General features: G+C 47.5%; 1 protein-coding gene across 1 annotated transcript; it reads left to right on the top strand.

The window, feature by feature from the left end:
* The first annotated feature begins 65,222 nt into the window (after positions 1 to 65,222).
* SNX12 (sorting nexin 12) lies at positions 65,223 to 136,345 on the top strand. The gene is made up of 4 exons (XM_078640203.1): positions 65,223 to 65,520; positions 80,055 to 80,150; positions 98,541 to 98,665; positions 132,305 to 136,345. The coding sequence occupies exons 1-4, from the start codon at positions 65,356 to 65,358 to the stop codon at positions 132,405 to 132,407; spliced, it is 489 nt and encodes a 162-aa protein (XP_078496329.1). The 5' UTR covers positions 65,223 to 65,355; the 3' UTR covers positions 132,408 to 136,345.
* Positions 136,346 to 144,179: the final 7,834 nt, after the last annotated feature.

Here is a 144,179-nt window from a genome sequence, read left to right as displayed (position 1 = left end):
ACCCAACTCAGGTTTTTGGGGGTAACCGAGAATGTGGAAGGAAGTGGCTGACAGAAATATATTTGTCTCGCTTTATTACTAAATTATTACTAAAGCACCTGAAACTGATACCTAAAACAGGACAGCTGGGGAACCAGAGCACTCCAGTCACTGCAAAGTTTTTTTTATGTCAGAAGAGCCACAGGATTTATGCGATTCTGCAGTGCAGTGGTTTTTAAAAAGTTATGTATTTACCAAACTTACCACAAGCGCCACATAATCCATAAACTGCATAATTGGTAGATTTCATCAAAATAATTGTTTCTAACTGTAAAAGAAAACACAAGCATTTAATGCAAAGGTATGCGAGTATAAGTATGCAAGTCAAACAGAGCTTTCAACAGACAGAGCTTCCACCATCAATTAGTTGGAGCATACATTGGTTAAATGTATGCATTTTGGGTACACATTTAGGCTGTTTTGTCTAAATACAGATGAATGGAAATAAGAGCACATGAGTTATACAATTACTAAATGAAAGTAAGCAATGAGCAGGTGGCAGCCTGGCCCATACATTGATGAAGACATTGCAAACACAGGTTCCATACTCTGTGCAGAACCTGAAGTCACTGGTAATTATTCCCCAATTCAAAATGGCGGCCAAATCATTAGGCATGAATATCTTCTTTGCTTTCCAAAATGGAGTCCACATTTAAGGTAGGAACTTCCAGGTTCCTGTACTTCCTTTTTACTTCCTTTCCTGACACCTCCCAACAGAAATGTATTTTAATTAGTTCCCCAGTCTTAGTGATACCAAAGTGATCAGCAAAAAGGGGTCATGGGTTTCACAAACCACATTTTGTAACTCAAAAGTGGGTACATACTGGACATAGACATGGCGGCAGAGAGAGTGACGTATAAAGCTAGGGGCTGCCCCCGAAAGTTCCACAGGGTCTGGGGAAATTGGAGGAAGTACCATGGATTTGATGTGGGACTGGGGACTGACTGAAAAGCTCCCGGGCACACTGGCAAGGATGTTGCCTTTAGTCCGTGACCTGCGGTTCAACAAACTAGGACCTGCGGGGCCCCCTTTAAAAGACGATACATGTGGGGACTTGGTGTTTGACGGGTCTGAAATGGATAATGTTGAATGGATGTGTGTAATTCCACTGAAATGGATGGGGGGGGGGCGGTAGGGTGCTTGGTGGGGTGGAAAATTAACTATGATGTGCCAATTATGCGTAAGTTGATTCAAAATGCCAATAAAAACAGTTACAAAAAAGTGGGTACATACCTTCTCTCTTTGTACCTCAAAAACTATCATTGAGTTATTGTGTTCATCTTTGTCCACCCTTTGAGCAATGACTCAAAAGTCAATGTCCCCTTTATTAATTCTATAATGCTGGATCTTCAATTTGCTACAATTATGTTTTCACTTGGAATTATTGGTACTGATGTGATGAATCATGATTTTTCAATGATGCATCTGCTTTTCCATGTTGGCATCCTAGTTGAAGGGCGATAACACAATCTTACTCATCAAAGGAGAAAGGTCATCTCAGTTGCTGTGCCATTGACGTTTTAGCAGACTTCAGGAAGGTAAGATTTCGATGATCGTATATAACGCGGCTGCAGATGCTGCTACAGAAAGATACTACCTCTGTTTCTGAAAGGCAGATTTGATAGCTAAGAGTACTTTATTTGAAATTGCATAGTTTAATTCTACTGATGTTTGTTTTTTAGAGAAATAGGCCACCAGGTGTAACTGACCTGTCCCTGTAACCTTTGGGACAGAATTACTGCAAGCGTGACATCTGGCGCATCGGCTTCTACAGGGTGTGGTTGTTGGGTGCTTTGGCAAAATGCTTCTAAAGGGTTTGAAATGCTTCATTTGCCTCTTCAGACCTCTGGAACGGAATCCTTTTCTTTAGCTGTCTGGTGATAGGAGCAATTTCCTTTAAAATGTAGAAATAATTTGCAGGTAGAAATTAACAAATCCAGCACTACATATCTCTCACATTTTGAGGAAATGGCCAATCCAGGATTACCTTAAGTTTCTTGTTGTCCATTTGAAGCCCTTTTGGAGAAATGTTAAAGCCTAAAAACTCTTCTGTGCTGCAATGGAAAAAATACTTGTGCTGCAATGGAAAAAATACTTTTTTCTTTGGTATTTACCTGTTTCTTTCTCAGTCTTTGTATTTCCATTTGAACTTGATAGATGTGGTCTTGTTTATTGTTAGAAAAGATAAGGAAGTCATCAATATAGGTAATTACAAAAATATCACTGTACTCACAAAGGATCTTGCTAATCAGTTATTGTAATGCTGTTGATGCGTTGCATGAGCTAAATGGCATAACTTGATATTCAAAGAGGCCAAACTTAGGGGTCCATTTGGATGGCGGGCGGATCGCCCCCGCCAGGCCGGCGGTATCCACCGCCGGTCTGGCAGGGGCGATCTGCCCGCCATCCATGCCGGAATGACCCCCCGCCATATTGTCATGGCTGGGGGGTCAGCGACAGACGGAAAGACCGTCCGCCTTTTCCGCCCTGGTCGCAAGGCGACCGGGGCGGAAAAGGGTTCTATATGGTGGCGGTGTCTATCATACGTCGCCAGCCATATTACTATGGGCATTTTCCAATGCCTTTGTGTGGCTGCAATGCCGCCACGGAAAGGCATGCGGAGTCTACCTGCGGGGGCCCGTTGCGGGCCCCCAGGGACTCCGGGGTGTGGGGGGTGCACATGGGGGGTACCTATGGTACCCTCCTGCATTTCAAAGTACAACGTGGCAGGCACCGCGCGGTGCCTGTCACGTTGTGCTTTGAAATGCACAACATGTATTTTACCACAATGGTAAACATACAGGATGCGCCCGCCACTGTGGTGGGCGCATCCTAATTTCCCCCACGGGACCCCCGCCCTTATGGCGGGTGGTCCCTTTCCACGATGGGATGGCAGGCGGACTAAGTCCACCCATCATCCTAATGGGCCCCATTGAATGGAAAGCTGTCTTCCATTCATCTCCTTCTCTTACATGAATCAGGTGGTACGCACATCTCAGATCAATCTTCGCGAAAATCTTTACTGTCTAAATTTGATCAAGCATAAATAGAATTAAAGGTAAGGGGTAGCGATTCTTGACTATAATTAGATTCAAGGCTCTGTGACCTATGCAGGTGTGTAACGCACCACCATTCTAGGGCACGAAGGGGAGGCAGCAGGTGATTTTGATGGGTGAATATATCAATTTGCCAGATATTCATTCAGATACTTGTGGGATACTCTGTCTCTGGCTCTGTCGGTGTAGAGATGACTGCATGGTACACCTGCTCATGGTTCCAAATTGATTCCGCAATTGAAGGGGGATGGGGTGGTAGTGTTTCCACCTTCTTTTTACCAAACTCACATTTAAATATTAATTAGACATAAGTGACACCATGGTGAGTGTAGCTAATGTGGCGGCTCAATGTTGTCCTTAGAAGTTGTGGCCAGAAGCAAACATCTCTCAGGGGCAGCCATCTCTTCATCTCTCTTTTGCAACTTTGCCAACATTCAGTTTGACTTTGTGAAGATGTCAGTTGTGGTGGACCCCGTTCCAAATTAATGATTGGATTATGCACAGTCAGTAAATGAGTTGGAAACAGGTCATGATTAATTCCACTGTCCAATGTTTAATGGGTCTCGATGTAAATTTAGTATCATCAACCGCTCTAACCTTTTCAGATTTATTCTTCTGATGTAACACTAATATCTTCGCACACTTCCATTGAATTAAATTTCCTGTCACTCCTTGGTCAGCTAGAGTAGTCACAGGAGTATGAGTTGTTTGATGATCCAGCAATGTTAAATCTAATATAAGGTGCGCTCAATGCACGTGACCGAGATTTAACATAGAATTGTCTGGGATCAAAGTTAAAGAGGCGGCCAGTGAGAAGACCCCAAGTTCCTCTAAGCTTTGTCATTTCCCTGATGCAGACGCTTGGATTTCATGGGAACTCTTTATAAAGTATGTGTCAGACCTACAAAAATTGTTTTTTAGGGTCATATCTATGGCCAAGTCACGAAGTGCAGCACAGCGAGTCACCTTCCTGTGCTGCACTGCTTGACAATATGCTGTGTTTAAGACAATGCAGCGCATTCCTGTCCTTTCCCTTGCGCTGGCGCCCTTTTGGCAGCCTAACCTCAATGCAGGCACCCTGGCACCGTGGCACCCTGGCACCCTGGCACCCTGGTGCCTGCATTGCATGCAGGATTGTTCTCGTTAAGGATGGGGCACCTTCCTGCACAGACACAGTCCTGGGAGGTGTATTCATCCTATTTATGTGTGCCACAGGATGCAGCACACATAGAAAGAGGAAGAAACGAGGAGTGTTGGAAGGGGGTGGCCCCTGGGTAGCAGAAGTTGTTGCCTCTGACCACACAGAGACCCCCCTCTCCCAGGAACGTTGTCGAGCACGTGAATCTAACCCTCAGATGGGAGGGCTATGCATTGGAAGTTGCACACAGTGAGAGCTCACTCTACTACAAAGAAGACAATACACCAGCTGTGTAAAGGAATAAAAGGATCTTTTTATATCACACTGGTCATAGAACGTGGAATGTCCTAGGGTACACCAGGAAGCTAGGGTGGGGCGTATTGGCGTCTCTTGACACGGGGGACCAGGAGGCAGTTCTAGCGGGGTATTCCCATGGGGGCTTTATCAGTACTCACAGTCCACCAAGTGCGGCGTGGGGTCACGTGTCCACGGGCCTGAGTGCCCACCCCCCGGGTCGGTCCTGCATGACCGGGGAGATCTCCAATGGGGTAGGGATATGGTGCCCGGCTCTCAATCCTTGAGCCACAGGGGGATTTTGGGAGGACTGCTGCGGGCCGGGCCAAGAGTAGGGCTCGCACCTCTGGGTTGGGGGATAGCTCGTGGGTCACGAGCCGGGGTTGAAATTCTGCTGGGCTGAGGCACGTCCCAGGCGTCGCTTCGGAGCAGGTAGGAATGCCGCAATGTGCACTGGCGGGTGCGTGTACTTAGTACGAGGTGTACTCGCTTTGCAATCCGGCAGAGTTTGAGGCGCACCAGCGGGTGCGGGTCCTTAGTACGAGGCGTACTCGCTTGATAATCCGGCAGAGTTCGAGGCACACCAGCGGGTGCGGGTCCTTAGTACGAGGCGTACTCGCATGGTAATCCGGCAGAGTTCGAGGCGCAGCAGCGGGTGCGGGTCCTTAGTACGAGGCGTGCTCGCATTGGTAATCCGGCTGAGTTCGAGGCGCACCAGCGGGTGCGGGTCCTTAGTACGAGGCGTACTCGCATGGTAATCCGGCAGAGTTCGAGGCGCAGCAGCGGGTGCGGGTCCTTAGTACGAGGCGTGCTCGCATGGTAATCCGGCTGAGTTCGAGGCGCTCCAGCGGGTGCGGGTCCTTAGTACGAGACGTACTCGCATGGTAATCCGGCAGAGTTCGAGGCGCACCAGCGGGTGCGGGTCCTTAATACGAGGCGTGCTCGCATGGTAATCCGGCAGAGTTCGAGGCGCACCAGCGGGTGCGGGTCCTTAGTACGAGGTGTGCTCGCATGGTAATCCGGCAGAGTTCGAGGCGCACCAGGGGGTGCGGGTCCTTAGTACGAGGCGTGCTCGCATGGTAATCCGGCTGAGTTCGAGGCGCACCAGCGGGTGCGGGTCCTTAGTACGAGGCGTACTCGCATGGTAATCCGGCAGAGTTCGAGGCGCACCAGCGGGTGCGGGTCCTTAGTACGAGGCGTGCTCGCATGGTAATCCGGCAGAGTTCGAGGCGCACCAGCGGGTGCGGGTCCTTAGTACGAGGCGTGCTCGCATGGTAATCCGGCTGAGTTCGAGGCGCACCAGCGGGTGCGGGTCCTTAGTACGAGGTGCACTCGCATGGTAATCCGGCAGAGTTCGAGGCGCACCAGCCGGTGCGGGTCCTTAGTACGAGGCGTGCTCGCATGGTAATCCGGCAGAGTTCGAGGCGCACCAGCGGGTGCGGGTCCTTAGTACGAGGCGTGCTCGCATAGTAATCCGGCAGAGTTCGAGGCGCACCAGCGGGTGCGGGTCCTTAGTACGAGGCGTGCTCGCATGGTAATCCGGCAGAGTTCGAGGCGCACCAGCGGGTGCGGGTCCTTAGTACGAGGCGTGCTCGCATGGTAATCCGGCAGAGTTCGAGGCGCACCAGCGGGTGCGGGTCCTTAGTGCGAGGCATACTCGCATGGTAATCCGGCAGAGTTCGAGGCGCACCAGCGGGTGCGGGTCCTTAGTACGAGGCGTGCTCGCATGGTAATCCGGCAGAGTTCGAGGCGCACCAGCGGGTGCGGGTCCTTAGTACGAGGCGTGCTCGCATGGTAATCCGGCTGAGTTCGAGGCGCACCAGCGGGTGCGGGTCCTTAGTACGAGGTGCACTCGCATGGTAATCCGGCAGAGTTCGAGGCGCACCAGCCGGTGCGGGTCCTTAGTACGAGGCGTGCTCGCATGGTAATCCGGCAGAGTTCGAGGCGCACCAGCGGGTGCGGGTCCTTAGTACGAGGCGTGCTCGCATAGTAATCCGGCAGAGTTCGAGGCGCACCAGCGGGTGCGGGTCCTTAGTACGAGGCGTGCTCGCATGGTAATCCGGCAGAGTTCGAGGCGCACCAGCGGGTGCGGGTCCTTAGTACGAGGCGTGCTCGCATGGTAATCCGGCAGAGTTCGAGGCGCACCAGCGGGTGCGGGTCCTTAGTGCGAGGCATACTCGCATGGTAATCCGGCAGAGTTCGAGGCGCACCAGCGGGTGCGGGTCCTTAGTACGAGGCGTGCTCGCATGGTAATCCGGCAGAGTTCGAGGCGCACCAGCGGGTGCGGGTCCTTAGTACGAGGCGTGCTCGCATGGTAATCCTGCAGAGTTCGAGGCGCAGCAGCGGGTGCGGGTCCTTAGTACGAGGCGTACTCGCATGGTAATCCGGCAGAGTTCGAGGCGCACCAGCGGGTGCGGGTCCCAGGATGAAGCGTACTCAACGTGACAGGAGTACGAGGCGCACCAGCCAGGCACAGCATCTGGTCTGGGCACGCTTGGGTGGAGGGAGATACTGTGCTTGAGCTGCGACGAGGTCAGCAGGGCTTGAGAGGTCTGGGTTTGTGGCGTCCGGTCAGGACGGGTCGTTGGAGCCGCGACAAAGTCAGCAGGGCCCGGGAGGTCCGGGTACGTGGTGTCCACATGGCGCCAGACACGGAGCCGCGACCAAGTCAGCAGGGCTCAAGAGGTCCAAGAAACAACTGGCCCAGTTGGGAAGAGGCCTCTCGTTATATGCCCCCAAACCTTTGAAGTCCTCTCCTCGGCGAGGGGGTTCCTTCTTGTTCCCGCTCTTGTTGTCCGGGCTTCCGGCCAGATGGCGCATGGCTCTTCTCAAGTTGGGGGCAGGGTGGTCAGCCGACCAGCGGGGAGCGGGGCCGGCCTCGGGGGAAAAAGGATGGTGGGCCGAAACTCCTCCACCCCCCTGCACCTGGCGCCTGCCTGCTAACCCCTACACTGGGAGGCTAGACAAAGGAATGTAAGGAGACCCACGCCAAGGTGGCCAGGTCTAACACGGAGATAGAGATATTTCTCCTTGTTACGCCTCCCCTGGGAAGGTGTAAGATTTTGGCGCATCCCCAGGTGAACAAGTTCTTGTAAATCTGGGGTTGCCTCAAAATCCATGGGAGTTGCATGGAAATACCAATGCAACGTCCATGCAATGCCTTCCCTGGGGTGAGTAACGCATTATCAGTACTCATGGTACTTATAATACTCCAGATTCTTGAAACCACTTAGAGCCACACAAAGAGGCTTTGCTGGCTTCACAAATCTCACGTAGAGGTTCGTTGGGCATGTACCATGTCGCATACGTGACGCAACCCTCTCATAAATATGACCCTATGTCTTATGATACTCTTTTTCTTCCTTTGATATTTGTTGATGTATGGTTCCAATCTGTGTGGGTTTTGGGGATAAACATCTACTTTTCTCCAGAGTGTATCAAAAAGTGATCTGTGCCACACTCTGTGCTTGAACTCGCGTCACCTTCTCTCACCTTTATGAACTCTTATTCATTTCTAAGGCCAAAACTATTCCCTCATCACAGTCATTAGGTCTGTTCGGTACCGGGGATAACATATCCTTCAAATCTTCACTGAACCCTTTGTTAAAAAGAGTAGCGCTTTTTTCCTGAGGCCATCCTATTTCTAAAATCAAGCATTGAAACTGTGCTAAATAACTCAGCAAATCCTTCATATCCTCTTTTAATTCCAGTAATTCTAACTCTGTGGAATGGGCGACTGACCACCTATCGAAGATCACGATCGAAGCCTTATATTGTTGCACATCATATAGTAAAGGGCTATTTAGAGAAACAGAAGATAATGACGAAAGTGTGGCATCCCAAGTTAAATATGACAACAATAATGACACTTTGGCCTCTGGAGTGGTAAACAGTGACAGCCAGCCCACCAAAAAAATACAATCCACGTTGAGTTATGAAGTGTCATCCCTTTTTAGAGTCTACAGAAATGCTTCCAGGAGCTGCCAATGGTATTAGGGTCCCATATGACCTCAATGACGTAACTGTGGTGGTTGTAGGAGAATGGTATAAGTTGGTCCTGAAGCAGCAGTTTCAGACTGTGACACAGATGAATTGGTTCTATGACCTTCATCATTGTGTAGAGGATTCTTAACTGCTTGTAATCAACCTAAGCAATGATCCGCATCTGATAATTCCTGATATTAAGTATGGTTTTCTGTTTGCGACTCACATGTTCCTTTTTGTGGGGTATCAAGAGCTAACGCTATGTCGCTTAAAGGGTAAGATGTGGATCCTTCACACCTGGGCAGTGTGTACGGGGGGCTTCCTGGTCTGCAAGACTCACAGTTCCGCTGCGGGGAGTTTTCGACCTCAACGCTACTCCATCTTGCCCACCTTGAACTCTGAGGAGGGGAAAAACCACTCCCGAGGACACAGGGGGAAATGGGACTTGGGAAAGACACAAGTCACTGTGCAGCCACCTCTCTTGGACCTGGTGTGGATTCTTCTCATGCATTCGAGTCCTGAGGAGAATAAACAAGCAACATTTACTATAAACCCTCTTGAAATGAACTATCTCACGCAGTTTCAAATACTATGTATGATATACCTTTTAAAGTTGGATAGCGCTATGCAGCTATGTGTGCTTGTAAATAGGAATGGCTTGCCGCAATGTGAAATCTTAGTCTTAAATCCAACTCTTCTGCAGTGTGATGATACATGCATGTGTAGCCTAGTCCCCTAACTCCCTTGAGTAATATTGAATGCAGTTCTTAAGTCTTTAGACGAAATAGGAGATTGCCGCTCCACAGACGAAACAGTAACCTTACTTCAGTAAAATCAGTCATGAAACAATATCATCTTTGAAGGAATGTCGGGGGCGTGGCCAGCGACCCACCATGGCGGACGTGTGTTGAGAGAGCTCCGGACCCGAGACCCTCATAATCCTGCCTTATCCACGATAAACGGTTACGTGAGTGCCCCAAATCGTGGTCTCCTATGGTTGAGGGGGCTGGGAACACTCGACAACAGCTGAGGAGACTGCGGACCCTCGAACCGAGGAATTATCGCAGGGAGGGCCGCCGGCTGCCTTGCGGAAGAAGGGGACAACTCGACGTAGGCCCCTCTGCAAACACTACTTTACCGGCGTAGGGGACGGTCTCCTGGGGCCTGCTTATCACGCGGTGAAGCGTTGAAGGCTCCCAGCAGATAATAAAGTAGGCGGAGGGCGCCGCGGTGTGGGATGCACGAACGGACCGTGAGCTCTGCAGATCATGCGCGCAGACACCGCGCCTACGAGAGCCCGGGGATGTGAGGCCTAGTGCGCGGAGGGAGGAGCTATGAGGTGACTGGAGACAGGGGAGGCCTGCGCGGGCATTAACTCTCTCTTCCCCACTGCCGAGTAAGAGTGTGCTAAAACGTTCGACGTGTGGGGCACATCATCAGAAGGTGCAGGCCTACGGGGGGGGGGGGGCGAAATATTCACCGGACTGCCGGACATACTGTAACTGTAGGCATTGACCAGGAATAATTGGCGACGCACCCTGGAGCACTGTAAGAGGGCATTCTCCCCCCCCCCGTGTGGGTATGTGGAGGCCCCCAGCCTCCCCCCCTATTCTCCACCCCCCTTTGCACAAACGACAAGAGGGGCCAACACGTGCTGTGGTTCTTCCACACGACAGGCAACACCTGTGGGAGAGGTGCACCCCCCTCCCTCCATCCAATTAACGCAGAGCCTGCCCGGTATAGGCAGTGCTGCGCCCTTTGTACTGTGTGATGACAGCGCCATTTGCCCATTAGCTACCGAATCCCAGCTGATGACAGAGTGCAATCAGGAGTGAGAGTTCATTGTTACCTCTGTGGACCCGTCTAGCTACTACCAAGAACCGCACCGACCAGACACTTTGGGGCGCAACAAACCGAGACAGCAGGGACAGGATGGAGCGGATCCCACACGTGGTGCGCCGGACAGTATGGACAATACACAGGGATCTGATTGTGTTCCTCCCACGGTGGTGCCGGCGCAAGTTGATAAACTGGACCTCATTCTACAAGAGGTACGTGACTCCAGGAAGGCTATAGAATCACAGATAGGCTCCTTGACTGTGGGACTGAATCTGTGGAGGGCGGATCACGGGAAGGTAGCACACAAAGTAAAAGAACACGCAACGACCTTGGCGGAGGTACTCCCATAACAAAAGCAGACCATGACTGACGTGAAGCTCCTACAGACACAGATGGTCGCCCTGATGGACCGGGTGGAGGATGCAGAAGGGAGGGCGAGACGTAATAACGTCCGGGTGATGGGCCTGCCGGAAAAAAGCGAAGGGAGTGACGCAACTAGTTACATGGAGCAATGGTTTAAAGATCACGTTATGGCGGAAGGTCTCCCTTCGCAATACTGCATCGAACGGGCACACCGTATACCCACTGGACGACCGAAATCGGGTGCCCCTCCAAGGCCCCTCATTGTGAAATTACTTAATTTCAGGGATAGGGATGCGCTACTGCAGGAGACTCGGGAGATGGCGCCGATTACCTTCGAGAACACGAGGGTCTCCCTATACCCGGACTATACGGTGATGGTGCAGCCCCAACGATCATCATTTGTGGCGGTGAAACGACGGCTGCGGGATCTGAACGTCCAGTACGCCCTCCTATTTCCGGCGCGCCTGAAGGTAATACATGAACATAAAACCTACTTCTTCGAGAGCCCTGGTGACGTAGAAGATTGGATTGAAGTGATGGAACTGAACAGAGCCGCGGACGCCACCGACCACATTGACCAAAGGAACGGATCTCAACAGCCTGCATAAGTGAATCGTAAGAGTGGTCGCCTCCAGAGAACCATTGAGGGCAAACGAGTCCCCTCAAAAGGCTGCAACAATCTAAACAACAGGCGATCATAGCGACAGCCACCTTCACAAACGGCCCGCGTGCTGGTACTGAAACTAAATCTTCCACAGAAGAGGAGACGTCACATGGATCGGACTCAGATGGCAGTGTAGCCCTGTTCCCCTCGGCTACGCCACAATTGATTACGGACTTATTTGGTTGATGCACTCACGCAAGTATACACTGTGATTTGTTCCTAATGTGGTAACTAATGTACACTGGAAATAATGTATACTGGAAGTTTATTTGCTTAATGTAGAAATATAACAATTGGGCTCGGGTACTAACATAGCTCTAAGGTGCTACCTCAGGACGCAACACATACGCATGCAAGGTGCAAGCGCCGCCCCCCCACATGGCGAAGGCCCTTGGTCTACACTTTTTGTTTTGCTTGTTGCAATATTTTGTTGTGGTCTGGTACGGTTCCGGTCCCAGACCGTGTCTTGGGAATGTTGGGGGGAGGGATGGTCATTTTCATGATGTAGCTGCTAATTTAAACGCTCTGTCACGCAACATGTTCACACCCCTGAGGAGGTATAGAACTTTACAATGCATGTGTTGGGCAATTATACAGTGATTACTTGGAATGTACGAGGTATGGGCAGCACACACAAAAGACACAAAATACACGCACAACTGATACGACGCAAGGTGCAGATAGCCTGCTTGCAGGAAACACATATGGTGAATAGTGAAGTAACAAAACTTAGGAAGAAATGGAGAGGACAGGTTTTCTCCACCTCTTATTCAGGCTACGCTAGAGGGTCCACGATTTGGGTGTGACACGGGGTGCCCTTTGTAGTACATGATCAAAAAATTGACAAGGAGGGCAGATATGCGTTTGTGAGGGGTCGCTGGATGGACAACTGGTGGTGCTGGAATCCATATGCGCCCCTAATTTTGATCAAGATAAATATTGGGATCTGTTCAGTGGGAGCACTTGCGGGATGGGATACCTGCCCATGGGTACTTGGGGGTGACTACAATACGGTACTAAATATGTCCCTAGATAGATCGCACCCACCGTTACGTGGTGAGGGGGTACTCAAGCAGACTGAAGCGCTAATACAATGGACGAGGGGGTGGAAACTATGTGATGTATGGAGGATGAGACACCAAGACCACCGGGAATATTCATTTTATTCGGCAGGACACGCCCTTCATACTAGGATAGATAGGATCCTCTGTTCTGACGATATTGCAATGCAGGTACTTCACTCCACGTACTTACCCAAGACATTCTTTGACCACAATCCGCAAGAGATTAATATAACTTGGGGCAGGATACCTACACCGGTTCCCACGTGGCGCCTCTGGCCTCAGTTACTGGAAGACTCAGTGTTCAGCACAGATTTACTGCACACAATCGAACAATACTTCACGGAAATAGCAACAAGGCGACAACTAGATTGATAGAGTGGGATGCATTCAAGGTGGTATTGCGAGGCAGGGCGATTGGTGCAACGGTAGGTGCGCGACACGAGCTCCACAGATCTCTAGTAGACACTGAAACGCGAATGGGAAAGTTAGAACAGCTGGCGGCGTCCGATGATGCACATTCTGAGGCACTCCAGGAAGTGCGGATCAAGCACGCTGAATTGTTAGAATCCCTTAGAGTAATAGACTATCAGGAATACACTCGAAGAACGCATGCAGAAGCGGACAAGGCAGGCACATTGCTGGCTAGACTACTCCGAGACACTCCACCCACAATAGCGATTAACGAAATTAGAAAGGAAGACGACACCAGAATCCACACACAGGGAGAGATTACTGAGGCCTTCAAGGCCTACTACACATCATTATATGGCGCGCCTGAGGAGACACCCACTGAGCAGACGGATGCTTTCCTATCCACTCTGACTTTTCACACGCTACCGCCTACAGCTCAAAAGGACCTAACGGGGCCCATCACTTCACACAAAATCAGGATTGCCATGAGGGGGACTCCTGGCATGGCGGACTCCCCATTGAATTTTATGCCACATATGCGGAAACACTGGTGCCAAAATTAACAGATTTATATAAGGCGAGCTGGGACGAGGGTACACTTCCTCTCACTACTGCGCAGGCACTAGTTGTATCATTGCCTAAGCCAGGCAGGGATCACACAGACATGGCCAATTACCGACCACTATCGATGCTACCTACTGAGTATAAAATACTAAGTAAAGTGCTAGCCAATAGGCTACAGCCCTTCCTAACACACTTGGTACATGTAGATCAGACAGGGTTCATACCGGCGCGTAGTACCTCCCTGAATATTAGGAAACTACATTATCTGATGTCAGAAACGCCACAGAAATTCCCCCACGCAGGCTGTCTCTCTTTAGACCTCAAACAGGCATTTGACTCGACCACTGGGAGTATATGTTTAGGGCGTTACCGCGCTTTCGGATACCCGATGGGTTTATGACATGGCTCCGACTACTATACAAAGCACCAACGGCTAGAACACGGACGGGTAGACACATCTCGGGCAAATACGTATTACACAGAGGGAAACGAGATGAGGCAGGCCTTCACAGATATGGGAATCACAATCAGAGACACTTCCCACCTTTTTTCGGCATATGCGGATGACATAATTATCTATCTTCGTGACCGCCGCCAGCCTTTAGATCCAATTTGTGAGCTGCTTCAGCAATTCAAGACTATATCCGGCATCGCTGTGAACGTTAACAAATCACACGCCTTCTTTTTTAGGGATAGTATTGACACCTCGGAAGTGGAATTGGGGGGCACTTCGCTGCAGGTTGCCCCAACTACATTTAAATACTTGGGTATCCAAGTGTATAGAACACATGCTGATATGCTGGAAGGCAATCTGGATAAAGCAATACGATCCCTGCGGTTCAGCGTCACTTTCTGGACCTCACTGCCCTTATCCATTATGGGAAGAGTAGCTATAATTAAAAAGGTAGTCCTGCCACGACTGCTCTATTATTTTACGAATTTACCCCTGGTAGTGCCACAATCAACCTTCAGAAGGCTGAATACGATGCTCGTGGACCTAATCCGGGGCACGGGGCGCAGACGCATTAGCCTGAAAAAGCTTCAAGTAGGTACCAGTATGGGAGGGCTAGGAGTGCCTTGCCTCCGGGCGTATTACTACGCCTGCCAATTGCAGTGGTTATCATACTGGACGGCGGGACGTAACCTCCACGAAATAGGATACACTACCATGGATATAGACAATGGTGCCCTACACGCCCTACTACTACCGGGACACAAAGTACAGAGAGACTTGCCTACATTGTTAGATGCGGCACTCGCATGCTGGAAGGTGGCGCTCAGATATGCTAAGACTACCTCCACATATGCAAACTACATACCACTGCTGGGCATCCCGCTTGCCGCTGGCACCCTCAAAAAACGAAAATTAACATCCTGGAAAGAGGCTGATGTCACTACAATGGAGGACCTATTTAGCCATGGACTCCTATTGGATCTTGACACGTTTGTTAATGAAACGGGCGCCCCTCAGCATTTATTTTTAATACATGCTGCTCTGATACAATACATCAAGAAACATTGGGCACCACATGGCCAAGAGCCTGACCAAAATGAATTGGAAAAGATGGTACATTATATGGGGAGAGGGAGACATCTGGTTCGCTGGATATATCAAGGGATCAGCGGACATACCAGGATGTCCCTGGGTTCCCTGCGGGATGCTTGGGTGGAGGAAATAGGCCGGGAACTAACAGACAAAGAATGGGCGATGATTCTGGAGCACCCCAGAAAGGTGTCCTGGAACTCGCGATTTAAGTTCATTCAAACTATGATACTGCACCGTGCCTATCTGACCCCAGAAACGCTGGATAAAATGTTCCCCCAAACACAACACTCCTGCTCTAGATGCCATATAGCGGGGGTGGGACTCCTGCATATGTTATGGACATGCCCTAAACTGGTGGATTATTGGGCTAAGATTAGAGAGATCACAGGACTGGCAGCTCATCTTGTGTTGCGAAATACAGTGGAGGAATGCCTACTAGGTCTGCGCATATTATTATTATTATATGAAACTTGTAACGCGCTCAGCTTACCCGGGGGCATACACAGGTCCAAACACAAGGTACAATACCGATTCATTGACCTGTCGTTTATCCTAGCTCTCAGGACGATCACGATGCGTTGGAAATCCAGCAAGCCTCCTGAGGTACACAGATGGCATGCGGAAATGTTAAAGTGGGGTAATGCAGAGGGCATAGCGCTGCGCAGAGAAGAGGCGCGAGGACTACGGAAGACGCCAATTGCGATAGACTGGGAGGCTATGTTGGAAGAGTTCAGGTCTGCAGAGGTTGATATGCTACTCTAAAAGTTGTCGTATATGTGTGTGGCTGCTGCTACCGATTGCTTATATCGTGCTGCTTAATGAAATGCAAATTATGCACTGTTGAAACATACTGGAACAGATGTTACCGGAGTGTATATGTATTGATAACAATGCTGCATTTGAATATGACCATGGGTTTTTTTTTTGTTTTTTTTTTAAGGGAGGGAAGGGAGTTACGAAGGAGTGTTTTATAAGATTATCATTTACAGGCAACAGATCAATACTCAGAAGATGAGCATGTAATGTTGATTATATATGAGATGCGTCATAAAATACGAAGATAATCTGCAAGACTGTATGTAAAAACCAAAAATCAATAAAATATGTTTAAAAAAAAAATCTTTGAAGGAATGTCTAAGTCCATGCACACGAAGAGAAGTCAGCAAACCAGCAACAACCAGTTCCACTGAAGACATTCAGCTGCTATCCTGCAGAGGATATTCCAGAGTCCATTGTAGCACAATTCTTCCTACAAACTGAGCAACAAGTGAGCAGACAAGACATTTTTGGAAGGTTGTGCACCAGAAACGAAGGTTTGCATTATGTGTTATTAAAGGAAAGCCCCTTTCATCCCTTATTGACACTGGTGCTAGTAGAGCAGCCCAGGTAATCTCTGAATTTCATACTCTTGGCAAAACAATTGTTGCGGTTGACATTTCTGACTCATGTCCCCCACACTGTTAGGGATGCTGTACCTGGGTCCAATCACAGACCAGCACGTCTTTCTCCTGAATCCCACCTCTCCCAGGAGGGACTGTCTGTGCAAAGTGAACTGTGCTGTATATTGCACTAGTGAACGTGTCAATCTGAATAGACCTTTTGAAAATGGAGATCCTGTTCTAGCTGTATTCATATTCTTATTATTCCTCTAAACCTCATGATATTGTCAATATTCAGCCTCAAACTAATGACCAAGGTTTTGCATCAAGTCCCGTCCTCCTTGTGGTCTCAACATGCTGGTGATGTACATCCTATATTAACAACTTGTAGAAATGCTGGTGTAGTGCAGTAGTGAAACCTCAACAGGTAATAATGTCACAATCTCTATCAGGTCCAGTCAGGCCCTTTAACTACATCCGTGTCCCAGTCCTAGGGAGCTGCGGCACAGCGCAGATAGACTTATTCAAAGTATTAACTGTAAAGCATTTAGAAGTACCAAAACAGTCAACAAGTAAGAAACACAACAACATTAAAAAAAAACATTAATTTATGAAAATAGATTTTTGTTGTTGTCTTTCAATAATAAACAAAACAACAAAAATCTATAGAGGGAAACCAGAGATATGATTTTCTCCTGTGGTTCACTTTAAGGAACTGCAATAAATGGTTGTAAGTGGCTGAGCAGCACCTGAGCCAGCGGGTTGGACCGGCTACTATTCTTCCCTTGGATGGTCCACACAGGTTGGGGTCAGCCACAGGGACACTGGGGTCCAGCAGTCTCAGGGTTCTCTCTGTATTTTTCTCCTGTACTGCTGTCCAGCCAAGAAGTGGTCCTGATGCTGTGGACACAGAAGAAGCTGAAGATGCTGAAGAGATGTGGTGAGTGTGCCTTGTGCCTACCTACCAGATAGATCTCCCACAATGCACCGCGGGAGTGCAGCGCAGATCCAGTTGCCACCTGTCAACTGGTCTCCCTGTTTCAGTGGTCTCAGTGGTTCTTTGTTGGAAAGTAAATCTTTTTTGTGAGGGGGACCAGTGCTCACTCTGACGAATCATGGCTGAACGAATTTGAGGAGCCTTGTGAGGGTTGCAACTCAGTCTCCCAGTATCCAGCTGTGGTCAGGTGGCGCAGGTGGACAGATGGCTCTTAAAGGGTGCAAGTTTCCCTAGCGTTTGGTGGTCCCAAAGATTAACAGGAGGCTAGCCAGCTAGACCTTGGAGTCCCTTCTGCAGTCCTGGCACAAGTGCAGCTCTTTTCTGCAAGTGGGCACATCAGGCACAGTTCTCTTTGTGGGTCCCTCGGGTGCAGCAGGTGCAGTTAAGTCTTTGGTGCAGCCTCTCTTTGCTGGGTTCAAGGAGCAGCAGGGCCATCCTTCTTCTGTCTTCTTCCCAGTACAGTAGTGATCGAAGGACCGATTGCCAGGCTGCACCGTATATGCCATCTTCTTGTTTGTGAGAAGGGGGCAGACTCACTATCCAAAGGGCAACACATCCCACGGGGCAATACTTCCCACTTTACATCACTTCCTGGTGGTTTGGCTCTAAAACTATCCCAGAGTTCCCTTCTCTGTCTGAATCCGAGGTGTCTGAGGTCTTCTTCCCATGTGAGGAGCTCTGGGCACACCTCTATGTTGTACCTGGGGTGGTGGAGAGGTGTGGTGCAACGGCCAGGGCAGCTGACATCTGAGCACAGGGTTCATGGTTTGATCCCAGGTTCCGGCGGCAGCTCAGCACCATGTGACTCTGGGCAATAGCTCACTTAATTTCCATGACGGCCTCCAGCGCCATGAGACCCGTAATGGTGAGTAGTTTGCGCTTTACAAATACAGATTTGTTTACCTAGGCCACTCTGGAGGAGAGGCCAGACTGTCTGCCTACACAAAGGAGTGGGCAGGCTAAGGTTTGATCGCCATTTGGCGTGGCCATCTGAGGCTATTGCCCGGTGGTCATCCTGCTGGAGGAGGTCACATCTCCTCCCACCAGCAATTCTCTTTGTCCCCTGTTCCTGAGAGCTCTTCACGCTTCCTAGCGAAGGGGGGAGGCAACATGTTGTCTCGGGTGACAACTGCTGTAGATAGACTTAAAAGGCTACTGGAGATTTGGGCAACAAAGTGGTGACTTCTTAAAGTCCCCTTACCATTTAAAGTTATCTGAAACCCGATCTTACCAATGAGTTAGGTTTAATGTAACAATTAATTTGATATCTTGAAACAATATCTTTGTGGTCCGATATGGAAGTTAGCACTCACCTCGGTGGCTAGGGAAACTTCAAGTTAGTCAATGGGACTACCAGCCTTGCTACACTGAAAATGCAATTTCATATTTTCACTATTTCAGGGGTGGCTTATTAGTGTTAATAAGGAAGGGTTTGATCTAGGGAAAGGGGTATTTTGTCATGGCAGTCTGAAAGCTGCTCAACTAGGCTGTGGTAGCAAACGTAGAGCCATGTTTTCAGATGGTCCTAACAGTGGTGGCGAAAATGCTTCCGACCATTTAACTTACTAGCCCCGGATCCCTGGAGTACCATACACTAAGGACTTATAGTAAGTTAGGTGTTAGGGGTTAGCCAATGGCACATAAACCTTGAAGGGATCAGAGCACCTGCATTGGGACACAGTCAGTGGGGCCCAGTGCACTACAGGGCTAAAAACCAAATCCTAGGTCATCAAAAAGTGGGTGCAAAAATTGAGGATGAACCTGTAAAAAGCCATTTCTCTACACAATTGAACAGGTCAAAATCAGGTTGAACCTACCAAAGAAACTCTCTTGGATACCTCTAAACCTATTATATTCCAAGGCAGAAGCAGGGATCCGCCAAGTTGTTGGTAAAAACACCTTTAAATGGTTGCAAGTCGTATATGCTGTAAGTTTACTACAAAGTTTTACTGTTATACCTAATCCAGTTATTATTATTTTGTCATAAATTCTGGCAAAAGCCTCATAGTTCACTGTTGTTGACTTTGTTTCGTGTTTACTTCACCACTCCTATACAACCCAATAGCCATTTATTTTCACCTTCAGTTTTTCCGGACGTGAACTAACATGGACCTGGATCCCACAGGGGAAGAGCCGCCTCGGCCGCTACAGGTAAGAGCGATGGGGCCGGGGGGTTGAGAGGTGACCACAAGGAAAAATTAAATTAATAATGATTTCTTCCTCTTGTTCTTCCCTCGAAATCCCCCAGCCGGCCCCTCCGCTCTTACCTGCAGTGCCCGCTGCTGGGGAAGAGAGAGTCACCTTCTATCTTTTCACAAGCACATAAGAGAGATTTTAGACACACTGGTCTTTTTAGAGGGCCTACCCGGTTCGGCACGTTGATGATTTGTTGGGTGCCTCTGGCTCCCATGATCATTGCAAACTCAGATGCCCAGTTGCTGCTCACTAAGTTAGTAAGACAAGGGCATAAAGCTTCTAAAGAGAATTTGTAATTTTGTTTATTCTGTGTTTGATATTTCGGTCACAGCATCTTGGATGAAGAGAGACATCTGCCCGCGTACCGTATACAAGCTGTTCATAAGTTATCCCGACCCATTACTGTGTCCCGGGGTGGCTGGCTGGCTACTGTAGATGGTGGATTTTAAGTTATGCTACTATTGTTAAACCTTTGCAAGATTTCATTAAAAGAGACACTACAGAACTGATGCCATGTCTAAGGATGAAAACCACGCTGTCAAGATGAGATGGTCCAAGTAGTAGTTGGTAAATAAATACATTTATTTGATTTAATTACACCTCAGGTTTCAAGTTGCGAGTAACACCATCTGGCCTAGTTCCAGGTTACACCTCACCAGGGCCATGAGCCCTCTGGGCATTCCTTTATGACCAATGTAGAACTCACACACACCAAACATTTTACAAGCTTAACACATTTTCAACCCTGCCATCACTCATGCAGGCATAGCCAAAGAAGACAAGAAGTAACACATCCTATTTTACAAATGCAACAAACTGAGGTCATGTGCAAAGAGTTTCCAGCCACACTCCACTATATTAGACAACCATACAGAATACTCCCTAATCAGTACAATAAACATCCCCTTTGCTGTGCAAGCCATGGCACATACATTGTGAAAACTGCACACACAGGCTGGTCAAATAACATGCCCATCAACCAACCCATGATGGAAGCCACACTAAAGAACAAAAAGACATAGGCAACTTAAATAAAAGACAACCATGTCATGAGGAATGTCCAATAAACATATTAAAAAGAACAGAAATGGCCCATATCTGGTGTAACCCAACAACCTAGCTATGCCAGCAGGAAGTCAAACCACCCAGAAAATCACTCCTGTGGTGCAGGGAGAAACATACTAGAGCACAACAAGATTGCGGGTATACCCACAAGAGCAAGGGAGCTGGTGGTCAAGACACACCAGAGACACCAAATATGAATAAAAACAGACCTAACCAATTGAAATGGGAGACAGTGTAAAGCAACACATGTACATAACTCCCTGCTGACCGAATTGTGGTGGGACACCCCAAAGGTGCACACAATTCCAAAGAGACCCCAGTGCTTCTTGTAAACCAGAAGCAAGCTACTGCAATCCACCCATATCCTTATGCAGTGTGTGACTCAAAAACATATACAACGTCTACAGAACTAAACTGCACACTCAACCACCTGCAGTGATGCATTGGTGTAAATCCACATACACACAACTTCCTCTGTGTACCACCTCAAAAGTGTACACAACTTCACCAAGTACAACCATTGCAGTAGTATGTGTCATGTTTCTCAGAAGGTAGATTTAACTTGCACTAGGAACAGTAGCTGACACATAACCACTCGCAGTGGTATGAGGTATCACCCCAAAGGTGCTTTCGACTTGATCCACGCATAATCGCCCACAGCTGCATGTGGAATCTACCCCTAAAGTACAGACTGCTTTTTTCAGGTACTATACCTGAACATATAGCCTACCACAATAGTATATGGCATGTCACTCCAAGGTGCACATTAATTCTTCATGACACAAACCAAAACTCCATGGATGCCTAGCCAAAGTATCATGTAACAGTCAAGTAATCCACAACCCAACATACAACACAAAAGGCTGTACATCACATACTATTTACACATCAAAACACAGCAGTACACACCTTTGTACTGCTGAAAAAGAAATCTGGATACCATCTACGGGCTGAATTGCAGATTAAAAAAGTACAATTGCACAACGCAGCAGGGAAACAACAACCCACACACTTGTGATAGTACAAAGAGAAAACATGACACACCTGACATCATCTGAAAGCACATTTGTATATTCAAGTAGAAGAACCTGCATAGTACTATGCATACTCAGCACGGTACATTTTGTAAATCTCCACAAACACATGCACAACTACTACACACAGCTGCAATCGCCTATGCAGACTCACCCTAATAACAACATCTATGCAAACCTAGAACAGAAATGCAAAAGTAACACTTTTAGATGGATTTACAGCTTGTTAGAACACTGGAATGTTGAGCGCTCCGTTGAATACAGTGGAGTGCTCCGGGCTTCTAATGGCCGGTAGACGCTCGGAGTATCAACAATCCAATGTTTAACATAGGGCTCATGGAGCCCGAGGTGGATTTCAACCCCCTCGGGCTCCATGAGGTCTTTGTTTTACAAATTAAGTGCGTAGTGTTCTAATAGCCTCAGGGCCCTCCGTAGCGGACTCTACGGCCATTAAAGGCCCACTCCCTTGTTAAAGGCGCTCAGCTTTGGTTGGGCCCTTCATTGCTGGAGAGGACTTTTAATGGCCAGTTGAGCCCACTACAGCAAGCTTCAAGGGTATAGTACATATGTATGACCTGTCACAAAATGTCTGTCTACCCGTCCACTGCCATGGAAGCCCATCCATCCGTATTAGGGTACAGCTGATTGACGGATATAAGTCTATTCTACGCCAACACACTGTCAATGGAGTTACGGTCCAAACACGATGGACGGAGCAACGGAAACCCAATGCTCTGCCTGCCGTATTTAAAGTATAACTTCCACCAACGGAAATCTATTGGTTCATCCTCCACACGTGTTGGAGGGAAAAAGAGCACAAATAGCCACACCCTGCCCACAACAACCACAGAAACTACTCGAACAACATGTCGCTGTTATTCCAAGGCCAGTGCCTCCATCAGGCAGTGCTAGATGACCAGCAACCCAAGTTTTCTGAGCTTTTTTAAAACACTATGGGCCAGATGTAGGTAGGACTCAGTTACCGATTCTTAATTACCGAATTTTACCGATTCGGTAATTAAGAATCGGTAAATAAGAATGGGGGACATGTAGGAACATCCAGATGTTCCTTTTACCGAATCGGTAAAAATCTGTATTTACCGATTCGGTAAATACCAACCGGTAATGCCCATTCATTCCTATGGGCTTTGCAGCCCATAGGAATGAATGGGCATTACCGATTCGGTATTTACCGAATCGGTAAATACCGAATTCCACAAGGGTGCAGGGGGTGTCACTTTGACACCCCCTGGCACCCCCAAAAGAGGCTCGGGTGCCATGTGGCAGGCATTCCTGCCCTAAGGGCAGGTCTGCCTGTCATATGGCACAGGTGTGCATGCACACATGTGCATGCACACCGGAATCGGTATTTTACATCAAATATATTTGATGGTAAAATACAGAATCGGTAAGGGTTGTGGGACTCAGAAGAGTCCCACCTACATCTCAAATTTATCGAATAGGTAAAAATACCGATTCGGTATTTTACAGATTCGGTAAATTTACAGAACGGTAAATTTACCGAATCTGTAAAATATGTGGCCCTACATACCATTTCGTAAATACCGGTCGGTAACGGCCGAAAATACCGATTTTCGGCCGTTACCGACCGACCTACATCCGGCCCTATATATCTTAAGTAAACAACAGAAATGTTAGATATATGTAGAAAAAATTAAACAAGACAACAGAAATCTTCCTGCTCTGTGAAGATGTACAAAATATAAATGAGAAACAGGACAGTCTGGGATGGGGGAGTGTGGCTCAGTGGTTAGAGGCGGCAGACCCGGAAGCTGAGATCGGCCGTGGACCAGGGTTCGATTCCCCGCCTCGGCGGGTCTCGGGCTCAAAATTCCACGGACTCGACAATTCTCGCTCCGGTGCCTACTCGACTCACGGGGTCACACTCTGCGACTCTGGGCAATAGCTTGCTTAATCTCCACTATGGCCCCTCGCGGCGGGATGCCTGGCTTTCACCTTGTGGATACCCTGCCGGGGTATCTCACAGGGGAATACCAGGACGGGTTCCCTAAGCAAGCGCCTTGATACCTTCGGGTGATACGTGCGCTATATAAGTCGCAATACATTTACATTTACATTTGAAATAAAGAGTGTCCTATCTGAGTCCAAAGTTTAAAACGCCTCTAAGCATAGTCCTTGCCCTCCAAGTATATGAAGCTTTCTCCTCTTCAGGGGTCCCTCCATCCCTATGGAGCTGATGTCACTCTGGGCACCAACTTCTTGGGATGGGTGGGGTTTTTAGAACTTGTTTAGGTGTGTCAGGGCTGGGTCGTTCGGGCGGGGGGGTGAAAGGAATGGTAACATTTGGGGGAGTGAAGAGGTTTGGAGGCATGGGAGTGTTTGGGGGTTTGGGGAGTGGTTGGGTCAGGTGAAATGGTGGAAGGATGGTGTCAGAAGAAGAAACTGGGGGTGAGGGGTGGATTAGAGTCAGGGCTTGGAATGGTGGTAGGTAGTGGAATAGGGTCAGGGTTTTGGGTGTGGGGGGAATGGTATGAGGGGAGAATGGGGGAAGAAGGAGAAATAGGGACAGGTGTGCCAGAAGCACTTCTGTCAGAGTAGGGCCTAGGAGTCAGCAAACCTCTCTTTAAGGCAGACACGTAGAGCATGTGCCAACCAGGATGTCGACAACGTGTGTACATCGCTGGCTGACGCCATGGACAGCATGCAACAGTGCTGTCTGCCCAACAGAGAGGCTCTTCAGAACTTCCAGCCCTTCTTCTGAGACCAGTGCTGGCAGGATGGGGCAAGAGTGGAGATTGCAAAAAACTTGCTTGTTTCCGGTCCAGGGAAGACATGGCTTGGCAGTTCGGGCTGGACTGTTCCCATGAGGCACAGGGTCAGACTGATTTGCATATAGCCATGTCTGAACTGGGGTGGCTGAGTGAGCTAAAGAATGGTGATGGATTAAACCCAGATCAGTTAACTGGGGGTGAGTGTTTGATTTGCTCAAACGCTCCGTCCATCATCCCCTTTTGTATCGCAAGAGTGGAGATGCCTGGGATGTAGAAGACCCAGCCCATTCCCAACTGGGCGTTGGATTTTTCCCTAGGGAGAGAGGAGTGAGGGTGCTGATGGTAGTAGCAGTGGTGGTGGACACAGTAACAGATGGAACATCCTGGGGTGTTTCCTCTGCCACCACCAGAGGGCTGGCCCTAGTTGTAGACCTCAGAGTCTGATGTTGTGGTCGCCTGGACAGCCCGATCATTCTCAGTGCCACTGGTCCCGCTGTGTCAGTGACTCCGCCTTCCAACTCCCAGAGGCTCTCCTGTGCTCCCCCAAAGTCTGGCGAACGTCTCTCTCACTAGCTCAATGGATCTGATGTTGGTGACTCCCTGTTGGTGATTGCAGGTGTGGTTCCTGAGTCTGCTGGAGCTATGACGGGATGCATCCAATCGTGTTTTCAGCCATACTAAATATTCTGATGGATTGCAGAAGTCCATTTCATCCTCTGGAGGATGCTGTGGAAGATTTCAGGGGATGTTGGACAAACCAAGGAATTTTGGAGATCACTGCAGGCTCTATCCAACAAGCCTGGGCAGAAGGTCTGCTCAAGAGGTACAGATCAGCATAAAGGATATGGTTGAGTTGGGAAACATCCTTTACAACGCAACTTTTACAACACACTACCATTACGACGCAACTATTACAACGCAAGTCATTACAACGACTTGCGCTGGAGGGCGCTCTAGGATAGGGAATAGTTTAATTACTATCCAACACCTTCCCTACTATCCACGGGGACTGGAGTTGGAATAGTAAATTAAACTATTCACTATCCAGCGCCCCCCAACGCAAGTTGGTGTAACGACTTGCGTTGTAAAAGTTGCGTCGTAATGGCATGCGTTGTAAAAGCATGCGTTGTAATGTCATACATCCGGTTGAGTTGTTGTACAGAGAAGCATGTGGAGCCAGTGGGAGGCAGGAGTTTTCTATGTTTTGAATTTTCAGTTGGAAAAGGCAGCAGCAGGATTGGCTTAAAGAAGAGTGAAACCTTCAGGGGGGAGATTTCTGCAGCTCATAGTCAAGTGAACAATACCCCGGTGACCAAACACCCATGGGTGTATATACTATAGTGGGGAATCAGGCTTCGGAAGCCTCCGAAACCTCAATATTTCAGTCTGTGGAATGTGGATAAGGTTTTGGAGTTGCTGTTATTGTGGCAGGAAACCAAGTTTCCATCTAAGAAATAAATGTCTGCAAAATGAGCTATGCGGTTACGTTTTCGTATTGTGTATATGGGTGTCTGATAGCAGTGCGTAAGGCATTTCTGGCTCCAATGTCAAAGCCAAAACCAACACGAACACCAGATCTATTTAATAACCGGCATTCAAAAATAAACCAAAACTGTGTGTGTTTAGATATGACGGACTATGAGAACATGACAGCGCGAATGAGGTGAGCTGAGAGAAGCAATTTTTGATACCCCTGAAGAAACCTTTCAAGGCAGTCTCACCTCCTTCATCGCCAGGTGGGCAAGGCGGAATACGCAGGAAGAGGTTTTGATGTGTCACATCTCAGGGCACATTTGACTGGAGGTGCAATGGCTTCCAAAGAAGAAGCAGTGGATGGTGGCTGGAGGACAATATGAATGTAGCAGACTCATCATTAGAACTGACCGTCAAGAAATGTTATTTTAAGCTCAAATCAGAGGCAGCGTCTGTGGTGGTTAAGTAGGGTTTGCACATACATAATGCTCACCTCTGATCCCAACATTAAGTGTAAAATGTCTATCGAGAAGGAAATTTTCCATTCTATTAAGGACATGGAGGTGAAGTTTATTCCACACAAGAATCTTAGGAGTAAGATTATTTTCTCCTGTGTATGGTTATTCATCATCATCATTGATAAGTTTATTTCGGTCATGACAGACCATAAAAGTGCAGATAAAATACATACATACAAGCACAAGAAGAATAAGACAATAAATAATATATCCAGTAAAATTTAGAGCTAAAAATACATTAAACCTTAGTAGTTATCAAGATGTACAGAATAAAATATATATAAGTAGACAACGTTGTTATAAAATACTTTTCCGTCTACGCCACGTACCAAATAGAAACCGAGAGACAGCAAAAACAATGGGGGGGGTGGGTATCTTACCTTAGGACCCTACAGGCGTGGGCACATTGCCTGAAACCTAAGTTCCTACAAAGTGGGATCAACCATCTTTTCCTTATTGCCCGGTAAGCAGGGCAACAAAACAATACGTGGAATGCATCCTCTTGCTTGTAATTACATGCCGGACACATAATATTCTCAGTATTAGCCCATTTAGAGGTGAATACCCTGAGTGGGAGACTGCCAATCCTGAGCTGCATATAGAGTTTCCTCGCAAGTGGGGGATAGATTACATCCAGAAAATCCTCCATTCTAGGTTCAGTTTTTACTAGGAGGACCTCTACCGTCAGTCTTCCCACGGTAGTACACCTCTGTAAGGATAATCGATTCTGATACCTGAGATGACGTATCAGCTCTGCTTTAGTTATTCCTGGGCAACTTTCTTCAGGGTTATCCCACAAATCAGGTAAATCAACCCTATTGCTAAGTGCCCTGATATGTAGAAGTATCACAAGAGTGGGGCGTAATAACGTCCCAAGCAAATGCACAGCTCATTATGCCTCTTGGCAGAAATGTATCCGTATCAAACCATTAATTTTGCTCGATATAATCCAAGTTTCATTTCACATTATTCAAATTCTAAAGCGAGTCCACACTTTAAATACGCATGCTTGTTTTCAAGTTTCTGCTGTTCCAGCTGTGTCTATCCAGACCTTCTGCAAGAACATGAATGAGGCATAGGTTCATTTCAGGCAGCATTTATTCGATAAAAATGACCCAATGCATTTCGGCCTCAATGCCCTTCTTCGGGGGTCGCTGTAAATGATCATAAGAAAAACGCAATTACCAACTGCAAATTACACAAACCATAACATTTCTCACCTCACGGTCATATATATTAGTACTCTATTCTGTACTCTCAAAGGCAATTGTTATCATTTCTACTAGTGTTGACCTGCACTGAATTACAAAAAGTACTTTTAACGGTAAAACATTCCTTTCTATCCCTACATTGAATCTTCTCTCCCTGCGCATCGTTTCCCTTTCTATTGTATTTTTTTTGTATATTTTTTTATGTCAAAAACAAACTCAAAACAGAGCACTTAGTAATCGTGTGAATTTATCCTCCTCATTACTCTGGCAATGTGCAAACAGTGTTCTCTTATTGTGCCTTACCCCTCTTCATTCTCTTTGCCTACTCGCATGCATTCACCCTTTTATCCTAACTTCCATATCCTATCTTTTCTATCTGCCCGCTAGCGGTTCTGATAGCCTCCTTTCCTCCATTCCTCCAAATTGTTTTATCTGTCACCATACTAACTCCTCCTTCAACCTCACAATTAAACTCTTGATGTTATCTAAACTTGCACATACCTGCCGTGCTCCGTTAAAACATCATCCAACCACGCGGTGTTTTCAACCGAATACAAATGCGCCCCTCGATTCCTCACACTTTTAAACTAATCACTCTAACCACCCCATTGGTTCACCGATTTAAAGAATCCCGCTCTCCCAGTTTAACGCTTAGTTGCACCTGGTGCTTTATCTTGCAGAACTCCATTTCCCACAATTCAGTTTACTGGAGCTCGACCAACCGGTGTGTTCCCATAGCAAACAAGCATTTACAATGCAATGGTTTTGCCTTTGTTAAAGTTAGAGCTATTGGCATTGCTCTTGACACTCTGAAGCTCCACTCTGAAGCTCCACTCTGAAGCTCCACTCTGAAGCTCCACTCTGAAGCTCCACTCTGAAGCTCCACTCTGCACTCTGAAGCTGCACTCTGAAGCTCCACTCTGAAGCTCCACTCTGAAGCTCCACTCTGCACTCTGAAGCTCCACTCTGAAGCTCCACTCTGAAGCTCCACTCTGAAGCTCCACTCTGAAGCTCCACTCTGAAGCTCCACTCTGAAGCTCCACTCTGCACTCTGAAGCTCCACTCTGCACTCTGAATCTGCACTCTGAAGCTCCACTCTGCACTCTGAAGCTCCACTCTGCACTCTGAAGCTCCACTCTGCACTCTGAAGCTCCACTCTGCACTCTGAAGCTCCACTCTGCACTCTGAAGCTCCACTCTGAAGCTCCACTCTGCACTCTGAAGCTCCACTCTGAAGCTCCACTCTGCACTCTGAAGCTCCACTCTGAAGCTCCACTCTGCACTCTGAAGCTCCACTCTGAAGCTCCACTCTGCACTCTGAAGCTCCACTCTGAAGCTCCACTCTGCACTCTGAAGCTCCACTCTGAAGCTCCACTCTGCAGCTCCACTCTGAAGCTCCACTCTGAAGCTCCACTCTGAAGCTCCACTCTGAAGCTCCACTCTGAAGCGCCACTCTGAAGCGCCACTCTGAAGCGCCACTCTGCAGCTCCACTCTGAATCTGCAGCTCCACTCTGAATCTGCAGCTCCACTCTGAATCTGCAGCTCCACTCTGCACTCTGAAGCTCCACTCTGAAGCTCCACTCTGAAGCTCCACTCTGAAGCTCCACTCTGAAGCTCCACTCTGAAGCTCCACTCTGAAGCTCCACTCTGAAGCTCCACTCTGCACTCTGAAGCTCCACTCTGCACTCTGAAGCTCCACTCTGCACTCTGAAGCTCCACTCTGCACTCTGAAGCTCCACTCTGCACTCTGAAGCTCCACTCTGAAGCTCCACTCTGCACTCTGAAGCTCCACTCTGAAGCTCCACTCTGCACTCTGAAGCTCCACTCTGAAGCTCCACTCTGCACTCTGAAGCTCCACTCTGAAGCTCCACTCTGCACTCTGAAGCTCCACTCTGAAGCTCCACTCTGCAGCTCCACTCTGAAGCTCCACTCTGCACTCTGAAGCTCCACTCTGAAGATCCACTCTGCACTCTGAAGCTGCACTCTGCACTCTGAAGCTCCACTCTGCACTCTGAAGCTCCACTCTGCACTCTGAAGCTCCACTCTGCACTCTGAAGCTCCACTCTGAAGCTCCACTCTGCACTCTGAAGCTCCACTCTGAAGCTCCACTCTGCACTCTGAAGCTCCACTCTGAAGCTCCACTCTGCACTCTGAAGCTCCACTCTGAAGCTCCACTCTGCACTCTGAAGCTCCACTCTGAAGCTCCACTCTGCACTCTGAAGCTCCACTCTGAAGCTCCACTCTCCACTCTGAAGCGCCACTCTGAAGCTCCACTCTGAAGCTCCACTCTGCAGCTCCACTCTGCAGCTCCACTCTGAATCTGCAGCTCCACTCTGAATCTGCAGCTCCACTCTGAATCTGCAGCTCCACTCTGAAGCTCCACTCTGAAGCTCCACTCTGAAGCTCCACTCTGAAGCTCCACTCTGAAGCTCCACTCTGAAGCTCCACTCTGCACTCTGAAGCTCCACTCTGCACTCTGAAGCTCCACTCTGCACTCTGAAGCTCCACTCTGAAGCTCCACTCTGCACTCTGAAGCTCCACTCTGAAGCTCCACTCTGCACTCTGAAGCTCCACTCTGAAGCTCCACTCTGCACTCTGAAGCTCCACTCTGAAGCTCCACTCTGAAGCTCCACTCTGAAGCTCCACTCTGAAGCTCCACTCTGCACTCTGAAGCTCCACTCTGCACTCTGAAGCTCCACTCTGCACTCTGAAGCTCCACTCTGCACTCTGAAGCTCCACTCTGCACTCTGAAGCTCCACTCTGAAGCTCCACTCTGCACTCTGAAGCTCCACTCTGAAGCTCCACTCTGCACTCTGAAGCTCCACTCTGAAGCTCCACTCTGCACTCTGAAGCTCCACTCTGAAGCTCCACTCTGCACTCTGAAGCTGCACTCTGAAGCTCCACTCTGCACTCTGAAGCTGCACTCTGAAGCTCCACTCTGCACTCTGAAGCTCCACTCTGCACTCTGAAGCTCCACTCTGCACTCTGAAGCTCCACTCTGAAGCTCCACTCTGCACTCTGAAGCTCCACTCTGAAGCTCCACTCTGCACTCTGAAGCTCCACTCTGAAGCTCCACTCTGCACTCTGAAGCTCCACTCTGAAGCTCCACTCTGCACTCTGAAGCTCCACTCTGAAGCTCCACTCTGCACTCTGAAGCTCCACTCTGAAGCTCCACTCTGAAGCTCCACTCTGAAGCTCCACTCTGAAGCTCCACTCTGAAGCGCCACTCTGAAGCTCCACTCTGCAGCTCCACTCTGCAGCTCCACTCTGAATCTGCAGCTCCACTCTGAATCTGCAGCTCCACTCTGAATCTGCAGCTCCACTCTGCACTCTGAAGCTCCACTCTGAAGCTCCACTCTGCACTCTGAAGCTCCACTCTGCACTCTGAAGCTCCACTCTGCACTCTGAAGCTCCACTCTGAAGCTCCACTCTGCACTCTGAAGCTCCACTCTGAAGCTCCACTCTGCACTCTGAAGCTCCACTCTGAAGCTCCACTCTGCACTCTGAAGCTCCACTCTGAAGCTCCACTCTGCACTCTGAAGCTCCACTCTGAAGCTCCACTCTGCACTCTGAAGCTCCACTCTGAAGCTCCACTCTGCACTCTGAAGCTGCACTCTGAAGCTCCACTCTGCACTCTGAAGCTCCACTCTGCACTCTGAAGCTCCACTCTGCACTCTGAAGCTCCACTCTGCACTCTGAAGCTCCACTCTGAAGCTCCACTCTGCACTCTGAAGCTCCACTCTGAAGCTCCACTCTGCACTCTGAAGCTCCACTCTGAAGCTCCACTCTGCACTCTGAAGCTCCACTCTGAAGCTCCACTCTGAAGCTCTACTCTGAAGCTCCACTCTGAAGCGCCACTCTGAAGCGCCACTCTGAAGCTCCACTCTGAAGCTCCACTCTGAAGCTCCACTCTGAAGCTCCACTCTGAAGCTCCACTCTGAATCTGCAGCTCCACTCTGAATCTGCAGCTCCACTCTGAATCTGCAGCTCCACTCTGAATCTGCAGCTCCACTCTGCACTCTGAAGCTCCACTCTGAAGCTCCACTCTGAAGCTCCACTCTGAAGCTCCACTCTGAAGCTCCACTCTGAAGCTCCACTCTGCACTCTGAAGCTCCACTCTGCACTCTGAAGCTCCACTCTGCACTCTGAAGCTCCACTCTGCACTCTGAAGCTCCACTCTGAAGCTCCACTCTGCACTCTGAAGCTCCACTCTGAAGCTCCACTCTGCACTCTGAAGCTCCACTCTGAAGCTCCACTCTGCACTCTGAAGCTGCACTCTGAAGCTCCACTCTGCACTCTGAAGCTCCACTCTGCACTCTGAAGCTCCACTCTGAAGCTCCACTCTGCACTCTGAAGCTCCACTCTGAAGCTCCACTCTGCACTCTGAAGCTCCACTCTGAAGCTCCACTCTGCACTCTGAAGCTCCACTCTCCACTCTGAAGCTCCACTCTGAAGCTCCACTCTGCACTCTGAAGCTCCACTCTGAAGCTCCACTCTGCACTCTGAAGCTCCACTCTCCACTCTGAAGCTCCACTCTGAAGCTCCACTCTGCACTCTGAAGCTCCACTCTCCACTCTGAAGCTCCACTCTGAAGCTCCACTCTGAAGCTCCACTCTGAAGCTCCACTCTGAAGCTCCTCCACTCTGAAGCTCCACTCTGAAGCTCCACTCTGAAGCTCCACTCTGAAGCTCCACTCTGAAGCTCCACTCTGAAGCTCCACTCTGCACTCTGAAGCTCCACTCTGCACTCTGAAGCTCCACTCTGAAGCTCCACTCTGCACTCTGAAGCTCCACTCTGAAGCTCCACTCTGGCTGAACATAACAGTCTGCAGTTTCACACGTTACATTTGTGTTAGCTGCATTACGTCATAATTTATTGTCAAAGGCTGGTTCAAATATGTTCTTTCAATGTTTCAAGCTGTTTTCAAGCGTTCACGCTTTAGTCAGCCCACTACCGAGCAGACTGACCCGGACCCAGCCCAGTCCATCCAGGGCTTTCAGTGGCATTCATCACAGTGTCTCACCGGAAGGCGGGCATCAGAGAGAAGCGGGAGGGGGCGGGAAAGGGGGAGGAGAGAGCTGACGACGGCCGGCCGGAGCAGAAGACGGGCACCAAAACAAGCGGGAGGGGGCGGGAAAGGGGGAGGAGAGACGCTGACGACGGCCGGCCGGAGCACGAAGGCGGGCACCAGGAAACAAGCGGGAGGGGGAGCAAGGGAGGTGCCGGCAATGCCGGAACAGAATCGGGGGCGTTCCCGGCGTCGCGTGACGTCGGCAAAAGCCAAAGAAACGCGGGAACGCCCCCGAATCTGGTCCGGCATTGACGGACAGGCCCCTCGTCCAATGGCTAGGCTCCATTTATGGAGCCAGCCAATGAATGACGAGGGCCGACCCAAAGCCACACTACAGAACTCATCAGGATTTCGCCTGCGCGAAAAAGATGCGCAGAGCGCATCTTTTCGCCAGGCAAAACCTAAAAACCGAGATCAATTACATAATCTATTAACATGCTGAGCATAAATGATGGTAAACATTAATTTCATGATCATTTCTTAAAAAATATGTCCATTCCAAATCGCTTTCCACACCATCTGTCATAAACCACATTGTTGTTCCGAAAGTGATATGTAGAAGCCACGGACTGTTCTTGTTTTTTAACGAAGCCCACACCTCTATGAATTCTTCTTTATAGGAAGCCAATTCAGGCACTGACCATAGTCTTTCACAATACAGCATCGGCCGTGCTGCCACTGCCTCCTCTATAGGTTCTAGCCCCAGGTCCATACGTAAGGGAATGAGCGGAGTACTGGCTGGTGGACCCAATAAATTCTTCATGAAGGCATGTTCTACCATCATAAGGCCAGTTATTCGTTGGTGTCCCCATAATTCTGCCCCGTACATAGAAGCCATTCTGGCCTGGAATCTATACATTTCTACGACCGGGGCCGCTAGCTTAAAATCTGATATTCTGTGGACCTTACCGATTCCACCCACCACTTGGGATAACCTGAGAGCCGCCTTTGCTGTCTGAAGCCCCAGTCATAGTTTTCCGTTAGGGTAATACCCAAGTACTCAAAGGTCTTGACTCTTTCCAGAGGAGTACCATTCAAAAGTGGATTAGGGCGAGTCTGTTTAGGAGGATTAAAAATCATAAACTTAGTTTTATCTAAGTTTATCTCTAGCCCACGCATTGTACAGAATGCTGCGAAACCGTCCAGGGTGCATTGGATGCCCGTTGATGTTTTGGACAACAGCAAAGTGTCGTCCGCAAACATCAAAGCGGGCACCCTACCGGACGTCAGCCTAGGGGCATTGTTATCCTTCACTCTAAGGAGATGATCTACTAGCCCATTTATATAGAGACAAAATAGGGTTGGCGCCAGAACGTACCCCTGGCGTACCCCGTTCTTCACAGGGAAGCGAGCCAACAGTTCACCATGTCTCCCACACCTGATTTGGGCATAATTATCAGTGCGGAGTTTATTCAGAATGTTCAAAAGGTAAGTAGGTAGGCCCAAATCTGCAAATACTCTCCACAGCTGTTCCCTCAGCACTAAATCGAATGAGGCCCGCAGGTCAACAAAGATGAGGTAGAGGCTACCACCCTCCACTCTCACCGTTTTCCAAAATAGTACCTGGAGCCTAAATATTTGGTCTAAGGTAGAAATACCTGTCCTGAACCCAGCCTGGAGTGTAGTTAAAATCTCATTTACCTCTATCCATCCCTGAATTCTGTCTAAAATGATCCTGCCCATCAGCTTTTGTGTGGTGTCAATCGAGCTGATGGGCCTATAATTAGACGGAGTTAGTGGGCAGCCTTTTTTGTGGACAGGGACTATCTCTGCTCCAAGCCAGGTGTCTGGCGGGTCCATCCCCTTAAGAATTGCGTTAAATAAGACAACCAAATATGGTGCCCAGATCTTCGGATGAGACCGAAATAGATCCCCAGGCAATTTATCTAGGCCAGGAGCCTTGTTAGGTAAAAGTTTAGCTATTGCGGTTTCAACCTCGGTAAGCGTAAAATCCAAGGGCCCACCCAGGTGACACTCAAAGGATTCCTGGTGTAACGTGCAAGGAGGCCACAGCGCCGTTACCCAGCGCAGTATCCAAAGGCCCCTCCAATCGATGCTCATGGAGGGGTCCTGGGGAGAAGAGCGGGGGGTCTCTTCAGCCTCACCCATTGCAGTATCCGATGGCCCCTCCAGTCAATACTCGTGGAGGGGTCCGGGGGTAGGGAACAGGGAGACATCTTCAACAAGATTAGCATAAAGTGCTCCAAAATGGGCTTCCCAGACCACCGGTGCTATGTTCGATACAGGCGCCAATCCACCATCACGCACCCCAGAGGCAACAATGGCCCAAAATGACTTAAAATCCTTGCATGAGAGTGCTGATCTTAGTTCTTCCCATCTATTCGCCTCCCAGTCTTTCTTTTCCCTACTAATAACCTGTTTATACTTAAGCCGGCATTGCTTAATGTCGGTTCTATCTTTTTTTTTATTGCGGTTATCAAACCTTTTTTTGCTTTCCGGCAGGATACATGGAACCAAGGATGGGTTAGGACTGATCTTGCCTTCTTACTACCACAGGGGTAAAACACATCAGATAATTTGGCAACCAACTGCTTATGAATTTCCTGGTCTGAGAGTCCTGGTTGGGGTCCTTTTCTCCCATCTCCCCCATTTCTATCAGCTGCGGTAATGCCAGATGGTATATTCCTGCCAGTTTAGTCGGAGAGCCCTGGAGATGCGACCATTTGACTCTCCGCCTGTTGTTAGATAGCAGGAGAGGCAGTTGGACGGCATTAGGGTCAGGGGCGGGATTATATAGCCCAAAACTCCCAGGTTTCAGTGACAGGACCAGAGCATTATGGTCACTGTCATTCCTCGGATGGACCCTGAAATCCAGGACCTTGTCCCAATGTCTGGTTTCAACCATTATAAGAAACAATTATGGAATTTTGCCCTACTCTATTGAAAGTTGATGAGCCAGGTCTGTCTGGTTCTACTCGCCCATTGCACGCCCGCAAGGACGCTGTAAGGGAAAGCGATTTAATTTGGAGGACCAGCGGAGTCCATGCTCTGACAGGGGGTATCTGCGGTTCTGCAATTTGGCAATACTGATCCTCGTCAGCTAGTCCTCCCATATCTAAGCTACTCGGCAATTGAAATTTCCACCAACAAATAGGGCTACTGTTGGATCAAGGGTCAGAATAAACTGCCTCAGTGTATCGATAGTACCAGATTCTTGCCCACTCTGCATAGGCCTAGAGTAGATATTAAGTAAGGCGATCTGAGTGGAGTCTGGGAGCGTTCGAAGGACACATTGGACGTCGGGTGAGTTAGTTCGAATGTGGGCTGCTTTGACACCCAAATGCGTACCCACCCATATGGTTAGGCCTCCTGAGGGTCTGCCCCTACCCCGTGTTATAGCCAAAATATTAAAAGTGGCAAAACCGGTCCTCACAGTCTCTTCCAGCGCCCACGTTTCCTGCATCAAGCAGTTGTCGTGTTGTTCTATAAAAAGACCCCACTCAGGTAAGGATAGTTTATTTTTGATCCCTGCCAAGTTCCAGGACAAGATTGTAATACTACCATCCATTGCCCTGGTGCTAGTTGGACCTATACATTTAACTCGACTATCTTCACCAATTCCAGCCTCACTAGAACCCATTGGCCTATCGATCACTAGCATTCTTTCTTCGAGCCCCCGTTACCAACTCGACATTAGAACCACGTGGCTCCACCTGCAACTCAGGAGATAGGACACCGGATTCTACAGCCACATGGTCTTTCCCCTCAGTCTGCCCCACATTAACCCCAATTACCACTCTGCCCCCTTCACTCTCTTGTTGGAGAATAATTGGGGCATAGAGAGTACTAACATCGACATTGCTCCCCACTATCTCTACTTGGGGGCCAGGGTCACTAGCTATTAAGGGTGACGAGCACTTGCTCTCAAGGCGTCAATCCACTTGGTCTAAGATACTAAACCTATTCCTTTGGGGAAACAATGAAAGTAAAGGGGTAGATGGATACGGTCCCCTCCAATTCATTGCTCCCTCTTGGTCTCTGTGAGGTGGGATATTCCAAGCCCCACAGGACTGCCCACCTCTGTTTCGTTTAGGACCCAACTGTGGGGGAGGATAGAACTAAGATAGATGTAGGGGTTGAATTTGTGTTTCAGACCGGACTGGCGCCCTATTACAAATGTAGTCCACAGCACAGATATTCCTAAAATTAATTATTAAACAATTACCCACAATGGTTTTTTGTCTTTTCCCTACCCAGTCAACTCGTCTTACAAACATTATTTCATCGGAGACTTGTAAGGGGAGAGGCCTATTAAGGTTGAGCCAATGTATACATTTGTTTTTAAGTTCAACATATTCCTCACTTTTCCCCTGGCTTAGGGCTGGAACCCCAGCAAGCACCATCACATATGGTGATGACTCTGGGGGGAGATCAATACAGGGTAGGGTTTTTACAAGGCCATCCTCAAAAGCGTTTCTAATGGCTTGGAACTGTTGGTCCACACGCCCTAACCCCTCCCCCCAGACACCCCCCTTCTAGTTAGAGCATTGCTATTATCTGCATTACTTTCTCTTGATGGTGGTGGAATAGTGGTATGGGCAGGAATGTGGTTTGCCACCAAAGGATGTGCAGCAGGTACATTATTACTAATGGGCGGATTATTAGAATTGCCATCTCCGTTTCCATTTTGCTGCACCCCATCGCAAGTGTCATCCCCCCTATAACATGTGAATCTACCTGTTCCTGGGCAGAATCAAACCGTGACTCTAAATACAGAAGTCTATTTTCAATCAGGGTGAGTCTGTTGTATATGGGAAGACAAGTCTTTGTAAAAATAAGTTCCAATTTGCCCCAAATGTAGTTCCCAACTCTGAAGGGTCCACATTACTAAAATTCATTGTAGCAGTTTCAGCAGTAGCCAATCGAATAGTCTGTTGGCTTGTGGCTGGGGTATTTAAGGATCTTATACTTGGACCCTCGCCCTCATTATTCCTTTTTGGAATCTTCACTTTCTTGTTTATTAGAGGGGCACCCCCACACTTCCTTTTCACAACAGGATCTGGTACCGTCTTAGTGGCCTCAGATTTGGAATTCTGCTTAGATCTCGTTTTTGGCCTTAAGTTTAACAGACCCGGGTCTTCGTGATTAAGGTCAAGCGTACTAGTGCTAGCTGGTACGACGTTCATGCTAACCAATGAGGTACGCAGATCTTCGCTGCCTTGTAGTAAATTTCCCACCTCACTGCTTGCTTTTATTAAACCATTAGCAGTCCCAGATTGATAATTTGGCGACACTGCATCCATCAGTGGACCCAAAGATGAACGTTTATCGAAAACAGAGTCCAATGACAATCTTTTTTCAGTTAGTTCTATTTCACGAGACAGCACAGATGACACCTTAGTAATAGTAATAAAATGGTCCAAAGTGCCGATGAGGGAGCCACCTATGTTAGACTTCCTCCCCTTCGGTTTCTTAGTGGTAGCCATAACGAAGCCTAAAATGAAAGTGGCTTTTATAGATAATTGTTAGTAAGAATGCCACTCCAACAAGGCGCTAAATGATGTTTAAAAGCACTAACCTTAATTTGAAGGTGAAAGAGGATGGCCCCGGCCGTCCTCAACCGGGCTCTAACAGGCTTAAACGGGCCCACCCTTGGCCCGGGCTTCGCCCGGCGCCCGCCCACGCGCGTCCCGCGGGGTGGGAGTGGCTATTTGCTTTTAGACTTTCCAGCTAGCAGGGGAAGGGGCGAGTTGTCCACGGCGTCCTGGGCCCTGTAGTCCTTGGCCCCACACAACAGCGGCAGGCAGCAGCAGGTAATTGCGAAGCGTATGGTTATTATAAGTGAAAAAAAATTCAGGATAATGGTTATTGATGTACATGGAATTATGCTGCACATGATATAAAGTTTTAAAGTTCATGAGTACAGCCAATATTGTGGTGTGTAATGATAAAATTACATGAAAGAACTTAATTGCAGATTTGTATTGCCTTTATTACGTACAGAGCAGAAAAATGACCAGTGAAAGGACAAAAGAATAGGATTACTTCAAGCACAGAAAGAAGAAGAGGAAGAAAAGACAAAGAAGAACACTTTGAATGATGCACTATATGGTTATTTTTAAACATTTGATACACTTATTGTATGAATTTCAAATTGCTGGGGTTCTGTACGGAGGGTGCTTTGCCTGCTCAGCCTCTTCAGGCTACGGACGACCAAAGACGCCATTTTTGTTACTGCGTGCTCTAGTCGTCCAAAGGGGATGGCTCACAAGTATGAGCGCTGCACGAACGCACCTGCCTATGTGGCGGGTTATGTTCTTTCAACGATCTTGCTTATTCTGAGTTAGTGGCTACTCGCATGGGCTTAGTCCCGTTTTACTTTCCAATTTCTGCCTCCCTTTTACCTTTTGAATATTGTGTGTTTGCATTATTGTTTCACAGCGGTTTTTACAACCTCTGTTTTTATTGCTTAAATTCACACACCTGTCTTATTGAATTGGTTTGCACCACTTACTGTATGAATTTGAAATTGCTGGGGTTCTGTACGGAGGGTGCTATGCCTGCTCAGCTTCTTCTAGCTTGGGACGACCATGAACACCATTTTTGTTAGTGCGTGCTCTAGTCGTCCGAAGGGGAGGCCTCATAAGTATGCACGCTGAGAGGACGCGTGCAGCGGGTGCCCCGCACGCGCGCCTAAGGCAACCCTGTCTCCGCCCGGAAGTGGCCATCGCCAGCCATGCTGTCTGGGTAAACCCCTCAGTAAGCCTGTTCATCAGCCTTATAGCTGGGAAGAACTGCTCTTGTTTTGCCCTCAGACTTGTAATGTTTTAGATAGATGGGAGGTTTTCGATAACTCGTCCTCCGTCTGCAACCACTGTAAGTTTGATTTGTCCCTAGGGTCTATTGACCTGCCCCTTCCTAGTTTGCGCCCCTGTATCAGTCAGAAGGCTCTCACTATTGGAGCGGCTGTGATTAATGCTCGCTCGGTCACTAAACACACACAAGATATCTTTGGCCTACTCTCTGACGAGCCTCTATATATACTCTTCCTAACCGAGACATGGATTAACGAAAACTCTAATCCAGCGATTGAGTTGGCTATCCAAGGAGGGTATAAATTCTCGCGTGCAGACCACAAATCTGGAAGGGGAGGAGGAGTGGCGGTTGTGTTCAAAGAAAAGTGGAATTTCCAGAGAGGTGAGGTGTTGGAGATTAGGGAGGCGGAAGCTCTGGAATTTTGTGCTACCATCTCCCCCCATTTTTGACTGGGAGGTAACTTGGCTTAGAGACCCCCTGGCCCAGCAGGGCCATTTCTCAAAGCCCTTGATGAGTTAATTACCCCACAAGCTCTACGCTTCTTGCATTTTATACTTCTAGGGGACTTTAGCATCCATTTGGATGATGGTGAAGAAAGGTCCACCCAAGATTTTCTCGACTCTTTGAGTCTTGCCCAAATCCAACAAAGGGTCAGCTCTCCTACACACCAGGGTGGCCATCTTCTTGATCCTATCTGTTCTAATTTCCCTATTTCAGTTAAGGATCCTCTTCCTGTGTCACAGTCTGACCATTTTTTGATTTATTTTTCATGGCAAATCTACAGTAAACACACATATGACCCTCACTGTCGGAGGCCACAAGAGAAAATCCCTGGTAAAATAGATCCCTCAGATTTCAGTCTTGTCCTAGCAGAGTCATGCCCGACTCTCTCTAATGACCTGACTACAACCCTTGACAATTTTACCACCTGGATCTCCCAGGCGGTAGAGAAACGGTCTCATGATATTTGTCATAGATGTACCAGGGAGTCCCCTTCTAAACCTTAGTTCTCACCTGCTCTCAAAATCTAGAAACAATTGTGCAAAAAACTTGAACGGAAGTGGAAACAGGAGTACTGTCCGATTGATAAGAGGGCCCTTACAACGGCTCAAAGAGCCCATTAAGCATTGATCACACAAGGTAAAAGCCTTTATCACGCAGAGCGTATTGCCCAGTCTAGGAACAATGCTAGAGAAATCTTTAGCATGGTTCAGTGTCCTTTTCCCTAGAGCAAAGTCTATTAAGTATCCCGCCTCATCTGCCTGGTGCGAAGAGCTCTCTAGCTTTTTCATTGACAAGATTAGAGTTCTTCAAGCTTATTTTGATGCCGACTATAGGCTTTCAGCTTTTAACTCGCCCACCAATGGGCTGTCTCGGGCTTCGTCACCTATCTTGGTCTCCTTCACTGATATTGCTCTGCCGGACTCGCTGGCGGTCCTTAAATCGCTTCAACCAGGCTCACCAGCTGATCCCTGCCAGCTAAATTGCTGTCTTTGACTGAAGAAAAGATCAACCCAGCTGTGAATCAGCTGATTAACCTTTCTCTTACCACAGCCACGGTGCCTGTTACATGGAAACAGGCCAAAATAGTCCCTTTTGTTGAAAAAATCTTCTCTGGACCCTACCATCTTCTCCAGTTATCGCCCTATCTCCCTCCTTCCGGCCGAGGCCAAAGTTTGTGAAAAATTGGTTAACAGGCAATCTGTCAGAGTATGTTGAATGGCATGGCTTTCTCCACCTGGCACAATCTGGCTTTATGTTATGTTATGTTACGTTATAAGACAGAAGAAGGTGACAGGGCCTCAGAATGCCGCAACCAATTATTTAGTGAAACAATGAGTTTTAATGGCCTTGCGGAAAGCAGCATGATTATGAATGCTTCTGATGCTCACCGGAAGGGAGTTCCATAGTTTAGGAGCTAAAGCTCGGAAAGAGCGTCCTCCATCTCTGGCTCTCTCAACTTGCGGGATGGCTGCCAGATTCTGGTTGAAGGAGCACAGGAGACGAGTGGGGGTATGCGGTATGAGAAGGTCTGCAAGGATTTCAGGGGATTGGTCATTAAGAATACGGGGGGGCAATGCACAGTGCTTTAAAAAGAATACCCTTCTCGACTGGTAGCCAATGAAGTCTATTGATGAAATCTGAGGTGTGGCAGGTCCAGAGGGCCCAAGCAGTAGTCGGCCGGCCGCATTCTGTATTCTCTGGAGGCACTGTGTCGCTGCTCTGTTAACCCCTAAGTACAGAGCACTGGCATAATCCAGCCTAGATAGTATGGTGGCCTGGATGATAACCTGCCGGGTATTAGCCTCAAAGAAGCCCAACAGAGGTTTGAGACCACCAAGGAGCCAAAGTAGACTCCAGCCACGGCCTTGGTTTGGGGCTGGAAGGAAAGAGCCAAGTCCATCCAAATGCCCAGATTTTTAACCGTCTGCTTGGGAAAAGGTGGGGATCCAAGGGCGGAAGGCCAACATTGATCACTCCACAGATGAGTGTTTTTCCCCGCCAGCAGGATTTCCGATTTAGTGGCATTTCGTTGGAGACAGTTCGATGTCATCCAGTCCGCGACCGCTGTTGAATCCTCTTTGATCACTAACTGTGTATCATCCACGTAGGAGATCACAGTCGCCCCCTATCCTTTGCCACAGCTGCCAAAGGTTGAATGTAGATGTTAAAAAGGGTCGGGCTTAGGGCAGAGCTCTGCGGAACCCCTTGGTCCACACTGTCCGTCTCAGAGCAAAACTGGGGCACCGTCACTTTAAAGGATCTTTCCGAGAGAAACGAAGAATGCCACCCCAAGGCCAGGCCACTGATGCCAATGTCCTTGAGGCACTGCAAAAGAATCTGGTGGGACACAGTGTCAAATGCAGCACTCAAGTGCAATAGGGTCAGAGCAGAAGTTCCTCCAGAATCCAGAGAGTGACGCAGATGCTCCGTGACCACCAGACAGGCAGATTCCATACCATGACGTGGGCGGAAGCCATTCTGAGAGGGGTCTAGCAAGTTGTTAGTGTTGATATAGCTGGAGAGGATGGAGTTAATGTGGGCTTCAGTGATCTTGGCTGTCAAAGAGAGGAGGGAGATGGGATGGACATTTGCTGGCTTGAAGTCATCCAGTGTGGGTTTCTTGAGGAGTGGGATCACTTTAGCATGTTTCCATGCAATGGGGACCACAGCAGAAGATAGGGACAAATTTAGAAGATCGCAAAACACAGGCGATAACTGTGGTAAAGAATTCTTAAATTGGTCGGGTTTAAGGGGATCAGCCAGAGATCCAGATTTAAGTTTGTTACAGATAAGCCGCATGACTTCCTCGGAGTAGTACAAAAGGGGGTGGTGATGGACGGAGCATCCGAACCAATCAAACACTCAGACCCAGTCAAAAGATCTGGGTTTGATCCATCACTGTTCTTTAGCCCACTCTGCCACCCCAGTTCAGACATGGCCATATGCAAATCAGTCTGACCCTGTGCCTCATGGGAACAGTCCAGCCCGAACTGCCAAGCCATGCCTTCCCTGGACTTCCTGGGAGAGCACAGGAAAGGCGGAAAGTGATGGACCAGTAACTGCTGAGGGGATAGACCGACCTATTGAGGGCACCGTGTGAGGAAATGTTTTATGGATATTGTCCACCTTTTTAATGAAAAAGGAAACAAGGATCTCATATTGCTCGTTAGAAGTGAGAGGGGATGAAATAGGTTGCCCAGAGGTTTTAAGATCCTTAAGTAAGGAGAATATGCATTTAGTGGGATTGCTTCTGTTTTTAATTTTCTTCTGAAAAAAAGTCTGTTCTCACCTTCAGGATAGACTTGTGATATTGTTTAATGGCTCTTTGGTATTGAACTTTCAGGATGGGGTCATACTGTCTTCTCCATGCCCTTTCTGTCAGGTTTTCAGATATCGCGCCTGCATTGCCAGAACACGCAGACGGGGAAACTAGTGTGACATTGTGGCTGCCACGGGAGTTGAACTACAACTCCCAGACTCCTCGGTGAGGGGAGCTATTTGTGCATCGTCTACGCGCTTTCTGTTGCGTGTAATTCACTGTGTGTTCGAGTTCGTTGTGAGGAGGTCGGGAGTCGCTGCATGCCGCGGCTGCTCGGCAAGCAGTTTGGTGAAGCGAAGCCGGATTTCGTCGGCGTTCTACTTCCAGGTAGAATCTGTACTTTGGAAGTAACTCAACTGCAGGCGGTAGCGTCTTGCTGCGCCTCGCGGTTTTCAGGCTGTGTAAGAGCGGAGCGCGGTGGTAGCCCGCCACGCGTTCCCGTTCTAATTCTCCTCGGAGTGAAGTTAACTTTGGAGGAGACATTTGAACACTTAGACAATCCTTGTTTTCACAAAGACTCATTGGGTATTTCTGTGCGGGGCGCTGTGGTGGTCGAAACTACGCGTCACCGTCCCCTGCTCTTCCATTCTTGAACAGCTGAACGCAGAGCGGAGTGTTGTGGTTCTTGCTTCCCACACACTACCGTTTTCTGTTTATAGGGAAGCCTTGCTATCTTTTCATTCCTTGTGGATCTATTTACTTTACACTATACAGCAGTGTGCTGTGTCTCATATGAATCCTGTTAAAGCGTCTCTCGCCTGTTGTCATGGTATGCACTCTATAGGGATAAAGACAATAGTGGTGTGTGGGTCTCATAGGAGCGTGTTTGTTTCTAATATTTCTTTGTGTCCCGGTAGGTTTTCTTGAGGTGACAGGAGGTGATAGAGGAGACGTATTGCCAGAAAAGTTTACATGCAATTTCACAAGGTATACACAGTTCTTAGCGAGATCATATGAGAGTAGCCATTTGTTTAGGACTGCATGTCTAAGTACCTTGTTTTTGTTGTTACAGGAATATCCCTTCCCTGCTGGCCCTTCCCTTTCCCTTCCTTGTTCTTTTTATCCCTCGCCTAATGGCTCAATCCCTCTGTGTTTTTCAACAAGAGGCATTGTGACGTTTGGAGGTGGAACATTATATGCATCAAACGGATCCCGTGGAGCAAAACCGTGACACTTTCCAGGGCTTTGCATGCCTTCCTAGCCTGAGCCAGTGTGTCATTAAACCATGGGCCAGATGGTGTTCTACGGCTGTGGGACATCTTAGCAGAGATCAGAGTGTCGAGAGAATGCGAGAGCCAGTCTGACAGGATACTGTTAGCCCTATCCGGATTGTTAGGGAGTTTGAGTCTATGAGTAGGGAGGAGGTCGCAGAAGTGAACGGCATCCAACTTGTTCCAGGGACGTTTTAAAATGAATTTCCGAGAAGCCTCTTGGAAAGGGCCTAAACCCTGTAGTGTCAATGACACCAGATAGTGATCAGACCAGCTCATGGGGAGGGGATAGCTGGCTGTGAGAGCCAATAAATTCGAGAAAAAAAGGTCTAGCAAATGACCAGCGCATGAGTACTGTGAGAGACATATTGTATAAGTTGGAAGGCTGCAAGGTCTGCTAAGAAATGACTAATCTCCCTGTCATGATTAGCTTCCAAATCCAGATTAAGGTCCCCAGCAATGTTAAAGTTGGCCGACCTAGTAGCCAACAGCCCCGATATAGTGACAAGGGCTTCCGTAAAACCTTTAGATGGCCCTAGGGGGTGGTAGATCAGGAGGCCCGAAAGGGTAAAGTTAGCATTAACACAAATTTTTAACAGTGCACATTCAGAGTCTGCAAAACTTTCTTTGGTCATGAAGCAGGTAAATCCAGTTTTGAAGATGACTGCAATGCTTCCACCCCTCCCTTCCCAGTTAAGAGTTTTAATGGCATATCCCTGAGGCAGTGCCAGGTTGGGCTCCGCCTCGGTGTTAGTAGTAAGCCAAGTCTCAGTTAGGAAAAGAATATCAGGGGCTCGTCCTGAATTAGGTCAAACACTTCAGCGTAGTGCTTGACCAGCGAGCGGCAATTAAGGCTGAGAAGTTTAATAGCAGGCGAGGGGGCACACACAGGACTCGCGATTGCCAAAGATTTAAAACCACAGGTAATTGCAAACAAAAGGACCTACCAACGGAGCATAAGGCTGATAAGTGCAATGATGGATACCCTTGCGGATGTCAATAGGAACGCTCCATGAATAAAGCAGCTGCTGGGCGACCAAAACGGCAGCATGTCTGGCATCTGGCGACGTCCAGGCGTTGACAGGCGCAGACGTGCTTACCTTAGGCGTGCCTTGCATGGTCTTAAGTAGGCAAGGGAGTCAGAACAACTAGACCGCTGCCTACCTGTCCACCCAGAAATGCCTGTCCAGGAAGGAGGAGGGACGCGAGTCCTTTGCTCTCCGCTCAATTGGCAGCTAATGCTGTGGCGGACCAGAGGAGAGGTCTAATCAAGTACAAGTGGCTGTCCAGATCAGGTAAAGTGCAAAAGCAGATAAAAGCACTAAAAAAGTCAGCCAGATGAAAGCACTGAAAATGTCAGCAATTAAAAAAGTAACTTAACACAGTTAGAAATATGAGCAGAATATACAAGAGGGCAAAATAGCATTAAGGTGAAGAAAGCACAAAGGCATGCAGCGTGAGAGGCACCAGTAGACACAATCACTGTCTGCTGCGTGCCTTGCATGGTCTTAAGTAGGCAGGTGAGTCAGAACAACTAGACCGCTGCCAGCCCGCCCGGAAGTGCCTGTCCAGGAAGGGGGAGGGGCGCGAGTCCTCTGCTCTCCACTCAATCAGCAGCTAACGCTGTGGCGGACCAGAGCAGACAACTGATCAAGTGCGAGTGGCTGCCCAGATCAGTTAAAGTGCAAAAGCAGATAAAAGCACTAAAAAGTCAGCCAGATGAAAGCACTAAAAATGTCAGCAATTAAAAGCGTAACTTAACACAGTTGAAAGTATGAGCAGAATATACAGCAGTGCAAAATTGCATTAGGTTGAAGAAAGCACGAAGGCATGCGGTGTGCGAGTCACCAGTAGACACAATCACTTTAGAGCCACTTATAGTACTGAGACTGCTCTGGTGGAAGTTTCTGAATCCATCCGGGAAACTTTGGACTCAGGTGGTCGGACAGCCCTGATCTTGTTAGATCTATCTGCGGCGTTCGACACTGTGCCAGACTCGCTGCTTTTGGACCATCTGTCAGACATTGGTGTTTCAGGGTGTGCATGGAGATGGCTTAAATCCTTTATTGAGGGCAGAACACAACAGATTTGGATTCTCCCTTTTTCTTTCTCTCCCCAGGCTGTGACCGCTGAAGTGCCTCAGGGGTCCACTTTCAGCCCTCTTCTTTTTAACATCTATGTTTCTCCCCTGATACAGCTGGCGGAGGAGCTTGGTGCTGAGATTGTCCCTTATGCTGATGATACCCAGCTCCTCTTCACTTGGAAGAAAAATGATTCTGATACCACACTTGCTAAATCATGTTTGTCAGTGGTCTTTAGATGGCTATTCACAGCTCAGTTGAAAGTAACAAGAAAAAAACTGAGATCCTCCTTTTTGGGAACTTTCCTGCTGAGTTTCGGAAATCGTTCTGGCCAGACGATTCGTGATTGCTGACTTCAGAAGGCCTTCCCACAGAAAATCTGAATATTTGGTTTAACGAAAAGTTTAACTTTTCTACACAGATCACGAAGCTCCCTGCCAATGCTTTGGCGTTTTTAAATCCTTAATTTTTTTTTCAGATTTCATCCTCGGTCGGCTAAGGAAATGGTGGTCCGGGCGCTGGTATCCTTGCGCCTGGATTACACCAATACCTCATATGTGGGCTTCCATATGTACCGTCCGAGCAAACTACAGGTGGTTCAGAATGCCACTGCCTTCTTAATGTCCCGTTAAAGACCAACGTGAGACATCACTTGCGTGATCTTCACTGGCTGCTGATACCATACCAGAAAGGATCATGTTTAAATCCCTGGTCCATTCAGCTCTCTATGGACACGGCCCTACCTACCTGAGAAAGCGTTTCAGGTTTTATGTTTCTACCAGGCAGCTGCGCTCTGCGACGCAGCTTCTTGCCTATGCCCCGAGATTTCGCCTCAAGAGAATGGGTGGGAGCTCACTTGCTTCCCGGAACCTTCTTCCCCTTGATCTCCATAACATTCAAGATTCCAAGATTTTTAGGAAAAGGCTCAAGACATTTCTTTCCATCCAGCTGTCCTCTTCTGCTATTCCTTCCTCCAGGCTCGCGCCAGGACACTCTTCGAGTAGCTGCCCGCGTTACAAATGTCATAAATACAAATACATTTAACTTTCCCAGTCTTTTTGGGACATGTAATTCCGCACCACAAACCTTGTTCCCTCATATTATTTCTGACGGGGGTATACAATGCTCCCGTCCTGCTTGAAAACACTCTGCCTCCCTTATTCCTAATATACCCTTCCTCACCCACAACCCCACCCATATGTACCAGCGTACATTTACCACCTGCTCAGAGGTCAAAGCATTTGCTTTAAATCTCACCGAATTGGGAACTCGATGTGGTTTTAAGACTGGAAAAATGTATCTCACATGATAATTTCCTATTTCATGTAGTCTAAATTGCAATGGTTAGGTACTGCGGCAGATTTACTGCATGGTAATCAAAATACACCGGATATGTGAAGAATAAGGGTGAAAGAGTCCCCGCTCAAACAATGAAGCATAACACAAACCATTCACAGCCCATATAATAACAAATCAAGTAAGAGGTTTTTCATATGAATTAATTTATCCTCAAATTATCATGAAATAGAGCAAATAGAGCAATACAGAAGAGACTATACATTTGTAAATATATTTATTCAAAAGAATTCATTCAAGTTAAGAATAAAACACTTCATTCAAACACAAAAATGTCTTAGTCGCCTTAAAGTAGGTATCCCTCAAACATCAAAGGCATACTGCTCGAGAACCAATTGGGTCTAGAAAGTTAAAAACATAGTATTTGTTGTACAGTACCAGTCCTGGAAACAAGGAGGAAAAACCATAAAGTCATCAATTACTCATGTCAAGGCAGATAACAGTAGACAGTTAAAAACGTTGATGTTTCTGTGATCCTGATATATGCCACCTTCATCAGGACCAAAGATTAGATAGTTGATGATAAGCTCGAACATCTTGAATCATTCAGCATAGAATTTAGAGCTCTAACAAGGGAACATAATGAATACAATAAACTTATCAAGATTACAAGATGCTACAGTCTCATTTAATCATCAATTCAACAACGTACATAAATGCACAAAAGATGTATGTATTCAATCCTATGTCACTTCCTTATTTACACTAAACTTCATTTATCATATAAATGACCTTTAAAACAAGTTTGAGAGTGTGCCTTCATGAATAGGGACATTATACAATTCATTCACTCACATTAATTGATACTCAATAAGCTCAAATCAGAAATTACACATTTATTTTGCAATACAATTTATTACAGTAACAATAAAATTGCACAGGGTTTTGCTATGCCTCCAGTACCGCCCAACTTGCAATGAGAAGCTAAAAGGCCTAATGTGTAGCATGAAACATATCTCCATGTGCAGGGTCAAATTACAGCAGGTTTTTATATTAAGCAAGTCTTTATTGTAGAAGGAGTTATTTAGACATACTGCAAACAGTCTGTACTGTATAAAGTGGATTTTTAGCAGCTAACATATTGCATTCTGAGTAGGTATAGGCCCATGAAAAGGTGGAGGAAGGGCTGCCAGGCATTAAAGGAAAAAGCAAAGGACACACAGGCACTAAAGGGGCATTAAACACTGACAAAGCCAAGTCAGTCATTCAAAAGCGGCAAGAGAAACTGACTTGCTTAACAAATGTTTACTTTTTGGGGGGGCAGTTTTATATAGCACGAACTTGGCCCAATTGCATCAGAGCACTTTACATGAGCACCTCATTGCATTACACAAGGCATACGTGTCAATGTTTTAGAAGAGATAAGTGGGAGATTAAAAAAAAATTATAATCAGAAGAACATAGAGGCAATTTCAGATGGGAGACAGCCAAAATAGAGCCATTTCTGGCTTCAGAAATCTGGAGTCTCCCATTTGAATTAGATCTGTTGGCATTAATGTAGGTGAAAACACATTCCAAATTTTTTTCAAAACCTCCCTCTTTGCAGTTTTAAAATGTCGACACTTACGTATATCCTCCCCTTGTTTAGGTTGAGCCCAGACAGCACAGCTGTCTCTTCGAGACATGTTGTATTACCTTCGTGGGCTTAGAGCCTGCCCACTGTCTTTAAAAACCCTTGCTTCTAAATGGCTATTTTCCAATTTGTCCCTCCTTTTTTCGTTCTTTGCTACTTTCCATGGAGCAGACCCCTGTTATTTGTAGGCCTCCACTTGTCCTAAGTCATTTACTGCTTTTGAAACTTTTTTTACATCTCAAAGAGCATTTCTTCCAAGTGCCCGTGTTTTTTTTTTTGTTTTTTTTTTGGGGATCAAAAACTTTTATTGCATCCTTCAAATACACTGCGGAATGCCTACAACCCGTTGGGCCGGCCGCTATTATTCAGTTAAGTTGTCAGGGTTATGTTACATATAGTTCAGAGAGATAATCCACAAAAAATTTTGCATGACAACCGGTACATTCACAGGTCTCGGCATTTCAAGCAGTTCGGTAGAAAGTATTGGGTGTTGATTTCCCCATTTTAAAACTAAACAAACACACAAACAAATAACCTTTAGGAACAAGATTTTGGTCAGGTTAAATGCAAAAGTGATCATTTGGAAGCAACTCACTGAGGGTTCCCATGACAGATCCTTCTAAGGTGGCATCCCATCCTGCAAAAAGTAAGTCTATGTCCATCCCTGTGGGCCTATAATGTATAAGTCTATGCCCCCCTGGCCCTAGTTCACTGCGGGGTATTGGAGCAGTTGTCACCCCTTCAGCGACCGTATCTCACCATCTCACACACCGCTCATCCAACTACCCCCCCTCCCCTTCTTCATCCGAGTCCTCCAGATCATCCTCTGGCAGAGGGTCACATATCTCACCTCTGTACGTGTTCCATTTGGACCATATTTTATTCCACTTCGCCGGGCAGGCGCGGCTAGAGTAGACCGCCCTTTCCGTCACCATTGTCTTGTCCATGTTCAAACACCATTGTGACTTGGACGGTGTTTCTGGAACCCCCCAGCGCTGCGCGATATCTCTCTTCGCTACCCCCAATCCCACTGTGACCCAGATTCGTCCGTGTCGTGAGAGGTCTGTAGGCTCCCATATATTGAGGAGGCACCTCCTCGGGTCAGGTAGTAGCGTTAATTCTAGTGTTTGCGACATTGTCCGTAATACCTGTTTCCAATATTCTTGAATTCGAGTGCAATCCCATATGGTGTGGAAGAATGAGCCCTCCTCCCCGCACCCACGAAGGCAGTAAGGGTGGTCTATCCTGTGAATACGATGTAGCATTGTTCTAGTGTAGTAAACCCTATGTAATATCTTCAATTGCACTAGTCGTAATCTCGAGGAGATTCCGACCTCCCTAGGTGACGCCAGTGCCTCATTCCACTCATGTTCGTCCATCTCACCAGCGTCTCCCTCCCATTTCGCCTTCAATTTCAGTGTCGGGTCTGGTGCATTATTAAGTAGTTTGCGATAGACAAGGGACGTTGCACGTTCTACCATGAATTCAGTAAGAAGACGGTCCTCTAGCGGGGAGGACTCCGGCAGGGCGGTGTCTGCAGGCAGTACTGCCAGTATTGCGTGTCTTATCTGAATGTACCGGTAGAGCTCCCGTTCACTGAGGTCATACATTTCCCTCAACCTGTTGAAGGGTATCACCCCACCCGCCTCCCACAGATCTCCCACCGTGGAGATCCCTATCGTGTCCCAACGTGAAAACCCTTTGCTGTTTCTCATGTGGCCGAGGACTCGGGAGTCCCACAGCGGGGTCAGCTTGGTGATTACCCCCTTCCACCCCAGTGCAGCTGTCGCTGCGTGCCAGACCGTGACTGTTAATTCAGTGGGTCCCACTAAGAAGCGAAGTTTGCGGCGATCGTATAGCGGAGCCAACATGGTGTCAGAGCCCAGTTGTCTCCTGTCCGTCCGGAACGCCGGTTCTCCCTGTGAGGCATGAAGCCAGTGGTTGATGGGTTTACGGTGTACTGCCCAGTAGTAAAATTTCAGGTTGGGTAGTGCGATACCCCCATCAAACCAGCCTCTATGTAATTTAGATTGGACGATACGGGCAGGGTAGGACCCCCACAGGAGGCTGGAGACCAATGCTGCCACGGTTTGAAAGAATTTGGGAGCTATCGGGTATGGCGTGCTCTCGAGGACATACAAAAACCTGGGCAGAGCCATCATTTTGTAAAGTGCGGCCCGTCCTAAGAGCGTCAGCGGGAGGTCAGACCAGAACTTAACGTCTCGTCTGAGTCTATCTACGTGGGGTTTCAAGTTTTTCTCAATGAATTCTGTAGGGTCCTTGGTGACATGGATGCCTAAGTATTTGAACGAGGAACTCGCCACCCGCAGAGGGCAGCTCGGGTCAAGGGTCGGAGGTTGCCCCTTCAGAACAAACAGTTCCGACTTATTCCAGTTCAACGAATATCCCGAGATCCTGCCATGGGCATCACAAAGTTGTAACAATGCCGGAATGCCGTCGGTGGGATTCGATAAGTAGACCAGCATGTCGTCCGCGTAGAGGGACAGCCGGTCCTCCCACCCCTCCCTCCAGCAGATACCCCTAAGTAGGGGCGAGGTTCTGATGAGCGTGGCGAGGGGCTCCAGCGAGATCGCAAATAGCAAAGGGGAGAGGGGACAACCTTGTCTTGTACCCCTTCCCAGGGAAAACTTCCGAGAGACATGGCCATTAGCTATCACTCTAGCCTCCGGGTCTGTATATAGCAACCTGACCCAAGCAATAAAGCGGGGCCCAAACCCCAGGCGCGACAGCGTCTCAAACAGGTACGCCCATTCCACCAGGTCAAACGCCATCCTGGCATCGAGTGCTAAAATCACTGCCTGGGACGTTATCGAGTCTGCCCTGGCCAGCACGCCATGTAGGCGGCGCAGGTTCAATGCCGTATTCCTGTGTGGCATAAACCCGGACTGGTCCGGGTGTATCAGAGAAGATAAGTGGGGCAAGAGTCTCATCGCCAGGAGTTTGGCCAACACCTTTACTTCCACGTTGAGCAGTGAGATAGGGCGGTAAGAGGAACAGTCTTCAGGTGGTTTGCCTGGTTTGGGGATAGCCACTATAGTCGCTATTCTTTGATCAGGCGGGAGTGTACCCTTCTCCTGACATTCCTTAAACATGTCTAGCAGGTGTAAACTAAGGGCCTCAGGCATCGCTTGATACCACTCCACCGGTATCCCGTTAGGCCCCATGGCCTTACCCGGGTTCAAGGCCTGAATAGCTAAGTGTATTTCCTCAGCGGTGATATCCGCCTCCAGTTCGCCTGACGCTTCTGGGGACAGTGTTTGGACTGCGATCGGTGCTAGCGCGTCTCTGGCCATCTCCGAGGTGACCACCCGGACAGGGGTGTATACCCGTTCAAAGTGTTCTGCAAGAAGATCTACAATGCGCTCCGGGTTGGTGTGCAGCGTGCCATCTCTGTCCCTCAGACTCGGAACCCCCCTAGAATTCCCTTCCCGTTTATCGAGCCATGCCAGCAGTTTCCCGGCCTTATCCCCCACCTCGTAGACCCTATTCTGGGTGTCTTGCAGCTGACCCTTGACACACATACGGAGATGGTCGCTATAGATCTGTTGGTGTAATGTTAGTGCGTGCAGGGTGGAGGGTGTGGGGGACCGTTCGTGCATCTCCGCCAGGTCCTGCAAGGTCAGGTCTATACTGTCCAATTCTCGGGAGCGCTCACGCCTGTACCCTGTGATGGTGTTTATGGCTTCCCCCCTCAGAACTGTCTTATAAGCCTCCCACAGTATCTCGGAGGAGTGTACTGAGTGAACATTTTCAGTAAAATATTGCGATGTTACCTTTTTGAGTGCCTTGCGGACCTGGGGAACCTTAAGATACGCTGCCTGTATGGGGAACAGTCGCCTACGCGATCTCGACTGTGAGGAGAGTGTGAGCGTAAGTGGAGAGTGATCCGAGATCCCTCAAGGGTGAATCGTCATTTCCTCCGCGAGTTGGAGACCGTCCCCCAGGGTTAAGAAAAGGTCAATTCTCGACAGACTCCCATGTACTGAGGAGTGGAAGGTGTATCTGTTTGTGGTGGGGTAGAGGTGTCTCCAAATATCAATTAGGCCCATGGCAGTTAAGAATCGTTGGAGGCGGGGGATCCCCCCCGCGGGGGCCCGCGTGGGGAATCTATTGAGTTGCGTGTCAAGGATGGCATTTAAGTCTCCTCCAAGGATAATCTCACTCTCAGGGAGGGCCAGAATAAACTCACCCAGTTTGGGGAGGTGTACTGAGTGCAATGCCGGGGGAATGTATACCGAAACCAGGGTGAGAAGCTTACCCTCCCACTGTCCCTGTAGGGCCGCGAAGCACCCTTGATCGTCAGTTTTTGTGAGCATGGGGATAAACCGTGTATTTTTCTGTATCAGGATTCCGGTGCCCCTGGATCCGGACGTGAAGTCGGAGTGGACTACCATCTTGTACCCTCGTCTATCCAGGGCTTTGACCGCCCCCCCTGTTAAATGCGTTTCCTGCAATAGTATCACCATGGGTTTCTGTCTCCTGATCGCGGTAAGGACCAAACCTCGCTTAACCTTGTCCCCCAGCCCTCTCACATTCCAGGACATGACACGCAAGGCCGGGCATTGCGTTTCAGCCTCCTCACCTCCCCTCATGGGACTGGAAATATCTGCCATTGGGTATTCAGGGGCCGGTAGTGTAGTGCATGAGAAGTGTCACTCGGGCACTCGGCGCGCCTCTGCCCACTAAGGATTAGGAGGATCCCGCGGGGGGCACCCCCCCCGCCCTCCCCTCCTACCTGGGGTTGATCCACCGCCAAAGGCTCTGCTGGGAGCCGCCTCTCCCTGGTCGTCACTCTCGTCTCGCCTAAACACATATGGAATCCTAGTTACTTCCCTTGACCATGCATGTACGTTCCTAACCTCAACAAAACCCTCCCCTCCCAAAAACCCCCTCCCTGCATCCCTGCCTAACGGACTTCCAACTGCCCGCCTCCCCAACTGAGCAGAGTGCTTTACCCATCCCACAACCAGAGTACTTGCGTGTAAGGGGGGAGAGTGTCTCCCCGAGCAGGCGGCATCCCTGCGTGCTTCTGGGGCAGTGTCGCCAGAGTCCAAAAACAGCTACCAAACGATGTGACGACGATCTGCAGTAGTCATTGAAGCCGTCGTCCGAATGGGAGTCATTCTTCTCCGCCATTTTCTGCAGTGCCATGTAGATGCGATCTTTCTGCTCCACTTCGGCCGGATGATTGTGAGCCTGTCCCGTTGTGTCCTCCTCGGTCGTGATGTTGTCTCGGTGGTTTTCGCTGTCGGTCCACAGTGTGCCAGCCCTCCAACCAGTCCCGGGCAGCGTCCGGGGTGTCAAAGAACCACACCTTCTTGTCCGCCACCACCCGCAAGCGGGCCGGAAACTGCATTGAGTATTGTAGTTCTTGTTCCCGCAACGTTTTCTTGACTTCCAGGAACGTCCTCCTCCTCCTGGCGACCTCCGCCGTATAGTCCGGGAAGAACGCTATTCTCGAGTTTTGGATCTGTATGGCCGGTGCCACTCGTGCGGCCTGCAGGATGGCGTCGCGGTCTCTAAAATTGAATAGTCTTGCCAAAATTGGCCGAGGTGGCCCTCCAGTTTTAGGCTTCCCCCCCGGCACCCTGTGGGCCCGTTCCACCGAGAAGAAGTTCGATAGCCCCTTAGGCTGGAGCTTGGTCCTGATCAACTCCTCCACGTAGAGGTCCATGTCTCCCGTGTTTTCCGATTCCGGCACTCCTATAATTCGGACGTTGTTGCGTCTGGAGCGCCCTTCCTGGTCATCCAACTTGTCACAAAGCAGTTTGTTATCCGTCTGCAGTCGTTCCATCGCCGTCTGCAGTTCCGATACATCCTCGACCAGGGATTTGGTGACCACCTCCATTTGCTTGACCTTTTCAGACATTTTGTGGAGGTCAGCCCGGATGAGTGTGACCTCAGCAGCCGTCGAACCCACTGTTGCTTGCACCTGTGCCAATGCCGCCAGGACGTCTTCGATAGTGGCCTTCTTGGCACCTTCCGTCTCCGTCGTTTTCCCCCCCGTTTTGCGCTGTTCTTGGGGCGGGGAGTGCTTGTCATATGCGAATTTGTCCAACCTGGCCTGGGTGGCACTTTGTCTGGGGCCCCTCTGCGACATGTCGGACACCCTCCGAAATGCAAGGTCCGTCGTGAGGGTGGAAGGTCACTCCGCCTGTGCAAGCTATGGCAGGCCTGGACCACAGTCGCCACAGCAGGGGAACATGGGGCGCCGCGCTCCCAGATGGCAGAAGATGCAGTGGTTTCCCCCCCGCCGGCCAATCCGCGCCGAACACTGTGCTCCTGTTCAGCTAGGCGGTGCGGATCAAGTGAGGTTCGTAGGTGCGGCCCCGCTGCTGTTCATATGGGGAGGGGTCCCCCGCCAGGCGTAGGTAATGCAATGTCCACTCGCCCCTGTGTAGTTCTGCACCCTCCAGGCAAGGAGGGGGGGGGGGAAGAAAATCGCGCCCCCGGTGTCCACCTCTCAGGGCGAAATCCAGAAGGTCGCGGAGCCCCACCCAGGCCGCCGGGTCCCCGGACCGACCACCGTCAAACAGGGGGGGGGGGCCGCCACTGCAGGGACGCGACGCATGTCCGGCGCTAAAAATGGCGGCACCTCCGTCGTGATGTGTGGCGTCTGTGGAGGCCTCGGGTGGTGTCCACGGCCCCCTTTTATTGCTGGCGGGGGTCGCGGAGCTCTGTCCGTGCCCCCAGGTTCCCAGAGGAGAGGAAGGATCACTGCCGCTCGAGCGACATCCACGGCCCGCTGGCACTTCCGGCCAGGTGTGACCGCCGGGAGTCGGCTTCCGGTCAGGCTCAGGGGCTACTGTGGCTCCGGTGCTCCCTAGCTGCAGACAGGCCTCACCGGTTCCCGGGCTTCAGCTATCAGTCAGGGGTCGCAGCTGCGCCGATTCCGTTTCAAATTTGCACCGTTGGGCGCCGCACGGACTCCGGTTCTCCTTCGCCCCGTCTGGCACAGGTAGGCATCGGATAAATGTGGCGGATTATTGCGGGAAGCCTTTACCGCTCCGGAGCCTCCCTAAGCAGCAGCCGCCATCGATGGCTGCTAGCCACGCCCCCCCAAGTGGCCGTGTTTTGACCAGCTAGTGAGGTTTCCTGTAAACAGGGCTGTAAATTGTTGTCTTACCTTGCAAATTTGCTGTTCTTTTATTTCAAGCTTGAGATCAAATGTCATAGGCTCTTTTCATGAGTGTGTCTTTTTACTTTCGTTGTTGGACTTCAAACTGAGTTAATCAGTGTTTTAGCCGATTATGAATTGTGTTATTGTTGAGAAAAAGCCACACGTCTTTCTTTTATCAGCAATGAGGCTCCACGCCTCATTATCTGCCACTTTGGACTCCTCCATTCCTTTATCTATTTGCTCCACATGGTCATGCCTGTGTGCAAGTGGCTGTGGCAACTTGGCTATAAAACCTCTATTTTTTCTGACTCTATCAGGTTTTCCTGCCTCGCTGGTAGATTTCTTTCTGAGAGATGTGTTAGTCAGGTGAGCTCTTAGGTACACGAGGAGCTAACACCATGAACTCTTTACTCCTCACAGGGTGAGTGTGGACAGTTCTCACCACCAAAATGTTAGCAGACATTAAAAGCTCAGGACTCCAGAATAATGTGGGGAATCACTTTTTTGTAACAAGCCTTTTTGTAACGAGCAGTGTGAACACCACAGAGGGTCGCTTGAGGTCTGTGCAAGATGAGCTAGAGACAAGAGGGGGCATTAGAGAGATTAAATAGACATTGGTGATGGCTAGGTTCACAGTTGCAAAGCGCCCCTATACCTCACACCTTCTGTGGTGCAGTCTTTTTTTTTTAACAAACAGAAGATGCCTTCTGGGACAGGTATCTATGGTGTTATTTATGGCCCTTGACTAATAAGCCGGAGCTGACTGGAAATGTGGCACCTCCAGCCAGTTGGCAGCTATGCATGTGAACGCGAATTTATACTACAAATATGTAGAGTACTTAAGAACAATTATTGCTGGCACAACAGGCAAGGCAGTGGACAGGGGAACCTAAAAATCATACACTGGCACTAGAAGTCTTATTTGGCTGATGAAGAAAGTAGCACAATTTTGGATTGTGTATTTCTGTTCTATAAATGCATTTTAATAAGCATATTTTCAGAGAATGAGGGCAATCTCTCGAGTAGATTTATTAAATCTTACAGTTGTACTGTTGCCATGTAATTCCATTCCTGGAAACACAGTTAAACCTGTGTCCTGGCCTTGGTTTTGAATCTCATGTTGGTGTATTCTGGGACATGTAGTTTTGGTTTGTCTCGCTTTGGACTCGGACCTGTAAAGAATGATTTGAGAGGGCATGACCAGACAGGAAAAATGGAATCCTCTGAACATGTAGTCATTGGTAAACCTCTCACTTTTAACTGCATTCCAACCCACGTGTTTTAATTTCTAACATTAAATTTATCCAATATTAGCATGTGCAAAAACACTTTAATGTTTGAAAATGTAATAAATCGATGAGAAGTCGCGCTCAAAAGGCTATGTTAGTTGCATGGGCTAGATTAGCTGCTAATAAATTATATTTTAGGGTGCAAAAATGAATATGAAGTAATTTGGTTTACCTTCAATGAGCTGTATTTGGAGATTTTCGGCAGACAAGATCCATTAGTGGTTTACAACCTCACTAGTATGTCTGCAGGAGCCTCAGAAGTCTTTGCAATTCGTAAACATGGAAAGCCTGGCTGGTGCACTAGTGGGCCTCCCCTCTTTATTTGCTCGGTGGTGATGTACTAAAAGACTCCCGCTCCCCCCCAACAAAAAAATTGCCAATCCGACTCCTTCAAGACCCAGCTCATCTCACACAATAAAAATATATTCAACGTTAGCAAATCTACACTTGAAAGAAAAATCCTTTACACATCTTAAAGTGGGCTTCAGAGGATATAGAGAAGGTGTCAAGCCTTCAATATACTGGGTTGGTTTAGCTATAGGGGAGATGGGCCGTGGATTCCCTCCTTGGTCGTCACCTGCCCAGTCGGTCTTTAGGCAGACTTCTTTTTGTCTCTCCTTATTGTCTCTTCCCTAGCGCCTATCCTCTCTCCCCTGAATCTCTCCCCTTGCCTGCTACTCTGCCTACCCCCTGTCCTTTGTGCCCTTTGACTAAGCACTCCTTCTCCCCTTGTTGGGGAAAGATCCAATATTTATACTCTGGAGTCTCAGCGAACCCGCTGAGTGAGTCCACTGCACCAAGGGAGCCACTCACACTTGTGGTATGGCACCCCTTGCCAAAGCACTCCCTCTCCCCTTTTTGGGGAAGGATCCAGTATGTAGGCCTTGGACTCTCAGAGACCCCTCTGAGAGAGTCCACTGCGTAAAGGGAGCCTCTCGCAATAGAGATAGGGAAGGGATTCCACTGCCCCTGGGATCACAGCTTACTGGACTTTGGACGTTGCCTTGACTCGTCTACCAGTTTGTGTCCCCGTCACCCTTCCCCTCCTCTCCCCATGCTGTGTCTCTCACCCTCCCTTCCTCTTTCCCGCCTTCATTATCTGTCTACTTCCCCTGCTCCAACCCCCCTCCCCTGAATCTCTCACCTTGCCTGCTTTTCCCCTTACGTATTTCTGCTTATTGTTTATCTCGACCTTACAAGTAACTTTGTTGCCATGCTCTTAGAACTGTGTAACCTTTGTAACGACGTAACCTGTAACTATGATCTGATGCTCATGTAAAGCGCTCTGATACCTCCGGGTCTAGCCAGCGCTATATAAAACTTTTTAAAATAAAAAAATAAATAACTATTCTTTTAAAATCAGCAGGAAAATAGAACTTGGATGAACTAAACGTCTCCGAACTTTCAAGGTGATTTTGTCTTATCATATGTATTCCTGAATCAGACTGCATGACCCAGTGTGTAGTAAATGTATATCTCTTCAATCTTCGGCGGCACAGCACCCAGGACAATGTGCTGCATGACTTAACACTTATAAGTTCCCAAAGGTGGTGGGTAAACTATGTAAGTGTCACACTATTACCCTTGTGTTGAAAGGCAAATGTAGTATTCTCATGTTATGCTGTAATGTTCCCTTTCGCCTTGTCCCTAGCTGCTCAGCCAGCGTGAGTGTTCTGTGTAGAATGTTAGTGTGATGGACATGAGTGGAATACTTGGGTATCTGGTGTGAGTGTTGTCAGTTGGAAGATGGGCTGAGCAGCTAGCAGGCTGCTCCTGGTGGGGCTCTGAATCTATTCTTCATATGGACTTAAGAAATTACCTTAAACTCAGCTTGGCTACGTCTTCTATGTCTCCTGAACACGTGGGGCCAGCCCACAACATTTTGCTAATGATTTTGATAGAATTTATCCTTGTTCTACATGCCCTCCAACAGGAATTAAGTTAAAGCTGATGGATCTAAGAAGTAAGGCTCTTGTATAAAGTAACAGAAACTTGTGGAAAAGATTATGGACAAGCACCCCTTGTAGCCCCACCAGTGTCCATCATATCGGACAGCCCCATCTCAACTGTTCTCTACTTTGTGACATGTACATTACATCCGCAACAAGCCTGTCATCCTCCTGATATGTGAGCTACTAAGGAGGTGCTTTCCTGGCATCCTACTCCTGGAGAGCTGTTGTGTCTTCAACTACAATGTGCAAGGTGTGTTTATTCTATTTGTGCCATTGAGGAACTGGACTCAACGTAAAGATGTGTTTGGTGTTTGGGCCTCACACCAGCAGTGCCTTACAAGCGCACGGGAATCGCAAGCACTAGGTATGAGTAATGTCCTAGTGGCAACTTCTTTAATTGTGTCAGTTTTGCTGACCAACGATACAGAATCTGTATAGTGAGATACATTGATATTGTGACATTTGTCGTCTTTCATTGTTGGTGTTTCTTGAGCCAACATTGCATCAGTGCCAGTTTAACTGCCACCTGCCGCTTCAAAAAAACGGAGGTGCGAGTCACATTCACCGCATCATTCTGTCCTGCGATGCGGCCACGGACTCTAAGTGACGTCACTTCATCTTCGCGGTAATTGCAAACACAACAGTGATGGACAGAATGTGGATCAATGTCACACATTCACCCCAGTCAAAAGATCTGGGCCCAAATCCATCGTTTTTCCACTCCACACCACCCTGGGTTAGACAATGGCGATATGCAAATCAGCGCTGACCCTGTGCCCCATGGGAACAGTCCAGTCCGAACTACAAAAGCCATGTCCTTCCCAGAACGGAAACAAGCATCCGAGGACCGGCCCGGTTTCGAGGTAACACCTCTCATCAGCCCGGCTAGCTTGACTCCAGTGGTGTGGAGTGCCTGGGACTCACGTCTGAGCATCCCCAGTACACTTAGAGCGGTAATTGCAAACACAACAGTGATGGACAGAATGTGGATCAATGTCACACATTCACCCCAGTCAAAAGATCTGGGCCCAAATCCATCGTTTTTCCACTCCACACCACCCTGGGTTAGACAATGGCGATATGCAAATCAGCGCTGACCCTGTGCCCCATGGGAACAGTCCAGTCCGAACTACAAAAGCCATGTCCTTCCCAGAACGGAAACAAGCATCCGAGGACCGGCCCGGTTTCGAGGTAACACCTCTCATCAGCCCGGCTAGCTTGACTCCAGTGGTGTGGAGTGCCTGGGACTCACGTCTGAGCATCCCCAGTACACTTAGAGCGGTAATTGCAAACACAACAGTGATGGACAGAATGTGGATCAATGTCACACATTCACCCCAGTCAAAAGATCTGGGCCCAAATCCATCGTTTTTCCACTCCACACCACCCTGGGTTAGACAATGGCGATATGCAAATCAGCGCTGACCCTGTGCCCCATGGGAACAGTCCAGTCCGAACTACAAAAGCCATGTCCTTCCCAGAACGGAAACAAGCATCCGAGGACCGGCCCGGTTTCGAGGTAACACCTCTCATCAGCCCGGCTAGCTTGACTCCAGTGGTGTGGAGTGCCTGGGACTCACGTCTGAGCATCCCCAGTACACTTAGAGCGGTAATTGCAAACACAACAGTGATGGACAGAATGTGGATCAATGTCACACATTCACCCCAGTCAAAAGATCTGGGCCCAAATCCATCGTTTTTCCACTCCACACCACCCTGGGTTAGACAATGGCAATATGCAAATCAGCGCTGACCCTGTGCCCCATGGGAACAGTCCAGTCCAAACTACAAAAGCCATGTCCTTCCCAGAACGGAAACAAGCATCCGAGGACCGGCCCGGTTTCGAGGTAACACCTCTCATCAGCCCGGCTAGCTTGACTCCAGTGGTGTGGAGTGCCTGGGACTCACGTCTGAGCATCCCCAGTACACTTAGAGCGGTAATTGCAAACACAACAGTGATGGACAGAATGTGGATCAATGTCACACATTCACCCCAGTCAAAAGATCTGGGCCCAAATCCATCGTTTTTCCACTCCACACCACCCTGGGTTAGACAATGGCGATATGCAAATCAGCGCTGACCCTGTGCCCCATGGGAACAGTCCAGTCCGAACTACAAAAGCCATGTCCTTCCCAGAACGGAAACAAGCATCCGAGGACCGGCCCGGTTTCGAGGTAACACCTCTCATCAGCCCGGCTAGCTTGACTCCAGTGGTGTGGAGTGCCTGGGACTCACGTCTGAGCATCCCCAGTACACTTAGAGCGGTAATTGCAAACACAACAGTGATGGACAGAATGTGGATCAATGTCACACATTCACCCCAGTCAAAAGATCTGGGCCCAAATCGATCGTTTTTCCACTCCACACCACCGTGGGTTAGACAATGGCGATATGCAAATCAGCGCTGACCCTGTGCCCCATGGGAACAGTCCAGTCCGAACTACAAAAGCCATGTCCTTCCCAGAACGGAAACAAGCATCCGAGGACCGGCCCGGTTTCGAGGTAACACCTCTCATCAGCCCGGCTAGCTTGACTCCAGTGGTGTGGAGTGCCTGGGACTCACGTCTGAGCATCCCCAGTACACTTAGAGCGGTAATTGCAAACACAACAGTGATGGACAGAATGTGGATCAATGTCACACATTCACCCCAGTCAAAAGATCTGGGCCCAAATCCATCGTTTTTCCACTCCACACCACCCTGGGTTAGACAATGGCGATATGCAAATCAGCGCTGACCCTGTGCCCCATGGGAACAGTCCAGTCCGAACTACAAAAGCCATGTCCTTCCCAGAACGGAAACAAGCATCCGAGGACCGGCCCGGTTTCGAGGTAACACCTCTCATCAGCCCGGCTAGCTTGATTCCAGTGGTGTGGAGTGTCTGGGACTCACGTCTGAGCATCCCCAGTACACTTAGAGCGGTAACTGCAAACACAACAATGATGGACAGAATGTGGATCAATGTCACACATTCACCCCAGTCAAAAGATCTGGGCCCAAATCCATTGTTTTTCCACTCCACACCACCCTGGGTTAGACAATGGCGATATGCAAATCAGCGCTGACCCTGTTGCCCCATGGGAACAGTCCAGTCCGAACTACAAAAGCCATGTCCTTCCCAGAACGGAAACAAGCATCCGAGGACCGGCCCGGTTTCGAGGTAACACCTCTCATCAGCCCGGCTAGCTTGAACCGGTCCTTGGATGCTTGTTTCCGTTCTGGGAAGGACATGGCTTTTGTAGTTCGGACTGGACTGTTCCCATGGGGCAACAGGGTCAGCGCTGATTTGCATATCGCCATTGTCTAACCCAGGGTGGTGTGGAGTGGAAAAACGATGGATTTGGGCCCAGATCTTTTGACTGGGGTGAATGTGTGACATTGATCCACATTCTGTCCATCATTGTTGTGTTTGCAGTTACCGCTCTAAGTGTACTGGGGATGCTCAGACGTGAGTCCCAGACACTCCACACCACTGGAATCAAGCTAGCCGGGCTGATGAGAGGTGTTACCTCGAAACCGGGCCGGTCCTCGGATGCTTGTTTCCGTTCTGGGAAGGACATGGCTTTTGTAGTTCGGACTGGACTGTTCCCATGGGGCAACAGGGTCAGCGCTGATTTGCATATCGCCATTGTCTAACCCAGGGTGGTGTGGAGTGGAAAAACGATGGATTTGGGCCCAGATCTTTTGACTGGGGTGAATGTGTGACATTGATCCACATTCTGTCCATCATTGTTGTGTTTGCAGTTACCGCTCTAAGTGTACTGGGGATGCTCAGACGTGAGTCCCAGACACTCCACACCACTGGAATCAAGCTAGCCGGGCTGATGAGAGGTGTTACCTCGAAACCGGGCCGGTCCTCGGATGCTTGTTTCCGTTCTGGGAAGGACATGGCTTTTGTAGTTCGGACTGGACTGTTCCCATGGGGCAACAGGGTCAGCGCTGATTTGCATATCGCCATTGTCTAACCCAGGGTGGTGTGGAGTGGAAAAACGATGGATTTGGGCCCAGATCTTTTGACTGGGGTGAATGTGTGACATTGATCCACATTCTGTCCATCATTGTTGTGTTTGCAGTTACTTCATCTTCGCGGCACAGTTAGCAGTTGTTCAGAGCTTGGTAGCACGTTGTGACCGCAAGCCTCTCGGCGTGCGTCTCCTGTGCGTGCAGCCACAACTATACACAGCAATGTACAAATGATGAAAATAGTCCATAAACCCTGGGATGAATGGTAAAACCACACCACAAGAGGGAAAACAGACAAACAAAGGAGGAAAGAAGAATGAAAGGAAAACACTAACACCATCCTCCTCCTTTAATAAAGAACAAAAAGAGAAAAATAAATGTGTAAGAACAGCTCAGATACCAAGTGAGCAAGAACTGTGTTGTAATGTACTAATTAGTCAATGCACTATCCCTCCAGAAGTTCTCTGCCTTGCTGCTCAGCCTATGATTAGGTCATATAGAGTGATGAGTGTGTTTGTATTGGAAGGGAGAATCAGTTGGTGTGGAAGGGCTGAGCAGCGAGGAGGCTGCTCCTGGTGGGGCATTTTAACCCGTTTACCGCGGCAGCAATTCCGCCATTGTGCGGGCGTTCTCTTGCACGGGTGGGGCCGCGTCGGCCAACGGATGTGCTCTTATGAATAAAGCTGTGATCCTGTTCTACATTACTTGGCCTACGTATCATTCTTCCTTGCAACACTGGCGACGATCTGGAAGAACCTTAGGCGTGAAGTAAGCAAGACCAAAGGAACCAAAGATATTAAGGACTCGAAGGTAAAAGATCTTCTTTCAAGAGTGAAACTTGTGTATTTCAAGCTAACTGTCACCAGAGCCCCACCAGTGACCCTGCGAGACCTGTTGGCTTTGCCAATGCTTGTATTATGTTTACAGCATAAGACCTTTAGACAATAACTAAACGTTGGCTATACATGCAGCGCTAGTTTTAACAATGCACTATGGTGCAATAGTCATGGTCACTCGTGGGTAAACTATGCAAGTGTCACACTATTACCCTAGTATTATAAGGCTTACCTGTGAACTACTTGTATTCACCTGCCTAATAAACAAAACGCTTCAGAGCCTTTAACACAATCAGCCACTGTTCACACCTGTATCACGGTGTGAAATGTGTTTATTGCCCTTTGACCTCAATGGGACACCCTTTCCAACGCCTGATTGACAGGTGAGGGGTCACAGGTCTATAATTAGAAGGCAGCCCCCAGTTATTTCAACACTTCACTACACACGTCATTACGCAACTGACGTCTCCCCGTCTCAGCTGGCGCGGGGGCTTGCCGTGGCGTCATCACGCCACAGGCACCGACCTCCCCTATTGGGCAGTATCCAGTGACGCCGGGGCGTGTGCCTGACGTCCGTCTCTGGTCGTCTGTGCGCGCCGCCGGGCTGTGATGTCATGACGCCGTGCGTCGTGAGCCCCTCCTGGTAGTCCCCGTAGCTCCTCTGCGGCGCCGCCAGGGTTCGCGGCGCTAGACATGGCGGAGGCGACGGTGGCCGACACCCGGCGCCTCAACTCCAAGCCGCAGGACCTGACGGACGCCTACGGGCCGCCCAGCAACTTCCTGGAGATCGACCTCTTCAGCCCGCAGACCGTGGGCGTGGGCCGGGCCCGGTACACCAGCTACGAGCTGCGCATGCGGGTGAGGGCAGGGCAGCCGGCAGCGGGGGGAGGGGGGAGGGGGGAGGCCTGGCCTGGGGGTGAGGGGTAAATGTAGGAAACCGAGGTGAGGGCCCCAGGGGTTCAGCCTTTGGAGAACTGATGCACCAGCTAGGCATTGTTCCTGTGTGTCAGAGCCCCCTAGGGGGCATGAAAAGAGCAGGGCTGGGAGTGATGGGAAGATGAGCAGGGCTGGGAGTGATGGGAAGATGAGCAGGGCTGGGAGTGATGGGAAGATGCCCTGAGGAGAGCAGGGCTGGGAGTGATGGGAAGATACCCTGAGGAGAGCAGGGCTGGGAGTGATGGGAAGATGCCCTGAGAAGAGCAGGGCTAGGAGTGATAGGAAGATGCCCAGAGAAGGGCTGGGAGTGATTATAAGATGCCCTGAGAAAGGCAGGGCTGGGAGTGATGGGAAGATGCCCTGAGAAGAGCAGGGCTGGGATTGATTATAAGATGCCCTGAGGAGAGCAGGGCTGGGAGTGATGGGAAGATGCCCTGAGAAGGGCAGGGCTGGGAGTGATGGGAAGATGCCCTGAGAAGGGCAGTGATGGGAAGATGCCCAGAGAAGAGCAGGGCTAGGAGTGATAGGAAGATGCCCAGAGAAGGGCTGGGAGTGATTATAAGATGCCCTGAGAAAGGCAGGGCTGGGAGTGATGGGAAGATGCCCTGAGAAGAGCAGGGCTGGGATTGATTATAAGATGCCCTGAGGAGAGCAGGGCTGGGAGTGATGGGAAGATGCCCTGAGAAGGGCAGGGCTGGGAGTGATGGGAAGATGCCCAGAGAAGGGCAGGGCTGGGAGTGATGGGAAGATGCCCTGAGAAGGGCAGGGCTGGGTGTGATGGGAAGATGCCCTGAGAAGGGCAGGGCTGGGTGTGATGGGAAGATGCCCTGAGAAGGGCAGGGCTGGGAGTGATGGGAAGATGCCCTGAGAAGGGCAGTGATGGGAAGATGCCCTGAGAAGGGCAGGGCTGGGAGTGATGGGAAGATGCCCTGAGAAGGGCAGGGCTGGGTGTGATGGGAAGATGCCCTGAGAAGGGCAGGGCTGGGAGTGATGGGAAGATGCCCTGAGAAGAGCAGAGCTGGGAGTGATGGGAAGATGCCCCGAGAAGAGCAGGGCTGGGGGTGATGGCAATATGCCCTGAGAAGGGCAGGGCTGGGGAGTGATGGGAAGATGCCCTGAGAAGGGCAGGGCTGGGGAGTGATGGGAAGATGCCCTGAGGAGAGCAGGGCTGGGAGTGATGGGAAGAGGCCCTGACAAGAGCAGGGCAGGGAGTGATGGGAAGATGCCCTGAGAAGAGCAGGGCTGGGAGTGACGGGAAGATGCCCTGAGAAGAGCAGGGCTGGGAGTGATGGGAAGATGCCCTGAGGAGAGCAGGGCTGGGAGTGATGGGAAGATGCCCTGAGGAGAGCAGGGCTGGGAGTGATGGGAAGATGCCCTGAGAAGAGCAGGGCTGGGAGTGATGGGAAGATGCCCTGAGGAGAGCAGGGCTGGGAGTGATGGGAAGATGCCCTGAGAAGGGCAGTGATGGGAAGATGCCCTGAGAAGGGCAGGGCTGGGAGTGATGGGAAGATGCCCTGAGAAGGGCAGGGCTGGGTGTGATGGGAAGATGCCCTGAGAAGGGCAGGGCTGGGAGTGATGGGAAGATGCCCTGAGAAGAGCAGAGCTGGGAGTGATGGGAAGATGCCCCGAGAAGAGCAGGGCTGGGGGTGATGGCAATATGCCCTGAGAAGGGCAGGGCTGGGGAGTGATGGGAAGATGCCCTGAGAAGGGCAGGGCTGGGGAGTGATGGGAAGATGCCCTGAGGAGAGCAGGGCTGGGAGTGATGGGAAGATGCCCTGAGAAGAGCAGGGCTGGGAGTGATGGGAAGATGCCCTGAGAAGAGCAGGGCTGGGAGTGATGGGAAGATGCCCTGAGGAGAGCAGGGCTGGGAGTGATGGGAAGATGCCCTGAGAAGAGGAGGGCTGGGAGTGATGGGAAGATGCCCTGAGAAGAGGAGGGCTGGGAGTGATGGGAAGATGCCCTGAGGAGAGCAGGGCTGGGAGTGATGGGAAGATGCCCTGAGAAGTGCAGGGCTGGTAGTGATTATAAGATGCCCTGAGAAGAGATGGGACTAGGGTAAAGCTGACGGCAAAGGAGTGTGTGAAAGTAACTTGCCATGAGAAGGGTTGGGGTAAAGCTGACTGCAAAGTCGTGGGTGATAGTAACTTATCATGAGAAGGGCTGGGGTGAAGCTGATAGCAAAGGAGTGGGTGATAGGAAGATGCCATGAGAAGGGCTGGGGTGAAGCTGACAGCAAAGGAGAGAGCTATAGTAAGCTGCCCTAAGATGGAGCACCTGGTGGGGGTGACGCTGGTAGCAAAGGAATGTGTGGTGGTAAGGTGCCCCGAGAAGAGCAGGGGCTGGGTTGATAGTAAGATGCCCTAAGAAGGGCAGGTGGTGGAGGTGAAGCTAGCAGCAAAGGAGTGGGTGATGGTAACATGCCTTGAGAAGAGCAGGTGCTGGAGGCTGCCTGGCATCAAAGCAAAGCAGAGAAGGGAAGCAGCCGGTGGGGAGGTTGGGAGGTGAAGGTATGTAGTTGTTCAAATGGGGGGGGAGGGAGAATGAAGTGCAGGAACTCGCCAAATTGAGTGGGAAGGGAATTTAATGATATTCTGATTTTATTGGTGCGCGTCAGTGGGCTGGTGATCTTTAAATGCTGTGAGGCGCACTCTCCAAACTATGTTCAGTGTTTCCACCCCCTAGAAATCCCTTAAAAAATTGGGCCTAATAGCACAAGTAGCAGTACATTATTTGTTTATAAATTTGAAGAAAATACCTAGGTTCTGAAAGTAAACTTGTCTAATATTCCAGTACTATCGTTAAGCACCGCTCCAGTAGTGTTGCAATTTCACCTGCCTCAAAAATAAAATGGTGCATATTTGGCACGGTTACTCAAACCATTCTCTAAAAAGCCACAGGTGCTACAGGTAGTTCAGACTGTTTGCAGTATGCTTGATCTGGAGTTGAAATCCAGCACACACTCCAAACGTTCCCCAAAACTGGTGCAGTGTAATTGGGCTACAGTTTGCTAGTGCTTCATCATGGTGAATGTTTTCTCGCGGTTTCTGTCCTAGAACCATATCCTTTAAGCAAGCTTTGCTCTACCAGTAGAGTTTTACAAAGTTCAATTGTAACATGGTTTGAAGTCGCACTCTTAGAAAGTCCTATATGGTACTTACTATTCGTGGTCGTTGGTGGAACAGTAGTTGCTAAATCAAGCTACTTAATCTAGAGCATGCATTTAATTTCCTGCCCCATTAAGCAGAACTCTTCTTTTGTCTAAGATTCCTTTTTCCAGTCTATAAGAAAAAGCAGGTGATTACAGTTCACAATGTCTTACGCTTATGCCTCTGTTTTGGTTGCTTTTGATTTCTCGAGTATGTGTATGCCATCCAATTTTGTTGATAAATGCTCTTCTTGGCACTCCTCTTTGACAGAAAATGTATATTTAGTCTAGCTGGGGTGTTCAGGTGATTTTGTCCTGCATCTTGCTGATTAATTGAGAATGATTAGATTGAAACTCGGGTCTCTTGTACCCACAACTGACAAGCAAAACTTGAGACCACATTTCTTTCTTTACACCAGGTGTTATTTTTGCAGATGTACTTTAAATTCTGAATACATATGCTGTCAGAATCGCAGCATATGCTGACATCCCTATGCATAGAAAAGGTTCCTTGGTAATTTGAATTGTCCAACATCATTTTCTTCTAGAAAGAGCAGTGGAAATGATTATTTTTGCACAATATTCAACTTAAAATTAAGCACATGATTAGTAAGTGTTTCGTCATGTTGGTGCGATAAATGAATTATAAGGCTTTTCCGAATAGGCTCTTGAAGCGTCCTGAGACACAAAACCTTCTATAATCTAAAGATTGCTCTTCAAACCCCAGGTGAAATAAGTAGAAACAAGGGCTGCTCAGAGCATTAATGACAAAAGAAGGGAGAACGGATATACAAATAGTCTGCAAGGTGGTATGATTTTCAGCAAAAATGTAATTTCATACTTTGGAAGGAAGAACTGAGCTGCTCTTCTCAGAGGGCAAGGTGTGTATTCCAGACCCAGGATACTATGGACTAATTGTGGCTTCTCCACTCCATCATCCTCAATCAATCAATCAAAACATTTATATAGCGCACTACTCACCCGGAGGGTCTCAAGGCGCTTGGGGGAGGGGGGTCCGCTACTGCTCGAACAGCCAGGTCTTGAGCTGCTTCCTGAAGGCGAGGTGGTCTTGGGTCACGCGGAGGTGGGTCGGGAGGGAGTTCCAGGTCTTGGCGGCCAGGTAGGAGAAGGATCTTCCTCCTGTGGTGGCTCTTCGGATGCGGGGGATGGCGGCGAGGGCGTGGCTGGTCGATCGAAGCTGGCGAGTGGGAGTGTAGAAGTTGAGGCGGCTGTTGAGGTATCTTGGGCCTTGGTTGTGTAGGGCTTTGTGTGCGTGGGTGAGGAGACGGAAGGTGATTCTCTTGTTGACCGGGAGCCAGTGCAGGTCTCTCAGGTGTTTGGAGGTGTGGCTGTGTCGGGGGACGTCGAGGATGAGTCTTGCTGAGGCGTTCTGCATTCGCTGGAGTCTCTTCTGGAGCTTGGCGGTGGTTCCGGCGTAGAGGGCGTTGCCGTAGTCCAGTCGGCTGGTGACGAGGGCCTGGGTGACCGTCTTCCTGGTCTCGGTGGGGATCCACCGGAAGATCTTACGTAGCATGCGTAGGATGTTGAAGCAGGACGAGGAGGCAGCGTTGACTTGTCTGGTCATGGAGAGGGAGGAGTCCAGGATGAAGCTCAGTTTGCGTGCGTGGTCTGTTCGTTTGGGTGCGCTGCCCAGGGCGGGGGCCACCAGGAGTCGTCCCAGGCGGAGGGCGAGGAGCCCAGGATGAGAACTTCCGTCTTGTCTGAGTTCAGTTTCAGGCGGCTGTTCATCATCCACTCGGCAACGTCTTTCATCCCTTCGTGTAGGTTGGCTCTGGCGGTGGCGGGGTCGTTGGTGAGGGAGAGGATCAGCTGGGTGTCGTCGGCGTAGGAGATGATGTTGAGGTTGCGTTGGCGTGCGATGGCCACGAGGGGTCTCATGTAGACATTGAAGAGGGTGGGGCTGAGCGAGGAGCCTTGAGGAACGCCGCAGATGACTTCGGTGGCTTCTGATCTGAACGGGGGTAGGCGGACTCTCTGTGTCCTTCCGTCGAGGAAGGAGATGATCCATTCTAGTGCCTTCTCCTGGATTCCGACGTTGCTGAGGCGCTGCACTAGGTTGCGGTGGCAGACAGTGTCGAACGCCGCGGAGAGGTCCAGGAGGATGAGGGCCGCTGTTTCCCCGTTGTCCAGCAGGGCTCGGATGTCGCCCGTGGCTGCGATGAGGGCGGTCTCGGTGCTGTGGTTGGCCCGGAAGCCAGACTGCGAGAGGTCGAGGGATCCGTTCGTCTCGAGGAAGCTGCTTGTTGACGGTCTTCTCGATGACTTTGGCCGGAAACGGGAGGAGCGAGATGGGACGGTAGTTTTTGAGTTCGGTGGGGTCCGCTGATGGTTTCTTCAGCAGAGTGCTGAGTTCGGCGTGCTTCCAGCTCTCCGGGAAGGTGGCGGTGTCAAAGGAGGTGTTGATGATGTCCCGCAGGTGGGGTGCGATGACAGCGTCTGCTTTGTTGAAGACGTGGTGAGGGCAGGGGTCGGTTGGAGATCCGGAGTGGATGGAGTTCATCATACGGATGGTGTCTTCGGTGGTGGTCGGGGTCCAGGCGCGGACGGTGGTGGTGGGGGGCGTTGGTGCGGTCCTGGGGTGTGTCGGTTGTGTGCTGAAGCTGTTGTGTATGTCTGCGATCTTGTTGTGGAAGTAGGAGGCGAGGGAGTTGCAGAGGTCTTGAGATGGGGTGATGTCGTTGGTTTCGGCGTTGGGGTTGGAGAGCTCTTTGACGATGTTGAAGAGTTCCTTGCTGTTGTGTGCGTTGTTGTCCAGTCGTGCCTTGAATGCAGTTTTCTTGGTGGTGTGGATCAGTTGGTGGTGGTTTCGGTTGGCAAGCTTGAGGGTGGTCATGTTGTCTGGTGTTGGGTCTTTGCGCCATGCTTTCTCGAGGGCTCAGCAGTTCTTCTTGGAGCTCTTGAGTTCGTCGGTGAGTGCCTGTGTGATCACGGGCAACTCGTGTCCCTGTGCGTCAGCTCCCATGTCTGTTAACACTGGGAGAGCATGCAGTGTGTTAAATGTCGTAATTAAGGGATATTTAATCAATTGAAGGTAATGCAGTTAGTGTAAATTGCTCATTTTAAACATAAAGTTGAATTGACCTCTGGCTGAAAGTAGTTATTATTGACAAGAGGTAGCTTGATTCTTTTCAAGGAAAGACCCACGTGTCACATTTGCATTGCGCTTGTGCTGCAAGGGAACTGCTCAGGATTAAGATTTCACATAAAGTCTCACTCCACAAGAAGGAAGCAAGTATCTACTTAGCATATAGGATGATCTTTCAATTCCATGTACTTGGGTTGCAGTGAATGTCCACCATGTATTGGTGAAATATCCAGGCTGCAAATACGTTCTTACACCGAAAAGATTTCAGGTGCAAATGTTGTTTATAAGACGAAAACTCACTCAATTGCTTTTGATTTATCTAAGAAAGCTAGTTTTCAGACACTCGGACATAAACTTGCACTTTTACATGTAGATTCGAGGCAGAGGCCTTGCTGATGCAGTTTCAGGAAGAAAACACAACTGTTTTCGTGAAAGCTTCATTATCTTTTATTTTACTGTGGGTGGGCACTGGGCACACAAGTACTAGCATAAATACCGACTCAAAAACAAAAAACAATCACACAAAAGATATGCACACACGTACTTGGTACCTGTGAGGACCGGCCCATTAAAAGCACTATAGGTATGCAGAGAAGTGACAGGAGAGAAGATTGCTATCAAGGGAAGCCAGTGGGATGGGGCAGATGTCAGCAATGTGTAGAGTGCAGCAAAGAATGGTAGCCTGGCAGCAAAGAAACTGAAACTTCCCATAAGGTCTATCATCATTAGTGAATGTGGGTATGTGAACAGAGAGGGTGCAGTCTGGAATGGATGTTGTAGCTTTTCTGGTGACGAGAAGCTCCACCAGAAGAATCTGATAATCTCCAACTCACGTTGGGCAGCACTGAGCCTAGCCCAGGTTGCCTGATGTCGGGTGCAAGTGACGGGACGAGGCGACACACAGCATAGGAACAGCCCTCGTCAGCAGGCGAGCATCCAGTTCGGACTCCCTTGCAGATTGATTTCCTAATTATTATTCTTGCCTTTGGATCACTCTCAAAGAAAAATGTTACGCCTGGCTATAAAACAGCTTAAGATTTTTGTGAGTGCATATAACCAAGAAGCTAGTATGCCATTTGGGGAGTGACAATCATTTGTCTTTTCTTGTGCTTGCTTTGTTTCGTCAGGGCTTTGACAAAACGTCATTTTTGGGGGAGCTGTTGAGCCCTCTTAAGTATAAATAGATGACTAAAAGGAAAAATACATTCTTAAAAAGCTCACATTTCCTTCGTATCCTATCTCATTAAAGTGCTTCTGTTGTAGGTGGATGTGTTCCTCCTGAAAGAGCAAAATGTTATCACTCACAGTAAAGTTAGCAAGTGGCTGAAGTGGGCTGATCCACGGCTCCAAGCTATACACTCATTTTAGCAATATATTTAGTCTCCTGTTAGTCTTGTTTTAGGGTAAGTATACATTTTTGCATTGCAAGGTGAAGTACCTGGAACTGGATATGGATTTTGAGGTGTTGTGTCCGTGTTTTTTGTCTGGGAAGGGGCATTTTTAGGTCGAACCTACCAGACTGTGCAAGCTTTCTAGTTTTAAAAGACCCTTTGGGCTTGCCAAGAACTTGTAGGGGTTTACCACTCACCCACTGCATGCCTTGAAAAATCATAAAAATGTTACTAGACCTGCAGGTCGAGTTACCTGAATAATCTAACTGTAATGTACTTGACCCACAAACTGGTCTCATTGTGTGCTCAATGGCAAATATTTAATTTTACAGAGTCGTCTTTTTCTGCATTCTCACATCATCTTCAAATATGTGCTTTCAGCATTTCTGCTGTACAAATCTAGCCCACATATTAGGGTACAAATGATCCCTGAATTGCCTCTGTTTACTAATAGCGTTGTCATCAGGACGGTGACAGGAGTGCTTCCCAGTTCTTGTTTAAACACTCCCCTTTAATGAATATATTACTAAAGCATGATGTAGTAGCGCACTGTCATTTACAGACAGTATATTTCTATGAAATGGGGAATAATCTTCTCACTACCATGCACCTTTACTGATAAAACTATATAGTGTATGAACAATCTGTCAAAACTGGGTTTCGGAAAACATGTCATTTGCACATCACCTGGTACAGTGATTTGTTTTTCATCCTATTAAAATATTTTTTTCATCACGCAGAAGTACAAAAATTGGGCTTTCACAACTGCTGAAATATATTTTGAAATGTTTGTACAGTGCCTTATTAGCTAATTAAATGTGTTAAGAAAACCTGATAGCATTTCATTTTACACTTTATACAGCAGGTCAGACAGTTCACGTTACAGAATCCTGTAACTCTGCAGTCAGCTGAAGATAAAGTAACTGTAAACGGACCTCTGACCTCTGTCTCTGATCACACAGCAAATGTGACCAGATAAAAACAAGATTTAAAGGCATCTTTATTTCTCCTTCACTTTGTGACTGAACACCCGTTCTTTGTCAACTCTCCAGATAGGGCAAGTACGTCCTGAATATAGCTCGACCTGATAAAATGTGACATTCCATAGCGAGTAGGCAAGTAGATTTTCCGAGGCCTGCACTGTTTATCATTGGTTGGCTTTGTGAGCTCCTTGCGTCTTATCAGATTACTTTCCTTGTCAATTGTCTGTCCCGTCCCTGGAGCAAAGCCTCTTTACCATCTCTGACAGACTTCTGTCCTTCCGCTGCTCGTGTTTAGGAAACCACTTCGATTTTGCCAAAGCATTCCCTAAAAGTGCACATTTTATAACTCCTGTGTTTCTCCCTCCTACATACTCTGTTGAAGTCTCCTTTGTTTTGCAAGTGCTCTCTTGTGTGCTTCTTCACTGCCAAACTTCCTGTCTCTCCCCTCTGTTTTCTCGCTCATGTGCTTTTCCCTGTCTAAATATTGCTCTCCCTCATGTGCTGCTTTTCCTCGCTGTCTACCCCAGCCGCACCTTTATTGCCATTGTCTTTTTGTTTTCCTGGGTTGGGGGAGGCACGCTGCAAATTGCTGCTGATCCCATTCGCCTGATGTTAAAAAAAAAAAAAAAAAGCTTTTCATGACTTTTTTTTCACTTATTTTTTTGAATTTTATTTTGAACCAATGCATTTTGGAAAGGAGCCTGCATCGTTAGTTCTGAGTGCATGCGCAATGATGCATATGCCTGCTTAAGTCATGCATGCACACACCTACAAAATGTTGTAACCATTGCACCTTGTTTTTTTAAAAATGGTCCATGCAGTGCAGCTTCACAAACTCATTATCAAAGGCAAGATCTGTTGGCTTTGACAATGCTTGTTTGATGCGAGTTGCTGCTTATAGGCCTATTTTTAGTGCTGTGAGGTTTGTTGGAAAACAAGTGAGGGCACGCCCACAATCTATTTGTGCTGTTTTTAAGGGTTAGTTTAAGATTCAAGGTTTGGAATCGGGTGCTCGCTGACTTCCATGGTTTGAATGTGGTTCTGAGTGAAAGCTATCATCCAATATGAAGTGGCGACATTTTTGAGCATGTTTAGCATTTTTTATTTTAGCCAAATTCCAAGCATCACTTAGCTGCCAAAGTTTCAGATTGCTTATGTGTGGCTGAGTGACACTTTCTCGCAAGCAAAAATCAAGCAGTGAAGAGGAGGGAAACGTAAATATCAGAAATTACCCCCATCTGAGCAACAGCTATTTCTACTGATTATTTAAATTACACTGGTCTCTCGTTTTGAAGTGTATTCCCGCCATTATTTTATATGCTGTTTAAATAAAATGAACTCTGCCTGTACCTCACACCTGGACACCCCACACCGAGGCCTACCATGAGCGGAAAGGGCCATACCTGCCGCGTGGTGCTTTGCACGGCTGGCATCAATTTTAGTGTTTGGTCTGGGAGTCCTAAGAGAAAATTCTATATTTGTGATGAGCCATCTGTTGCTGAATCCGTGCTAGCTGTGATGTAAAATAGTGATGGACTCCAGGGATTCTTTTAATACAGTAGTGTATCCTCTGGATGCTGGTAGAAGGAGATGCGGAGTTCACATACATTACAGAATATTTTTTGAAAAGTAAGTGTTGGTGATGGGATGAACACTTATGAAATTTCACAGGGTACATGGATGGTGTCAGAAAAAGAGTTCACAATCTGAGCACGTTTGGACGTGTCCTGTAGATGGGATTTGGAAACGTACAGTTCCTCTTTTTTTGCAAATTGCTAGGACAATATCATGCTCTATAATATCGGAGGGCACTGTTAGGCACTCAAATAAGTAGGCAGTGGTAGCTTATTTCAAGTTTGAGTATATGGTCCATATCCTGCAGTGGTACCGTTTCAATCATATGACATGAGAATGGAGCGGTCCCAATAAATCATGTTTTCTGGATGTGTTCTTTCAGTTTTGACGCTACATTTTTCATTGGTTTTGGCCTTAAATGTGGTGGTAATTTTCAACCAAGTATGTTTCTTGGTGACTTTATTTACTTATTTGTTTTTTAAGGCGCGGTTTGATGTGAGACTAGGCAATGTTGTAGTGGGGTGTTTTTTAGGTTTCGCCTATTATCATTCGCTTGCGAATGTAATAGGCGAAAATTCAAGTGCTCAATCGACTCGTGAAACCACTGCAGTTTTCTCACAGTGCATGTGAGTCACGGCGGGTCAAGTGACCACACAAGCACGCGCACCTCAGGCCGGCATTTCTCCTCCCCTAATTACCGGCCGGCACATCAAAGGCTGCTGCGCCCCATGCGTCTTGTCACCCGCCTCCGCAATGCCGAGAAAACACAAACCCAGTACTGACTGAAGCACTCCTGTCTCTTCTCGGTGGACTCCCTCCCAATTTTGCACAATCTACTTACCAATGGAGCTAGAAAATCAAAACAACACTGCAATAGTCGAGTCGGAAGGCCTGCAGTACGTTCTGCGGCCACAATATACGCTCTACATAAAAATATTATGTTTTTCACGATCAGTGTGTTCCTAAATGATGCCACCATTATCGACCTTCACGATACAATCAGAACAGCCAAAGTAAACCAAGCAAAGATGGCTGGAAATGTTGCTTTTACGAGCCCGACTTTTCATTTTTTTATCGTAAAAAAGTCAACATCACAACAACGACTTTTTCTGCTCAGTGAATACTTTTATAAACACATCATACACATGTTGTACTTTTTGTGGTTTGTTAGTAATATAAAAGGAAAGGAGCTTGTTGAAATTGCCTGCTTTCACATGTAAAGTGTCTATACCATTACACTTACAGTGTAAACAAAGCAAAATAATTAAATGCAACTTCTCCCTCATTTTCTGGTGTACAATTTCAGTTTTGAACACATAATGCTTACGCTATTAGTATGACATAAGCACATGGCGCTGTAACTTTCAGCTTGACCCTGATGCGAGGGGCAACAAAGTTTACGGTCTCCGTCGAAACTGCTGATGGAGGAAATGACTTCCTTCGTCAGGATAAGTAGTACTGGAATGCAACTTTTGGGTGCTGTCTGTGTGGGTTCTCCACTGTATCCTCGCTGGTTATCGTGAATTCCTTCTTTTTCTCTACTTCTTTTTCTCTAACACTATTCACGTTTCCTCTGGAGGCACTCTGAGACAAGTGGCATGCGATGCCGAATAAATCACCAATAAATGAAATATGAGGGAGCTGAATCCCTTTACAATACTGAGCACCTCTGTCAAAGAGGTCAGAGTTTAGCAAACCAAAACGTGCTCTTTAAATGTAAAGAGTAACCTACTTAACCACGGCTGGAGTCCCAATCACTAACTCAAATAGATCTCAACAATTCGACACATTTCCAATTCTAGCATCCATTTAGGAAGATAAAAGATAAATCGCCCCACAGCTTGCTTAACCCGGTTCCATGTCCGAGTGCTCGGGTGTTTCATCTCATGGTGGAGACTGGACTCCCGGCAAGGATTCCTAGCGCCATCCGCTGGTCTGTCGGGGCGCCTTGCGCTAACAGCTGGAGGCTTCAATCCATGGCGCCGGTGACAATCAGCTGCTGCGCAAAAGAGCCTGCTGGGCACCAATTAGAACTCTCTGCAGGGGGGACCATGGCAATAAAGGGCAGAAAGGCATTTGGACCAACGCAGATTCCCGCGCAGCGCTTCTAAGCAACGGTTTCACTTTCTTTTCAATGTTTGAAAAAAGATACACAGTCCATCAAAATGCAGTATTCTATAGTGAAAAACGAAAAATCTCCCTCCCTTACAACATTTTAAAAGCGTTTTCCTCACCCACTTAGAGCCCTACTTACCTCCAGAAGACTCCAAAATAAAATTAGTTATGAAGGAAAATACGCAGTAATATTTCAGCCATTTCATGTCCTTAACCCATCACGCAGCAGTAGAATTCGATTTCCAACCAGAGAGCGGTGACATCATAATTGGCGAGTTCTCCAATGAGCTCCACGTGTTCATGGGCCCTTCCAACCACATTCTTTATTGACTAGGGAAAATAGTGCAATTTTAAATTAGCTACTGCCAACATTTGTCAAGCTTAACTGCAACGGTTGGCTAGCTAACAATTATTCTACAAAAAATTTTAAATGGTGAAAGCAATCCCTCTGTTTTTATGAATCCCCAATAAATGAAAACAACAAACATCTGCAATTATTGGTTTTGTAAATGACATTTTATATTTATATATCGTTATTGGCATTGTCAATAACAATATATAAATATAAAATGTCATTTACAAAACCAATAGCTCCAACTTTCCAAATGCGAAACCTATTGGCAACGCCAGTGCTTGTTGTCATAAAGCGTCAGTGTGTGTGGGTGCAAAGTTAGCTTAGTTTGTTAGCTAGGGTTAGGGCAAGGGACGGGTGAACATAGAAGAAAACTGAGGGTTTGTTGTCAGCGATCGACTAAACCATTGAGACCTCAGATGAGGGAGACTTCACTGCAGATGCTTACATTATCGAAGGACGTTTTCTGATTTTGTTTTTGAAGTTGATTAATTATTTTCAGATTTTTGTTTACCTTGGGACAAAAACAAGGGATGTAATTTATTGTGCCGTGGTTTAAACTGGTCCCTGGGTGTGGTTTCTCGTATTTGATCATTGGCCAAACTTTTTTTGACCTATTTTTCGCTTAATTTTTTCTGATTTAAGACCGGATCTTTTGGATGCTGGGACTTCATTTTTGATTTCCTTTTTGCTTTAAATGTAGGGAGGTGGTGGAATTGCCATTTTTCTTTTCTTTATTTTCAAGACGTTCTCTCAACCTATCTCAAGAGTTTGTCTGTGTAAGGAAAGGCCAAAAGAGACTCATTTGAAAGCTTTGGTTTTTCTTCTGAGGGTGGCTGCTACTTAACAAATCCTTGTGGGATTGAGTTGTATGCTTTGAAGAGGGGTTGTGTGTCACTGGAAGCGAGTGTGGAATGCAGAGATGAGTCCATCTGGCACTATTTTAATGTTCTGCACGCTGTATTATACAAAATAAGCTAACTGTGCACGGACCATGTCAGATGTGCTCATACAGGAGCATAATGTATGTAGTAGATTTACTTTACCTGTGCCCATACAGGAGAATAAGGTATGCAGTAGATGTAGTTAACCTGTGCAATACAGGAGAATAAGATATGTAATAGATGCACTTAACTGGTGCCCAGACAGTCAGTGGGTTGAGTAGCTTAGAGGCAGGGATGAATTGGCGAGCACAGCCTACCACATGCAGAATCCCATCTGGCCTACCTGTAGCAGCAGAGTATAGAGGTCTCTATCATGTGTGACTTTGTAGCGGGAGGAGTTGCTGCTGTTTTGAGCAGCTCGCAGAGGAAGGGGCAGTCCGCAATCGGGCTGTAATGTTTTCGCCCTGATCCTTTTGGGGGGAAAAGCCAATTTTCAGGCAGTATGTGCCTGCTGGTAGGATGGCATCACTAATGGGTCAGTGGTGCAAAGGGCAGCAGAAAAAGAATGCCATATCTTTAAGATCTAATAATGTTTTTGTTAACGGTTTTGGTATTTCAGCTTCCGGGTAGACTAGTCACGAGGCTTGGCAGCTTCTGGTGGGGCACTGGGTTTGGATTAAGCTTGAGAAGCGTAGTTGACTAAATTCTGCTAAGTTAAAGGAGAGATTACAAAGAGTAATTGTTCATGTACAACCTTTGGACTGGTAGGTCACAAACTAGCTGGGGGTCTTGGCTAGGCAGATTTTTCAGTTTGGCACTAGTTATTGATTTGGATCCTCATTAGATTGTGGTTACTAAGCTATGCTTTGTACTGTATATTTAAAGTTTGCTACTTTTACCCACAGACCAACTTGCCCATCTTCAAAACGAAAGATTCCTGTGTGCGGAGACGCTACAGCGACTTTGAATGGTTAAAGAATGAACTGGAAAGGGACAGCAAGGTGAGTGACCTATTGTATAGTATGGCTAGTTTGCTCTCCATTGTTCCTGAACCACTGCTGTCTCCAGTAGTAACAATGGCTCCCCTCAATCCGACAATGTCAGACAAAATCGTATGATCTCGCACTGTATCATTTTTATTCCCCTCCAGTTATCAGTTTTTTTTTTAAACCACCCATAACTTGCAGCCGAGCTGATACATACCGGTTGCACCCAGTCTATACTATGATAGGAAGCGAAACCCTACATGTAATAGTCCCTCACTCAAACATCGAACTGGACCGATGGCCACTTATCATGGTTGCATAATCAGTTGTTTGCTTGGGCTGTGACCTGGTTTAACCTCTGATGATATTTCTTTAACCTCCAGGCTTTCATATTTCCAACAACATTTCACCATCCAACGTGTTTTGTTGCTATCAACCGGAACTTCTTACGGTCTGCTCGGACCATTATGCACAAAATGTTTTCATTAAAATCTGTATTCAACTTTTCGTTTGATTAAAACAGTCTGTCATCCAGGCTTTCTATGCAAAGTAGGGAAAGGATGCTATACTGCCACATGATTGTTACAAGCGTGAAATGAATACTTCCACCAGAGCCCAATATCAACTGCCTTTATAAAGCATGATCCGGGTATTCAGTGTTCGTAGGTCCTCATGCATGATACCATAGATGTTTCATTGAAGGACAGGGCAATCTTCCCTCTAATTGAACATACATCAGTATGGAAATAACACCAGTTTTTCCATCTTGTTACGTTGATATTAAGACTCATTTAGCGATTAACCCTCCTATCACGGTTATTGCTTTGTACCACCAAGGACTTGCACAAACATCACTGTTATCAATCGAAATATCTTTTAACAATCTATTCAAATAGTATATTTGCCATGTACCAATTTCTTTGTGTTCTTCCAGTACTTGTTATAATGAGGGCCCAGCAGCTCCCACGCCAATAAGGTTTTACAAAAACCATGCCAAATCAGAACCAAAAGGCTGACTGACCAACTAAAGCTACAGAAGCTTTCCTGCAGTTCCGCTGAGCGGAAATGGAGGAAAACCAAGGATCTGACTGATCGTATGACCTATAAAGGCATTCACCATAAGTATATGGCAAATATTAGGCATAGAAGGAAATTATTTCGCCTTCATCGTATTGAGAAGGCTGCAAATTCTAACAAGGAGCTCTACCAAACTTTAAAAGAATTCTCTACTCTCCCTGCTCAATCTCCACTCTCCATTTCACAAGACTGGATAGATTCCCTCTCAAAATTCTTTGGGGATAAGATTATGGCTATCCACGCCTCTTTCCCAGTGTTGGACAACTGTAATGGACAACTGTAATGACTTGGGGAATTTTCCGTTAAGTCCTTTCGATCCTCCTCATATATTGGAGCCCAGTGCTGCTCTGCTGAGGTGACTGAGGCCCTTAATAAAGTAAAAACGGGTTCACCTACCAACCCTTTGTCTCCAAAAATGTTCCCATTGGCAGCCCCAGTGCTCCTCGATTGCCTCACCGATTTATTTAATAAATCTTTGTCTGAATCGAAATTTCCCACATCATGGAAAGTTGCCAGGGTTAGGCCCATATTAAAGAATTCTACCGCAGACCCAAAACTCTTAAGTAACTATCGTCCTATATCGCTGCTTCCCCATTTCGGTAAAATGCTCTAGTTCTTGGTCAATAAACAGCTTGTTGCCCACCTTGAGAGCCATGGACTGCTCGACCCTTCTCAATCGGGTTTTCGGGCAGCTCATAGCACCAAAATAGCTTTGTTGGAGGTAGCCGATAACATAAGGAGGGCATTAGAGTGAGGGCAGTCATCTATCCTTGTCCTGCTCGACTTATCTGCAGCGTTCAACACCATCTCCCATAGCATTTTAGAACGCCGGCCCTGGGAGATTGGTGTCAGGGGAAAGGCTCTTCAGTGGCTCAAGAACTACTTAACTGATCGGGCTATGATAGTACAGGTGGGTTGTACAAACTCTCGTAGTAGATCAGTTAAGATGGGAGTACCACAGGGTTCCATTCTGGGTCCAACACTGTTCAATCTTTGTGACCCCTTTGGCCAAGGTGATTCGATCATATGGTTTTGAGGTTGTCTCTTATGCTGACGACACTCAGATCTAGGTCACCCTTGGTCCTGATCCATCTGAAACGAAGTTGCGCTTCAAAGACTGTATGTCTCAAATCGAGAAGTGGATGAGCACTAACCACCTTCAGTTGAATGGTGTGAAAACTGAGATTTTACTTTTTGCCAAGGCGGATGAGTACTGGACACCAGACTGGTGGCCCTCTAGCCTTGGCCTCTGTCCTACTCCGACTCAGTCCGCGAGAAATCTGTGTTTCTAATTGGACAATAAACTATCAATGAAAGACCATGTCAATAAGACCTTTGGCGCTTGCTTTGGAATTATGCGTAGCCTGCGTGAAATTTTTAAGTGGATTCCACCGGAGGCAAGAAAACCCCTAGTCCAGAGTCTTATCATCAACTGTATGGACTATGGGAATGCCCTATTGGCCTCCACCAATGAAAATCTTCTATCTAAGTTGCAGGTTTATTTATTTTATTTATTTATTTTCAAAGTTTTATATAGCGCGAACAAGATCTTCACAGATATCAGAGCACTTTACATAGAGGGGTACATGAGGGAACATAGTCAAACAATAAATCAATAGATCATATAGTACAGATAGGTGGCTGCAAAGCCCATCACATGAGTAATAAGACAACTCATACAAATAAGTAAATGGGTCAAGCAAGTAGTACACATCGGTGCAGGGTGTTAACAGAGTTCGAGATAATAGATCAAGTGTATTTGGCCATGAGGATAGCTTTTACTTCTTTTTTAAAGAGTGTAGTGGAAGAGATAAGCCTGGTTTCGGGAGGGAGTGAGTTCCAGATCCTAGGCGCCAATCCTGAGAAGGAGCGCTTGTATGTTTTTTCCTTCCTGAATCTTCGAGGTTTCAGCAGAAGATTGTTTGTGCCTCTCGTGTTTCTAATTCCCCCAGAGATTGTCAGTTTCTGAGCGAGGTAGCCGGGTGAGTTTAGGTGTACCGCCTTGTGTGTCATGCAGGCGATTTTCAGCTGTATTCTGGCTTCAAAAGGCAGCCAATTCAGGGATTTCAAGTCAGGGGTAATATGGGAGTGCTTTTTTGACCCAGTGATGAGTCTCGCTGCAGCATTTAGAGAAGCTCTTAGTGGTGCGGTAGTAGTTAGGGGGAGTCCGCAGAGGGCGGTACTGCCGTATTCAATACGTGGGATGACTAGTGCTTGTACTGCTGTTTGGAAGTCTTTGGCTGGGAGGTAGGGTTTAAGTTTCCTCAGGGTATTGATCTGGAAGTTCGCTCCCTTTGTTGCCTTGCTGATATGTTGCTGCATGTTGAGGTTGGTGTCAAGTGTTATGCCTAAGGATTTTGCTGAATCCACTATGGTCGGTTGGACATTGAGTGCTGTTAGGTGCTTAAGCCATGTTTGTGTGGTAGATGTTTTAGTGGGAAGTGAGATCAGAAGGAACTCAGTCTTCATAGCGTTGAGTTTGAGGTGATTATCAGCCAGCCAAGATTGGGTGCTTCTGATCGTTGAGTTCAGACGCAAGATGTCTTTGGGGGATTGTAGCTTGAGATATAGCTGAGTGTCATCGGCGTACATGTGAAAGTTTACGTTGGATGCATGTAGCAAGGAGGTAAGAGGTTCCATGACTAGGTTGAACAGAGTTGGTGATAGAGAGGATCCTTGGGGGACGCCTAGCGTTACAGGTATTGGCGAGGACATCAGGTTGTTACTCTTGAATTTCTGCGACCTGTTGTGAAGAAAGGAAGTGAACCACTTGAGAACAGTTCCAGATAGACCCATTCTTGTGTTTAGTAGTTCTAGTAGATTCTCATGTTTAACGGTGTCGAATGCTGAAGAGAGATCAAGAAGGATGAGGAGGCAGGTGTCGTTTTGGTCTAGCATTTGAAGTGCGTCGTCAATTATGTGAGTCATAGCAGTTTCTGTGCTGTGTCCTGCTCGGAAGCCTGACTGGTGGCTGTTGAGGAGATCAAATTGCTCAATGTGTTTAGTCAATTGTAGTTGTGCGCATTTTTCCAACAGTTTGGCGAGAGTAGGAATATTGGTGATGGGACGGTAATTGTTGAGATCAGAGGGGTCGGCTGTAGGTTTCTTTAGTAGAGGTGTGACCTGACCAACTTTGAGGGAGTCAGGTATGCTTCCTTGTTGGAGAGAGCTGTTGATAATTTTAGTCCAGAGGGGGAGAAGCAAAGGGGTAAAGTCTTTTACTGCGGAGGCAGGGAGGGGGTCCGTGAGGTGATTGGATGGTTTCAAGGTGCTGAGTAGTTTGCCAATTTCTTCTTCCGAGTATGTGTCGAAGGTAGACCATGTAGCTTTGTTTTTTGGTTCGGTGGGTGCTAGGCATTGGGGTTTGGAGTAGAGGCTTGCGTCAATGAGGAGATCGCTTTTTATTTTGTCAGTTTTTTGGATAAAGAAAGCAGCGAAGTCTTCACAGGAGGGTGCCTCATGCCTAGTGTTGACCGGTTGGGGTTGTTCCTTGGATTGTGTTTTAATTAGCTCAAATAGTTTTCTCGGGCGGTTTTTTGCTTGGTCGAGTTGGAGGCTGAAGAAGTCTGATTTTGAGCGTTTTATTTTCCTGAAGTAGGCGTTTCTCTTTTTCTTCAGCTCTTTTAGGTGCATTGCAGAGGGAGCTGATCTCCAGGTACGCTCTGCCATTCGCATGTCTCGTCTATCCTCATTGAGACTCCCGTCGTACCATGGTTTGGAGATTTTAGTAGAGACTCTTTTCAGCTCCATAGGTGCAGCCTCATTAATTATAGAGGCCATAGTGTTGAGATAGTGGTCAGTCAGAGTTTGGACGTCTGTAGCGCCTGTCGGTGGCAGTAGGAGGTTGCAACTGTTAGGGGGCAAAGAGCCTGGGTTGAGCTTTTTCGAGTCTCTTTTCCAGACTTTGGGCTTGGAGAGTTGAGCCGGGTTAACTTTGACTTTTTCATTGATAAAAAATGTGACAATATGATGATCTGACCAGTCACAGGGTTGGATGGACTCGAGTTGGATAGAATCCTCTTTGGAGATGATCAGGTCGAGGGTAGATCCTTTCTTGTGGGTCGGGCTGTTGCATATTTGGGTGAGGTTAAGTGCATCGAGGAAATTTTTAAGACTATTTACCACTGCGTCGTTGCGATCGTTCCAGTGGAGGTTGAAGTCACCAAGGTATATTTGGGTGAGTTGCCGTCCGGAATTAGTTGAGATCAACTCCATTATTTCTTGGGAAAAGGTGAGGTTGTCCCTGGGTGGATGGTAAATGCTGTGAAGCGAGCATATCGGTTTGCCCTCACTAATAATGTCAAGGCATATGTATTCCCAGGATGTTAGGGATGGTAGGGAGGTGGAATTGACTTTCTGAACATAGAGGTTGTTCTTGTAGATGCATGCGATTCCACCACCTATTTTGCCTGTTCTGTCGAGCCTGATAATGTGGTAGTCGGGAGGAACCAAGATGTCCATTATAGGTGTCGAAGATTCAGTTAGCCAGGTTTCAGTCAAGATGATTAGGTCAAGGTCCCGCGATAAGAGGAGGTCAGCAATGGCGGCGGAATGTTTCTTGGCTGATCTGCAGTTGAGAAGAGTGCATTTGAGACTGGGTGTGTTGAGGGTGGTAGATGGTTCTAGAGAGAGAGGGACTTTTCTAAGGTTATTGGGGATGGAGAATCTGCTGTTTAGTGTGGGCGGTCTAAGGGGATTTGAGTGTATCGTGGGAATGTTGAGGTGTGGGGTGGTTGTGTTATTTTGGAGGGCTGGGTCATAGCAGCGGAGAAGGGTGAGTGTGTCGAGGTCAGAAGAAGAGTTGTGGGTGCGACACGGGCGATTGTTGCGATTACGACCTGGGATTGAGGTCAGCTTGGGGGATAGCTGAGTGAGAGAGTTTGTCGGATGGGTGGGGGGCAGGTTGGGCGGGGGGGTGTAGTTGCGTGAGACGTTGCAGGGGTGTTGCGGGGGCCGAGGGCAGTTGCTGCGCCTATGAGCAGGGATTGATGCCCGGTGTGGGGCGTGTTGAGTGCGGGAGTCAGCCGGCGGAGTAGGGGGCAAGTTGGGAGGGAAGGTTGAGGAGGGTGAGAGGTGTATAGGGTGTGTAGAGAGTAGTTCTTTGATGGTGTGTATGTCTTCTTTGATCTGAGTGAGGGTGGCCATGATGTATTCCATCGTGGTGGAGGTTTAGGGGGTGGGGGTGGCAGTCAGGAGTGATTGGCTGACAAGGGAATTCGTGCGCAGGTGGGAGAGAGGGCTGGTGTACGAGCAGGTCTGCGTTGTGTTGGTGTGCGGGATGGAGTTAGGCAGGCAAGAAGTTTTGGGCGGGAGGGGTATGGATGAGGTAGGGAGGACGTTGGTGATCTGACTGAGGGCATTGGTGGTAGGCGGGGGGGTCAGGGTGTAGTCTGTGAGACTGATAGCCGTGGTGGGGGTGTAGGGAGGATAGTGGGGGCTGAGAGTAGGAGGAGAAGCGGCATTGGAGATGATCCTGTTGAGGGGAGGGGGAGTTAAATTAAGAGAGGAGGTATGTTCTGCGTAGATGGTTAGAGGGTAATGGGGACTGAGAAAGGGGGGGATTTGTCGGGGTGCGTGTTATTCTGGTGCTGGACTAATTTTGGTGTGTTAAAGGTGGTAGCTGTGCTGTCAGCGGTGAGCGGGGTGTTAATGCTCGCTGTAGGTGTGATAGGAGTGTTGAAGGTATGTGTGGTGGTCCGCGAGTTGGTAGAAGGGGCGGTGGTGTGAGTCTGTGCTTGTCTGTGTGTGTCTGTGCTTGAGAGCTGAATTGGGATAGTGGGGTTGTGGGTGGGGGATGGGAGGTCAAGGGTGGTAGGTGTGCCCCCGATTGAGGGGTGTGTGGCTGTGAGGTCATGGTTGGTGGGACTGGAGGAGATATGAGTGCTGGTCCGTGAATTGGAGAGGTGTTCTTTGAAGGTGGGGAACAAGCTGTCTAGCAGTTCCAGGTTCCTGTCTGTAGCTTGTGCTAGGACAATCCCGTTATTGTAAATAGTGATGGTGGCTCTGCCTGGAAAGACTAGGGATGGTGTGATGGAGAGAGTTAGGCTATGAGGGGATTTTCTGGTGGAGGAGACGGTGAGTAGGATGAGGAACGCTTTTCTCCATTGAGCTCTGCGTGTGGTGTGGAAGAGGATATCAGTGTTCAGGGATCCATTGACCGGTGAGAAGTGGGTGTCAACAAAGGGAGTTTCAGGGTGTGACCTCAGGAAGTTGTGTTTAAAGCGTTTGGCGGCCTTTTTGGTGAGTGATGGTGGGTAGTTGATTTTGTATGTGTGTTTGCCGATAGGATTCATGTTGCGGTGATGTATTAGGTGGGTATGGGGGGAATGCGCTAATGCACTATAGTGGTACACATGTGCAGAAAAACAAATGCATACAGTAGGTTACACAGTAGTAAGTTATAAATTACAAAAGTGACATTAGTGATCAACCAGCATCACCACGATATAAGGGTGTGCAATAGAGCAAATACATACGGTACGGTAAATTACAAGGCACACGGTATAGGTGTAGGTATAATACTGACAGTATATAAGGGCAGTTTACACGAGTCAAAAATCACAAATCAATGTGTCATTAATTAGCAGCCAAAGTACAAGGTGTAAGTGTAGGTATAATACTGATAGTATATAAGGGCAGGATACAAATGCAAACAGCAGTATACATGAGTCAAAAATCACAAATCAGAGTGACATTAATTCGCAACCAGGAAATATGAGGTAGCAATCTGTGCAATACCAATGTTCAAAATACAGGTAGGAGTGACCCTAGAGAGCAATCAAAATATGAGGTAGCAATCTGTATGTTACAAATGTTCAAACTAGAGGTAGACGTGGCCCTAGAGAGCAGCCAGATATATATGAGGTAGCAATCGGTGCATTACGGGAGAGAAGAGTGAGAATGGATGCGGGTTGCAGAACTGTGTAGAATACCTGTCTGCAGGATACTGCAGCAAGATTAGTCCTTGATCTTCCTTCATGATCTCCTTCGGCTCCCAGTTTGAAACTTCTGCGCTGGTTGCCTGTACGAAAACGCATACGTTTTAAGGTACTTTGCTTGACGCTTAAGAACATGTACGTAAAAGGCCCAGCCTTCTGGGCAAAAAAATTAACCTGGTATCACCCTGGTAGAGCCTTGAGATCCAGCAATCAAGCGCTCCTTCTCCCAGAATACGCACCACTACTGGTGGAGCGCGTTCTTTCTCCTTCCTTGCTCCGTCTTTCTGGAATCATTACCTTTACACCTAAGCACTAACAGTGATCACAATCATTTTCGTAGGAAGCTAAAGACATGGTTGTTCGACCTCTAGTTGCATATGAAGTCTTATCCTCTCAGAGACATCCACCAGCGCCTTGAGACTCTTGAATGATATGCGCGCTCAATAAATGTTTGATTTGATGATTTGACCACCAATTTCAGACTTAATGACTTTGCCAATGCTTGTTTAGTTTTGTTTCCCATCATTTTGTTGAAACTCGTTACACAGATTTTCCATTAGCAATATTTTTTGGGAATACTAGCATGCCCCAACACATTTGATAAAAGATGCCGCAAAAAGAAAATAGTACCTAACATTTTACAGTAGTTTAGCAACATGTTTTTTCCTAGTTGCATTTTTTTGTGAACATTTTATTTTGAAATCAAAGAATCGTCCATCTTCCTTTCAAGCTTCTGCACCTATTTGCATCTAACCAGAGCATTCTGGGAGCATTATACACAGCCTCATACAGCTATTTATACTGGAACCACTGTTAAAAGTGCAGTTTGAACGTACATTTCCTTCGAATGCTCACCCTAATAATAAAGGCTTTGCATTGATCAAACATAAATACAAGTTCGAAAAGCATTAACCTAAGGACAACAAAATTACCTAAACTGCAGACAGTGCCCGTCACTGATCCATAATGTAGTGCTGTAAACTGGCAGCCAAAGGGTTGCTGCTGCAGGAGGCTGGGCCTACTTGACCAATGACAAAATACACATGAAAACTTGTTGTCCTTGACCCCAAACAATATGTCCTGAGCGTTGGGCTATAGGAATTCCACACCCCTGAACATTGAAAAATCTAATGTTAGTTAATGCATTGTCATTTAAATGCTCACCATTATAATGTCCCAATGCCTGATAATGGTAATCCAAGGCAATATGTTTATTAGACTCAAAATAACTTCATTTGTTTGAAATAAGAGGTTCCAAATGTGGGGTTAGAACATGGCCACACACTCCCTATCAAAGAAAGTCTCTAGAACTAACCCACAGGCATAGAGAAAAAACAAAATCCTACGTAACGTGTCTCTTATTATTCAGACAGGTGTGTTTCAGACTTCTTACATATGGACAACCAGCGTGTTAGTCGGATAGTCCATCTCTTCGTGTCAGATCTGGTCTTTCAGACCAGACTTCAGGCGTCAATAATGAAGAGTATCAGTTGCCTCTTATTACTTGGTTCAGAGCTCCTGTTGACTGACACCTGTCATCTGGTCATATCATGCATATTCAGATTCTTGTAAGCATTAGTAAGTTCCGTTTTGAGTCCAGTATGATCTTCTTGATGGGGAATACAGCAGTGCGTGTATTTCTCTACGCGCTTGTTCAAGGCGTCCCGCATGGGCACCATCTTTAAACTTCACTGCACATCCAGCCAGCTCTCAGTGACTGAAATGTAAAGCTCCTAACGCCACGTTCCAAAAGAGCACCTTTTTGGAGCTTTACAGATGCCAACATAAACTTATTTTTTGCACTAATTTCCATAAACTTTTCCCATTGTTCCCTGGTGTTCATTACCTTATCTGCAATAAATGAGTGTTCTTGAATAACCTAAAGATGTTTGGTGTATGAATGTCTCACCTACAAGATAAATGATGATTTTTTTGGAGTAGGAGCCTTTTTATACGAAATATCTACACACACATTTGTTATAGTGGTTGTAACACAGACATAAACATCTCACATATCTTATTTTGTTGTATAAGCGTAGTAACTAGTTTGAATTTTATTCATGGCCGAATATACCCTTTTTGGGCTTACTTTGTTCACCTAAGCCTAAGGTCTTGACTTTAATGAACATAACCTGACATTGTCTAAGACGCTCAAAATCAGTGCCAACTCTTAATGAGTTGTGCCCAAGATTCACACCTTATTTTCCACAACCTACTTGAGTCTTTTTTTTACTTCTTGTGTCCTGTCCACTATCCTGTGGATACCGGTTATTGGAATAATCTTCAAAGCAACAAGACCTCCCAATCCATATTTCTAACTGCACCTGTATGTCCAGTTTTCGTAGCATATGTGTGACATTAAACTCTGGAACCATCTCTTGTTTTCAGCCAAAGACATTTTAAATATGACCAACCACTAAGACTTTACATTTCTAAACTATGCAAATGTGCGATCCTTACAGGAAGTGATGTAGTTAAATACATTTGTGGATTTATATAGCACGGCTTATCACCTGTGAAGGTATCTAGGCACCGTCCATATGCAAATGGAGATTGTGATCTGCCCAGAATCGCAGGATGATGAGCCATCGCCAAGACTTCAACCTGGATTCTCAGCTCTTGGGTCTGCCACTCTGGCCTCTGCTCCACATCTTCTCATTATCCAGGTTGTGTCCATATAATACAGTCCTTAATCTGCTAAGCAGTTTGGCCTCCATGTGTCTCAGATGTGACCATCTCCTCGGATTGATCTTGGACGGATCATTAATAAAAGTGTTTATAGAATCTTCCCACACCTTGGGAAGCCATAATCTTGGTACTGCCAAAGCAGGCCTGAGGCTCCTTTATCATTCCTCGTCCCTGCTAAATCTAGACTTTATGATCTTAGGAAAAGTAATGACCAATCAACTTTACGATATTACTAAACCTAAAGCATCCATGCCATAAGGTTTCTACTTGGTAGAAATACCCCCTCATGTGATGCCAGCTCCATGTTCTTGATGAGACAACTGAAAATGCAGTCTAGAGCGAGAGAATCTGTTGGCATGGAGAACGTCCTTGGTTCCACTTCAGTGCTTTAAGTTGGTTCGGCATGAGAAGATGTTATCGTTTTTCGTTTGAATTGGTTATCGGCACTCTCATCCCACTGTATTAAAGTAGGCTGACTCCTATCTGATCAGTGACTGGTGGGCAGATGCTTTCACCTGAGCTGTCGTCCAGCATTTCTACCATTCTCCTTGGCTTTGTAACCACTGGTAGATCATGTAATATTACTGGTAGGATTCATGGCATAGGCATAGGCATTGGTGAGGAGGTTCTGTACACCGACAATGTATTCCTGTACATACGGTTATAAATACAGGCCTCGAGCCAATATGGCAACTGGAGTCATTTAGCACAAAAACTATTATCTTCCCAATCAGCGACCACTGTAAGAGCTCTGAGAGATTTGACTGCCTGTGAGCTGTATATCGATAATACTCTTGGAGTAAAAATGTATAAAAGATGTCATAGATGGGAACGTATCTAAAGCAGTCTAAGCAGCTCATGTGTCCCTCTGCTTCTGGAAACACCTTCCCCGCTCAACTGCGGGTAGGATAGCCAGGTCTAAGATGGCGCTCATTCCTCAACTTTTGTCATATTTCATTTCCATCCGGCATGGCTTAAACAAGGTCTTTTTAACTAACTGAATTCTCTAGTGATCAGCCGTTCCTGTGAATGCTGTAGATGCAGAGTATGTTTCGACAGGATTTTCTGCTGACTGCAGATAGAGGTCTCTATGGCAAGTTTTTTTTGTGAGTCCGGTCATGGCCAATCACAGCTAATTATCTCTGATACTCGATCACTAATTGACTGTATTCTATGTTCTATGACATCATTGATGCCATGACTGCATCATCTGAAATTACACCGCCCTCCTACCGGTCTGCCCCCGCCCGCCCCCCACCCGCCCCCCACCCGCACCCCTCCCAGTTGACTAGCGAGGATTTTTGCATACCCCAACTATGTTCATAACTAAGAAGGTTCTTAGTTTGTGGCCATAAACCGGACTTAAAACTAAAGACAGAATTTGTACTATCTCAATTTGTATCCTGTAGCGGAAATGGAGCTACAGGATACAAATCCTTCATCAGCTGACCGTTCAGTGAAGGTTCAATGCTGTAACCAAACCCTCCCTTCCTCTTCCTGCTCATCGCTCGTCCTTGCTGAGAGCAGACACCCCTTGCTTCCTGTTCTTCGGAGAAAATAAGAACAAGCAGATTTCTGTCGCTTCCCCTCTTTCACTGACAAATGTACATTTTCATTTCCAGAAGTCTTGCATTTGTCCCCTCCCTTGCCCACTCCCTACACACATGTTCAACTAATCAGAACCCTTAAACTTTGGTAGCTTCTCCTGTACAGTCTTTACTTTACTCTTCCATGCTCTGCAGCACTGAAGGAGAATAACCTTTCACCTTACCAGTCACCTGTGTAAATATTTTCAACAGTAGAAGAGACCTAAACCCTACTGAGGATTCGGCCATAACCCCCTGAGAATTTTTCCAAGAGCAGGAAACCGAGCATAGTACCTTTTTGTTTTGCTCACAGTGCATAACTTCACCCAAAAATACTCCCACCCCCCCCCCCCTCTTTTTTTAATGGAATGAACTTTGATACTGCGTTCAGCTGTAGGAAAAAACACTCTTCACTAAACTAACATGAAAGTATGAGAGCTGTTCTTGGGTACTAGATCCATCTGTCGTGGGTGTTTACCTTGGTGTCCATGCGGAGTGTTACTGCTGTACTCCAGGTGGTAAAACTTTAGATGGTTTCCTCTACTGAAGTCCAGCATTTGAGGCTTGCTCAAGACTTAAGTATGTTTATAAACTCAAACACTGGATGTATTAGGATTTGTAACTGCCACTCAGTTGAGTTCCAATTAAAAAAAAAAAGCTGGCCCGGGTTAACCAATGGGAAAGTGATCTTGGAAAATGGTGTGCTGCAGAACGCACGCAGGACTACTTACAGGAAACAGAAAGCGCTCCGAATCCGCGTGCGCCACGGTGATGGGTCAGCTGCAGAGGCGCGTGCTCTGCGTACATGAGACAAAAACATAAGCATGAAAGGTCCAGTGTAAATGCAAAACAATCACATGGGGTGGTGTGCACACCTTTTACAAGTGTAAATGCAGCCAGCCGTAGATGGCCTCTCTGGCATGCCACGGTGGAGAGTGTCAATAGTGTAGGAAGCACTTGTGACAAGGCGTTCTTGAGTTTTAAGCTTCTAAACCCCCATCCAGTCGCGACCAGGCAGAACGCTGAAGTGGATTACGACACCCGTATGATGAATCGGAGCGTGACATGTCCCGCAATGCCCCAGCTCACCCTTTCACCCAGGGAAGAGTTCTAGGGGCGCCTCAGTCCAGGATTCTGCAGAAACTGAGACCCCCCTCCACCCCCCCCTCCATTTTCCAATCCCAGCAGTGTAGTAGACCAAGAGATGTCTGTCTACCCAGCTGTGAATCACGGCACCCTAGAAAGATCCCAAAAACAATCACTTGTAATGTTTAGTTTACATGTGGCAGGTCCTTGCAATTCTTCCTGTCACTCCAGGGTTCTCCACACGGGATGATCCCAATAAGTCTTCTTCAGCCTCCACTCCCTGCTGAGTCACTGACACCCTGCATAGTGGTCCCCTCCTCCACGCAGTTCCAAGACCACGATACTGCACCTGCGCAAGGCTATCTGCCCAGCTCGCCTCTCAGCGCTATCTGCTCAGCTCGCCTCTTAGCGCTGTGTGCGCAGCACCCCCTCAGTCCCCTGCTGCCTGTCCTCCGTGCCTAGCTGTCAGCGGCGACCCCTGGTCGCTGCTGCCCTGTCCCCGCAGCGATACCCGGCTCCCTGCACAAGCTGCACAGAGTACTGAGATTCACCCAGTGCGTGGTAGATGATGGAGCAAAAGGCAGTGCAAATAGCAAGGACAATTTATCTACGCCCATTGTCACTGGATCAATATTCAAAACTAGTCATAAAAATATCCAAGAGCATTTTTTTGGGAAGGTCCACAAATTCACACAGAAAACAAAGCCCCTTTGACCCACCTCCCATTTTACACGTCAAAAATAAGATAAATACCTAAACGATTTCAGAATTAAAGCATCAAAGAAGCACTTTAGAATAAACTGGTGCAGCAGCCTCTCCTTTAACTATATATCTTAATTTCCTCTGCATTATAACAGCTGCTATGAAACAAAACTCCTGTCTGAGCAGTGCTGACAGCTCGGGTGCGGGCTCAGGGTTGTGGAATTTATTAAAATATCTACTTGTCCATGGGACAGGTTGCTTCATAAATCTACTTGTCCTGTAACAAAATCCACTTGTCCCTTGGGCGCCATGTAGCGCGGTGACAAATTATGGCAGCAATCTCATTATATAAGAGCTGTTATATAGCCTCTGTGATTATGTCAGGGCTCATACCATAGTAGTGTTTGAATACTAGCAATCCCTTTATGTTGCCACGTGTCGGCAGATCTACATTCTGGGACTCAAGGTAGTGGTAAGCAATAGTTCCAGGGTTGGAATGCCCTTTTGAGTCTATGCAAATCTACTAACTTGCATGTTTAAGGGTTTTCAACCACTCTTCTCTAATCTTTTCCCATACTGAGAAATGTACTCTTGATAATGGCAGACGTACACCTTCTTCCAGAGTTGGGGGGAAAAAAGTGATTGGAGGGAAAATGAACTTGAAAACACTCAGGTTTTTGCATGAGCAAATCTACACATGCACATTTGCTTATGCAAAAATGCAGTTCACAAATATTTTCTAGGAGTACAATTTCTTGCCCTACTTCTGTAAATTCACGAAAGCCATAGAGCTGTACTCTACCTCACTGTGAGTTATCGCTTTCTGCTCTTTCACAAGGAGCATATCGGCACACAAAGTAGTTGTGTTCAGTGCCAATGTGATAGTGTGTGCTTTATTGAGACAAAAAACAATTTTTGCTTTTGACAATGTTTGTTATAATGGTGAGGGTCCGGCAGCTCTCGCATCAATAAGGTTTTCAAGAAACCATGCCAAAACAAGTCACGCATTGCTGGAACTAAAAAGCTGACCACCAATTTCAGACGAACTGGATTTGCCAAAGCTTGTTTATTTTTGTTTCCATTAATCTTATTGAAACTGGTTACACTGATTTTCAAATATGAATATTTTTTAGAAATGCTAGCATGCATCTACACATTTTACTAAATGATGCTGCAATGAAATGGAACCTGAAATTTTACGGTAGTTTACCAAAATGTTTTTTCTCCCTACTTTCATTTCTTTAGGAGCAATTTATAAAAGCAAATAACCATTAATCTTGCTTTCAAGCCTCTGCAAATATTTGCATCTAATCAGAGAGCATTCTGGGACCCTTAGGCATAGCCTCATAATGCTAAATTTTGAAACCGTGTACACATTTTTGTACTAGAACCCCCGTCAGTAGTGCAGTCAGAATTTACATTTACTTAGAGCACTCACCCTAATAATAAAGGCTTTAAATTAATGAACCATAAATACAAGTTTGAACAGCATTAACATATGCACACAAATATTAACTTCACTACAGACAGTGCCCTTCCCATATCCTTAATGTGGCACTGCAAACTGGCAGCCAAAGGGTTTGTGCTGCAGGAGGTTGGGCCTACTTGTCCCAAGGTCTAATACACACTAAAGCTTGTTGCCCTTGACCCCAAACAATATGTCCTGGGCGTCGGGCTATAGGAATTCCACATCCTTGCGGGCTGCTGAGTGGAGAATGGGCAGTGCACCTTCTTGGCCGTGAGCCACCATGTCCATTATATATTCCAACACCACGGAGCCTGGTGAGCTCAAAGTGTAACCACGGGCACAGCGTGAGCCCGCTGGAAGAGCGTGAAACATTTTCAGATCAGCACGTGCCGGACGAGCGGAGAGGCAGCAGTGAGGAGGGACTTGCGACAGACCGTATCAGTTCCCGAGCAGTTCATTCTTTCGAGGGATCCTGGTTCGCCCTGAGGTAAAAAACGTCCGTCCTATTGTACTGGACTGTTTGTTTAAGCTATTTCATGGAGACGCTGCAGAGTAAGCATTACAGCAGTGCCTTTTCAAGTTTGAAATATGTTCTTAAGACTTTTGAGCACCTGGAAGAATGGGCAGAACTTTCTTTGCATTATAAACCTATTTTAATAATTGTTGATTAAAGCAGCATTGAATACAATAAAACGAGGATTGTCAAAGTAAATAGTTTTCGCTTTTGTGTTGTAACATATTTTTACCATAAGCCACTAATTAAAACGCACAATTACAGCTGCAGTCCTTTCATTACACAGATAACAACAAGATAGAGTACGGGCAGCAGCAGTCTACATGTTCCCAAACACAGAACACATGTAGCAGCACGTTTCACATATAGTAGTGATCTGTAGCAGCAATAAACATTCTGGTTAAAAAAAAAAATTGCTACTTTTTTTTTCTCCCTCTCCTGTAACACATTATTGATAAGTTCTCATCTGGAATGTGTCCTCTTTTGAGGCACTCATCTGGAATATTGCCCCCTGTTCTCAATGCCTCACCTAGGACATTGTTACTACTCCTATAGAAACGAGCATTAAAAATGCAATAGGTCTCGCCTTTCATTAAGTTAAAGCCATTTGCTTTGCTATACAATACCATTAGCAAAGCAAATGGCTTTAACTTGATCAAAGGCGAGACCTATTGCATTTTCAATGCTTGTTTGCTATATTGAAGAGGTACATATTGGTGTTGCTTTCACCATCTGTTCAGTTGAGTGGATACTTTTGACTAGATTGATCTTGGATTGCTACCCCTCCACTCCTGCTTTTTACTTTGTGGTTTGTACTTTCCTATTTACTGTCTAGTTCCTGTGTTTACAGTGGCAGCGTCTTCTTCTGGATTAGCGCTGGGATGCCCAAGGGTAACCAGGCGCTATATAAAACTCGTTAATAATAATAATACTACTTGCCCTGAGCAAGATGTCCCCTGTTCTTGGTGACCCACCAAAACGCGCGTTGGTGTTACCGCGTTTCAAGTGATGGAACAAGATGGACAATGAAAAGGATAAGTATCAACTGACTCGGGACCACAAATTTCATTAGAGAATCCAAGACATTGTTTGATATTTAAGAAAATCGATCTGATTTACATCTGTATACTGTATATTATTGAGTTTGACAAACCAGGTGTGCAATTTTATTGGTTTGTGGTTGGTATGAGAGAGAACGTATGTGTGAGTGGGTAGCTAAGTTTATTGTGTTTTGTATCACTGTTGCAAACGTTATTTATGTATGGCATTTATGATAAAAGGAATAACATTAAGAATATAACAATTAAAAAGTGACTGTTTTATTTAGAAGGTGTTTGGCTCTGACCAAAAGATTTGTTGCTTTATAAGAGTTATACCCTACCTTTATCAGAGGGAGTTGGGTATGTTTATTCTTTTTGGAGTTTCTTTTTCCTGGTTCTCTTCTCCCTAAAACTTTTCAGGGGACCTCTGTCATGTGGCGGCTTTCCGCCGTTCCGGGCGCCAGAGAACACATGCAGGCCTCGGGAATACTCACTTCTGCCCGGAAGTGGTGTCCCGGTCTAGTCCTCCGCCTCACTAGCACTTCCGGGGGACTACGCTTAAATGCGTGAAGCACCGCCGGATCGGTGCTTCTGATTCTGAAGTATAGTACGGAGCCCAGCAGACGTCGGAGGACTGTTCTTCTGCTCCTCAAAGACTCCTGGAGGTTCCGCTGCACTACGAGTCACGGTAACGCCTTCCCTGTGCCATTACGCGTTACGTGACTTTTCCTTGCCGCTTTTATTTATTCTTCGACTTCGTGTTGTGCGCTGGCCATTTCTCCCCTGAGCCTACTTAACCCAGTCTGTGTCAGCAGGGTCGAGGTAGCTGGTCCATGGGTAGATGACCTCCAAGGAAACATGGACTCTCCAGGTAGATGGAGTTGCAGGGCCAGCATCAATATATTAAATAAAATCTGGCACTTTAAGGTGGTGTAAAGTTTGTGACACTGATGTGCCAGCTCTTGAAGAATGTGTTACGTCATAAGTTCCACGAATTGTTTTGCTTGGTTAATGAATTGTTGTAATTTTAAGATGCTGAATGTTTTTAAATGGCTTTGCACAGTGCCTAAATGGTTTGTCGTCTATAGTATTTTTTTCTTGCTACCAAGAGCAATTTTTTTCTATCCGTGCATCTCACCAGGACTAAAATTGAATAAGTGTACGGATCCCTTTTGGTCTGAAGGCTTAATGATACTTTTAATGTTGTGACCATGACCTAATTCTATCATAGATCAATATATTTGCCCCCTGTTTTATTCACTAGTTTAATTGTGTTGGCTGTTTAATTTTTTTTTATGTTATACAGATTGTAGTACCGCCGCTACCTGGAAAAGCATTGAAGAGACAACTTCCATTCCGAGGCGATGAGGGCATTTTTGAGGATGCCTTTATTGAAGAGAGAAGACAAGGACTAGAACAGTTTATTAACAAGTAAATATTCGACTATTTGTGTTTTTAAATGTCCCATCTTTCAACTTCATTTACTGTCGGCAGTAGTTCAGTGCCAGAGTGAGTAGGAACCAGCAGCCATCACGTGCATTACTTCTCAGATGTATAGTTTGCTAGACGTTAATTTTATTAGGTCTCGCCTGTCGATGCGCATGCGCATCGAGCTTGCGAGCCTATTGCGGCTTTAACAACGTTTAACTAAGAAGCAAGGAATCGTGGCGATTCCTTGCAGTGCCCGTGACTTTTAAGCTCAATGCGCATGTGCATTGAGCTTAAAAGCGCGTGCACAGCCACAATCTCCCTCAGCCGCATTCCTCCGACACCTTTTGAAGTGAAGCTTAGCTTCACTTCAAAGGCCCCGGCTTCTTGACACCGACATGCCGCTCTCCCCGCTCCGCCCCCTCCCCTGCCCGCCGTGTGCATTTCTCCTCCACCCCCTCCCCACAGCAATGCCCTCCGTCTTGTTTGGCTTTGAAATTCCCTACTTCAAAGCCCCAGGCACCCCATCTGCTGCCTTCCGCCTGGCATGTGTTTGGTGGATCCCAAAGGCGACGCTACACCGGTTCCCTCTCTTGCTCTCCTCCCCCCTACTCTCTCGTGCTCCCCTGATACCGTCACTTGTTCTGTCTCCTCAGATGCGGCTCCCTACTCCTCCCCCCTGCTTGTTATTCGAAGGATGCGTGCTTTTTAACATGCACTCCACTGCAGATAAAAAATAAATAAACGTGGGATGCCGTATCTCCCTCTGCCCCCACCTGCCCTTTGCCTGCCTCGGTTTACTTATGGCGGTGGTATGTCAGGTCTGTTAAACCTTTCCCCCTCTGTCGATACTTTCAACAATGCGCACAGTTATACACAGGGTGCTGCCGCTTTAAATTACCCCTGCACAAAGCTCGCTGACTGCCTGCAGATTTCAAACTCCCCCCGGCCGTTCAATAGACTTGGCGGTTATCATGCAGTAAGAATACTGTAATTAGTTTCACTTTACAAGAGGAGGTAGCTGTATGCTTTCAGAGTTTGGGCAATTATTTTTAATAGAAGTCTGCGCACCTTTTAATAGCAAGCACTCGCACAGCGGATCAAAATAAAAGCCTTGTAGCGCTTCTCACAGAATTTACATGGTTGGGTCAAGGGACTTTTAAATATTTCTGGCTTTTCACTATGACGCCTGCATGTGGCTCACGGTGGGCTAATAGGTTTTAATCCTGCACAGTGGTAAACACTTCCACTTTCAAACAGTGCTGCTGGGCGGCAGCTATCAAACACGTCATACGTGTCCACTATTCACTGTAAGCATGGGTTTAGCATGGGTTTATCACTCTGCTTAGAGCATCACTGGCATGTTTTTTTTTCCATTTTGTATATATTTGTGATAGCATGAACACACACACAAAAACACACACAGTTTTGGCACTGACTATCGCAAGCGCATGTAAAACTCACGGTTATCATTAACAGAATGGATTTTTATAAAAGCACAACAAGGGTCTCTTTGACTCTGTAACCTTTTGGTGCGCACACACGGACTATATCGCTTCTACACAGTAAATTTTCTGGCTGCACTGTCAGCACAACATATAGATCGTGATTACCAACGCCACTCATCCATTTGCAAAACGAAAAATGTAAAACTCTTCTATTGCGAGACCTATTGGCTATGCCAATGCTTGTTTATTTTTATTTAGAAAGTTTTATAGAGCATGAACATGACCCTTGCAAGTATCCGAGCGATGTACATACGGCGAAAGCATGAATAAACGTCACAATAGAATTCAGTAAAGTAACATCACAAGGAGTACACAGTCCAGATTAGGGATCTGGTAGTGGGCCACGTAAAATATTTCCTGTAAAAATTTTGCTGAACAAAAGTGAACTTGACGGCAAAGACGTGATTAAAACTTCATACAGAAGTCCGTAGAGTGACAACACAAGGAGTGCACAGGTAAAATCGGGGACCTGGTAGTGGGCCACACTAGTTCCATTCCTCCTATGGTGTAACATGAAACCTTTAACATTTAGCAAAACGAGCAAAAGTGAACTTGACCCAACATAGTACAATAATTAACCCTGATGGATGAAGGCTGTGGGGGAAAAAATAACAACCAAACCTAAAATAAATTTAGAACAATAAGTTGGGAGAGATGTCTGTCAGCAAGGGGACATGTAAAAAAAAAAGAGCATGATGATGCAGTTAATGAACATTCGGGAAAAACGATTTGGCCTATTTCTTGAAATAGGCCGTGGAGGGATTGGCTCTCATCTCCGAAGGAAGAGTGTTCCTTTGGAGGTGTTAAGCCTCCTGATCTGAGCAGGGATGCTAGAATTGGAAGATTGAGTGGCAGAATGCTTCTCCATGCTGGGTGGTCCTGCTCTATCCCCGGTGGCCAGAGCTTACGTCCCTAGGAGTTTTAAGCTGTGATTATCTGTAAGATGCTGCTTTGCCAACTGCACCGTTTTATCCTTTCAGGACATGCATGGCCAAGCTCTCTTCGCGTAGAGGAAGTAGTGCTGATGTGGACCCGATCTTACTCCTGCTTCTGTGCAAGGGTCGGAGATCAGGCCCTTCCCACAACCTTCCATCTACAGCAGCACTACCATTTAACTACCTTTATAAAACTCGCCCTACTCTGAGCATCTCAAGCCTGCTGCTAAAAAAAACTATATATAATCAACAAGAGAGGGAGGGTTTGGGAGGTCACTCTTCAACCCCTATTCAATATGATGCAACAACAAGAGTACCTACTCATAAAGACTATAAATATACAAGTGACATAGTCCCTACTTACTAGAAACCAAACTTAGAAAATATATGTGTTAGGAAATAAGGTCAACAGACTGCAAAAAGAAAAAGTTATTTCTTAAAAGAACCCTCACTCACCCTAGTGGTGACATGCTTCATCATGGGGTTCCCACAGGAGGGACCGAGTGCCCCCCCCTGTGTGCTACTGTCAGGTCTTGCGTGAGTGCTCCTCAGGATTGGATCGATGCTATAAAGGGGCCCACCTCTAGATCATCCCAAGTCTGGCTGTCAAGGTCACAGACTGTTAAGGAGATCAAGCGGGGGAAAATGTGGGTCCGGAGGGGAACTGCTGGGCAACAGGAACCGAAAACCTGTAGATCCAGAAAGCAAGGGATGAGCGGTAGGATAACTCTCAGTTTAGGACTTACTATCTACTATACTACATGCATACCTCACCTGTTAATCATACAGGTGTGCCAAAACGAAGGAGCGAAATTAAGGGCTCTTCTACTTCCCCTGGTTTCCTACTATAAGACACAACAAAGAAAGCATGAAAAAACCCCAGTCCCACTCCCTTCCCGTGGCCCTATGGATACAGACAGATACGAATGTAACCACACCTACCCAGAACTGGGAATGAAGATAACCAGGATGCCCGGGACCTGCACTCAGTCTATAACACTCCTATTCGGTATCTTCCTGGTTATTATGAAGGATTCCCTCTCCGAGGATAGGTATGAGTAGACTGTTCATTGGATACCTCTCCTATATTGATAGTTCACAAAACATGTTTCAGGTATAACAGTAACAAAATAGAATCCCAGCATAAAGCAAAACACAGCGTCTCTACAGATCCTTCTCTGTAAGCGCAAACAGTAAAGCGACTCTCCAGAAATGAACAGGCGGCACCTAAGCCTAGGTGTCCAGCAATGATAGGAGCAACGCGCTTCCCGTAAGAAACTCTGGAGCCAATAGATCGAAGACCAGGCTGCAAAGCAAATGCACTTCAACAAGCACACCACTCGAAATACGAAAACCTGATACAATGTTCTTCGTTCTCGATATGGGCGCTTCCTAAGCCCCACCACAATAATCCATAGTCCAGGGGTATGAGAAGACCGGCAATCCGCTCTCGTTGCGGGCGCTTCCTAAGCCCAACCTCAATAATCCACAAATCCGGTAAAGCGATAACAAGCTTAACGCTAGCCACCTCCAAGAAACGTCAGCAAGAGTTCAGGCAACACAAACAGGAAACTGCTCGCCAAGCACAATAATCTGCAGCGCTTCCTTGGGGAAACGCCATGATATCCTTTCCGGTCGCACAGCGTCATTCTAGCGCGCCGCGCAAAGGATCAGGGGAATTGTAGTTTTTTACTCCATACAGAGTCACATAGCAGTCAGTGATTTACCAGTGGCCGGGGAAACCTGACAGTACACCCCCTCTCACAACATTCACTGACTGCCACCAGGCTTACCAGGATGAGACAAATGGAAACGCCTCACCAGTCTGGGAGCATGAATAGCGCCAACAGGTTCCCAAGAGTCCTCCTCAGGGCCATAACCCTTCCAAGAAACCAAGTACTGGAGTTTACCTCTCACCCTACGAGCGTCCAAGATGCACCTCACCTCGTACTCCACCTCCTGATGTACATTCACCGGCACCGGGGCCTTAGAACCAGGACCCCGAGCAGGTTTGAGCAGGGAGACATGGAACACCGGGTGTATCCGGAAATGCGCTGGAAGTCTCAATTTCACCGCCACAGGGTTGACATGGCGAATAACTTGGTAAGGGCCTATGAACCTAGGGTTGAAGACGCTATACCGTCGGAAACGGATGTTTCGAGTGGACAACCACACCCAATCCCCTTTTGTGTACCCCGGGCAGTACCTACGGTGCTTGTCAGCCTGAGTCTTATACTGTTTCTTCGCTTTCTCAAGATTCCTTCTAGCTTGCAGTACAGTTTTCCGCAACTGCACCAATCTGGACTGTAACTGCGGAATCTGAGCTTCAGCGACCGGCACACTCAATGGGGCAAATCTGGGATGAAACCCATAAGTACAGAAAAATGGGGTGTACAAAGTAGAGGAATGGACTGCATCATTGTAGGCTACCTCAGCCGACCACAACCAGTCCACCCATGCCTCAGTAGTGGTATCAACAAAACAACGGAGGTATTGTTTGAGGGTCTGGTTTAACCTTTCGGTCTGCCCATCCGTTTGGGGATGAAAACTGGTGGATAATGAAGAGGCGATGCCTAATCGATCGCACCAGACCTTCCAAAATTTCGCGGTGAATTGCGCTCCCCTGTCTGAAACTATAACCTTAGGAAGTCCGTGCAACCTGATGACATGGAGTAGGAACTGGGCGAGTTGGCTAGCTGTGGGAACCCCTTTACAGGCTATAAAGTGACCCATCTTGGTTAAATAATCCACAACTACCACTATAGTGGTCATCCCGTGATCTTTAGGGAGACCCACCACGAAATCCACCGAAAAGCTCTCCCAAGGACTCACAGGAGTGGGCATGGTTTGCAACAGCCCTTGTGCAGGTCTATGATCACTCTTAGCCTGCGAACAGGTGTCACATCGTTGAACCCAAGCAAACACATCAGGCCGGATGGTTGGCCACCAATAAGTGCGAAGCAATTTCTCCAAGGTTTTCTTCCCTCCAGTGTGTCCAGCACACGGTAGATCGTGGCACCATTTGAAGGCTTGTTGTCTCAAGGCTAGTGTGGGGAGAAGCAACCGAGACCCATTTCTAGGCAACCCCTGACGAACTTTCCATTCAGGATGTAGACGGATCCATGTCTTCCAAGCGAAGGTTTGAATTCCTCTTTTGACTTTGCGGAGGAACACTTCAGTGTGTATTGTTCCTACCACATTTCGGGGTTCAATGATGCTGGTCTCTGGTGAAGCCATCAATGCTGGGTGATTTTCCTGGCGCGTGAGAGCATCCGCCTTCCGATTATCACATCCCGGACGGAAGGTAACCACAAAACGGAATTCAGAAAAGAAAAGCATCCATCTAAGTTGTCTGGGGGTGAGATGGCGAGCGGCTCGCATAAACTGCAGGTTTCGGTGGTCGGTGTATACCGTGATTTGTTGAGAGGCGCCCATCAGCCAATGTCTCCATTCAGAGAATGCGTCCTTAATAGCTAAGAGTTCCTTCTCAGCAATAGTATAGTTGCGTTCTGCGGTATTTAGCTTGCGAGACATGAACGCGATGGGATGGAGATAGCCTGTACTCTCACTCCTTTGCGAGAGAACTGCCCCCACAGCTAGTTCTGATGCGTCCGCTTCTACCACGAATGGGAGTTTCGGATCAGCATGGATTAATATCGGTGCCGACGTGAAAGCGTTTTTCAATCGATCAAAGGCGGTTTGTTCATCGACACCCCACACAAAGGGGGTGTTCTTCCGGGTCAACCTTGTGAGTGGGGTTACCATGTCTGAAAAGTGCGAGATGAACCTCCGGTAGAAGTTTGCAAATCCAAGGAGTTTCTGGATGTCTTTAACACCGGTGGGTCTAGGCCATTCCACTATGGCTCGTACCTTCCTTTCTGCCATTATTTGTCCTGATGGTGTGAGCATGACCCCTAAGAATTCAACAGTATCAACGTGAAACTCACATTTCGTTAGCTTGCAGTATAGTTGATTTTGCTTTAAGGCCTCAAGCACCTGACACACATGTTTTTGATGTTCTGGTTCATCGTGGGAATATATCAAGATGTCGTCAATGTAGACGACTACAAAGATATCTAGGAAGTCTCTCAGCACCTCATTGAGAAAAAATTGGAAGGAGGCAGGGGCGTTGCAAAGCCCAAATGGCATCACTAGGTACTCAAAAAGCCCATACCTCGTTTTAAATACGGTCTTCCATTCATCGCCAGATCGCATACGCACTAAGTGGTATGCTCCTCTTAAGTCCAATTTCGTATAGATCCTAGCCGATCTCACTTGTTCCAATAATACCGGTATCAATGGGAGTGGGTATTGGTTCTTGGTGGTTATGGCATTTAAAGCCCTATAGTCAATACAGCAGCGTAATTCCCCATTAGCCTTTGGAATGAAGAAAAGTGGGGAAGCTGCTGGAGACCTAGAAGGCCTAATAAAACCCAAAGCAAGGAGGTTATCCAAATATTCCCGGAGATGTTTTGTTTCGGGTTGAGACAAGGCATATATTCGGCCACATGGAATGACCGATCCAGGCGTTAAGTCGATACGGCAATCGTATTCCCTATGCGGAGGGAGTACTTCTGCTTTTACCTTACTGAACACCTCCCCGTATTCCTGGTAACATCTGGGTAACACCACCTCCTTTTCCTCGGCAGTAGAAACCCTGTGGGTAACCGCCAGCACCCTAGAGGGTCGTAGATGCTCTCTGATGCAGTAGGTTTGGCAATAATGGGAGGAGAACTCCAAAGTCTGCTCCTTCCACTTAATGGAGGGTTCATGTTTCTTCAGCCAAGGGAGTCCCAATATCACTCCATAGGTGGGTGCCTGAATGAGGTTGAACGAGAGATGTTCCATGTGGTAACCCCCATACCACATCTCGTACTCCGGTGTATGTTGGGTGATAGGACCGGATTCCAACACATGACCATCCACAGCAAACACTTCTTCCGGGACCTTCTTAGCGACAGGAGTTACCCCCAATTTCCGGGCTTCTGCCAAATCCATAAAGCAACCTGTCGCTCCTGAGTCTACCATGGCTCGGATATTCTTAGGATTTTGGTCAATCCATAATTCTATGTCCACATAGAACAGCTGGTTTCCGGCTAAGATCTCCTCTATTACTGAAGGGATGAAGTGTGCGCTCGAGTTCCTCCCTTCCATTGAACTCAAGCGGTGGAGTTTTCCGATTCCTTATCTACTGTGGAGACCGCTCCTTGCCCAGTACGATAGCGTCCTCCCTTCGGTTTCACTGGACATTCACGCAAGAAGTGTCCTTTTTTTCCCACAGTAAAGACAGAGCCCGAATTTGCGGCGATGTTCTCTTTCACTCGATGTGAGGGATGCACGTACTACTCCTATCTCCATGGGTTCCGATTTTCCCTCAGACATATCCCCACTGGCTGGTTTGTCCCCTAACAGGGGTCGGTCTTTTCTTCCAAGCTCTCCTTTCCTCTCTCTTAACCTGTGATCCAAGCGCAAGGCCAAGTCAATAAAGGCAGCACACGTGTTAGGCTGGGGTTCAACTTGGGCTATGACATCCTTCAAGTTGTCTGTGAGTCCTTGGTATAACAGAACCATCTGTTTGGCCTCCGGCCAATCAGTTTCCGCAATTAATCTCCTAAAGTGATTCAGGTATGTCACTAAATCGGAATTGCCCTGCTTGAGGACAAGCAACTCCTTATCAGCGGAAAATGTTTCTGCTCTCCTATCAAACGTTTTCTCAAATTCAGTACGAAACAAATCCCAGTCATACAAGATTGCGTCGTTATTCTTGACGATAGGGACCGCCCACTGAGCTGCTTCACCACCCAAATAGGAAATAAGAAAAGAAACCCTGGATTGATTAGTAAGAAAACATTTGGGCTTACAGGTGAAGTGTAACATCACCTGGGTCATAAATACCTGTACCTTCTTTCTATCTCCCAGAAACCTTTCCGGGGGAGCTAGGGGAACCGGGGAGGGCATTTCAACCACTACTGAGGCGGGCGGAGGGGCAGGGTTCCCTACATCCAAAGGGTTTCGCTGCAAGGCATCCATCCGGGCCTGCAGCGCAGCGGTTTCCTGGCGGGAGGCGGCTAGTTCCGCCTGCACTAAGCCTAGTGCGACCAGTACCTCATCTAAGGTGGCCATCCCTTGGATCAATTCAACCGGGAGGAGCAAAACTCGTGGGCCGATTATTCTGTCAGGTCTTGCGTGAGTGCTCCTCAGGATTGGATCGATGCTATAAAGGGGCCCACCTCTAGATCATCCCAAGTCTGGCTGTCAAGGTCACAGACTGTTAAGGAGATCAAGCGGGGGAAAATGTGGGTCCGGAGGGGAACTGCTGGGCAACAGGAACCGAAAACCTGTAGATACAGAAAGCAAGGGATGAGCGGTAGGATAACTCTCAGCTTAGGACTTACTATCTACTATACTACATGCATACCTCACCTGTTAATCATACAGGTGTGCCAAAACGAAGGAGCGAAATTAAGGGCTCTTCTACTTCCCCTGGTTTCCTACTATAAGACACAACGAAGAAAGCATGAAAAAACCCCAGTCCCACTCCCTTCCCGTGGCCCTATGGATACAGACAGATACGAATGTAACCACACCTACCCAGAACTGGGAATGAAGATAACCAGGATGCCCGGGACCTGCACTCAGTCTATAACACTCCTATTTGGTATCTTCCTGGTTATTATGAAGGATTCCCTCTCCGAGGATAGGTATGAGTAGACTGTTCATTGGATACCTCTCCTATATTGATAGTTCACAAAACATGTTTCAGGTATAACAGTAACAAAATAGAATCCCAGCATAAAGCAAAACACAGCGTCTCTACAGATCCTTCTCTGTAAGCGCAAACAGTAAAGCGACTCTCCAGAAATGAACAGGCGGCACCTAAGCCTAGGTGTCCAGCAATGATAGGAGCAACGCGCTCCCCGTAAGAAACTCTGGAGCCAATAGATCGAACACCAGGCTGCAAAGCAAATGCACTTCAACAAGCACACCACTCGAAATACGAAAACCTGATACAATGTTCTTCGTTCTCGATATGGGCGCTTCCTAAGCCCCACCACAATAATCCATAGTCCAGGGGTATGAGAAGACCGGCAATCCGCTCTCGTTGCGGGCGCTTCCTAAGCCCCACCTCAATAATCCACAAATCCGGTAAAGCGATAACCAGCTTAACGCTAGCCACCTCCAAGAAACGTCAGCAAGAGTTCAGGCAACACAAACAGGAAACTGCTCGCCAAGCACAATAATCGGCAGCGCTTCCTTGGGGAAACGCCATGATATCCTTTCCGGTCGCACAGCGTCATTCTAGCGCGCCGCGCAAAGGATCAGGGGAATTGTAGTTTTTTACTCCATACAGAGTCACATAGCAGTCAGTGATTTACCAGCGGCCGGGGAAACCTGACCGCTACAACGCCTGCAACTGCAGCGGAGCAGGTTGTCTTGAACAAAGTGTCTCAACGAAAAGTGAATGGTGATGTGAGTGAATACTAAAAGATCACAACTGGACCCAGACCAACTTTATTAGTGGACCAATTGCTCACATTAAAAACAGTGAGGACACAAAATGGTTTTTGATTAGAACCATAGTGTCCTAAAGTGGGTGGTCACCCACTCTAGGATTCACTCACATCACCATTCACTTTTCGTTGAGACACTTTGTTCAAGACAACCTGCTCCGCTGCAATTGCAGGCGTTGTAGCACACAGGGGGGGCACTCGGTCCCTCCTGTGGGAACCCCACGATGAAGCATGTCGCCACTAGGGTGAGTGAGCGTTCTTTTAAGAAATAACTTTTTCTTTTTCCAGTCTGTTGACCTTATTTCCTAACACATATATTTTCTAAGTTTGGTTTCTAGTAAGTAGGGACTATGTCGCTAAAAAAAAACTGACAGGGACATAGTGGCCCACCTCTTCCCTGGACAAATCCTTTGATGGTTTCACTAATGGCTTATTCGTGCATGTCTACTGGTGGCATTTGAATGTTGTACCTTTACTTCGTGGGAAGAAACAAAAAAGTGAAAAAAGCAAGCAGATGGGGACTGAGAACCGCAGGATAAAAAGGGTCTTACTGAAGCAGGTGAATCTGCCTGTTTCTTTTGTTCTGAATGTATTGTATTTTCTGTGGGTCATAGTGGGGTTATTCCAGAGATGGCTGGGCTTTACTGTTAAGGTACTAGCCACATCTCCCTTCCCCATTCATGTAAGCTAACACGAGGCAGTAGTAAAAGTTGAGACAGTGAATCATACAGTATAGCTGGTCCCAAAATGCCAAGAAGGTGGCTAAACCGTGCAGCCATTTAAAGGCGAACAGAATAAGTTAAAAAATACCCTGGGATATGATTAACTCGTGTGATTAAATGTAGAGTAGACCTGTAACTATTAAAGTCAAAACCTATTATTTTCGTTGGCACACCCTACACCTAAACTGTCCCGGGCAAAGAAAGGTTGTCTAGTTTATATGGCTATTCTCAAATAAATAACAAAATATAAAGTCCTAAAATATATCCTGCAGAGCTGGAGGCTAGAAATGTTCTTCAACCCCTTGGAGAGGAAGCCCCTTTTACTGTAGTCCGCAACTAGGCAAACTGCAGCAGTCTGTGCAGTTGTTTTTATATTTTGGTGAATGTTAAAACATCCCCCCAATTGTTGTACCACGAGATTAAAATGTTTATAATCTCATTGACCAGAAAGTACTTTCATCATGGATGGTAGCCAGCATGTACACATCCCTCCGGTCTACAAATTTCACTGCTAGCAGTTCATCACTAAGCAAAGCACTGCACTTTCCCCTCTCAACCTTTTTACAAGCAAGCTCCTTTGCCTAACCTTTACGGTTGCAGCGGAGTGTGCCACAAGCATCGGTGTCCGCTTTGAACAATTCCCTAAACAATTGCACAAAAGTTTAGAAGTTATCTAGGTACAAACGGTGACCTTTGTATAAAAGTCCTCTACCAAGTTCCCACACAATTTTCTCACTGGTGGAATCCCCAGTGTGCAGCCAAACATTCTAGACCTATGCTGTACTACTCTCAGACAACATATGCATCCAAATTCCATAACCTGCTCTCTTGCTAAGAATGTACTGTCTAAAATCCAAACAGTCTTTGAACAGGACCTAAGACTCGTCGACAGCTATTTCTTTCCCTGGAGCATAGATCTCTGAATATTGATGTACAAAGTGATCAAGGTCCGGCCGAATCTTAAAAAGACTTTCACAATCCGGGTGATCTCATGGCAACGCTGCAGTATTATCAACAGAATGCAGCATCTGAAGCAAAAGCAAATACCTATTACGACTCCTCATTGCAGGAAATGTGGCCATTGCCATCAAGGGGCTGATATAACAATATGAAGACAGGGAGGGCTTCCTTTTAAAGCCCATCAAAAAAAGTTAAACCCAAAAACGTCATCTTATCCAGATTTGTGGGAGTCCTCTGGCTAGCTCTAGAGCAGTGCCCAAGTCTGGCACTGTTATCCCTCAAATACAGTTCAGCAGTCTGCTTAGCCATCCCAACCAAAAATACATGGTCCATAAACATCTGAAAAAATTATATAGGCAAAAATGTTTTACAATTCTCACCAAACCCTGCAACGCTACTAAAGTCAGGCAACACTGACTGCACCATGTTTGGGGCAACCCCATGCTGTAATCCAGATGCCTCTTGCTGCACTATCAGCACATCCGTGTCCTCCTCTAAAACAGGCACTACATCTGCACTGAGAGTAGCTTCATCCACACTGAGTAGCTTCATCATCAGATTATCCCTCTTGGACAGAAAACTCACTGCTAGAATCTTGCACTTTCTCCTCTGCCTCGGAAGCAGAGTCAGTCTTATTATCCTGGTCAGAGGAATATTCAGAAATCATACCAACAACGTGCTGAGAGGTAATCCTGCTGCAACCCATAATCCTTACTAATGAAAGTAACTTTACCAACAAGTCGTCAACAACAACAAACACTTTAGAAATTAACAAAATGTGGCTTTATCACAAAAAGCTGCATACTCAAAAACTATACTACTCACCAAAGACCGCTAGACTCGCCACCACCGACTCTGCACAGACACGACAAGGACCAACTATATCCCACTAAAAAAGAAAGTAAAAAATTACACATAAGACAACACAATACACATTGTGCACATTTGAAGAATTTCACACACAATAAAACATAAGCTAAATATGCTGCTATTTTGACACCCTTTACAAAAACTCATTTGTGCATGACAGTGATACTCATTTGGAGTAAACAGGACAAAAGTTTTTACCAAATACATGCAGCTACGCAAAATGCAGATCAACCACTGCCGAAACAGGAAACACATTGACGCTTTACTGTAGAATAAAAAGGAGAAATAAAACATTACAATCACATGCAAATAATGCACCAGTCCACACACAATCCACCAGCTAAGCTTAGGGGTTTGAGGGGGCAGATGGCCCTTAAAATAGAGCCAAAACATCCACTCCTAGAAGGGGAGCGACCCTTACCCAATGGGCCGCTCCCCACAACAATATTGCCCAAAAATAAAGTCACTGGTATCCAGTGCCCCCCCTCTTTTAGGGGCAGGTGGGCCCTAAAAACATAAGGCCGCTCTGCCCCCAAGTGTGGCAGAAACGGCCAAAATCACCCCCCAAAGGGGAATGACCATTGCCCAAAGGGCCGCTCCCCACAGCAAAAATGTTACCTAAATATAAAATCGCTGGTGTCCAGTGGCTTTTGTCCCCCTTGCCTAAGGGCTGCTCACCAACAACTACTACTTACTGAAAGTAACATCTCAGGTGTCTAGTGGCTTCTGCCTCCCTTGGGGGCAGGTGGGCCTAAAAGCAGTGAGCTGATCTGACCACTAAGGGAGCCGAAACTGCCAAAATAATTACCTCCTAAAGGTGAGCAACCCGTGACGAAGGAGCCCCTCCTAAACATCGCAAAAATAAACGTATCCCTGGTGGCCTAGTTGTGCAGACAGGCCTGAAAAAAATATGCTGATCTTCACCAGGGGGTGCAGAATCTGCTAAAAAATACTTGCTCCCTGAAGGTTAGCAACCCTTACCCAAGGGGCTGCTCCCCGACATTGCCAAAAACAATAAAATCCCTGGTGTCTTGTGGGCTTTCATGCTGCCTGGACAACATAGCTCCCCGAAACACCAGGGACTCCCAAATGCATATGCTTACGCAAGGAAGCATATGCCCCCCCCCCCTCCACACCCTTGACTTCCCCTAAATCGCCATTACCTCCTGATTCCTCCACACCTTCTCAGGCCTCTTCCCTAAACTCTAATCTTCATTTCATGGCCATTCACTCTCCGCTTGTCGATCTCCCCCCGATTATTCCACCCACTACCTCCTCTCTCTCCAACACCTCTACCACACCCCCAGCGTCGACTACCGACCTCGTCTCACCCCCCTTCTCTAACCATGCTCTCTCCTCTACCCTACCCCCTCCCTCCGACTCACCCCTTGTTCCCCCATGCTTACCTATATCCCCTAATACCCCCACGCTTGACGATCTCCTCTCAACCATTCCCCCCATATCCTCAAGATTATCCAACCCTGCATCTACCCCTCCAGTTTCACCTAACTACCCTCTATCACCCCCTTTTCTAATATTTCGCTCTCCCTTAACGCTCTCCCTTAACGCCCTCACTCCAACCTACTCCCACTCTCCCTCACCCTTTGATTCGCCTCATTTCCTATCCCCCCTAAAGCCCCCCCCCTCACCTCTCTACCTCCTCCTCCTCCAAAAGCTGGTCATCCTATGCCTACCTCTGATATACCCACCACCTCTATTAACAACCATAGTAAATTGAATTCCCCCCTTACACCTACTTCTAATATATCCCCTACCTCTATTAATGTTCGACCACCTCACTACATTCCCCTCCCCCCTCCAGGCTTTCCCCCCCTTCCGCCCCATGCTTCCCCCCCACCTTAATAACCCGTACCCCACCAATCTCTTTAATTTATCCGATACACTTTACACCTCAATTCCATCCCAATCACTCCTTAAAGTCTAACTTTTACTTTCGTCCCTCGTCTCAGAACTCTCCGCACTCAGAATTGATCTCTCTCCTCCTTAAAACTCACCTGTCGATTTCCGACCACACCTCTGACATCAGATTGCACCTTCCTGTTACAAGTTGACACTCTCCTCATACCACCCCCTAGCAAACCCCCTATTATATCGACCCTCACCGACCCCCCCACCCTCTCCTCCCCTGTAAATTCACCACCCGAGTTAAGCTGAACGATTACCCCTTTAGCACCCCACCCAGCAACTGTAACTCTTTTCTCTCCACCACATCCTGATACTAGTAACTTAATCTTGGGAACCAACTCTCTTATTAACTCCCCTGACTCCCCCTCTCCATCCCCGCCTACCATCTCCTGCTCATCCACAATACCTGTTCTTGTTAATCCGAACAGACTCCCCCCTCAAACGACATCTCCTAGACCCCCCAACTACTTAGATCTATCCCCCCCTGTCCTCCCACCCCTCCTCCTGCCCTCTCTCCCCTTCGCTGCATTTTGATAAACTGCAGATCCGCCTCCTGCCATGCAACTGAGATTTCTGAAACCATTCTCAGTGAAAACATTGACATCGCTTTCCTTACTGAAACCTGGCTCACCACCCACTCCACCCCTATCCTCGACCTGCTTATCCCTCCTGGCTTCTCCATTATCAGGAAGGACAGAATCAAACAACTAGGAGGAGGACTTGCCCTTATCTTTAAGGAGAATCTCGACATATCACCCGTCCTACTCCAAGACCCTTCGTCTTTTGAATATCTCTGCGCCGACCTCTTTCCCTGGCTTTCCCACCACTCGGCTACACACCATATACCACCCCCAGGAAATTGCCTCCCCTTCACAGAAGAGATGGCTGATCTTATTATCCAAGCCTCAATCTCTCACCCCAAAAATGTCTTCCTGGGTGACTACAACATCCACTGGAATAAAAAAGATGACCTTGTGGTCTCCCTTTTTAATGAAACCCTTGACATCACTGACCTGACCCAACTCTACCTTGCCCCCACTCACATCAAAGGCGCCACCCTAGATGCTATCCTGACGAACAAGGATTCGGCCTCTCTCTCGAACATAACACCTGTTGATTGGTCTGATCATCACCTCATCCTCTTCACCCTTAACAGCCCCTCCACTCCCCCCGCCCCTATCAACACTTTTCCCAGAAAACCGACTCGTAACCTTCACCTCATCCCACCTGAGGAACTGGAATCAGCAATTAAAACTTGCTTACTCCTTCCCCCCCCCCCCCCTCTCTTGGCACTAATGATCTCACTGATCACTATAAAAAATCCATCCTTGATGCCCTTTACTTAATTGCCCCTATTAAGCTAAAAAAACATCCCTCCAAAATCCTGGTTCAACGTTGAACTCAATAACGAAAGACGGACCCTCAGACAATCCGAACGCGCCTGGAGGAATCATCCCTCCTCTGAAAACCTGGCCCTACTGAGATCCAACAGAGCTCATTACAAAAAACATATCTTTAACGAAAAAGCCACCTTCCTCCGGTCTCAACTTGACCAGGCCAGAAACCGTCCCCGGGAACTGTTTAACATTGTTAAAAAACAAACTTCCTCTGGCCCTCCTAAACTTGCAGCCTCTGTAAATAGATGTGAAGAAATTGCCAGTTTCTTTTCAAACAAAGTCAACTCCATTGAACAATCCTTCTCTTCCCCTCCTCTCTCGCTCCAACCTCCCTCCATCCAACCCACCATACCAAATAGGCCCAACTCACCTCCTTCCCCCTCCCTCTCTCCTCTCACCTATCAACCTCCCCCATCCAAATCTCATTCCCCAACACTCCCAATTCACCCACTTCCTCCTCCCCCCCCCCCCCGCACCCTGACTCCACCCTACCCCTTCTCTCACCCCGCAGGACTCTTCCTCTACCTTTTCCCTCCCTAAAAAGAACGCTTCATGGAGTGTATTTATTCCTACCTCGGAAACCACTATCATCAACATCATCGCCAAACTCAAACCGTCCTCACATTCTAATGACCCCCTCCCCGCCCACTTAGTTCAACAACTTAAATACATCATTGCCCCAATTTGGACCGCTAGCATCAACTCCTCACTTTCTTCTGGCTACGTTCCAGCCTCCCTACAGCTAGGTCAAATCTCCCATATTCTAAAAAACCCTACTGCCGATACTAACGATCTGAACAATCTACGCCCTATCTCCAACCTTCCCTTCCTCTCTAAAGCCCTTGAAAAATGTGTTCTATCACAGCTAGACCACCATATCTCCTCCTTCAACCTACTTGACACCTTCCAATCAGGGTTTAGAAAAGGATGCAGCACAGAAACAGCCATGCTCAATATTACTGATGACATTCATCGCTCTCTTGGCAAGGGCGAATCCTCCCTACTAATCCTCCTGGATCTCTCGGCGGCATTTGATACGGTACACCATCCCACCCTGTTGAACACCCTAAAAGTTTGCTTTGGTCTTAAAGGCACTGTACTCCAATGGTTCACTTCCTTCCTCCAGAACAGATCCCAACAAATTAAACTCAGTCACTGCCTTTCTAAACCCCAACCTGTCGCTCCCGGAGTCCCACAAGGGTCTATCCTCTCTCCAACCCTTTTCAACCTCTTTATGGAACCCCTCACTCTCATTCTCAAACAAGCCAAAACCAGTTACCACCTATATGCCGATGACACCCAACTATACTACAAGATCAAAACCCACAATGACATCCTTCACCTCAATGACACTCTGTTGAAAGTCCAAGCTTGGTTCCACCATAATCATCTCAAACTCAATCCTAAAAAAACTGAAATTATCCTTTTCACTTCTAAACTCAACTCCCTACCCATTCAACTCTGGACTAAAGACATCACTGCCCTTAACTGCTCCCTCTCCACCTCTAATACGGTGAAATCCCTGGGTATCCGCATTGACCAGAACCATACCCTCATCCCCCACATCAAAAATACAGCAAGAAGTGCTCTCTCCACCCTACACCACCTCAAAAAAGTTAAACCTTTCATTCCAGCTGATTTCAAAATCGTCGTACAATCTCTTGTCCTATCCAGGATCGACTATGGAAACGCCACTCTGGCAGGCACCCCCAAGGTCCACCTGGCACCAATTAAATCTGTCCTCAACATAGCCGCCAGACTTATTTCTGACTGTCGAAAATTCAACCACATTTCCCCTGTCCTCCAAAACCTGAACTGGCTCCCAATCGAAGGTCGCTCCACCTACAAGATTGCTTGCATTACCCATAAAGCTCTTCACCAAGACACCCCCTCTTACCTGTCAAGTAAACTACAAAAAGCAGGGAGCACTAGATCGCTGAGAAGTACTAACTCCCTAGTCCTTATCCCTCCCAAACTTAAATGCAAAAAGACCCAAACTCGTGCATTCTCTGGTAATGCCCCCACTATCTGGAATGCACTACCCAAAGACCTTCGATGCAACCCCTCCTATCCTCTCTTCAAAAAGAGACTCGAAGCTCTTCTCCTCAATAAATACTGGGGTTCTTAATTCTTACTGACCTTGAACTCCCTCATCTCCCATCTATCACTCTCTCTGTCACCCTACAGTCTCCCCCTCTCATCTCACCCTCCCCCCTCCTCACCATCTCCCTTAGCGTTATCCTCAACTCCCCCTGCACCACCTCTAATCTGCTCTAACGACCACTTCTCTCAATGTATTTTGTCCATTTCTAATTGTTTATCTTACTTAATATGTACCTGCACTGTTCATGTGTCATCACTATGTAAAGCGCTCTGATACTCTCGGGTCCAGCAGCGCTATATAAAACTTTTTAAATAAATAAAAGGAAACCCCCCCCAAATGGATCTTAATAGGGACCTTAAAACTATCAGTTGCATCGTACTTAATACAAGATCCATGATGAAACACAAGTATGAGCTTGAGTGTCTGATTGAAGTTGAAAACCCAGATCTGCTGTTTCTAACAGAAACATGGGCTAATCGTACCTCAGAGCCAGACTGGGGAGCTGCAGTGCCGGTGGGATACCTTGTAGCTCATGTAGATGGGGTAGGAGCAAAAGGGGGAGGGTTAGCGCTGATTCACCAGTCCCACTATACGTGAAGTTTGTACCAGAGCCTATGCTGGAAGCTGAGGCAATGTCATTCAGTGTTAAAAGCAATAACTGTGAACTCTTTCCAGGGCTACTCCTATACAGACCTCCAGGTACGAGAGCTGCTATTATTAGATCACTGCAGACTTTTTTAGAATCCTGCTTAGATACTGTCACCTTTACAGTCCTTGGCGATTTTAATTTTCATTTAGAAGCAAACAATGACACTGACCCATCATGCCTGACAGACAACCTGCCATCCCCTTTTGTATCGCTAGGATATGGCATTAGTCAGTTAATACTAGATCCTACGCACCGAGCCGGCCACATGTTGGAAGGTATTTTTTCCAGCAACCCCCATATTGAAGTAAAGTGTACAGTTCACTTCAGTGTTCAGACTGCAGTAACTAGCCGTCGTAGGACTAGTTCCTCCTTGGCGAAATCACGCCCTTGGAAATAAATTCAAAAACACGATCTGATTCAGCTTTAGTGAAGAATCTCCCAGATACAAGGGACTCTAACCTGGCAGCCATGAATTATGAAAACTGGATAAATCAGGCAGTAAATAAGTTGGCGCCGGAAGCGAATAAGCTTCTTAGGAGAAGACTAATTTCATCACCCTGGTATTCCACCGAACTTGGACAATTAACAATCAATTGCAGATGCCAGGGGCGAATCTGGACATCCAACTATAGCACGGAATATAGGACTGGCTACAACGCAGCATTAGAGGAAGTCCGCTATAAAACAAGCCAAAACAGATTACTTCACTGCCGAAATCCAGGAGGCTACTAACTCCTCCAAGGAATTGTTTAAAACTATTACCGTCTTATCTATATGTCCCCTGGATACGGTGTTCACACCGGACCAACAGTTTGTGGACAAAATGGATGGCTTTTTTAAAAACAGTCCAGTCTGTGTATAATGAGCTTCTAAAAATAGAAAATAGTACCAAAGCCAGAGGACTACAAAATATTGTCCCCCAGTGTAGCCTATCACGGTTTTCAATATTAGGTGAGAAACAAGTGGCAGATCTACTGGTGCAAACCAAGTCAGGGTCTCCCTTTGACCCTTGCCACTGTATATTTTACATCTAATCCCGGAGGAGATCAGTGCTTCCCTGACCCCTTTATTAAATAAGATCACAAATTCGGGTGTCTTTCCAATGTGTTGGAAAAAGGTCTGCATCAGACCCATTAAAAAAACAACACTCGATCCTCTGGAAACTAAAAACTATCAACCAATATCTTGCCTCTCTTTTTCCTCTAAGATGCTTGAGAAAGCTCTGAATAGAGAGCTGACGGAATATCTGGATAAGAACAACATCCTTGATCCCGCTCAGCACGGTTTCAGAACTCGGCACTCAACCGAATCAGCCCTGATTATGGCGAATGAAGATATCACAAAGGTGATGGATGGAGGGGGCAGGGCCACCCTGATATTGCTCGACCTAACTGCAGCATTCGATACCGTAAATTACGTGGTGGTGCAAAGGTTGAATATGGCTGGTATCAGGGACAAGGCTCTAGCCCTCTTAGCCTCAAACTTGGCTGGTATCAGGGACAAGGCTCTAGCCCTCTTAGCCTCATACTTGGCCTGCAGGGAACAAGTAATCCACTGGGAAGGACTCAGTCTGGAAAGTTTACTCTCCCCAGGGTTCGGCCCTGTCCCCCACCATGTTCAATGTGTATGTGGCTCCGATGTCAAGACTGATAAAAAGTCATGGTCTCGCGCTCGTGTCATATGCAGATGACACCCAGTTAGTGGTGTCAGTTATGCTAAGCGTGGACTTGACGGCGGAAAGGTTCCGGAACTGTCTAATGGCCTGGATGAATATAAACTTCCTGAAGCTAAACACCGAAAAAAGGGAGGTCATAGAGTTCAGTCAGAAACCCAGTCTATGGAGCGAGCTGGGGTGGCCACCCGAAGCCAGAACGCGTCCTGCTCCTGCGCCGAAAGCTAGAAATCTAGGTTTCCTGATTGACAAAGACCTAACGCTCTCCTCCCAAATAAACAAAGTGTCATCTGCCTGCTTCTTTATGCTGAAAGTTCTGCGTAAGATTCTTCAGTTTATTCCATCTTCATGAAGAAAAATGGTAGTTGGAGCACTAGTCTTGTCGAGTATATTACGGAGTATAATCAAGGAGGAGGGAAGGAGAATCAATGGTCCATTCAGCTTCCAGACGAAGATACAAATAATCAAAGGGGGGAGAATGGACCACTTGTCCTGCGTACCAGGGTCATGCTCATCTTTCTGTAAAAAACCCTCATTCATGTACACAAGGTGGGGGCGGTATATCTTGATTCTCCGCCTTTGTTTAACGTGACCGCATCATCATAGGGTTTATTCTGAGAATTTGCTGACCTCCACCCGGAGGAAGACCAAAAGACCAACTGGTATTACAGTAGGGTCCAGAGATTGAGAGTGAAACGGAAGGAGGTGTCCCCGTGAGGCGAGTATAAAATTCCCGTCAACACCTTGTCGGTAGATATTTTAATGAATTAGGTGGTTTCAGAAAGTAACTGTACTCTGTTCAAGGCGCCGTGAACAGACCGCACAAGTCGAGACTAAGCACACATCAGTCATCACAGCCGCCCAGCCTCTCGAGGAAGCCCGAATCAGAGATAAGTCACATGTACAATTGACAGGACTCTTCAAAAATGGAGTGGTAAGTTAACCACCCATGGTAGTAGCCACAACGTGCCACTACGAATCCACCGGTCCTGAGAAAGCCTCTAGATGAAACACAAGGCTGAAACATGTCGACCACCATCAGTGCGGTAGATTAGTAACTTTATCTACTCCAACCTTTTTTGCTTTTACTTTCTCAAACAACCTAATTCATTAAAGTGTCTACCGACAAGGAGAACCAAGATATACCGCCCCCACCTTGTGTACGTGAATGAGGGTTTTTTTACAGAAAGGTGAGCATGACCCTGGTACGCAGGACAAGTGGTCCATTCTCCTACCTTTGACTATTTGTAAGAGTAGATTACTGCAATGCGTTATATTTGGTTGCAGGTGTAAGGCAGCTCTCCAAACTTTAATCACTACAAAACGCGGCCGCACACGTACTACTCGATCTCCCAAAGCCTCATCTAACGTCCGCGAGCCTGAAACACCTTCACTGGCTCCCTATTCGACAGAGAGTAGTTTTTAAGGCCCTCTGCCTAGTGCATAAAGCTCTCTATGGAGGAGGACATAAAACCCTAACTCCCTCCCTACATTCCTTCACGCTGCCTTAGGTCGGCAACCACTGGACTGGTTCTTCCTCCCAGGATAAGTTAGGTGAGGTGGAAAGGGATTCTCCTACCAAGCGGCCAAACTGTGGAACTCCCTTCCCACTCACATGAGACTTCATTCCAGCATATCAAAACCTGGCTCTTCTACAAGCCCTAGACCCGCTTACTCTCTCTGTTTGCATCTACCTCAGCGCCAAGACCCCTCAGCAATAGTGTGCTGTTAGACCTGGCACTATTGGCCTGGGTCTCCCTTCCATTTTTTTTGCTGTTGCCTCATGTATTTTTGCTGGTGTTAGATGGTTTGGGCACTGTGCCACTGCTGTCCAGTGCCTCAGTGCAAGTGCTCCCTATTGTAAATTGATGTATGAATCAGTGGTTCCATGTTTGGCTATTTGGTTTACTTGTCAGACCCTAGTCTAGTGCACTGAGTGTGCCCAGGGCGTGTAAATCCAAATGCTTCTGGTGGGCTTGCAGCACTGTTTGTGCCACCCACAGAGGCAGCCTTGTAAAATGTCTACGGTCTGCCATTGCAGAGCCTGCGTGCTGTGTGGTACTGTCATGCTGAATGGGCAAGTGCACCCACTTCCTAGTCCCTTAACCTTCCATTTTCTTCATATCAGTCACCCCTATAGTAGGCCCAAGGGCAGGGTGCATTGTAAGTATAAGGTAGGACAAGCTCTGGTGTGTGGCATCTCCTAATAGTGAATTACAGCCATTTTCGTTTTTCACTATTGCAAGGCTACCTGTTCTCCATAGGCCAGAATGGGCTGTTACTTATTACATTTTATAATCCTAACTGTCTCGGAGAACATGGTAGAAATTCGAGTTTATTGTGCCTGAACTCAGAATAATAAAATACATATTTTAGTAAAGTTTATTTTAATATTCTGTGTTTGCAAATACCACTTTTAGAAAGAAGGATTTTTTGTCTAACCATTCAAACCTGCCTCTGCTAGGTTATGTATTCCTATGTCTGGTTTTGTGAGTGACAGGGCTGGGAAATTCCAGGAGACGGGCTGAGTCACCCAGTGGTGAATAGAGAGATTTACAACTAAATGGGAGGGAGGAGTTGCACCTGAACCTTGAATAAGGCTGTGCCTGCCTTCCACAATGCTGGCTCTGCCCCCTGGGGAGCAGCTGATGGCTCTACCCTGCACACTGAAAGAAGAGAAGGAGTCCTGTAAACAAAGTGCTTCAGGACTGTAATTGCCTTCCGCAATGCTGGCTCCACCTCCTGTGGGGCATCTGTTGTGCCTGCCCTTCACTGTGAAAGGAAAGGAGAAGTCTGGTAAACAGAGTGCTTCAGAACTGGTTTGGACTGGGCAAAGGCCCCTCTCCCCTCAGAGAACGAAGGATTTTGGGGTATAAATATTGGGAACTTGATCCCATGAAATTAGATCACTTTTGAACTACAAGAAGAAACCTTTACTGAGGAGAGGAACCTGAAGAAACTGAGGAGAGACTATTCCCAAGCTGAAGTGCTGCTTGGGGGATTGGCCTGCAGTGGTTGCCTTACTGCCAAAGGAAGGAGAACGGAACTTTGCTTTCAACTTGTGAAGGATCTCCAAGGGCTTGGAAAAGAGCTTGCCTCCTGCTGAAGTCTCAGGGACAACAGACTTCACCCCCCAGCTCCCCAGAGTTCTTTTGGAAGTGCCTGCTGCTCTTTGGGCCTTCTGAGGAACTGCGTGTCGTAAGGAGCTGGAAGTGCAACTCAACGAGGAGAAGCGTGTCGTAAGGAGCTGTGCCTGCTGTCGCAACTCCGAAGGAGGGTGTCGCCGCTGGAACTGTCGCACTGCATCGGAGAGAAGCGTGCAGCAACAAAGAGGAAGCATGTCGCCGTTACTGCTGCTGCCGTCGCAAATCCGAAGGAGGAGGGTGTCGCCGCTGTAGTTGTCGCACTGCACCGCATCAGGAGAATCTGGCAACGAGGTCGGAGCATGTCGCTGTGCCTGCTGTCGCAACTCCGAAGGAGGGTGTCGCCGCTGGAACTGTCGCATTGCACCGCATCGATCCAGAGCACCTCGCATCCCTGAGAAGCGTGCAGCTGTCGGAGCTGCTGCCGTCGCATCTTGGATGTCGCCACTGTAGTTGTCGCATTAAGCGGAAGCTTCACGCATCGTGAAGAAGAGCGCCGCCGCCGGAGCTATTACCGTTGCATCGTAAGGGTGCTGCTGCTGCAGTCCACGCATCGAACCAAGGACTTCTCGCATCCCCGAGAAGCGTGCCACATATGGAAGATCTTCACGTCTTTATGTTGGAGGCATGTGGGCTGCTAAATTCATATCTATTGCATAGATCGCCGCCTAGTGTTGGGTCCGGATGATTGCACATTGTTGTCCTGGAAGAGTCTTCGAAGTATCACGAGATAGGTGGCTCCTCCCCTGGACTACAGTGCGCATGGGCATCGACTCCATCCCCAGATTGTTTTTTTCCGCCATTGGGTTCGGATGCGATTTCGACGTCTCCTGTCGGAATCGGTGAAAGCAGTTCTCTGAAGGCCAAAAGGCTTTCTAACCTCGTCGGTATTGTTGGCGTTCGGTTCTCGTGTATACTCTGACTCTTCGAGTCGGTTTTCGGGGGAGTCGCGTGACTCTTCGGTCATCGAGGCCCTTCGACGCAGCAAGACCCCGAGAGACTACAATGGAACGAAGTCCGTTCAAAAAGTGTCCCGTGTGCGGTTCGAAGTACCCACACATCGACGTGCATCCTGTATGCAACAAGTGCCTGTCGCCGGACCACAACGAGGCCAACTGTATGGCCTGTTCGAAGTTCAGGTCGAAGAAGACGCTCAAGATTCGGCGCATGGCGCGCCTCGAGGCCCAGCGATCGGCACCGGCACCTGTGGACATCTTCAACGACCCCAAGGCAGACTAGCAAGAGCTTCAGCTTCAGATCTCGCCTCCATCGGCGGAGGTCGAGGCCGACTACGGAGAAGCCGTTGAGGGCCTGGACCTAGAGGAATACGTCTAGGAGGTAGGGGACGACGAGGAAGTTTATGGGGCCGCGGAAGATAGCTCGGAGCAAGAGCTATGCCCCGTCCGTACATTAACTAAGGCTCAGGTCACGGGATCGCCACTCTGCCTTACCCACGACCCTCACCCTAAGTCCTCGGCCCCGCCTTCTGGCCCGGCTACAGACATTTCAGCGGAGCCTCCGATGCAGAAACCGAAACCATCGGCTTCGACATCATCTAAGATGGCCGACACACCATCGAAACCAAAGACGGCGGAGACACCTTCGAAACCGTCGTCTTCGGAGGCTTCGAAGCCGAAAAAGGCTGTCGAACTCGATACGGCACCCAAGGGGGCCAATGAGGCCGCCTCGAAGAAGGTCGTGGTGGAGTGGAAGTCAAAGAAGACTGTCGAGACACCTTCACCCAAGACTACCGCGGCCCCAGGCACACGGACAGTCGAAGTGGCGTCGGCGAAGGCCACCGAGCCGAAGTCTGGAACCACGAAGCACAGGGAAAAATCTGCCGATCCGAAGCCGGCGGCGTCGATGCCTAAGGCCAAGACGGACCAGAGCCTTGCTGTCGAGGGTGCGTCCGCGCCCACACAGAAGTCGTCACCGCTCGGATCCTCACCTGGTGGTGGATCGAGGCCCACGGTCGGATCGACGAAGCCGTCCGCTTCTTTTACTAAGCAGGTCGCGGACTCCCTGAAGAGGCTACGGGACAAGGCGTCGGATCCGAAAACGCCCTCGGTACCGAAGGCGACTGTTCCACCGAAGAAGACTTCGACGCCGATCCTCTATACTCTGCCGCCGAAGGTGGTGCCGAAGGCGTTCACACCTCGTACGGTGCCCGATGACTCGGAGGGGCTGCGGCAGACTCAGCGTGGTGGAAGCTCTGCTCGACCACTTTCGCAGTACGATGAATCGGAGCATTATATCGACGCCGACACGGGCAAATTAATGCTCTACAAGAGGAAAATTACATCCCAGCCGGTGGCATCCTATGTAATCCCTCTAAAAAAGAAAAGGCCTGCACCAGATACTCCAGACCTTGTGGAACCCATTCCTCAACAGCCTGGGAGGAGTCCAACACCTTCACCCACTTACTCAGATGGGGATGGAAATGACCAGAATGAAGAGTATAACTTCCCTGCCAATAATGACCCTGATGAGCAGCAGGACTCATGGGTAGACACTGGTGACCAGGGTGACCAACAGGTGGTTAGTGACCCACAGCTTTATGGGATAAAGACTTCTCCTACTGAAGACTCGGCGGCATTTAATGCCTTAATTGAACGGGCAGCTGCAAATCACAAGGTGGAGATGCATGCCGACCCTGTGGAAGTTGACTTTTTGTTTGATACATTCTCTGCATCGGAAAACACTGTTAAAACACTGCCAATGCTTAAAGGGGTTCTCAAACATGCCACTGACATTTTCAAAGAACCCACCAGGGCACGGGTGGTCAACCCACGTATCAAAAAGAAATACAGGCCGGCACCTGGGGACCCTGCTTATATACGGGGCCAGTTGCCTCTAGACTCTTTGGTCGTCTCCAATGCACGCAAGAGGGCGAATTCACAGACAACGGGTGAAGCTCCTCCCCCGGACAAAGAGTCAAAAGTGCTGGAGGCAGGGGGCAAAAGGGTGGCAGCGCAGGCAGCAAACATATGGCGCATATCCAATACACAAGCCCTGCTGGCTAGATATGATAGGGCGCATTATGACACCTTGGAACAGCTTTTGCAGCACCTTCCAGACCAGTTCAAAGAATGAGCTGAAATGTTGATCCAGGAGGGCAAGCTCATTTCTAATGCTGCAATTAAATGTGCGCTTGATGTTGCAGATGCAAGGGCGGTGAACACTAGTGTTATGTTAAGGCGTCAGGCATGGCTCCGCATCTTAGGCTTCAAGCCCGAGATCCAAACAACTATCCTCAACCAGCCCGTCAATCCAGACAGACTGTTTGGCCCGGAGGTTGACACCACCCTTGAAAAGATTAAAAAAGACACTGAGACGGCTAAGTCCATGGGTGCTGTTCAGTCTCAGCAATACAGGGGCAACACTTTTCGTCGCTCAGGTACAAGAGGTGTTCCCAGAGGACACTTGGCACAGCAGACAAGTTTCAATAGAGGAGGCGCCCAGGCCTCTTACCCCAAACAAAATAGAGGTGGTTACAGAGGAAACAGCTCCAAGGGCAGAGGCAGAGGCAACAATAGTTCCCGTTCCTCTGCTGCCACCAAACAGTGACTCCCTGTCACTGCCCCCCGACCATCTAACACCTGTCGGGGGGAGACTCCAACAGTTCCTGCCAGTCTGGAGAAACATCACCACAGACAGGTGGGTACGAGATCTTATCCAGTTCGGGTATTGTTTGGAGTTAACCTCCACTCCACCCAACATACCCCCAAGACAACGTCCTATGTCAGCAGAGCACTTGCACTTATTGCAGCAGGAGGTTCTCGTAATGCTGCAAAAAGGAGCAATAGAGCTCGTGCCAGTGGAGGAAGAAGGCACAGGGGTTTATTCCCTGTACTTCTTAATACCAAAAAAGGACGGCTCACTCAGACCCATTCTGGACCTGCGCCCCCTCAGCCTATACATACTCTCAGAACATTTTCACATGTTGACGCTACAACAGGTTCTTCCGCTATTAAACCAGGGAGACTTCCTCGCAACCTTGGACCTCAAGGATGCTCATTTTCACATTCCCCTCCACCCATCCCACAGAAAGTACCTCAGGTTTACCATACAGAACAGGCATTACCAGTTCAGGGTCCTACCCTTCGGAGTGACCACTGCACCAACAGTGTTCACGAAGTGTCTGGCGACCGTGGCGGCGCACCTCAGGAGACAGAACATACATGTCTACCCTTACCTGGATGACTGGCTCGTTCAAGCCAAGTCGGCTCAACAGTGCGCCGCGGACATGTCCCACACTATTCACCTCCTTCACAGTCTGGGGTTCTCGTTAAACTATCCGAAGTCGCACCTCCAGCCAGCCCACGTGCGGCAGTATCTGGGCGCGACCATAAATACTCTGGCTGCCAAAGCACAGCCAAACCCAGCGAGGATCGACAACATCCAGTCGCTAATCCAGAGGTTCAGACCCCAGCACTCACTCCCAGCGAGAGTGTTTATGCAGTTGATAGGCATGATGGCCTCCTGCATCTTCATAGTCCCGCACGCGAGACTGCATATGCGTCCGCTCCAGGAATGTCTAGCGCATCAGTGGACGCAGGCTCATGGACAGTTGAAAGACCTAGTGTTGGTGACCGGTCGGGCATACAACTCTCTGCATTGGTGGAATCCACACAACCTTTGCAAGGGCCGACCGTTCCAAGAGCCGGTACCACAGATCATCCTCACTACGGACGCATCTCTCCAGGGGTGGGGAGCTCATGTGCTCCACTACACGGTGCAGGGACTATGGACGACACAGCTGAGGAAGATGCACATCAACTGTCTGGAGTTGATGGCGATCTTTATGGCGTTAAAGTCCTTCAAAGTACATTTGTGCAACAAGGTCGTGTTGATCCGGACGGACAACATGACGGCCATGTACTACATCCAGAAGCAGGGGGGTACGCACTCTCCACAGCTGTCTCATCTGGCTCAGAGCATGTGGAAGTGGGCCATTCAGAGGAACATCTTCCTCATGGCGGAACACCTTCCGGGCAAGGACAACCAGATGGCGGATCTGCTCAGCAGGTACAGCCATCAAATGCACGAGTGGGAGATACATCCATCGGTACTCCGCCCGTACTTCCAGCAGTGGGGTCATCCAGAGATAGACCTGTTTGCCACAAGGGAAAACGCAAAATGCCAAAGCTTTGCCGCCAGGTTCCCTCACCCACAGTCGCAAAGCAATGCGATATGGATGAACTGGTCAGGCAGATTTGCGTACGCTTTTCCCCCAGCACCTCTCATTCCGCTGGTGGCAAGAAAGCTAAAGCAACACTCGATGACGCTCATCCTGGTTGCTCCAACGTGGGCACGACAACCATGGTACACCACGTTTCTAGAACTTTCCGTGGTACCGCATCAAAGGCTGCACCTCTCACCCAGGCTCTTGACGCAGAACCATGGCGACATTCAGCATCCAGACCCGCAACAGCTCAATCTGGCGATCTGGCTCCTGAAGTCCTAGAGTTTGGCTACCTTAATCTGCCTCCTGAATGCATGGACATCATCAGAGAGGCAAGAAAGCCCACTACCAGAGCTTGCTATGCAGCGAAATGGAAGCGTTTTGTCATCTACTGTACAGAGCATAACATAACTCCGCTAGATGCATCCATTCCAAACATCATTTGCTACTTGTTACATCTTTACAAATGCAATCTAGCGTACGCTTCCATTCGGATACACTTGTCAGCCATAGCAGCTTATCTTCAGAACAGGCAGCACCTCTCTGTTTTCAGGGTGCCTGCCATTAAAGCCTTTCTAGAAGGGCTGAAGCGGGTCATTCCTCCCAGAACCCCGCCCGCTCCGGTATGGAATCTGTGTGGTCCTCACTAGGTTGATGGGTCCACCCTTTGAGCCTCTACATTCATGTGAGATTCAATTCTTGACATGGAAAGTGGCTTTCCTCATCGCCATCACGTCTCTCAGGCGTGTTAGTGAGCTACAGGCGCTCACAATACAAAAGCCATTTATTCAGGTTCATTCCAACAGGGTGGTGCTCCGCACTAACCCCAAGTTCCTTCCAAAGGTGTTGTCACAATTTCACGTCAATCAGACAATTGAACTGCCCGCATTCTTTCCAAATCCAGAGACAGTAGCGGAAAGAATGCTCCATACCTTGGACGTTAAGAGGGCGTTGATGTACTATATTGACAGAACACAACCATTTAGAAAGACACAACAACTATTCGTTGCCTTTTCAGCTCAGCACAAGGGCAACCCCATTTCCAAAGCGGGAATAGCCAGGTGGATCGTTAAATGTATTCAGATTTGCTATCAGAAAGCTAAACGCACTTTAACGATCCCACCCAGAGCACACTCCACACGCAAGTTAGGAGCCTCCATGGCATTCCTGGGAAACATTCCTTTGGAAGACATTTGCAGAGCAGCCACGTGGGCCACACCACACACGTTTACCAAACATTACTGCGTAGACGTACATTCCAAACAGCAGGCAGCTGTAGGACAAGCTGTTCTCAAGACTCTATTTCAGACTTCTGCAGCTGGCACGGGCAACTGCCGTTAATGGAGGGACTGCTATATATTCTATGCAATAGATATGAATTTAGCAGCCCACATGCCTCGAACTGAATATGCTACTTACCAGTATGCATCTGTTCTTGGCATGTAGGGCTGCTAACATTCATATCGCCCACCCTCCTCCCCGGCGCCTGTAGCAGCTGCAGATTGCTTCTTGCATTCAATCATTAGCATGGACATCTTTCACACTGTCATACTCCATCTTTGCCGCAATGGCTAAAAACAATCTGGGGATGGAGTCGATGCCCATGCGCACTGTAGTCCAGGGGAGGAGCCACCTATCTCGTGATACTTCGAAGACTCTTCCAGGACAACAATGTGCAATCATCCGGACCCAACACTAGGCGGCGATCTATGCAATAGATATGAATGTTAGCAGCCCTACATGCCAAGAACAGATGCATACTGGTAAGTAGCATATTCATTCTTTGTATCTGAACTTTGCCACATTTCCCATCATTGCAACATTGCTTTTCGTGGAAGCGCAACACAACTTAAGGTACATTGACTCAGAGTGTCGCATCTAAGAACTGAACTGAACTGAACTAAACTTAAATCTACCATCTTAAAGTAATCCTAGTGTGTATTTTTGTCGTTTATGTTCTTGTGGTAACTATATAAAGTCTACTTATTTTTACATAAAACCTGTGTGGTGTCCATTTGTAGTGTTGTCACTGGGTTACTGTATGTGGTCACAACCGCTTAACTTACAACGCCTCTGAAATAAGCCTTGACTGCTCGCGCCACGCAACCTAGAGCGTGAGCAGGGGTTATTTTAGGAGTGTAATCCCCCTTGTCCTGACTAGAGGAAAGGGTCCCTATTTGTCACAAGTACCTACCTGTGCCAACTAGAGACCCTAAATCTAACATGTGCTTTACAAATAGTCAGTCAGTCATGATCGCGGCCCCATGTGTGGTTGTGCAGAATGAATACTCCGAAGGGACCTCGGAGGAAAGGAAAACCCTTTTCTTTCCCCTGATGCTTTTATTGCTACCCCCGTGGAGAAACTCTCCTTACTCCTAGACGCGCTGGAAGCATATGGCAGCCTCTAATAACGTTGGTGCGAGCTAACATCATTAGATGCCGTGGTGGGAAAGGGCAGTGACCTGGTGGGGGGTGTGAATAAGGGAGGCACACGGGGGAGCCCCATCGCTTTCCCCCATGGGTGGGTGACAGGATGGCCAGGTGCTGTCCACACGCGCCCACCATGGCGTTAGGCGGTTCCCGCCATCCAGTGCACGAAACTGTTTTAGAGAGAGGCTACTAAAAATCCTACTACATGCATACATATAAAGGGACTTTAGGTACAAGCAGAAGCTGCTCATATTATCCGAACTTTAATTATTGTACTTGTAATTAGCAAAAAGTATTTTGGTGAGAATGGTTGTTTTGCATGTGCCTTATAGTTTTTGAATCATATAGTAACATCAAAACTGTGGTGGGAGTGCAGATACCTTGATTGTAAACACAGAATTATTAGTAGGTAAAAACCATAAGTCAGTTATTTTCCACCAAGTGTTTCTACGTGACCTCCGATGATGATAGAAATGAAAAGCCCCAGATAATTGTCTAATACCAATCTACGTTTGACACCTATTCTTCCCTCCTTCCCCCAAATCTACTTCTCATACCCCAAAGAGTAGTGCAGAGGAGACGCATCACCACCACATTAAAAGTACATGGTTGTCTTCCACTCCATCATCCTAAGGAGAACCTTCCCCGCCACCACCCTTTAAAAAAAAAAAAAAAATGCTTGCTGTGCACTCACCTTGGCAATACCCTCTTTAGCTTATCCCTCCTTTGAAGCAAAAACCTGGTGTCTTGACATCGACCTTTCGATACACCTGCACGCTTTCCCCATCAATTCCGAAATGTACTTGGTTCCCTGTGTCTCACACCACCCTCTGAGCATTGCCTCCCCAACGCTCACATTGATGGCGGAGAGTTGGTGTGGCAACAACAGCACCTTATAAGAACCTGGTCTGTTTTTCTTTCATCGCAGAGTCCCAGGAGTACTGGCTGTTTGTAGCACAAATGCACTATTTCTATTGCCCTCTGCAGTCCCTCTCCACATCTTTAGTGAACATAGATGGTTGGTGGGGTCTCCACCGGTAAGAACGGTGGTTCAGTACTAGCTGGGAAGATGTACTGACATCCAAGCAGTAAAAAAATAACACTAGTTTTGTAATGCGTGGGCGGCAGAACACTGAACATCTAGGATTCCAAACCAGTGTTCTACATAATGGCTACCTGTGAAAGGTGTGTGTGTATGTATGTGTGTGTATATATATATATATATATATATATATATATATATATATATATATATATATATATATATATATATATGTATATATATATATATGTATATATATATATATGTATATATATATATATATGTATATATATATATATATGTATATATATATGTATATATATATGTATATATATATGTATATATATATGTATATATATATGTATATATATATATATATATATGTGTATATATGTATATATATATATATGTGTATATATGTATATATATAATGTATATATATGTGTATATATGTGTATATATATGTATATATATATGTCATTCATTTTGGAAAGAAATGCCACTGGCCTCTATTATGACTCTTGTACTGGGCATCATGTGTACACCATCTCTCATGGTCCGTGTTGAAAAGCTAGCATTAAAGTGTCAAGTATATAAAGTTTTAGCTAACCATTTGCCTAGCAGCTGTGCCCAAGGTCCTTGGACACAAGTAGTGAATGGCCTTGCCAACCAAGTTTATCCAGTCATCGCTCGCGGTTTAAAGAGTCAGCGAAAAGGCCTATAATTTAATTGGATTCATAGCTATGGCACTATATCTCCACCACTGTGAGGTCTATTACCTTTCTTACTTCTCTGACCTTTTAACTACCTTGGTTACTGTATTATTCCGGAGCAAACTTAGTGTGCATGTAAAGTACACTGGCCTTTCCATCGCTTAAATGGCGGTGGTGTTTTCTGGGATAGAATTAGTGATGTATGTCAATGCTTTCCACCTGTGATTAGGCTGTTAGCTGTTGAATATTTGGGTGGGTTTATGTAGTTAGAAAGTTGAATGAGAGCTGTACTGTGATGGCAGCCTCTGTTGCAAGATGGCCGCGTGGTCTCTCTGCTGTGTGACGGCAGCCTCTCTGCTGTGTGACGGCGGCCTCTCTGCTGTGTGACGGCAGCCTCTCTGCTGTGTGACGGCGGCCTCTCTGCTGTGTGACGGCGGCCTCTCTGCTGTGTGACGGCGGCCTCTCTGCTGTGTGACGGCGGCGCGGTCTCTCTGCTGTGGGGAAACATCCTTTACAACGCAACTTTTACCACGCAGTGCTTTTACAACGCAACTTTTACAACGCATTGCGCTGGGGGGCGCTCTAGGATAGGGAATAGATTTAATTTACTGTCCACGGGGACTGGAGTTGGAATAGTAAATTAAACTATTCACTATCCAGCACCCCAAAGCGCTATGCGTTCTAATGGTATGCGTTGGAAAACTGCGATGTAAAAGCATGCGATGTAAAAGCATGTGTTGTAATGTCATACATCCTCTGCTGTGTGATGGCCGCGCGGTCCCTCTGCTGTGTGATGGCCGCGCGGTCTCGGTGTTCAGTGCCTCTCTTCACATACTACGTGAGTAGGCTGACCCTCTGCTCTGCTTTCCTTACAGAATCGCAGGGCACCCGCTGGCACAGAACGAACGCTGCTTACATATGTTCCTGCAGGACGAGACCATCGACCGGAACTACGTCCCTGGCAAAGTGCGCCAGTAGGCAGTGGCCTGGCACGAGTCTTCCTCTACGCCACCTCCTACTCAGCAAAAATGACATTTATTTTTACACTAGGTCTCCGTCACCCTGAGCAGGCTTTCATTCCTTCAACTTTTTAAGTGTCTACAGCTTTTCTTTTTGTTTTTATAATTTGCCATCAGTATTTTATCAGGGTGTCTCTTCCCTGATGCACGTAAGTCAGGAGAGCTCTGGTCTGAATCGGAGTGTCTGCAGCCTCGCAATCTTGGTGTCTGCTGCTATTTTTGTCCAGGATCAATCAGTTGTTATTGCAGAGTGTCAAAGCTGTATGGCTCCTCGTGCATGAAGGGGAAGCCATGAGGAACTGTAGCTCACTGTGAGGCAAGCAAACGTCAATTCTGTATGCTGTGGGACTCGCCAGTAAAGATCATGGAATGCATCGTGTGTTGCAGCCAAGGCTTGATTGGATGCTGTGCTTTGCTTTAACAGTCCCTGGTCCTGACTGTTGGGAGTTAATGGGGGGCACTTGCACTAGACTTCAACATTGGGGTGCCTTATATCTTGCCCCGGTCATGTAATGCAGCAAAGGCTAGTGGGACTCTTCTCTGCAGATTGCTGGTGTGTTCTAATCTTTAGGAGGACTTGTGATTCTGGCTTATAGCATTTGGCGTACTAGATTACACAACATTTGTGTCTTGAAGTGGCTCACTCATCTGTTGTATATCTGCTGGGGGGATATGGGGTCATAGCGGGAGCTAGCGGGGCCTGTGGCTTAGTATGGCTGTTAGGTTGCAAGAGACAGGTGGAACAAACTGCATTACAAATTGATTTCAGATTTGCCTCTTTATTGGGTGGGTGGGTGGCTTGTGGTGGGATATGGCACCCTCTTGTCTATGTGAAGCTTTCTAAAGAGGCTTGTGTGTGCTTCCAGTAAAGGCTACGTTGCTCTACAGTCAGCGTGGCTCTAAAAGAGCAAGGAGTGAGGGTTAGGGAAGTCGAGCTGCAATAGCTGAAAGCACTGTTTCACTTTGAGGATTCATCGCCAGTCAAACCTACCCTACAGTGGATGAGTAGGCCGCTGAGCTAGGAAGTAACATCACACACACACATGCTCCCACTGGGGTTCTGCATGCACTTGTGATCTTCTGTACACTTTTTCACTGTGAGTATCTTTTCGTTGTGGTCTGTTTATCCATGCATTCTTCCACCACTGGTCTATGGATATTCACTCTGCCAGATTTTCACAGTACCTTCTCGTGTCATCCAAAAGAGTATTCCACAGCAATTTGAGCACCCTCTTTTTAATGACACTAAGCTTGTCACCTATCACAAAGTGCAACACACTCTCTTAAGATTTCCATCTAACAAATGATTGTGGTTTTCTACAGCTATCTTTACATTTTCACAACATTTCTGCATAATGGCTCATCAAAATGGTTGTTTGTCATCTTTTCATAACTACATTGTGTGTTTTGCATAGTGACATTGTGTATTTACCAGTTATGGTACAGAGCAGGTACGTGCAGCAGATTTCATAACTTTCCTTGATGCATTCTGAACACTGATTAAGAGACCTTTGCCTCCAAATGCAGTGTAGTTGTAAATCCGGCATTTTCCCTCTTCCGCAATTTGTGGTCGTACTGAGGAGTAAACGGTAGCAGAATTGCTGGACTACACAACATTTGTCTTTAAGTGGCTCACTCAACTGTTGTATATCTGCCAATGAGGTACGGGGTTATAGCAGGAGCTAGTGGGGCATGTGGGTTAGTATGGCTCCGTGAGATTCAAGAGACGGGTGGAGCAAACTGCGTTACAAATTGATTTCAGATTCGCCTCTTTATTGGGTGGGTGTGTGGCTCGTGGTGGGATATGGCCCCTCTTGTCTGTGTGAAGCTTTCTAAAGTGAGGTTTGTGTGCGCTTCCAGTAAAGGCTAGGTGGAACTCTACTGTCACCGTGGCACTAAAAGGGCAAGGAGTGTGGTTAAGAAAGTTGAGCTGCAATAGCTGAAAACACTTTCACTTCGAGGATTCCTCTCCAGTCAAACCTACCCTACAGTGGATGAGTAGGCCCCTCAGCTAGGAAGTGACATCGCACACACAGATATTCCCACTGCGGTTCTGCATGCACTAATGATATTCTGTACACTTTTTCACCGTGAGTATCTTTTCATTGTGGTCTTGTTTATCCATGCGTTCTTCCGCCACTGGTTTATGGACATTCACTGTGCCACGTTTTCACAGTACCTTCTTCTGTTATCCAAAAGAGTGTTCCGCAGCTGTTTGTGCACCTGCTGTTCAATGACACCACGCTTATCACTCTTGCCAAAAAGTGTGCAACGCACACACTTAAGATTTCCATCTTGCAAATTATAGTGGTTTTCTACAGACCTTTTTAAATCACCACAACAATGTTTCCATAATAGCTCATCTAAATGTTTGTTCCTCATCTTCTCAACTGCATTGTGTGTTGCGTAGTGACGTTGTGCGTTTACCTACATACAATACAGAGCAGGTATCTGCAGCAGATTTCATAACTCCTTGATGCATTCTGATCACTGGTTAAGAGACCTTTGCTTCTAACATGCAGTGTGCTTGTAAATATAGCATTGTCCGTAGTCCGCAATTTGCGGTTGTACTCTGAGGACTAAACGGTAGCAGCTAACAAGCATTTTGTATTTATCAACCTAAGTGGGCTCTTTAGCATCTCCAACCTAATGATGACCTGCACAGATTCATGAATTGAATTGCCGAAAACGAAAGCGTAGTTTGCTGCTTCAATCAGCAGGTGGTTGGTGATGCAATGGGACAAGGTTTTGATCATTTTTATACTTCTGTATGTAGCTAATGTAAAAAGGGTGCTCAAGTGTCTGGAATTGCAAAGAACAGCTGTAGTATAAAGAGCATTTCAAGTTGGCCAGTCTAGCTCATTCATCTTTTTCTCACTTTGTCCCCGTCTCTCTTCTTGGATTTCTGTTGACCTATCCTTGGAACATATTCCCTTTTGAGTGTCCCTTTCTCTCTCTTAACAAGTGACTCCAATCCTGGCAAGCTGCCCGTGCACTCTGTTCTTTGAGCTTGTCATGCTTAAGAGACTCTTTAGGGAGCTGGCAGGAATCTTGGTTCTGTAAGATCTTTGCATGTCTGGTTTCTGTCTGTACTCCGCTCGTCAGGTGATGGATGCAGATGTTTCATTCACACAGTTTGCATGACCAACACAATTTGTGGTGTTGAAAATGTGTATTAATGTAAGAAGCCTATAGTTTTACCCTTCCCTGAGGTTTGGCTTCTGGAGAACTGGTAGCCGGAGGATCCCACTGTGTGAGGGTCCCAGTATTTCCAGGAGGTGTTGATTTGCAGTGAACAACACTGTAGAAATGACATCTCTGACTCCATTCGATACCTGTTCACCTCTTAAGATGTCAATCGTCTAAGGTTTTGGCGCAGTGGTGATGGAGACTGGAATTGTGTGAATGCCAGATTGACTCTGCCCTTAGAACAACTGAGGTTTTGATGGTATCTCCTGGCTTCGGGATGTTGGGCGTTTGTATTTGGGGGAAGGTCGATAATGCCAAATGTATTGTGGCCTTTGTTCCACCTATGTTGCGGGTTAATGCTCATGGTTTTGAAGTACAGGTGTCACCCCCCCCCCCACACACACAGCATCCCTCAGGTTGTAAATTATTGCACCAACTCTCAAAGCTTGTTTTATTAGCCCAGCACAGACAGACAATGATTGTGAGGTGCATTCTTATACTCGCTGCTTTTCTATTGTTTGCTTATCCATGTATTTCGCTGTCTTATTCTGTATTCTGAGAGACAGACGGCTGCCTGTATGCTATGTACATATATATATATATATTCCCTTCTTGAGGGGCTTCAAGTTTCCAGAATGCCTTCAGTTTCCTTTGTATCCGTGTCATCTCAAACTTCTGTTCATATTAAACCACTGTGAAATGAAACCACTTGCTTTGTAGTCCTCGTCTCATGTTTTAATGGCTTTCAGCACAACTGACCATGGAAAATATGCCAAATTCATACCTTATGGCTTGTCCTTTTTGAACTCCAGTTACATTTTTTTCAGTTTTTTATTTATGGCTTATCTGTGGGTTGGACCAGGCCCAGATGGCGATTGGAAGACAGTGGCGATTGGAAGGAATGGTAGAATTACGATAATCAAACTGGCGTACATATGGTATTGGGCATTTTGCTTAAATATGTAAGTATTTGTATGGGAAAGATACCATATGCTAGTGAGATATAAATGTAAATGTAAATGTCGGAATTTGTAAAGCGCTGCGCTACCTCCACCAGAGGTGTCCCGGCGCTGTCCGTATACCGCTTAGGAACCCTTCCTGGCTTTCCTGGGAAATGTCCACTCCTGGGCACCCCCCAGGTGCAGCCAGGCATTCCAGCGCTTTGGGGGCCGTTGTGGAGACTAAGCAAGCTATTGCCCAGAGTTGCAGCGTGGGACCCATGATCAGAACAGGTACTGAGGCGAGAATATCCAGTCAGGGGAATTAATGAGTCGGAGACCCGTCGAGGCGGGAATCGAACCCTGGTCCCTGGCCAGAGCTCTGCATCAAGGTCTGCCTGCTCTAACCATTGAGCCACACTTCTCCACAGGCTGGCTGTATCTGAAATGGATCAATCATAGGTGTTCAGTTGATAGAGGTTCTTGACTGACATGAGGTTAAGGACCTGGCGTACATAACGGTGGTAATGACCAGGTCAAGAGTGCTATAACCACTGTGGTGTCGGTGCCAGCCTCTTATTGCTTCCTTAGACTAGAAAAAGTGAAAACGGCTAAGCATGGGGGGATATACTCAGCTATGAGGCATGTGTAAAATCCGTTAGCCACTAGATAACCTAGCCGTCCACTGTACACAATTTATTTAAAGCGTTCCTTAAAATCCAGAAGGCGATCGGAGTTCCTCAGGGGCTAGCATGTTGGGTAAGGATCCACATAGTACCAGCGAGGTTTGAGCGGAAGAACAGGCTCTACAGTTCTTTCGTGAAGGTGGCCAGAAAAGTAGCCTTAACACAATGACCATTATTTGGAAAATTTGGTACACTGCCAGTGAAAGACCAGACCACCTGCGGTGGCAGAAGCTTCTTTAGGTGTACAGCCCTACTCTGTAATAGTATGCAGTTGGAACTTAAAACAGCACTGTGTTTTCAGAAAGTCCTCCAAAATTTGACTTTTTGTACATAAATAGGACATCTAAGTAGTCCTTTCCTTGTCCCGTTTAGCGCCAAGACGCCTCGGGCATTAGTTTGCGCTCTATACATTTTTCATTTATTCTTCAAATTGTAAATTTAGGGGTGTTTGAGCAGAGACCTTCCTTGATTTATGACGGCTGCATGCCTCCGATGATGGCTACACCTTCGGTTAGGTATTCAGGTGTTCGAGGCATATGAGCTGTAGATCGTATACTTATGCATAGATCGCCATCTGTTTTGGACTCTGATGTTTGCTCTTTGTTTTATGTCTTGGAAGAAATCTTTGTAGTCTCGAGGTAGGTGACTCTTCCTTAGGAAGATAGTGCGTGTGGGCGTCGACTCAATCTCCAGATTGTTTTTTCTGCCATCTGGTTTAGATGTGATTTGCTGCGCTCTAGGTCGACATCAGTTTCTAACCCCCCTTCGACTCGCAATTCCTCTCCAGTCGACGGAATTGTTGCGATCGTATTTCCCTTTCGACGCGCTACTTTTAATACAAACTCCTCGAATTTCGCGTGGGCTGCTGGTCCTATCTTTGCCGGTCACGCCTGCAGTCAATGAAAGGACCCACTTTAAAAAATGCCCCGGGTGTGGCGCTAAGTTCCCACACACAGACTTGCACAAGGTTTGTAATCTCTACCTCAGCCCGGAGCACGAAGACAGAAACTGCTAGGCCTGTGCATCATTCAGGTCGAAGAAAACCATCCGTGATCGTCGGGCTCGACGTCACGAATTGTCTCGCGGAAGCAGCTCGATTCCAGACATCTTCGAAGCAGATCCCAATGTCCACCAGAGCAACAAGGTGATCGAGGCCGACGACGCAGAGAAAACAGTCACCCAGCTTAGCGGTCTGTGAGTCCTGAATCCCCTCTCCCAAAACCCAAATCTAAGGCTCCTGTAGTGCCCTCTGGCTCTGGTCGACGCCAGCAATGTGTTTCAGACACCCTGCCCTCAGGCCCAGCTATGAAACCTAAAGACAAGCCTTCTGGCTCGGCCTAGAGCCAGCCCCATTCCGGTGCTGAAAAGTCGCCTTTGGTACCGAAGCACAAGACCAAAGATGTGCCACGCCCTACTTTGTAGGCACCGAAGACAGCCCTGACACCGAAAACGTCAGCGTCGAAACATGCCAAAGACAATCGTCTGAGCCGTGGAACAAAAATCGTCTGAGCCGGGGAACAAAACTCGTCTGAGCCGAAAAAAAAGACTGAGCCACAAACTCCTAAAAAGCTAAGGAGCCCAAGCAAAATGCCTCAGAGACTCATTCCAAAGAACATTCTGATCCAAAACCGAAAAGACAGTCTCTACCTGACTTTTCGGATCCAAAACAAAAGACTCTTTTTAATCGATCCAGAGACTGGCAGTCGTCGCGAAACCTCCAAAAAAGAAAATACTGGACACTTCAGAGGAACCTGAAATACCTTTGAAGCGAAAGGAGATAAGTACTAACACCTCGCCACCTCCTTCTCCTCCAGCTGATCCAAATCTTTCAATTTCTCCACTTCACTCCCCACAACATGCTTTTTCATCTCAAACACCAGATAATGAGGATACCAATGGGGGTGGGAATATAGATCCAGATGGGGATGATGATGATCATTATACCATCCCACACGAAGTAGACCCATGGGATGACCACAACACAGACCCCGACCCACCTAATGACCCAGACCTCTATCCATCTAGGCCATCACCACCTGATGACAATATTGGGTTTGCGCTACTAATCAATAGGGCTGCCAAATACCACTGGGTACAGTTGCATTCTGATCCCTTAGAGAGAGATTTTTACTTGAAACCTTTGCACTCTCGCAAAAATCCACACACACCCTGCCAATGCTAAAGGGCATGCACAAACATGCTCCAGAAGTGTTTAAAGACCCTGCCAGGGACAGAATTCTCAACGCCAGGGTAGACAAAAAGTATAAGGCAGCTCCCAATGATACCGCATCTTGTGCCATTAACAGTAGTGTTTTGTTGGGCAGGCACGCTTGGCTCCGGGTCGCCGGATTCAAACAAGAGGTACAATCGGTTATTCTTAATCGGCCCTTTGATCAAGAGCATCTGTTCGGGCGCTCAGTTGACACATCTTTAGAAAAGGTGAAAAAAGATAGACACTGCGAAGTACATGGGGGCCTTACAAATCCCTTCTCCTAGAATCTTTTTGCCGCTCCTTCTACAGCGCTGGCTCCTAAACCATTGCCTCAGAACATCTCTCTTCTTCCTGTAAGAGCCCCTCTCAAACGTCCTCTAAAGGATACTTTTGCGGAGGCTACAGAGGCAACAATGGTAAGGTAAGAGGTCGCGGCAACAACAACTTCAACTCCTTTACCACCAAACAGTGACCTCCCTGCACTTCCCCCGATCATTCCACTCCTGTTGGGGGGCGTCTCTCACAGTTCCTACCTGTCTGGAATTCAATCACAACAGACAAGTGGATAAGACAAATTATCCAGTATAGTTATTGCCTGGAGCTCACCTCTACTCCCCCCATATATTCCTCCCAGACAACGTCCAATGTCCTCGGAACATCTGACACTTCTCAAACAAGAGGTTCTCTCTCTATTACAAAAACATGCAATAGAACCAGTCCCCTGACCTCAAGGCACAGGGGGTTTACTCCCTCTATTTCCTAATTTAAACAGGCATTTACAATGCAACGGTTTCGCCTTTTCAAAAGTTAGAGCTATTGGCATTGTAAATGACAACATTTTTATTTATGTGTTGGTTTTGAAAACAGATAAATGGCATTGTCATTTACAATGCCAATAGCTTACTCTCTCGCAAATGCCACACACATGCCCACACCCACACAGAGCCCCCCACACACACCCACACAGAGCCCCCCACACAGAGATTCCCCACACACTGCACATACATAGGTTACCAACATGGATATAATCTACACACCAACTAACCTGATATGCTAGGACCCCCTAAATACCAACTCATCAAGTATCTCAACTACATGGATCTATGTTAAAATAAATCACCCATAACTAGATAGTATACGCTAGCTCCTGTCACAGCAGAATATGCAGTATGCAAGTTAATCTCACACTGTATACCCACATATATAAGAAGATGTGCGTAGCGACATCTCACCAACAACAGTGACTTAGTTCAAACAGCATCACCAGCTCTGGTTAAGATAATATATAAATATAGCACTTAACTGAATTTCGCTGCATCACGGACGGTGAATTCTAGAAGTCTCCCGAAGAAAATTGGACCTAAAATACATCAAAAGCACTTTCGTTAAAAAAGCGTCAATTACAAAAACATTAGTTATATTTTTTAAAGAAACTACTAGCTATTTAAGACAAACAAAGGAAAAAGTAGACCCAATATAATGTACACAAACACATTCCCTAACAATATATAAATATAGCACTTACCTGTCGGAACCAGCAGCATACCTACCGTCTGAAGCACTTCGTGCACAGCGGTGCACACCACTGCACGCAGACGACACGGGCCATGTTGACCCTGGAAAAGAGACAAAACAACATTAGCTGAGCAAAATAAAGCAGATGGCTTACCTCTAACATCCAAAAACAGCAGCATACCTACCGTCGGAAGCACTTCGTGCACACCACTGCACACCACTGCACGCAGACGACACGGGCCATGTTGGACCTGGAAAAGAGACAAAACAACATTAGCTGAGCAAAATAAAGCATACTGTGCAAAGACAAACATTCACAACACGGAGCAAAAGTATAAACCAAATGCTGCTTACCTGATCGGAAACATTCACAACACGGGGCATGTAGAGACGACCGCAACGAAACAAACAAAAACGTAAAACAAACAAACACAACATGAGACGGGATAGACGAGACAGGATACATGCACAAACACAGGGCATATCGGAAGTGTGTCGCACTTACCTTTATCTTGAACACGATAGCAACGAGACACACAAAGGGGAGACACAAACATTCACAACACGGAGCAAAAGTATAAACAAAATGCTGCTTACCTGATCTGAAATAACAACAACTTCCTGGCAACGTAAATCTCGCCGGCCACTCCGGCCAAAGGCTTTTCCAAAATGACGAAAACATCACGGGACAAAAAAAAATAAAAATACACGCCCACAGCCACATGACGTCAGAAAAGAGGCAGGATGAGAAAAACCTCGCCGAAACGCCCACGAATCGCCTCGAACGATGACAGGCAGATCTCACTTCCAATGGCTAGCCTCCATTTTTGGAGGTAGCCAATGGGAGAGTGAGGCGGTGCCCAAGCCACAATACTCTAACAAAAGTTTTCGCCTGCGCGAACCGCTGCTTGCGCAGCTTTTCGCCAGGTCGAAACCTAAAAAAGGACAGCTCTCAGGCCCATATTGGACCTCAGACCCCTAAATCGGCACATTCAGTCGGATCACTTCCACATGGTCGCTCTCCAGCAGGTGCTCCCACTGACTCAACAGGGCGACTTTCTCTCCACTCTAGACTTCAAGGACATCTATTTTCATATTCCCACTCCCCCCACTCACAGGAAATATCTCCGAATCGTCATAGACAATGCTACCAATTCAAAGTCCTCCTATTTGGGGTCACTACAGCACCCAGAGTCTTCACCAAGTGTCTAGCAGTAGTTGCGGCCCACTTATGACCGCAGCACATTCATGTCTTCCCTTATCTGGGCGAATGGCTCATAAAAGCCAGCTCACAGAGCAGCTGTGTGCAACACACTCCCAAAACAATCCAACTGCTTCACGACTTGGGATTCATGGTAAACCTCACCAAATCACACCTCCAACCATCCAGCATACAACAATATCTAGGGGCTACCATAAATACTTCAAAAGCTCTAGCATACCCCAGCCCGGATAACCGCCATACAAGCTCTATTAACATTTCGTCCTCAACACTCACTGCCAGCTCGAGTGTTCATGCAGCTAATCGGAATGATGGCCTCTTGCATTCTCATCGTCCCTTATGCAAGACTCCAAATACGTCCCTTACAGGAGTGTTTGGCACGTCAGTGGAACCAGGCTCAAGGTCGCTAACAAATCTGGTGTTGGTAGACGCCTGCACCCATCGCAGTGGTGGAACACACAAAACCTTTCCAAAGGGCGGCCGTTCCTCGACCCAGTTCCACCGATAGTGCTAACAGCAAACTCATCGTTCACTGGCTGGGGAGCTCATCTTCAAACCCATACCATTCAGGAAATGTGGACACCTCAACAGAAACCATTCCACATAAATTAGCTGGAATTGTTGGCGATCTTCCTAGCGTTAACATCTTTTCAACTCCACCTCGTAGGCAAAGCTGTCCTGGTTCGTACAGACAACATGACAGCAATGTATTACATACAAAAACAGGAGGACACACTCCAGCTTTCACACCTAGCTCAAAGCATATGGAGATGGGCCATTCCTCAGAACATATATCTCCTTGCAGAATACCTACTAGGAGTACACAATCAAATTGCAGATCTGCTCAGTCGTCAGACAGCAGATCCACAAATTGGGACTTCATCCTAAAGTTCTCCTTCCATTCTTTCAAAGGTGGGGTCACCCAGAAATAGACCTGTTCGCCACACACAAATGCAAATTGCCCAAGCTTTGCAACTGGATGAACTGGTGAGGCAAATTTTGCTTGCGCTTTTTCGCCCCTCCCACTCATTCCACTAGTGGTTCGGAAGCTCAAACTGCATTTCCTCACAATGATCCTCATTGCTCCCACATGGGCCTGTCAGCCATGGTTCACAACCCTCTTGGAACTATCAATAGTTCCTCATCAAAAGTTATGCCTCTCACCCAAGCTTCTCATTCAGAAACATGGAGAGACCAGGCATCCAGATCCCAATCAGCTCAACCTTGCGATCTGGCACCTGAAATCTCAGAGTTTGGCTACCTCAATCTCCCGTCAGACTGCATGAACATCATTAAAGAGGCTAGACGCCATACCACTGGAGCTTGCTATGCCGCAAAGTGGAAATGATTTGTAATTTACTGTACCAATAACCATCAACGCACTAGATACTTCTGTTCAAAACATCTGTTACCTTTTGCATCTACATCAATGTAACCTAGCGAACACATTCATTAGACTACTTCTCACTGCCATAGCAGCATATCCCCACAACACTTTATCAAAGCTTTTATGGAAGGACTTAAAAGAATAATTCCACCTAGAGCTCCACCCGCTCCAGTAGCAAACTTAAATGTGGTCCTTACCAGACTCATGGGTCCCCCGTTTGAACCTATGCATAAATGCGAATTAGTTTCTCACCTGCAAAGTAGCTTTCCTCATTGCCATCACCTTTCTCAGAAGAGTCCGTGAACTCCAGGCATTAACCATACAAGAACCATTTCTACAAATTCACCATAACAAAGTGGTTCTTAGGACTAACCCAACATTTCTACCTAAAGTCGTGTCTGCTTTCCACCTTAACCAGTCTAGACATCCCAGTGTTTTTCCCTCTACCAGACTCAGAAGCAGAACGAGATTTTCACACGCTAGATGTCAAAAGAGCGATACGTTACTACATTGAAAGAACAAAATCCTTTAGAAAGACTAAACAACTTCGTGTCTTTCTCCCCACCTCATAAAGGCAAGCCT

The sequence above is a fragment of the Lissotriton helveticus genome, chromosome 4_2 (genome assembly GCF_964261635.1).
Source record: "Lissotriton helveticus chromosome 4_2, aLisHel1.1, whole genome shotgun sequence".
Classification (NCBI taxonomy): Eukaryota; Metazoa; Chordata; class Amphibia; order Caudata; family Salamandridae; genus Lissotriton; species Lissotriton helveticus.
The sequence above is the reverse complement of the archived record's forward strand: the minus strand, read 5'-3'. Positions and strand labels throughout refer to the sequence as shown.

What these genes read in the sequence shown, in the direction of transcription:
- SNX12 (XM_078640203.1), top strand. Translation starts at nt 65,356, where the DNA reads ATGGCGGAGGCGACGGTGGCCGACACCCGGCGCCTCAACTCCAAGCCG. An exon ending in AACTGGAAAGGGACAGCAAG is followed by an intron (nt 80,151 to 98,540) that starts GTGAGTGACCTA and finishes TATGTTATACAG; the next exon opens with ATTGTAGTACCGCCGCTACC. An exon ending in CTAGAACAGTTTATTAACAA is followed by an intron (nt 98,666 to 132,304) that starts GTAAATATTCGA and finishes CTTTCCTTACAG; the next exon opens with AATCGCAGGGCACCCGCTGG.